The sequence below is a fragment of the Prinia subflava genome, chromosome 5 (assembly GCF_021018805.1).
Source record: "Prinia subflava isolate CZ2003 ecotype Zambia chromosome 5, Cam_Psub_1.2, whole genome shotgun sequence".
Taxonomy (NCBI): Eukaryota; Metazoa; Chordata; class Aves; order Passeriformes; family Cisticolidae; genus Prinia; species Prinia subflava.
Genome location: NC_086251.1, coordinates 7765985 through 7910163, shown reverse-complemented (window position 1 = coordinate 7910163; position 144179 = coordinate 7765985). Strand labels below are relative to the sequence as shown.

Below are 144179 nucleotides of genomic sequence, written 5' to 3'. Positions count from 1 at the left end.
GAAAAGCAGAATCTCGAGTTCTACGCCAGAGTTTTTGACTAATTTATTAGTGATTGACACTAATACCACTTTTTCTAGCTCCATTAGGCCGCACACCACACTGCCATAACCCATTTTGCAGCAGAGGAGTTGGCAGAGCCAGCACATCTTCTCCATCTGTCCTGTCCATGTGTGATCCAGCCCTTGGCAGGGGCAGCTCCTCCCTCCCCCTGCTCAGGAGCAGGAGCTGTACCTGGGACAGGTAAATGCTGTGCCTTTACTACCACAATGAGCACAGGACAGAACCACATACCCAGCCCAGTCTGTACCCGGGGTTTTCCGGTTTTTTAGCAGAGAACTGAATATTTGGGGGGCTGGCAGGCAGCCCAAAAGGAATCCCCCTTTCCCGAAATGCTTCCTTTCCAGCGTGGCTCCCATTGCATCCCTCTGCACCCCAGAGCAGCTCTGGAAGGCAAGCCTGGGAGAGGAGCACGCAGCAAACTGCCCCGTGCTGAACACCTCTGACACTTCAGACCCTGACATCCTGGTCCAGCTGAACTGCTCAGAAAAGCTGTGCAGGCAAGGGAGAGGAGAACAGGCAGCAGGAGGGGCTCAAGGAAGTTTTCAGCACATGTAAGTAACCTTACTGTGATGCGCTCTCCTGGCATCCTGTGATGTGGAGCTCAGGCAAGTTCTGAGGCAGAGAACACCTTTGTATTTAGCCCTAAGAGAGTTCCTCATCCAGTCATGTCTTTGATCTGCTCCTGAAAGCTGTGTAAACTTTCAGAATTTATGTCATCTTATTGGAAAGGTTTCCACTGCCTGATAACATTGGGTGAAAAACACAGAAGCAAAAATGAAGATTAAGTTCCTACTGTGGGCTTATTTTCTCTGAGTGTTCCTTCTACACCTTGATCATCTATCAGCCTTACTCTCCAGCTTCTTCATTCTGATGTATTTGAAAAAATTATTTATTTTTCCCCTTTTTTCCCCCCTTCCCTCTCCTGTTCTCTTACATTTAACCTGCTGGAGTCCACCAGCCATTGTATCTTCCCCTCTGAACACTGGTTAACCTCTTGGCAGGGCATTTTCCTGTTTCTTACAGCCCCCATACTCTGCTCTTTTAACAAAGACACTTGATTTCTGGGGTTTGCTTTTCAAAACATTCTGTTAAGTAGGTTAACTCTGTTTTTCTGGTTCAGCATGCTTGGATAGTCCCCATTCTGCCTACAAGATATTTACTTTGGTTTAAAAACAATTCCACATCATTTTAAGTGTTAAGTGTCAGCATTCTAATCACTTTTTGGAATCCAGCTAAGCCTGTTCCTCCTGTGTAGACCTCCACTCCTCCAGACAGTTCCTTAACCCTGATGAAATCATTTCCCTCACCTTTGTGGCTCTCTCCCACATTCCCAGCTGCACGTGGAGTCTCTCCTGCTTCATCTCCTCCCCTGTGTTTTACTTCCAAAGGGAACCACGGGGTGAAGGCTGCAGAAAAAATCCAGGCACTGCGTGGAAATCTCATTCCAACCCCCAAGTGGCCTGTGATTATCTGGATAATCCCAGATTAACCACCCCAGTGCAGAATTAGCATCATTTGGGTGAGTTTGTTCGAGCCACGACACCAAGAATTGTGACCTGTTAGTGCCAATTTCTGCTTGCCTTTGGAAGTACACCTTAATCTTTTTTTTTCAACCACCAAGCCACAACAGCTTTTGAAGATTTATCTCAAAGGACTGCTAATGAGTTGTTGTCCACCAAATATGACACTGGCAATGTCTCAACCTACCAGTTTTAAGGGAAAAAAGAAGATAAAACAGAGTAAAGAGCAATTTGATGCCTACTAGAAACAAATCACACTCTGAACTAGAGTTCATGCAGCAGTTTCATCAGCAGGGAACATAATGGCAAACCATAAATAATAAAATTACTCCCCATGTTAATAAATATTAAGCAATCTTCCATTTGTTTCAAAACAGTGGATTTACCATCACTTTCATGCAAGGAGATCATTATTAAAAATACCGCTCTGTATTTCTTTAAAACTGTAAAAATACACAGTGCTACAGGAGAGGTCTAAATACATTTTCCCACCACTGTACCTGTGAATTTTTGACATCCTTTCCAACAGCTTTATGCTGATTCAACTGTTCCTAAAGCAGAAGCTATCCCAAACTCATCCTGCTGCTTTGAACAGAGCTATTTTCACATTGGTTTCAAATGTGCTTTTCTGAAGCAATCATTACAACATCAAATGAAGAAAAAAAATGGAAGAAAAGTCAAAGCTCTCATTGATTTTGATTTAATGTGCTAGAAAGTCTCTCAAGATGCATCCAACTCGTGAGCAGTGATTGGATTAGAATTGGAGTAAGTTCTCCCAGCCAAATGTAACATTTGGCTGATACTGAAATGGAATTTGTGAGGTAGCACTATCAGAACAAAGCACACAAAGGAAAGAATGGGGGGAAAAAACATCAGGGTCTCTGCACACAAAGTAATTCAATATATTGTCCCATCCATCCCCTTTATTACAGCAACAAGTAGCTGAGCAGGCAGAACTGTGCTTTGCTACTCTTACCCTATTGTGTTTCATATTTTATTTACTTTGCTGTGATTCAAAGGTCTGAGTTAGTGGGCACAGGTAGCAGCAACGCCAGTAACACTTCCTGCCTATGTTTAATTCCTGTCAAATTATTATAGCAGGTGCTCCAGATTTCCAAAACATTAAATTGTGCTGAATCTGTGCACAACAGTGCCTTTCCCTCCAGGAATTTCATAACACCAGTGCATTTTTCCAACTACCAAGAGACTGACTTATTTTTTCAAGCACAAATGATGCCAACCACCCTCCCTCCCACTGCAGATGCCTCAGTGTCCTGGCAGACACAGCTGGGAATCTGTGGGGTCCTCTCAGGACAAAAGTGGGAACTGGACACCTGGGTAGTCATCAAAACCTCCCTACTTGCAGTCAGATTAATTTCTCCCATTTCTGACTTTGTTTCAGAGGTACTGACTGGAATAATGCCAATAATACAGAAAGGATTTAAAATTCTCAACTCAAAAGGACTTCTACCATGCTCAGAGAAATTCTGCCTCCTAAAATTTTCTTAGGCAGTTCTCAAAAAACATTAAAAGAATAGAAAGGAATGCAGTGCTACAGCCAATAGAAAGCAGCTGCTGTGCTAGAGCCAAAAGGCTCCTGCAGAGCTTGTGCTGTGTGGTTTTCTAGGATCCTCCAATAAATACAAGTTAAAGTACCAAAAAAAGCAAAGATTAGATCACATACAGCAAAATGCACTATAGAATAAGGACTCTGGTATTATGCTCTGAATTAGAATAAAAGAGTAATCTTTGATCTATTCACCCACTTGCTTTGACAACAAATCTACTTTCTTGTTTTGAATTTCTTCCTGAATAAAAGTCCTGTTCCCCCAGTAAATCAAATACTGTTGAGTCTGTTTTAATTCAGAACATTTATTGCCTATTTTTTTGATTCACACCAAGTAAACAGGCTTGTTTGCATCATGAGTGCTAACAACAGTCCCCATTAACACAACCTTTTAGAGACTAAATACAGCTCTCTGCTGCCATTGAACATTATTTGTTCATTTTAAATAATGAATATAGCTTACCTAATGTTGAACAATTTAAAAATGCTTCATTACTCTACAGAGCTTTGCAATGCACTTAGGAAAAAAAATCAGAGCATTAAAATATATACATATAAAACTGTGATGCTCCTTTCAGTATGCATTTCTATTTAACAATTCCAATACTTCTAACAATAGAAGCCCACAATTATTTAATTAATAACTCAGCCAAAACATTTTATATGACGATCTGTACCTATGCTATGCTGAAAAGATGGTTAAGAAATTATGTCTCTTGCTCATCATAATGGTTTCCATTGGATAGTCAGTCACATCTGCAAGTATTTTATTTATTTATAGAAAATATCAGCATGTAACGGCATTGCAGACAAAATTCAGCTACAGGAGGGTGAGATTAGATGTGTTTTGCAGGAGTCCTAAGGATGAAGAAAGGAAGAGTTATACTTAGGCCGGCTTAAGAGAACACACCTGGCTCAGTGCAGGGCTTCTTGACCACCTGTTTTCCATGTATTGATGGTTCTGCAGGGAAAAAATTCCCAAAAAACACTTGTGAGGTCTCGGGTTTAACCCCTAGAGATTAGGGTGATAAATTGTCTCTGCCCTTTGATGAGTCACGAGCCGGGTGCAAAGAAACACACGGAGTCTTCAGGTTTCTCGTGTTCAAGGTCTCACTCTCTGTTTATTATTTCTTATCTCACAAGCTCTTCTCGTGCCCTGCAGAGCTCCGTGCAGCAGCAGGGGCAACGACGCTCTCCCCTCCTCTGGGAGGGTCTTGACCTCTTATTCTACATATTACGATTCTATTATTTACAATTAATCACCAATACCCAACACCTATGCTAGACAGGTCACATCTACTTTGATCCTATCCAAACGTGCCACCTTCACAGCAGAAATGTGGGACCAGAAGAAGAAGAAGGACAGGACCACAGCCTGAATCCTCCATCCTGTCCTCTCGAGTCCACACACCCAAAATACATGCACCCCAGAGATAAACTGATTACTCTCTATTTCACACTTTGGTGACTTGTAACTCCTCCTGCAGTGTAGGTAGTTTCTCCCATGGACTGAAGTCAAAGCCTCCATCTCCCTGGGCTCTGTGCCAAGGCTTACAACCCCCCTGTACAGATCCCAGACCCCCCTGTACAGATCCCAGACCCACCAGGGCGACCAGAGGGATGCCCTGGACTCCAACAGTGAGGCCTAGACTGAAGTTGGCAAGGATTGGCAAACAAAGTAGCTGCCGTATTCTTCCTCAGTTTTGGTAGTTCAGGCTCCCCCACAGGCCGTGGTTTTGGCTGCCTGACCTCTCCCCAGTCTTGGGACTGTCGTGTGAGGTGGTGCCTCACTCCAGGAGGTGACAAGCAACCCCAGGATTTAAACATCCCCAGCCTGGAACACTTATGAAAGCACCAGTCCTTCAGAGAAACTTAACATCCTGATAGAATACCAAACTCTAACAGAAAAGCCTATTCATGTTCCACTCAACAATCAAATATTCCTGCAATTTTTTTTCCCCCCACATTCAAAGTGGCTCTGCTGGAGTCCAGCACTTCCGCTGGAAGGCACCAAAGAGGCTCTTCTTTTCTTTCTGTCCTACAGAAAGATCAAAAAGAAAGATTCCTCCTGGACCTTTACCTTCTCCCTCTTTAGCTCTTCAACTCCATGTGATTTCAATATCAGCTTATTTTCACAGCTCATACCAGAAACAAGGTTTAAATGCTTTTCACCCAAACATTAAGAAAGCAAACCAGGCTGTGAACAAAAGGCTGAACCATTTTTATGAGACATAACTAATATTCTTGAAGATTACAAGTATTTGAGGTGTAGGTATTCTGCAATCTATCTGCTCCTGTCTGCTTCAAGTTAATAAAACTGAGGGAACCAGATGTCTTTGAGATTATTGCAGATTTTCACTGCCAGTAACAATTAAGCCACAGCAGGGAGCTCATGGGGTAGGAGAAAACTGTAAAATTAAATTTCAAGTGCCTACAAACTAATCATACATTTAAAGCATACTCTACTGATATAGCTTTGAAAAAATAGTTCTGGATTTTTTTTTTTTTTCAAGGAAAATACAGATATCTGATGAAGAGTGTTTTAATTAAAAAAAATTGGCAAGACACCAGCACTTAGTCCTTCAAAAGAGTATTCTTTAAAAGCTCAGTCTCGGGCCAAAACATCACCACAGACAGAAAAGAGACAAGCATACAAAGCTCTTAACATTTTAGAGAGAATCTGAGAGTGTATGGGCAAAACTGGGGGGATTTTTAAAAAGTCCAAATTAGAAATGCATTGTTTATGAGAGAGAAGCAGCCAGCAGTTCCATATTCAGACGCCATTCAAATATTCTACATTTAGAGTGGTCTTAGCTTTGAAAAATCCATGCAAACTTTCAAAGACTCAGCTATCTGATAACAGAGCATTCTTGTCTTTTAGGAAAAAAACCCTCAACAGGCACTTTCCACCCGGCCCGGGTCTGCTCCACGTTTTAACTCCAGGGCAGAGTTAAAAGCAGCTCTGTCAGTGGTGCTGAACTCATCTCCCCAAAAGCTCTGGATCTCTCTCTCCAGCTGACAAAATTCCCTTCTCTTCTACACGAGTCTCAACAGAAAAACGTTGTCCTCAGTCAACTTGGTCTCATGTCAGATGCTGGGGACTTGTTAAGAGACAGTTTTCTTCTATATTAATGGTCTTTCATCAAGAGAATTATGCTCCCTGTTAACATTATAGAAAAAAAACCATATGGAGAATCACAGCAGCCTTCTATAAATCCAGCATTTTAAGGATCACAAAGCCATACAGCACTTTCATCAGAATTCACCAGGAATTCTTTTAACAAAAGAGATTATTTAGCTAATTTAGTTATAGTCTATGGGTACAGGGATTGGAATAATTGTATTTTACTTTAATGTTTCATTTAGGATACTATCCTAAAAGGAAAAACTGTCTTAGGGACAATTCTTAAATTTAAAATAAAAATTTCACCAAATAAGCTTTGTTGGTATTCCTAAAGGAATGCCCAAACTGCCCAAAAGTAATCCCCCAATGATCAGTATCACCAAATATATAAAGAGCAATAAGTAAGGTGATATTACTTGAATTAAAACCCAATAACTCAATACAGACCAGCAGAGTCCTTCCCAAATGTTCTTTGGCATAGTCCCCTGTTTCTGTCTTCACAGCACATTGATTAACATAGTGGCTACTTGTACATTTCTGATTAAAGCAACAACTTTTGGACAGTTTTAAACAAATGAGGCTCTACCTGAGCAACAGGATTTGCTGGGGTGACAATAATTCATGCTGCCATTTCAATGAGTCAGGCTCAGCTGGTGCTTTCTATTCAACTGTCACAAAAGAAAATCTTTTTCCCATTTAACTTTTTGCTCTTGAGGCACAGTCAAATTTATTTCTTAGCCAGATCTTTTAAGGAAATGGGATTTATGCATTGCAACAGCATCATTTATAAAGCCATCTGCAATTTTTCCTTAAATGCGATGGAGACATAAAAATCCCCAGGTATTGGAAGTGTTTATAAACTCCATAACATGTTCAGGGACAGAGGCTTTTGCAGTCCCCACTGATGGCAGGGAAAGTTGCAGGATCAACTTGCTCTGCTTGAACAAAAACATGAGTTTAGTTTTCAGACATAAATTCTACCTATTAAGAAATAAATTGTGTTTTTAAACTTTCTGACCCTAAAAACTTTCATCACCAGATGAGGGCTTAGGGAACATGACATGTTTTACCACTCAGCCTGCAACGGAAATACAACCTTCATGATTAATTCCAGGTATTTCCTGGAAGCTGCTATCCAAAGACATTCTGCCTGGCTACCTGAACAGCCCTTATGATTTCAGTTCAGCTCTCAGACTCCAGATATCTGTCCTCAACTGAAAGTGAGACATCAGCAATTTTCTTTCAAAGCTGCAGAGTGCAAAGGTAACTCAAATAAACCCTCAGCTTTCCAGGTTAAATTTGTATATGGACCACCAGGAACTCACAATGCATCCATCATGGGCTTTCTGGACAACCAGAGGGCTTCTGCCTCCTAAGCTCCTCATCCACCCCCATCCATGAGCACTGGATGTGTTTCAATGCTATTTCATGGGAAAGTTCACCCCTGCACTTTTGCAAACAGTCCAAGGCAAAACTTGAACAAGAGAGCAGCGCTGACTTTTGATATAATTTCATCACAAAGAAGACATATGTTTAGTTGAAACAGGCATCCGGGGACCAACCCAGCTGCAAATCATCACTGGTAAGAAAGCGACAGTATATCTCATAAGCATCTGGATGTACTCTTTATCAAAGAATTTCTTTAATTTTCCTTCAAATTTCAGTAGAGTGAACAAATTCTGCCATAGACCATACAAACAAAAAGTTTGTTTGTACAAAAACATCCCTCCAGTTTGCCCTCAAAAGTCAGAGGAAGGAATATGTGTTGTCATATGTGCACACAACACCAACACAAGCATAAAATGGGAGAACGAAGACAAACATCAGAACTGATAAAGCAGCTCTTTAAACCGGCTTTAATTGCAGCACAGGCTAATTCATGGATGCTTACCAGAGGAGAAGGCCAGTCCACACTGGCCTCTCAGGATGCAGATATGTGAGCCTGAACACGATGCTTCTGGTTGTAACAGCTGCTGTCAAACCTCCTCTGCTGCACACTGCAGCCATAACTCAAAGAGGGCAGCTAAGGGACACCCAGCATGGTCATTAGTCCCCCCAGAAAACGCTGTCCCAAGCCAAAATGTTTTTGGGAAAGGAATTTAACAACCATAGTGAGATTTTCAAAGTGTTTTTTCCATTACAACCAGTAAGGGACAGAGTAAAGAGTTCTAGCTGTGAGCATAATGAGGCTTGTAAGAATCACATTTTATAACATTCCAATATAATGTCTTATATTGTAATAGAGACTGAAACTGGATGAACACAGCTTCAGGAACCCCTACCTTACAGCAAGTCCACCTCCTAGAGCTATCAATATCAATATTCAAGTTACTAATAATGTTCACAAAGTTCTGATTGCCCAGCAACACTCACAATGGCAGCTCTGCATCCACAAGTTTGGGATAAGGCATATCCAGCCTCAAATTAAGCAAATATTCCTGTACCACAAACTGCACCCCAGGGTAAAGTTCTCCACAAAAAATGGGGCTTGTTCTGAAGTAGCCTAACACAGAAATAGAGGAAGTCTGAGGCATTAACTTCAAACACTTAAGAGCTTTGCCCATTCCAACAGCAGTTCCAGATGCTAACCAATATTTAGCTAATAAATAAAACTTGGAGGTCATCTATAAAAAGACTGCAAATGACAGAGTGCAAATATATTTGAATGGTTAAAGTTTCTCACAAATTGATTAAACTCAAAGAAATATAATTTAGTTGTTTTTTTTTTCTTTAATAACAAAAAATATTTGTGCAGCAGCAAGGAGTCAATGGCTTAATACAGAAAAATAAAAATGCAGTATATCTGAAGCCAGGAACATTTATTGCAGGGTTGTCCAGAATACAAATTTAAAAAATGTATTCCTAGCAGCATTCCTTTAAGCCTAGACACTGTATTTTGCTCCCTCTCTCTCACACACAATTAACCTGAGAAAACATCAGTGGTTTTGTAATCCTCCATGGTTTCTTTATGTACCAATCTATTCCTTGCTATTGGCACTGTGTGAGGCCAATAATGCATGTTCAAAGGAATAAAAGCTATATTTAGAAGCCAAAAAGAACAAACTGACAAGGGGAAAAACTGCAGCTACAACAGAACTCACAAGAACATATGCAATGTGGAACAACAGAGGTCATCCTTGCTGGAGTGAATGGTAAACAGGAGAGCATTAAGCAGAGCTTACAGGGAAGTATAAGAAATTAGACTGATGCCTTAAGTTTTAGCTTTCGTATTTTCCAGATTCTGTACTGCATTAGTATATAACTCTGAACTTCATATAAAGTGTTAGCAAGTTCTCCTCACAGTTTAGTTAGGCAAAACAATCCTTTTCCAGCCCTAGAACCAAGGACACCATCGCAGCCTCATGCCCAAAAAGTGCAAACAACAGGGAATTGAGCAGAGCAATCTGGGAGGATGGGACTTCATTACCTGAAGCTGTCATTTGACAACTGAATAAAATTTTTAAATGGGCCAAAACTTACAAAATGTGAAAACTTGTGGCTCGTGGTCCTTATTGGGTGTAGCCTTGGCCAGGCTCCTGTACTGCCCAAGGTGTATCCTTTGAAGGTCTTTTTAATAAACACCTACTTTATTCCTTTAACACGGCCCAGCCTCTGCTCCAGGCAGCCTCTCAAGGCATCAAGACCACTAATTCCAGAGAACGTGCAGACTGAGCTGCAAGATATCCACTTTTCACTTTCCAAAGTTTTGTACACAAAGATTTTTTTTTTAATTAATGCCCTTATTTTAAGCTGGTCCCTACAGCTCATTTTGATGCCTAACAATATCACCTTTCTTTAGTTTTCCCAGTTTTCAAGTGATTTCTTTCAACATCCTTGGCTTGATTTAATTTGATTTCTACTTCATATTCTCTTCATTTTCATACTAATACCACATTTCTGTATTTACTCTTCCCCCAGATGACTACATTATCTCTTTTTATCATGAAATTTATCTTTTTATCCTTAAATCTACTAATTTTCTCTCTAGTCTAATTCCTTTTTGCTTTCTGTGGTGCAGCCTGACCCTTTTATCAGCTATGCCATGGCTTTTCTATCACTCTTCCCCCTCTAAAATGACTCCTGAAAGACTGCAGACCTGAAATGGAGATCCCCTGAAGATGATCAGTGTCTGGAGAAGAGAGATTACAGGGTTTGACATCAAAAAAACCACCCTGTTCCAAGGCTCTTCCCTCTTACAGAGCCAAAACTTTCACATCACCACAAGAGTGCCCTGCTGTTGCATTTTATATTCTTTTGGGGAATGTGAGGACTTGAAAACTCCTCTGTGACTTGAAAATCTAAGTAGCTAAATGATGAGAGGTGATTCATTAGCCTCTCCCAGGGCACAGGAGAACCACAGGAGGCCTGAGGAATAAGGAAGAACTGAAAGAAGGCTTGTCTACCATCCTCAAAAGCCAGGCATGTGAAAGCCTGCCAGTCAAATGGGCAAGAAGAGTGTTATAAATGGCCTGAAAATGGGATTGCAGTGTACAGCCATGTGAAATAAAGCCAAAACTCAATAACAAGACTCAGAAGTGCCTTTGAAGAGAGAATGCATTTGAGATCACAGTGAGTTAAGGCTATAACCAAAGTACTCTTTTGATGGTTGAAGGTACATATTAAGTTATAAATTTATGGATGTCAATGAATATTTTCAGAAAATACCTTCAATATCAATCAAAGCAGTGCTGCCACTCTGAAGAGAAGTTATTTCTCAGCACTGAGAACAAAATCACTCTTAATCCCTCACCACAGCTTCCACAACTCAGCTGTTAATCACTGTGTTGTGACATATATCTCGCTATATGAAAGGCTGAAGTGTTGAAAGAAAACAAAATAAAAATCACAGTTAAATGCATGGCTGAGCAGAGACTTGCTTTGAAATACCCCACTCGAGGTCTAAACACAACTGCTCTTCCCAGTTAGCTTTCTTCCCTTATTTGATGGCACATAATGGCTAAAAATCCCATCCTTTCATTTCTCATCTGGCTGTTCACAGTAAAATCTTTTCAAATGTCACCCACAGTAAACCAGGGGTACTAAGATATCACTTGCTACAGGACCCAAAACACCATTTTGTCTATTTTCAACTCGAAACAGAGCAAAGCAGATCCATCTTGGGCACTGTGAACTCTTGCCAAAAAGTTAGGAACCATTGTTAGGTTTTATAAAGTCAGGAAACCTAAAAATAAAGTGAAATGTTCATCCTGCCTCTACCACCCAAATGTGCTGGGGAGAACGAGGCTCTCCCAGCGTGTCCCAAAGCCAAGGAACATGCTCACCTCCCACCAAAGAAAAGAAGGCCTAACAAATATAATCTTAGGCCTTGTTTTACACCATGGAGTCTGGCACATCAGATAGAAAAAGAATTTCTCAGAGAGATTCAATGCCACTTCAAGCTCCACAGTCAGAAACACCACTCAGTCCACCCCAAAAGCCATTGAAAGAGCCTTAAATTTAATGATGCTCACACACACACCCCTACTTCTTCACAAAATTAAACAACCTTAAAATAAGAGCCTCATTGAAACTGCTTTATCTAATCCACATGTGAAGATAAATAGTTGCTAATACTTCCTTTATTCTATAAAGATCATCCTTAGTTTCTTCACTTTTCAAAGGCTGACCCAGACCTTTCAGGATATACCACAGTGGAATAAGGCAAACCATCCACAGCACATTATATTAACATCATAAGGCTCTCACTGTTAAATATTACTGACATTACACTGCTGGTCATAAAAATACCAATTATTAAATGAGAAAATGCATGGATTTTATAGTATATGGTAACTATTTACTTTAAATGTCTTAGTATGGAGTGTTTCAGAAAAGAAAAACATGTAAGGTTAATCTAACATAATGAGGAGTATTTTAGGATATGGGATTAACATCTTACCTAGAAAAAAGCCTTGTTTCAGGACTTTTTGCAGTAATTTCTGTCCCCAGGTTCCATACCATGAGATTCTCTCTCAGGCTGCAGTGTGCTTTTAAGTATCCTGTGAATTGCGAGAAAGGTTTTTACTGAATATTCTTTCAAATAGATGAAAATAATTCGTGTTAGGAGACAATTTTTGATCCATGAATAGTTACTCACAGAATTCCAAAGGGGTCGAGTCTCATATACCAGCAAAAAAAAAAAGTATCTGTTTACTAGTATTGATTAAGGGCATACATGGATTTTTTGGATTGATTAACTGACTGGTAAACTGTTGGATTAGATGATGAAGTCCCACAATGTGGAGAAAAACACATTCTACATGCTGCAGCTATTTTCCTACAACAATTACTTCCAGGTAAGCGATTACAACCCTTTAAGTTCCATGCATAAGTTTATTAGGATTAAGAAAAATTAGCTTGTAATATCTTGACACAATTTCCCACTGTGCAAGCAATCTTGGCACGCTTGCAGCTAAACATCATTTCTAACATGGACTTCTGCATTACCACCTGCTTTGCAGCTGAACCAAGAAAAATGCTTTTTTTTATAAAAAAGCTTCCTTGAAGTCTCATGATGGATAAGAGGAAAACTGTATTACTTTTTTTCTCCTCTTTGCATTCAAACTCCTTAAAGTATCATGTTTTGAAGAGGCTCTTAACCTTCACTTGGGGTCCATTGTTGCTGCTGCTGGCTGGATTTTTCAATTCTCTCAAAATATTCTATTTACTGCATACATTATTGCATCCTCTAAACACACAGGGCACGGTCCTGACCCCGTGATCAGATAGAGCAGAGCTGAAAGGACTGCAGAAGCTCCCTGTAAAGCTGCCTAATCACTGCACTGTCTCCTGAGAATGTAATAAAGGCTCCCTGGGAGCTGTAGGAACAGGATCTGCAGCTACTGCAAAGGCTGAAGCCTCTCTAGACAGCAACCAAGTGACAAGAGGGAGAAGTTTCACAAGGTGCTGCAAGGTCAACAGCAGATGAAAGAGAGAAGGAGAAAATATAACCTCAAAGTTAAATCGTTGCCTTATCTTCTACAACACCACCTGATGTCCACGCACACGCTTTGAGAAGCAGTGTCTGGTTATGAGACCCCCCAGGTGTCAAATGTTCCACTGCCAGCTGTTCCCTGCCAGGTGACTGCAGACTCCAGCACTGAGGGGAGGTGTCCCAGCTGTGCAAGCAACACAGCTCAGAGCAGAGCTCCCTGCTGCAGGAATATCTCCAAGTATTACATCGTGGTGAGTGTAATTGATTGCTCGTAACAGAAGTCAGTTCAGCTGCAGCATCTCAAAATTACACACAAGAAGAAAAATCTAAAATCTGCCACCATCTTTCTTCTAGAGCAAATATGAAACTGGAGGAATTAAGGGTAGGGATACAGAAATCCATTTTATCTGGGATTTAAGACAGGCAGTGCACCCAGGGAAGGATCTGGCTGAGGTAGAGAAGGAGGAGCTGCTGCCATTTAACTAAGAACAGGGTAAATAGTTGTAACACAGAAATATAAGCTGAGGCACAAACACAGGGCTCCCACAGACCCAGCTCCTTGAAGTAAACACACTTCTGGTCCTTTTCACTTCTAAATCACCTCCTAAAGCAACAGTTCTGCTGAGGAAGAGGCACGTTCAGCAGGCACAGGGATTTCACAACCAGCAAGAGGTCGTTGCATAACAATAAACTTAATTCACAAATGCTTCCTGTCTTTTTTTCTAGAATCACTGCACACACGTTCTATTTTCATCATGCATCTGAACAACCTCTACAGTAAGTCTCACACCCCATCATGCCACTTCAGGGGGAACCTATGCAATCAGCATTCCACCAGAGCTAATTTCTTTCTTCTTTTTGGAACAATGTCAGATAACAATTAGAGCTCTTTCTCCGAGATAGGAGCTGCTTCCCCAAGTGTATACCTGAATGGTTTTCCTTGGCAGAAGTGACACGAAACAACTAACCATTAAAACCTAAGTGATTTTACCTGTATTCTTTCTTGCCTAGGGCACTACAGTATAAAACCATGGTGCAGCTTGGAGTATTTTTTTCCTGCTTTTGAATATCAACCTCCTAAAGAGACAAGCATAATTTAACAACACCTTAAAAGCATGGTCTTTGTATGATCACAAATACAGAAAGGAGTGCTTGCTACCCTTGTGGGTGCCAAGAGGTTTCAAATGTACAGTATTTCTTTCACTTCATCTAAAGTATTTTATAGCGTTACCTGTTTCCACAGAGTCTCTTAAAGATATTTAAGTTTCAGCATGCTTTGCAACAGCCAAATGACAGCTTAGCAGAGGATTACCTGTTCTCCTCTCTGCTGGTCATTTCTCCTTCTCACACCAAGGACTATTACTGGCAGAGCTGTGCAAGCATCACTGCTCGCTTTGCTGCAGCACCACAGAGTAGCCCCAGCTCTGGAAATCGTGACCAGTCATTCCTCCTGGAGGGCTGCCCAGGGGCTGGGCAGAGCAGCCTCACTCCTCTTGTTATGATTTTCAGACGGCACAGAAATAACAACATGACTCTTGATACGATGGTGAAAATGAGAGCAAACTTTATTCTTTTGAATTCTACTTTTATAGAGCAGTTCAGTACAAAGAACATGATTGGGTATTAGAGTCTACACCCTTTTATAAATGTCTTTTCCCAGTAAACATGTTGCAAAAACGTTTTGCAGAAACCACCTGCGGACGGTTTCTCACTGCCCAAGGTTTGTTTGAATTCAGGATTTTCCCAGGCCAGAATGAGAAAGCTGCTCACCTGCCTTTCAGACACTGGCAGAGCCTGAATTCAGACCAGTTGTGTGCCCCACACACTCGCAGAGCCATGAGGGTGATGAGGGTGATGAGGGTGAGCTGCACAGGGAGGGGAGCGGGCAGCACGGCGCGTTCAGCACCAGCCCTCTCACCGAGCACCACGGAGCAGCTCGGTGAGGGGAATGTCTGGCACAGCACAGCTGCTCCTGACAGCCCTCCCAGACTCCTCTAACACAGAAATTAAAGCAGTGCCGTGCAGAATAATGCAGAAAGCCATATGCCTCTCTCTATCCCTAAACAAAGGGCATGATAATTTTCAAAAAGCCCTTTTCCAAATCTGCCTGGCTGCTGGGTCAGCAATCACTCGTGAGTAACTTGCACATGTCCACAGGTAGTGCAAAAGCATTAGAGAGAGCTGCAGAGTTCTGCATGAAGCCCATAATTAAGCAAGCTAATGATCCGAGATGATGATCCATAGCAAAACTGGTTTGGGTTTATTTTGAACTGGCTTTAGAATTCTCAAAGAAATGTTTTGCATTAGTGGATAAAAGGCCCTGGTAAGTCATTTGTGCTTGCTGATAAATGTTAAATGCCTCTCAGAAAGCACATAAGAAATCCCTGAAATGCTACAGATTATTACAGGCAGCATTTCTTCCAGCTAACACATCCAACCAACAGCAAAAGTCAGAGAATAATTTTAAGGTTGAAAGGGACCTTTGGGCTTCATCTGATCAAATCCCTTACTTTAAAGCAAACAAAAGTTTGTAAACCAGGACCCTGGAGCAGTATTTCCAGTCCAACCATATCTCTTGCAGGGCTGGAAACAACGATGAGCACAAGTCCCTAACGTGGGTTTAAAGGCATTAGATTTTCAAACCCAGAAACGGGTTCATTTTATGTGGTATTAGTCACAGCACCTCTAGCCCTTACAGCCTTGGCAAAAATGGGATCTGGAGAACAACTGACATTTTGCTCAGACTGCCTCACCAGGCACTTCCAGAAGTCTTGGCTACCCTGATTGGAGATGCCCCAGCTGTACCTCACGGCAGCAAGGGCGGCTCAGCCTCCCCCTAGGCTTCCCTTTTGCTCTGCCACCTCGGGGGTGACACTTCCAGCAGCTCATCCTCCCTGGATGAGCGAGCGTCGTGCCACAGGCGCCGCGCCTCAGCGCACGGGCTCTGACCCAGAAAGGGAGAAGGGGCTGGTGAGATGAACTGTGCCTGTCCCGAGTCAAACACCAACACAGCCACGCTGCTCTCGCAGCACGCCCAGCAAAAATATCTGTTCTTTCTGGGGGATTTATTTTTGTACAGCGTTTCCGCAGTAAACAAACATTCCTGATGGAAACTGTGCCAACGGTGCTGCTGAAAAATGTTGGACCAGACACCCTGATCACATTTTCAAACTCCTTTACTCCTTTAGATTTTACTTATTGTTTGGCTTAGTTTTAAATTTTTATTGAAACCTATTCAGGGGGAAACATTGTCCTTTGAATGGTTATAATCATGAGAAAATAATGTTTTCTCTAACATCTCCCTTTCCCACCCAGACGCTCATAAGCAGGCTTTACTTCCATTAGAATATTCATGAGGTATAAATAATAAAAAAAAAGCACAAAAGCTGCTGGAGTGTAGGTAGAAAATTTACTCTCCTTGCTAGTTCTTAACTTTCACCTTACTTCCTTACAACTGGTACAATAACTTGAAGCAAAATCTGTCCTTTGAGAGAAACTTGTAAGCAGTTACCAGTGTACTCCATCTCTTAAATCCACACACTGCCACAGGATGTCCATGGAACAGTCCCATCCCTCATAATGTACACTGCTGCCTATTAAGAGCAGGAGCCGGGGAAGCTAGAGAAATGTTATTCAAAATAAGGCAAAGAAATTTTTTTTGGTGCTCGAGCAGATGGTATGCACAGAAAATTTTAAAACAAACTTGTCTCCAGTCTCTCCCAGGACAGTTCTCACCCCACCAAACATAGCCTGTTTTCCAAAACATTGTTCTCATTTACCTTTCATTAACTGAGTAGTTTTCCACAGTATCTTGAATTTCCCTTGAGCCTCTACAGATATCATGCAGGGAGTAGACAAAGTCTTGAGTTAAAAAACCCAAAACACAACAGCAAGAAATTAACATTTATATTCTAAAAGTTATGGCTCATTATTAGACAGTGTTTCCCCCCAAACTGTTGAGGTTTATTTTAGTAACTAATCAGCAGACATATATTGCCTTGTAAAGCATTACTACTTCATCTGCATAATTAATAGTATATACAGTATTCTTGAAAAAGTACAACTCAAGGTGCATTTACTAACACATTTTGTGAATCATTTAAGTGTGAACCCTTTCAGTTGCATTGTAGGTTTGCTATTTATAGAAACAGGAATTAAAATAACACAGCTTTGTTTGGAGTTTAATGGCTGTATCTCCTTTACTAGCCACAGAATTTTCAAAGCAGCTACTAAACATGTTAATGAAGATTTGAAAGAAACGGAATATTTCAAAATCCCTCTTTATAAACTCATTTTGCTCCATGAAACTTTGAGCAATGTACCCTCTTTGAAGTCCCAAAGCCTATCTTTCAGAAGTGGCTGTTAGCAATGTAGTGAGGCTATTGATAGTGTGGATATTCTTTCTGGGAGATTTTGGAAAATGACTGTACATCTAGTTCACAAAACTTCTTTTTCAGGAGTGCTGGTGGATGTTTTTGCCATGTTTGGTTCTTCCCTGGCAGATCCAGCACAACAGGACGTGCCATTTAGTAAGTCAGTCATCCTGCACATCTTTGCCTTTCAGAGCACAGAACATTAAGCTAAACTAAGCTTGCACTGAAAAAGACCAGGGTTTCACCAAGAGTTTTACAAGATGCAATCAACACTTCACGTTATTCGTCCTTTCTTCAACTCATGTTTTGGCATATTGCCACAACAGAATCAGTCATCCACACCTATTTTTAAGCTATCCAGGTTTAGAACCAAATGATTCTTCTGTTTCTATAAGTCACTCTCTTAAACCTAACAAGCAAGCATATTATTAATTCATTCAAATAAAAAAAAAAATCTGCTTTCAAAGCAGTGACCCCAATTAATTGGGTAAATGGAAGAGAATGGTAAAAAAAAAAAAAAAAGCCAAAAAACCCCACCAAAACAACTAGAAAGATTTGCAGTGGATTTGTCATTTCTTCCAAATGCTTTGGACCAGCCACAAGGCCTTGTCTGACCCAACTCAGCTGATTAAAGTCCCCAAGGCATGGAGTTTAATAGACTAAAGTGCCCATTGAGCATGATTCTGACAGTTCTCCTACATCCCAAAGCACTCCAAGATGCCCCAAGTTCAGGGTAATATTCAGCTGGAAAGTACAGTCAGCTAACCTGCACCATGCCATCCCAGAAAGAAAGGCAACAAACCCCAACTATCCTTGCTAGCAGGGTTCTGGGTTGTGTTCAAGTTTTAGAGCTAAAATATTTCAGACCCATTTTTAGAATGGCAGAGACCCAAACCCATCTCTTACGGTGGAGTGGTTTGGGTTGGTGAGTCCAACATCCCTTCAAAGAGCTTTCTTTGTCTTCAACTAGACCAGGTTGCTCAGGGGCCCATCTCCTTGTTCTTGTGTTTCACCACCTTCGTTGTACAAAATCTCTTCTTTATATCTAATCTGAATTGACCTCTTTCAGTCTGAAACCATCACCCCTTGTCCCGTCACATCATGCAATCCCAAAATGTCTGTGCCCACCTTTCAGCCGCCCCTTAGGTACTGAAAGGCCACAGTCAGGTATCCCCAGAGTCTTCTCTAGGCTGAAGGACCCAAACTGTCTCAGCCGTGGCACAGGGACTGAGTGCCACCCTCCCCTGGCTCACTCCCACTCCTCAGCTCCAAGCTGGATACTGTACTCCACGTCTTGCAAGACCTGAACAGAGGACAAGGGTGGGAAGGGCAACTCTGATTAACACAGCCCAGGTCACAGCTGAATGGTAGGAAGAAACTAGAACGTGTACTGGGATGCTACATTTGTACTGCATTGCAAACACACACCACCGCTAAACCCTCAAAAACACATTATTTGAAGTAAAGCCACAATTTGTAATTAATATGAGCAGCTACATTGACATAAACACATAGAAGGCAATGAAAAAAATGTGACAGACAAAAGGCTGAGCAGCTTTTTCCTCTTGGGCATAGTCTTTAATAACAGAATCAGTCAATCATTCTTTGAAATTCTGCTATCAGGACAAACAGAACATGTCTCCAGGAAATTTAGGATGATGGTGTCTGGAAAACAACAAAAAAAGAGCATTTCCAAAGCATTCATATCGCCATCCAGCATTTAACAGATGCCTTTAGAAGCCTTGAGCTGCAAGGACTGGAACAAGAAGCTCTGTGCATTATTCTCTCACCTCCCCTGTTGAAATCCCTTGCCTTTGTTAATATAGGTAACAGACTTTATGTTCTTACACTGAATCAAAGAGGTTTGAAATACAACGTCAGTTTCTGCAATGCTTATCCAACCCAATGGGAGTTCACACACACCTCAGAGGAAGTTTTACCACCTTAAGACAGAAGCAGTATAGAAAGTGGTTTAACACATGTATATAATATTTGCTGACCATTAAAACATTCTGCCCGACCACAACAAACTCATATTTTAGAGGCAGGTGGGCCCAGTGTCCTCTCCTGTTTCAGTACCGAAAGTGGGCTGTGCACAAGCCAAGTAAAACCATACAGAAAACAGGAATTACTAAATTATTCCTAGTCACATTATAAAGCATCGCTCACCCCCAGGCATGTTTTGATGGTTTTTGATGGGCCAGAAAGTCATTGTTGGAGTCCAAAGAGCACTGAAGATTCCTGTGCAAGTCAGCCTCAGAGGCATATATTTGCCAACTATTTCTTGCACATGCAAGAGAAAATAGTGAGGGGTAAGAAAAAAAAGAGGCTTTCAATGTAGAATGAAGGGGGAAAAAAAAAATGCAGGTTTTTTTCCTAACAAGAATCCATTGCATACTTCTAATTAAATTTACTCAGAAATAATGTAGGTATTTAGAGTGATAATAAAATTACAAAGGCAGTACATTGCAGAAAGCGTTTCCATAGCTATTGGAGCTCTTTCCCAAGATGAATTATTAACATTAGTATCACTGCATTTTTGAAGTCAGGGATGTGGAATCATGAATTCACCACAAGACAGACGCTGCACACATTTGCAAGGAGCAGACCTAAAATGGTGGCAAAAAAAGCAACAGCATCTCTTGCTCGCTATTGTGAAGAGTTATGCCTCATCCTATCAAGGGGGAGCAACACAATTTTATTTCTTTCTAATTCAGATAGTTCAAATTTGCAACGAGAAGTACTGTCACGAGTTATTTACAAGTGGGTTGTACAGAATTTCCCTTGCCAAAATTGTTCAGCAGATAGGTAAATAATTTTGAGAAGCATCTGGCTCAAAGTTCCCAGGTTTTGCACACGGGTGTCACTTGATGCAAATTATCCCGTAAACACATCGGCATGTTGCAAAATAAGACACAGCAATGGACAAACTGCTCTAACTCAACCAGCTGTGGCAGATGGCAGGATCCAGGGTGTCTGGAGCCTGCCAGATCCACGGCTTCATCTGGGGAGGACAGCCTTGGGAGGCATGCCACATGACCAATAATTCCTTCTCCCCACCATTTTTTCTCTTTATACCTTCTACACCCAAATCCAGTAAGTGTTCAAAAGATTAAGGTATGAAAAGAGGATATTTAGACCCCGCCAGACAAGTCCAGCTAAGGACAGGTAAATGCCTCAGCATCGAGCCATGAAATATATTTTCATCAGATGCTCTCCAACAGAGATCAAGAGCATCACTGAAGAAAAAAAATAATTGCAAAAACCAAGGTGGGTTTTCTCATCTAGGATAACTTGCTCCCAGCAATCTGCTGTTTGGCAGCCTCTTGAACCTCAGCTTTTTTTTTTTCTCCATAACTATGAAATTTTCTTTCTGTACTCTTAATCCTGCTCCCTATTGCATCCTGCAAAAACAAATCTCACAGCTTAATTAACTATTTTAGAGGAAACCCAAAAGAAAACATCCTGAAGAGCTCACAACTTTTATTGTGGCAGTATTGCCCAGGAATTTCATGCCAAAGCCCCAGGAAAAGCAGCATTGCCACACACACAAATAAAAAGGAATTAAAAATTAACATAGAAATTAACATCTCAAATTGGAAGGGTCCTACAAGGATTGTCAAGCCAAACTCCCTGCTGCTTTCAGGACTGCACAAAACTAAATCATAAAACTGAGAGCAGCCCAGACACTGAGTTCTGACCAGTGTGGCTATGTTCCACAATTACACTGCACACCTATACCCAACTTCTTCAGCATAGCCTTGTGCAGAGGACAAAAACCTGTAGATAATTGACTCGAGGCATAAAAACTTTGTAGCTAGGGTCCAAAAGTTATCCTATTTCTCAATTTTAATTGTATTTTTCCCACGCGTACTCAAATTATTCATATTTCTAAAACACCATAAGTGTACAGCACATCACTGATTATTAAAAATACCCTGTCACACTTAGAATCTTTTAAGGACCCTTGCAATGCTTCCCATTCCATGATTCAATATATTGCAGAGTGCAGATTAAAAATGGTAGAATTAAGAGCAAGGAGAAAAAAAAGAGGAAAAAAAAAAAAAAAACCAGTCAGCCTTGAGTAGTTATCTCCCAGCAGAGTTTTTGAGCTTGCATCCCACACAGCTGGTGCCAACAGCTCTAGAAAGAGCTGGGCAAGATGAAATTTTTCAAGGACTTTGTGTACTTTGAAGTCAACATGCTATTATATTCCATTTCTTAATTCCTGCTTTCTGAATGTCTGGGAGCAGCCACTCTTGTTTGATTCAGAAGTTGCCTTAAAGAAAGGGGAAAAAATAGAAAAAGAAAGGCTGATTTCATTGTAACAGAGAGCAGCACTTTATTTGATGGTTTTTAACTTTTACTACCTATTTACTGCACCCAGCTGTCTGCACAGGGAGGTTTGATCTTGATATTACAGCATATCTTGTGAAGGTCCTCTTTTATTGATTAAAAAAACCACGAAATCATCCAAGTATTTTAGATATTTCTCCTGACTCTTCAGCAAATGCTCTAATATTTGATTCGTTTTCACATTTATGTTTGCCTAATATTGGTTTACATGCATACAACAACCCTATTGGAGGTCTTCCATCATGTTCCAGGAATGCACTGCTCAAATTTGGTCAAAGTAAAATCCAAATAAAATCATCCAAATAACATTTCTCATCTAATGATTCCTGACTAGTCATGATAAATCATTAAGAGTCACAAACAAGTTTACTCTAGGAGATTTGCGTTAAATAGCAAAAGTAATTGCACTTGTTGCCACATTTATTTTCATATGGAAAAGCAAAAGAAGCTGGATGCTATGTTAACATACTGGCTGTTTCCCAACATCCTCTTGAACATCTGTGGTATCTCTCCCCTACAAAAATGCAAGTGGAATCAGCACTTCCATTGCCTCTTACACAGCAAATTAATCTAGCACTTTTATTACCCAGAAATGGATTCCAGCAAACAGCCCCAATATCCTAATGCAGCCAACAGTCATACTTCTTTTTAAACCAACAGGAAAGATAATCCTGATATTTCTAAGTACTAGAATATTTTCTAAGTTTCTGTAAAACTTAGAGAATCAATAGGTCAATAGGATATGCAACAGTTAGCAAATTATCTTCTGGTACTACAGTAGCAACAACAAATAAACTGAAAGAATTATGAAATTAGTTTGTTTGCTTGGAAAACCACCCCAGTGAAATCCTGATCTCCCCAGTAATCTACCAAAATACTATTTGTACAAAGACATAGTTTTTTAAAAAAACAGAAGTTTTGGAACTGACTGATTGGTTTAGAATTTAACAGACTGTACAGCATCAAGTGATGAAATTGAGTAAGAGGGGATGACTGAAATAATATAAACATATTTCTTTCAGACAATATTAAAACTTCTTATGTATCCCTTAGGGCCTTATTAAAAATGCACATATGCTGAAGAGACCTTTAATCTACAAGCAGTCTATCAGAGTCACCGTGTCTTAGAGTAAAAACCTTTCCACAGAACAAGGGTTTCCCAACCTGCCTTTCCTACACATTTATATCTATTACATAGGAAACATGAGAAGTTCTGCATCAAATTTTACATTCCAGTTAATTTCAACTGTATTCACCTCGAGCATTTTGGAAAGCGAGCTCACTTGCTGTCTGCTGGAAAAGCTTTTTAGAGATATGCAAAATCTCTCAAACCTAAGTGTTAGGCTAATCTAATAAAACACCCAAAGCATCTCAACTAAACAAAAAAAAAGGAGTTTCATGTTGGAAAATCTACCTTGCTGGCAAATAGCTTCATGCAAACTTGACTCGTGTCACTAATTCACAGCATTATGCAGGAAATAATTTAAAAGTTCCAGGGTTTTTATAAACTCCAAAGAAAACTGTGCATTAGTATTAGAACAAAATGTTTGCTTTTATTTTTCAGCTTTTCCCAGTTCCCTCTGGGTGGGATAAAAATATTTCAAGCCAAGCTGCAGTTAGTTACTAATATAACTGTGCATACCAAAGAAAACAGATTCATTAAAATACATCTAGCTGTAGAGATCCTCCACAAAGCAAAGATCTATCACAAGTCATAAGGTGTGGACTTCAAAATGAAAGCAGAGTTGCAATTCACACTTTATTTTCAGCTGAAATTCAAACTTTCATTTCAATACTCTTCCAATACAAAACACTTTTTAATTCTATTATTAATGCTGCTTTTTTTGTGCTGTTGAAACACCAGAACCATGGGCACAAACTGAAAATTTTGCTAAGAAACTTCAATGAATAAAGCTAGAGTTTTATCTGGAAGTGAAGGAACATCACACCACCTATAGCCAGTAAAGACTTTATTAGCCCATCTCAGCTCCACTTAGTGCACCCATTCAGCTTTCAGGATTATTCCCAACAGGCTAAAATCCTGACAGTATTAGTCAGAAAAATTAAATTAGTCTTTACCAAACCACTTTGATAGAAGTTATTCCAGGGCTCATTAGATCAATCCTGAACCATTAAAATGCTTTAGTACTGACTGGGAAAGGGTGAGACAACTCACAATTGATTTCCATGCAATCTAAATTAAATTACATGGAGTTATATGTCTAGTTCAAGAAGGCCAACAAGAAGTCAATCCTGTGTGCTTTTAAAAGAAAAATATTCTCTAATCCCCACTTCCTACAAAAGTCTTTTCAAGTTTCCATAGAGAAAAACCCAATTGATACAGGCACCTAAGTGCCTGGATAGTAGTTTGTAGAGGTGTTTTATGTCTTTTTGGGGAAGTATTTACTGAAAAATTCAGGGCTTTTGGTCTTTCCAGAGAGGCCTAAAAAGACAAGACTCTACGTTGGACTTAGTAAATTGTGCTCATAAGACTTCATCTATGGCAACTTCAGCTTTTTTTGGACTATATACAATTGACATGCAGTCTTTAGCTTATTATCACTTTTTCTTTGTAAGCTTCCATGGCATTTTCCAGCAGCCATGCACTTGGCTGCCTTCAGATTTGTGACTTCTGAAAACATCTCCCTGACAGTTCCTCAGAGTTGAGCACCAGAATATGATCTAACAATCTACAAACACCATAATACTTGCCCCTGATGGGGTTCTCCAGCGCTCCATCCTTGGCCCAGTGCTCTGCAACACCCTGAATGACTTAGACACAGGATTTCAGGAGATTAAGAGAAAAGCTGATAAAAAATTGGGAGGAGCTGTTGCCTCCCTTGAGCCAGAGGGGCCCTGCATAAAGACCTTGATAAATGAGAGGCCTGGGCAATCACCAGCTGTATGAATTTTAACAAGGACAAATGTTGGATTCTGCACCTGGGATGGGGCAGTCCTGGATATATGGACTGACTGGGGAATGAGAGGCTGGAAAACAGTGCCAGGGAAAGGAACCTGGGAGTCCTGGTCAGGGGAAAGTCGAACATGAATCAGCAGTGCCCTGGGACCAGGAGGGTCAGCCCTGTCCTGGGGACATCAGGGACAGCATCCCCAGCTGGGCAAGGAAGGGATTATCCTGCTCTTCTCTGAGCTGGGGTGGCCTCACCTGGAGTGCTGGGGCAGTTAGGGGCACCACAATATAAAAAAGTTGTAAAGGTACTAGAGAATGAGGAAGATTTTGGAGGAGAAGCTGTGTGAGGAACAGCTGAGGGCACTGGGTCTGCTCAGCTTGGAGGAGACTGAGGTCAGCCCTCACTGCAGTTAAAAATTCCTGGTGAGGGGAAGAGGAGGGGCAGGCACTGATCTCTGCTCTGTGGTGACAGTGACAGGACCCGAGGGAAGGACCTGAAACTGAGTCAGGAGAGCTTTAGGTTGGACACGAGGAAAAGATCCTTCACAGAGGGTGGCTGGGCACTGGAACAGCTCCCCAGGGAAATGGTCACAGCACCAGCCTGACAGAGCTCGGGAAGTGTTTGGACAAGACTCTCAGGCACATGGTGTGACTCTTGGAGCATCCTGTGCAGGGCCAGCAGTTGCTCTTTGGAGACTCTTGTAGGTCCCTTCCAACACAGAATATTCTGTGAGAAAAAAAACTGGGACGTGTTTCAGACAGGCATATCTTCCTACATTTAGTGGTACTGAATTTGTTATCCCTTGTCATTTTATAAGTCACAAAGAAGAAGCAGTAGTAACTTTTTCATATAAGTGGTAAGAGACCACCCCTGTGCACCATTTAGTCATTATGCCCATTCCTTGGAAACTCACTGATGGTTAACCAAACACCGCAGAACATTAAATGCTAATAGAAACTCGTGTCCATTCCTCCATGGACAAGTTTATCTGAACACACAGAAATCCCTTAACAAGCTTTGCTTTGCACAAAAAGACAAAAAGTAGTCATTTCACATTTTTGTTTCAGATGATAAAAAGCTTCCCTTCAGGAGACTCATTGTAGCACTGAAAGTTGGGCTCCAGCCATTGTTTATCAGGACACATGAAAATAACCAAAAATCAGGTCCTGAGCTGGGAAGTCAGAGAAAGAACATGTATGCAAAGTATTCCAATGCCAAAACAATTACTTGCCATCTAACATGTGCCACACAACTCGCCCAAATACCCAAGTTCACTTTCAGATCCAATTTTCCCATCAAACCATTTCTAGCTCTACAGCAACCTGCTCCAAGCAGAACACAACAGTGCAAAGTCTGAACTTGTAAAATTCAGTGGACACAGTCACAAGGTGTTTGATTATGAACTGCTGTTGGATAGCATGGGGACAGAAGAAAGCCTGCTGACCAGGAAAAACAGGAAAAGAGAATCAGAGTGCTCCTGGGAGCAGTCTCCAACTCTGTCATCACTAAGAGCCTCCAAGAGCCCAGTAAAAATAAGAGCATACAACAGGAGTGGAAACACACATTGTACCAAGACATTTCTTCCTAATTTTTAGTAGCTCAGAAATTTGAAAGAACACAGAAGCTTTCGAGACTGAATTTTCCACAAGAGACAATGTGGACTGCATGTTACACTAATTACAAAACTGTTATTGGTACTGGAGAAATAATCTGCCATTTGGACAGCCTAAGCCCACAATAAAGTGCAATGTGTGAAACAGTCAGCTCATGGGACAGCATAAACATAGCTGCTGTTCTGGAATGGTGCAAGACACTCCTGGCTGTTGCTAGAGAAAACATTCAGCAGTTCCTCTGAAGAAAAGAACAGAAAATACATCCTTTCCTACAGGGATGCATAGGTTCTCTGTGTGAGTTTGTTCAGCAGGAGGATTTTCAAACTGTCTCAGCATGTGACTCTTCTGAGCAGAATAATTTAATACTAGATTTTGGTCATCTGCAATCTTCTCAAGTCAAAATTCATACCCAATGCACTGCTCAGTCCCAAAAATGGACTTCTAGATCTCATAATTGAGTACAGAAGCAAACCTTGTGGTCAGCAAACCTACCCTCCATAAGCAAAGAAGGGTTTAGAGGAAATTAGGGGTTAAGAAGCTCAGGCTTTGCTGTAACCTGTGTGACATCCCACAAGTGTCATCTGGAGAAGAATCAGAGATTCTGGGGGATTCCCCCACTGGGGACAGTGCAGTGAGGGTCAGCAAGCATGCTAGCAGGGCTGACTCCTGCGGGTTCCTTGTTTCCTGGAAGGATCAAGTAGGTGATGTGTAAGGACGACGAAGACGGAAGAGTAGAAAGGAGGAGACAGTTGTGTCACGCAGGAGGAGTTCACTGAGCAAACCACCTCAGCCCACAAGTGACCGAGGAATAACTTGTGACACTGAGTTTTGTTCAGGACCAGAGGGGAGGAGTAAGAGGAGTGGTTAGCTATCCATAGCCAACCAGGGCCAGCTTCCAAGCAGTCTCAGGGGTGGGGAGTTATAACATGGACCAATCAAGGAGGAATAGGAGGGATTTACAAAGGCGGGAAGGATAACTGACAGTTCACTGGAAGTTACATAACCAGCACAGGTGTGTGCCAAAAATAACTCGACTGAGGGAGACAAAGGAATATTAATTAGGGGAATAGGGTACATAGAACCTGAATCAATACAGAGAACATACAAAGGATTAAATTAACACACTGCCACAAGCGTATGCTTTAGAATACATGTATTATACTGTATGTAAATGTACATATTATACTGAAGAAAGTTCTTATTACACTCTCATCTTTCTAATGCCTGAAACCCAATCATAAGGTCAACAGTTGTGATACAGATCAAACCCAATTAGGGTCCCTGCAGGTGGTCATTTTTCCCTGCATTAAACACTGCAGTGTACAAGAAATAGTCTAGTAAATAAAGATGCTTAGAGACTAAATCTCCTAAGAGCACATCTGTCTAGTTGCTGCTTTGCATCACAACTCCTTAAGTAAAAAATCACTTGTCATACTATATCCATCTTTTAAAGCAAATATACTTCTATTTTATCTGTTAAAAGTGTTTCTGACCTACAGTTAGAACCTTCCCATGTTCCTTCTCTGTGCAGCACTACCAACTCCATAATAGCTGCTTCAGTGACATGGACTGTAAATTATCTCATTACCAATAGAAGTGTAAGTTCCAGAGAAAAAACATTCTACAAAGATTTTATTTAAAGCATTTGCATAAAAATAACCTTGCACTGAAGAGAAGACTGGACAAAGAGAAACTCCACAAACTGTCAGGAATAAGAGGTGAAGGGATCATCTTGCAACGCTTTGATTTCTAATTAGAATGCAAGGTGCTTGAAGCAAATAGTACAACTGAGATGGTCAATTAGGAGTGCTGTTATTGTTCTTGCAGTGTAAGACCCCCTCAACCTTGCAAAAGACAGAAAATCATTACAAAATTGTTAACGTTTCTTTCGGTGTCTAGGCAGCTATCCTTTGGAGAAGAGAAAGCTTATTTATATCAAAATACAGATACAACTAGAGTAATTTTATCTTCTGGTTTCCAAGGAGACAAGTGACCTCTATAGACTTCTCCTAACAAGTATATCAAAGTCATATCATAGCAAGTAAAGCCATGAGAGCCATAAGAAAGGAGCTCTATGCAGACAAAATCTGCTGCTCAAACCTGAAGTTTAACAACTTGGGTAGTTTGCCAACAGAGCTTTGTGTTGGTTCACTTCCCGAGATTCCTTTTAACAGAGCATTCCCTGTAACAGATATTAGCAATCTTTACTTCAAGGCAAAATAACAGGCAGGGAAGGCTCCAGTATGGATGCACAGGCAGTATATTACAACCAACAATAGGGGGAATAATTTAACTTCAGCCCTCATGGGGCAAACCTATCCTGAGATCCAAAATCCATCAGCAGCGCCTTGAAGCCAACATTTATGTTCTATCAGCAATTCTCCATTTTAGTATTCCAGAATCTCAGGAGGATTCTGCTTTCTTCCTCAGCCAAGCCCAGGAAACCTTCTGGAGCCCACAGTATGTATAATCTCATTTTCTATGCCTTCCTAATCTACAAAAAGCAGATTTGTTTTTGCAAAGTGCACAGTTAAAGAGATTCACCGTCTTTCCCCACGTCCCCGTTGAGTGTCACTCATATGTTCCCAACACACCAGGGAAACACTGAACAAGATTTTTCTTGGAGAAACTGCTTCTCCAGTCCAAGTTTACCATCCATCCCCAAGTACTTGCACACATTTTGGCTTCCTTGCGTGGCTCACCCTCATTTTCCTGTTGCTTCTCTGCATTCATTTCAGGCAGAATGCAGCAGAGCTGCGATGGAGATGGTGAGCTGCAGGACTCTGGGGTGCTGCTGGGAGCAAAGAGCATGCCTGGGGTAACTCAGGACTAATTTCAGCCTGCCCTGATCTAGTTCAGCTGGCAGCAACAAAAAAAAAAAAAAAAAAAAAAAAAAAAAAAAAAAAAGTAGAGTCATTAAATATACGAAAACCCTAGGCCGCAGTTCTACATTGTAATTGTGCAGCAGATTAACAGGATCTTTGTGGTATTTCCAAGACCAGCTTTAGAGCCCTGTATTTCTTGTGGGGTAGGGCTGGGAAAGTGGCCTCAAGAGATTCACAAATGTTGATGGCGAGTTCCTGCATCCTAAACATCTACATGGGCACAGGCCAACCAAAAATTCAGGAAAAGTGACAAGGAAAAGTTTTGATTCCAGACATAGGAAAAAAAAAGGTGGAGGAAACTTATTTTAGACCTGACTACTGAAGCATTTGAGAATATAAATGTGTGAAGGTGTTTTGAATGAGCTCATGAGAGACAGCGCCAATGATTCTGCAGAAAATAAGAAGTGAGAAGAGCTGAACAGGAGCACGACAGCTTCAGGTCAAACTCACAGGTGCATCAGACAAAGCACAACACTGACAAACACAGGGGGAGAAAAACATCAGCTTGTAATGCCAGAATTGGGGGCTGCAGTGTGAAAGGGATTTGTGGGAAGACACAAATAGCAATAAGAAACATAAAAAAATCAGACCTCAACAAACAAGTCCAAGATTTTTAAGCTAAGATACAAAGACACAAATAGCAATAGAAAACAAAAAATGAGACAGATAAAAAACAATTCCAGGAATTTTCCAATAAGACAAATTGCAAATGCGAAACTCTCCAAACATTTTCAATACCTGTTTTGCTTAATCTTCAAAGAGGACTAAGAGATCAGATATTGAGCACAGCTGGTGATAACAAAGCAAAATAAGGAAAAGAGTTTAAAACAAAACCAGCTAAATCCCAATGCCACAAAAAATTCCAACATATACAGCAGTAAGGGTATCTTGCTGGAAAATAGATCTAGCTGTTCTATTCCCCTTGGTCCCACAGCTGAAAAAAGCCATAGGAGAGAAAGTAACAGAAGCAAACCCATATAGCAGGGGCCTAGTGAATGCTCAGGTGCAGGGCTTTAATCCACTACCAGCTCAACAGCAGAGTTGTCACTCAGGTTATTTACTCACTGCTATTTATGATGAGTTTTACAGGCAACCAGCTGTAATCCAGGCTTCTTTCTACCACAGAATTCTACATTTTCACATCCTCTTGTTGCCATATACATACTGCTCTGTTATATTCTCCCCCTTGACCAGTCAAGCCTGCCTTACACGTGCATTTAGTTAGTAATTCTCTCCTTCCCAACTGTTTGCATAAAGGATGGTCCTTCACTTTGTATAGGATAAATAGAATCAGTACTCACAGAATATTCAGAATATTTTTTTTCAGAGAAAAATTGCTGAAGTTACCACTTTTGTGCTTCCCTACCTCAGAGAACCTCTGAGAAATTTGCATAGCTCATTCATGGAGCATCTCCCTGGTACTGCGAGCTCTCATTACAGAGATAGAAAAGAAAATGAATCAGAAATCAAGTGTTGAGCATTCACAGCCCTGTGTTCACTCTTCCTTCTCCTTGGAGGCACAGCCTCACCTAATTACACAGCCCTCAGCACTCCCAGCTGTGTGGTACAACATGACACAGGTGTGCAGCATCCCTTAGAAGCAAGATGAGAAACACAGGCCTCTCACAGTGGTAGCTCTGTGACAGGGTATTTTCCAGCATTCCTGTGCTGATGAGCCTTTGATGACACAGAAGGTTACATAAATAGACAGAGATGAAAGTAGATAAGAACAGGTGTGACAGAGATTGACAAACACATTTTGGGGTACAAGTCTCATGCCACAGTCAGCAGAACGCCCAAGGCAAAGTGGTATTTTGTTAGAGTAAATCACATAGCATGGAGAAAGGCTAGACAGGGTTATTAAACCTTCTCCTTTCATCACATAAAAAAAAAAAAAAAAAAAAAGGAGACTGCTGCTTACAATTTAAAGAAAGGTCTGACTACTATGAACCTTAGCCATGGAACTTTCACTAAAACTGCTGCTTTTACAAAAGGTCTTCTCTCTCCCACTAGCAAACAACAAAGCATCGGGCTGTGTTCAAAAGTCCTCAAACTAAGAGCAAGGTAACAGGTTCAAACCCACAAGTATATCATAGAACTAGAAATCAAAAAGCAGTATAATTTGGCCGAGTGTACAGGTTTTGATTTTTTTCTTACTACAATCAAAGCTCTTCAGGTCCATGCCCTTTGTTATTTATGGATAAACAGGTGAGTTATGTTTGCAGCTGCTGAATCTTAATTCGAGGGAAATAAAGGAGCTACTTTACCCTCCATAAAGTAAATTTATCATGGAATTAGCTATTCTAGCTCTTATTTATCATAGGAGAGCACAGGATCCCTGCAGCAGAGAGTCTTCCAGTGCCTCACAGCTGCTGGGTGTGAGCACTTAGTTTAACATCACTGAACATCATTGTCTTCAACCACCAAGCTGCTGATCTTTCAAGGCAGCAGGATGCTGGCAAGGCCTCAGCACTCAGAACATCTGGAGCACTCCAGGAATCTTAGGTGTTGCCAGCCTTCTTTTACTCTTCCCTTCATACTTTTAGAAAAGGGTTTAAAGCTGATGATAACCATGTGCATGCAGTTAGCCTTGCTGTAAAGCATTTCCTGAAATCTCTTAATAAAACAAATATAAACCAACAGTAGGTCATTAAATTATGATCTCATTCAGTCTGAAAACTCAAGATCTTAACACTGATTCTGAAAATTCAAGACCTGAAAACTGATTTACCTTTACTGATGTCGTATTAGCAAACTGTGCTTATAGATTCATTCTACTCTTGGCTTTCTGCTCTCGATCTACTATGATAACATCAACCTTCCAACCTAAATTCTGCTATTTACAGCTGGATATTCATTAAGCTCAGTGATTCATTTGTAACATTGATAAAGTTAGCTTTTCAAGAGAGACTATCTCTTATAAATACCCTTCGTCATAAAAGGGATAAATATTTTTAAATAATCTGATGTTCAAATGGTTGAAGAAACACACTTGGGCAGCTGCCTAGAAACATCTCTTCCTGAGAAGTGTCTGAACCCATCAGCAACAGTGTGCTTGGGCTGCATTTAATCCATCTGAAGAATCATGTGTACAGCTTTTTTTGATAAGCTCGTGGTGAGGAAGGCCTCACCACACACATCCATGCTGGCTCACTTGGACAGGAGCCAGGCTTTCCAAGAGATCTGCTGCCATGGAGAGATCACAGCAGGTTGACACATTTTTCAAGAGAGCACAGCACACCAAGTACTGCCTGTGCTTCTCCTAAAGAGAGGCTCTTGGAAAAATCTAACCCAAAGGGAAGGCTGGGGGTGGGTGGAGAGCTTGAGCCTTTCTCCTTACACTCTGAAAATGTAATTGCACAGGGAAAGGCTACAGGCAAACACTGCTAGTGCTGTTAGTGAATAGGACAGCTTTCTGTAAAAGAAAAGCCATCTCAGACTGAAAATGTGTGTATATATGTTGAGTTGCTTAGGTAAATGCATTATTTCAACAGGCTTTCCAATCAGAATTTTAGTTATGATTTGTCCTGCTTAGGTACAAACTCCATTTATCTACCAGAGTAAACAGAGCATAGAAATCAGCAGTTATATATTTCTAGGCTAGCGGTTTCAAGCAGAAAGTCTCCAATTCAGAAAACAAAGAACAAAGTTCAGTAATCCATACACAACTGCCTGAAGGCTGGGAGGAAGAGCAGGTGGATTCAATAGTACTAAGGATCACTGTAGGAAGGCCTGTAAACCTAGAATTGTTTTTGGATTAGATCCCGATTTTGGACAAAAATTACCTGACTGGCTAGCTAGAGAATCAGGTTGTTATCACCTAGCTAGGTTCATTACTTGGAATAAGGCTACGACTGTGAACAGAGATCAGGAATTACTTGATTCTAGCAGTGATAAATTGAGAAAAAACCTCTTTATATAGGAATTCAGAGCATATTTAATCTGGACTCACTGCTCCAGCTGGACATCTTCCAGAGAATGGCATTCCAAAATGCATCTCAAACTCCTCAGTTTCAACCTGAGTAAGAGATATGTCTTTCTTCCTTCTGATGCATTTTTGGCATAAGCACAACTTAATGATTTGTTAATGATTTAGAATTTAAAGTGTAAGTTACATGGCCAGGGATATATTAAGGGATGAGGGGAAAAAAATATTCAGGACTAGACCTTGAAAGTTTCTAGCATGGGAATACACATAACAGCCCAATGGTCACAGCTGGGACTGTAGTCAGGGATGGCTCAAGCAAGGAGAGCTCATGAAGCTGGAATGGGAATTACATCATGAAAGACAAGAAAGACCACAGGTAGAAGTATGACAGAAAATACATAAGTAAGGAAGAAGCTATGTATGATTTAGGACTTGCACCTGCCCCATTTTAGCCCTGCAGGTCTTAAGAAATCCAGCAGGCCCTTGAGCTTCTCCCAAAGCCTGCAGAATGGACTGTGCCTTCCTGTCCTGTCCACAGCACTCACTCCATCCCCACGAGCCCTTCAGCCCTGCTTCCAGATGGGCAGATGCTCCCAAAATGAGAGTTGGAGGAAGCAGGGCTAAATGAGCTGTCACTCCAGTTCAGGCAAGCACCAACCAGCCCTACCACCCCACTGGGATGCAGCCTTCAGGAGTGAGATGAGTGCCGCAGGCTGAGAGCCTTCGGGGTGACCTGGGGACTGTGGACAGAGGCGTAAACAAGCAGGTCCCACTGCCAGGCTGAAAGATGGAATTTAGGTTAAGGATAGAGCTTGGAAAAGGAGAGCATATGCGGCTGAGTGATGGGCCTTGACATGCTCACACAGCTAAAATAGGAGCTGGAAGAAGCAGGAAGCTCTGTAATGTCACTGCTTCTAAAGCTGGTATGAGCCTCGTGGGTACAGCTTGGCCTGTGGCTGGTCAGGCACAGAGAAACTCCGGAGGTGAAAATAACCATGGATTGTCAGGAATGGGAAGTTAGCAGGAATGAAACCATGGAGGAATTACTACTCTTGCTATAGCAGGTACAGAGCCTCTGGCAGTAATCCAGAGGAGAGGTTAGGCTGGTTTAAAGTTGGGAATGCAGAGCTGGAAAGCTGAAATTGATGGTGATTGTTTAAAACCTCACATGGAAAAAATGAAGACTGGAGGGAGGAGAGGGAATTAACCTATCACTCTGTTTAAGCCAGATACCAATTTGTGGTAGCAAAAAGCTAGATTTAGAAATAAGAGCCCCCAGAAGGCTGCTACTGCTCTCTGAGTGCTGAGCACAGCTAATTCATTTTGCATTTCTCCAAAGAGTTGGCTCTGCCTTCCCAAAAACCAAGTACAATGGGAAAGGTCTAAAGGCTCAACAGAAATACCAGGCATAGAAGACTAAACTTCAGACTCCACACAAATATCACACAGTATCAATGTTTCCAAAAACAGCAAATAATCATCAGCACTCTCCAATAAAGTGCTCTTCTTTTAGCAGCTAACAGAGGTCTTCCTACATCATAAGTAGTGCAGACGGTAGAAAGACATTCAGATTTCGAGCCCTACCTCTCTGGAACTTCTAAGCATCTCTTGAAAGGCAGACCTTGTGAGGCTCAAGTAGCTACAGGCTTGGACTGAGAAGAAAGAAGGGAACTGCTTGCCTTGCAGAGGAAAACCCTTCCATTCTCTCCCACAACAGCTTTGAACCATTTTCATTTTAGGCGGGGGACACTGTTAAAGGATGTCTGGCATTAAGATCTGCAGATGGTTTTACAGCACAAGGGTTGCCTGTAATCGCTGGGTTTTGTGATCTCATGAAGGTGATTGATGAAGGCTTTTGTTCAGTTACGGACTGAAGAGTAAGTGAGCTTCAATTTGGCTAAAGTTAGGTTAGTTATGGTTACCTCCCTCATGATTTAGTAAGGTTAACAGTGAGAAAATATACTATAATAGTCAGCTGTTCTCTGAAAATGCAGACTGTTTTGTGCTTTGCAATGAGAAAGAAAAAATCATGGTATTTGTAGCATTTTACATTTCAGAATGAAAATGTCTACAATTATTAGTGGGGAAAAAGAAGGAATTACAGAATTTCCTTAGAAAGGAGGCTGTCAGAACCCTTTGGATTTTCACATAGAGAAACAGACACACAGATAACAATCCCATTCTAAAGTTTCTCATTAATCTGACACCACATGAAGATATTACAGTATTATGATGTTTTAGTCCTTTCTCTTGGCATTTCAGTTCTTCTGATGATCCACCCACCTTCTCTTCCCCTAGCCCCTAAGTGCCAGTGCTCACATCAGTTTATAATCCAGGCTGCTGTAGGGTACTTAAATACATCTCACTGTTTTTAATTTCATAGCAGTTTCTTTCATAGTTCCAATGCTCTTAGACTCACAGTGCTTCCTCTGTGCTGCCCTGCACACTCCCTGTTCTTACTGGCTTTATTCAGAGCTGATGTTCAGCATCCTTCAGAACATAATCTCATTTTAAAGACACAGGCTCTAACACCTCCTTAGGGTTTGTCTGGTTATTGCTGTTTGCCTTGGCTGAGATGAGCAGGCAGTGCTCACAAAGTCACTGATGTGGCACCACAGGGCACAACCCTGCACTCAGCACGAGGAGAGATGACAATAACCAGAGGAGAAGCAGCTTGTCACCCCCTCCATCCCATCACACAACATCTGAGTCTGCTGGACTGTACATTAATTGGAATTAGCCCTTCCCCAGCTCCTGAAAGGAGACAAGACTTACATTTTAACCATACCTCCAATTATCTTCACATTGTCCAGAGTAGAACTGCATGGCCCCAGAGAGCCCAGTCTCTGAATTCAGGTTGTTCTGAGTTTAGGAACCTCTCCCACCTTTGCAAATATAGCCTCTCCCAAAACAGCCAGAGTGCCATTTTTCCTAACCTCTCCTCATTAGGCTGTTGGCACCATTCTGAGAGATACCAGCAGTGGCTCTGAGAGAATAAACTTCAGTGTTAAGGGCAGGAGTGTGCAGATTTGAGATGGAGAAGCACAATCTGGGTAACAAGAACTACATTCCATAATCTTGATATCAAGTATTCTTTTTGGTAAGTCTGCAGCATCATCTGGCAGGGAGAAAAGAAGTCCATACATCATTCCAAGAAAGCGAGACACATTGCCAGTGTTATGCTCACAGCATAACTGTGAGAAAACTCTTTTATGGCTGTCTGTAGCCAAACATAAAATGCATGAGTAGAGTCTGGAAACCTTACCAAGTGCAATCGATGAAAGACAAAACACTGAGAACCACCCATTTCCTACAGCCATATAAAGGTATTATGAGCAAGACAAAGAGTACTAGAAACTATAAAAGTAGGGCATGAAAAGATATTTGAAACTGTTTCATTTGCAACCCTGCACACTTTTAATTTTTTTTTTTTTCTGGGGTAACAAATGCTATCACAGTCCAGGGCTTCAGTTTAAAACAAAGAAGCAAAAACTGCAAACTACACAATATATTTTCTTGCCTTAGATCTACCAGGTATAACAGAAAGCCACAAATTCCACAAGGAAATTATAGTGTAAGGATGGCTGAGAAGAACAGCAAGCACAATGTATGCTGAAATGAATCCTCACTTGTATTTCCTAGAGTAAAGCAAGGTGCATTAAAAGAGGCCTCCCTGCTACGTTTTATTTCTTCCCCTGACATAAATAATGAAGGCGATCTTCTCCACACTTATGGAATTATAAAGAATTGGTCTGGCTGGTGTCTGAGGATATTTAATCCCTTTACATCAGCAAAGGGATTCGCTCACAGAGAAAGCATGCAGCAGAGTGAATGCTGTAATCTTATTCTTTAAAAACATGGTTGGCACAGAAATTGTCCATTTTACTCAGGAGGATGCAATTACATTTCAGCTTTCATGTAAAGCTGCTTCATGAAATCGAAAAGCCTGCGAATGAACAGAAACAGAACAGCAGGGAAAAAACAAAGACTGTGGCTGGCTATGGATCGTTTCTCTTTTTCCACATGGTTTGAGGGAAAAATAGCTGTCTGCACTGGGTGAAGATAATCTGCAGCAAGCAGGCTGATACCAGCCTGCTGACCTAATGGCAATAAGGAATCTAGGAGTGAAGAGTTCAGACTCCTGGGGAGAGCAGATAATATCCAACCCCTCACATCTGTGAGTCAAGACTTGGAGCTACACAAGAAGAAAAAAAAAAAAACCAAAAAAATAAAACAACAAAAAAACAACCACAGAAAAAGCCAACAAAAGATACAGAGAAATGGGAAGTCATCTTAGGTCTCACAGGAGGAAGAAGAACCTTGTTAGTCAACCCTAATCCAGATGCTGGGACTAAAATAGAGAAGTCCCACTCAGCTCTCGCTCTGCCAAAGCCTGCGAGAGACAGCAACACAAACTGCCAGGAATGCTTTAACTGAACAGGTTTCTCTAAGGAAGTGCCAGTGTGTTCATTTGATTGAGGAATGTTAACAAGCAAAGTAAACTTTCTGAGAGAGTCAGGGAGAAAATAATTGAAAAGGTGAGCCTTAGTTCCTTCCTCCCAGCTCCATGGATACAGCAACGGGAGGAAACTCACACAGAAGGAGCTATCAGGCATTTGCTTCAGGATACTCTCTTCCCAAGATGACAGTCTTTGGTTAAATGACAACAGCCCCATTTTATCAGCAAAACCAAAACATCCCACAACTCCCTGAAAAAAGCATGTTTCCTGCCCATGCTAGAACTGAAGCTATCATCAAAGTCCTCCAAACTTCAAATACTCAGAAAGACATTTCTCATTCATCTCTGGCTGTGTGATAATGAACAAAAGGAAAGTTTAAATTCAGATACAAACTGTAAATATAACTTCCAGGTCAGCAGAAACTTTCAGCTAAAGAATTTACTCTCTGATTATGTAAGGCTACAGTAAGTTAATTAACGTTTATTAATCAATGTTAGTTTCAATGGGAAAAGCAGGAAATCCAGTCAGAAGAGAGTGTTTCTACAGTCACACAAATATGGCTTATGTTGTGAGACATAACTGAGTAAATCTTGGCCTGTCAGTTATCAAGGTCTTTACTGCATAATTTTAGATACTTTGATCAAAGGTTAAAAAACTCCAGTGGGAGACAGATGAGCATTTGGAAAAGACACAGTGATCATATTTTATTATCATTTCTCCTTGTTTTCTGAGTATCAAGTTGTTGGACAGAACAAAAAGTCCAAAGATCTTTTTGAATACATTAAAAAGGTCTAGTTGCTATCAATAACAACATTAAATTCCTGCACCCTTGATATTTGGCATGTTGGCCAAGGAAGAGCAAAATGTGTTACATAACAAAGATGTTATTCATAATAAGAGAAATTTAAGTCACCATTGACAGTTCAGTGAGGAGAACTACCAATAAAAAAATCACATCACAAATCCCTTAGTTTGCTCACATCTGTACTTTGATAAAGTGTGCACTGAGAAGTAGATATACCTGTCTGGTTTAATCATTTTGTATTTTAGAGTGAAAGTGAAAAAAGAGAACGCATAATAAGTTAAGTCCACTGTGTGATCCAAAAGAAAGAATGCAAAGGTTTCATCTCCTAATCCTTTGGTTCTATGCCACGCTGCAGTGCTGAAACAAACCCACAACTCACAACAGTTGACAGAAACATAAGATGCAGAGGACAAGAGGAGACCCACCTTCAACTAAAACCCCCACAGAGACAGACAAATCTCAGAAGTGGCTGCTGCAAAGCACTGAAATGCACCAAACACAAGCACCCTCACAGGTCACTCTGCTTTCCCCCAGCTTTGGGAGGAAAGGCTGTTGTACAGTGTGGAGAAATTCACCACAGTCCTCACAAGGAATTTGGTGGGAGTTGGACTGGACATTGAATGACGTGAGATGAGCCGCATTTGGAACAATTAAGACAACCTCTTATGTTTTCTCTAAACTTAATGCACATTCAACAGCAATCACAAAGGCATGCTTATTTACTCAACTAAAATATTTTAAATCAAAATAAATTGTTGCTAAACTAAACCACTTTTAAGACAAAAATGTAAAATGCTTTTGCCTGATTTTCATTTGAGACAAAAATGCATTCTCACCTAAATTCCTTTCTTATCTGGTTAGATTGCCATCTATTGTATAGAAAACTGCATTTACTTTCCTGTATGTTGTGTTTATTATATTTCACCCCATTTTTCTATGTAATCACACTCAATTTCTATTTGAAGAAGCCAGAAGACCTGGCCAGAAAACCAATAATTTTTTCTACAGTCATAACATTGTTCTCTTTTAGAAAAGCTGATGAAATGTATTTCTTTTAGCTTTTTCTCACAGGCAATGCTTACAAATCATTGTTTTGTAAGATTATTTTTTTGTTTCTTTTTTTCTGAGGACTCTTCAACCCATCTATATCTGAAATTGCAGTATCTGAAACTTGCATTAGATGAAGCATCAGCAATTTCAAGTCAGGATAATCATGTCCTTTGTCTTTCATACTAAATTCCCTGCCATAAACTGCAGAGTCACATTAGTCTGTTTTTACAATAGCTTCATGTTGCAGCAGCCCTCTTGTTAGAGGGTAGAAATGAGCCCAGACACAGACTCCTTGTTTATCACAGCATGAAAAGGGCCCTGCTTTATTCCTCTTTACAGCTCAGCCATCCTGACCCCAACCATTCACTGACTCTGGCTGCAGCAAGCTCCTGCTGCAGGTTTCCCTTGCAGCCTCTGACTGCTGCTTATTCCCTGCTGAACTCTGACTGCAGGGATCAGTGTGCAGACTCTGACTGCAGCTTTTACCCAGCTAGACTGGGACTGCAGCCCCACACTGACCTCACAGCAGGGATTCTCTCTCCCCAGGATCCTCCTTCTTCTTCATGATCCTCTCGTTCCCTCTTCCTCGAGGTTCCTCCTCCCTCACGGTTCCCCTCACGAGCTCCCCCACTCCCTTTTATCCCACTGATCTTTACTGGACACAGCTGTGACTCATCAGGGGCCAGGCTGCATTGGGTAATGGACACAGCTGGCACTGATCAGGGGCAGGGTCACCTGTGTTCCCTGCTCCTACAGTTTCACATCGTCAGCTCACTCTGGTTCTCCCCACAAGCCAAAATTTGTGTTCCAAACCCTGCTCTAGCCATCATAAGTAGAGTGTGGATAATGCATTCTTCACCCTCTATTTCCTAATATGGGGGAAAGAGGCCACTGAATTTCACACACAATCCATGCCTCAGCAAAATTCAAACTAGCTCTGTGACTGACCAAGGAGATTGCTGGCATCAACCCACTCCCAGTAGCCCTGCAGACAGCCCAAGGGAATACTGGGACCAGCACCACACTTTACATTTCCCCTCTTTCCTCCAGACTGAATGGTGGACTCCATCAGCCACCTGCAATGCTGTTTAGAGTCCTCTCCCAAAGGTGGGCACTGTTCCAGGAGGGTTAAAATCAAAAGCCATAGCAGCCAAACCAGCAGGATTTCAGTATAACAGCCCCTTGCATGGATCACACTCAAAAAAGTGAGGCCAGAAATCATTTCATCACAGAAAAGATTTTTTCTCACAGGTTCTGGTTCACAGAACAACTTAACTTAGAGGTGGCCTGTGCCCTCCTCTGCTTTGCTAAAGCAACCTTAACTCTTCTGGCTGTAGAGATATTACTGTGTTGGGAAAGAACTGAAAACCTCAGTGCCTAAAGAAGAATGAGGATGGCTCTGAAAGCTAACAGCAGCTGACATAGGCTGGAGAACACTTCAGTGACAGCTTCAGTATTTAACCAGAAAAGTATGGAATATGAATCTCAATTTTCTATGTAGTGTTTTGGAGCAGACTTTATTTCCTGGAGTAATTAATGACAAGAGAAACCCTTCTCACACAGCGAACCAGGTGCTTACCTAGTTTCTTAGCAGGCAACTCATGTTTTCTAGACAGTAATCCTTTATTTTTAACATAAATTCTGCTGTAATATGGAAGTTCAACTGCTACCGATTGTCAGTTTTCCCTAGATTTAGGCAACAATGTATTTTGGGAGTATGACTCAGGAAAACATTCACATGACCAAGTAAAGCAGGTGGCCAGGACCTACCACATAGCATCAGCTTCATCAGAACATCCTCAGAGAAGGAAAAATAGCTCCTAGCTGTTTGGGCAGATGATCACAGGGTGGAAGAAAAAACTGTTCTAAGGTATGGCTTATAATTATTACAACAAATAAAGCAAACTGCTGAGTCTTTTGCCTCGGTGTCACAAAGAGATACATTTTTTTAACAAAACACTATTCTGCTGATGGAAGTGTTTATATTGTGTTGTCAGTAAGTCTTGAAAAAACTCATTTACACAAGGGACCTCAGTCATAAGTTTAAATTATGCCTCTGCCAAAGAAATGGCTTACCTGGTGTCCATCAAAAGTATCTCACACAGCAGCACAGCTCGTTTATTGCCCCCATGTTTCCACAGCAATAGGGGAGAGGAGTTGTTTGTTAGTCTGTTGGGAAGGAAGATGCCCAAGATCCCATAAAATTCTCCCTGTCTTGTGCAGATTTATGCTCAGCACAGAAACAGGAGGCTGGCAGACATTGCACCCAGGTACCACGAGTTACAGTGGTGGGATTCATTCCCCTCCTCCTCCACGTGGATAAGAGGGATTTGTTATTCCTGTTGTTCCCTTGCTCAGAAACAAGGCTGTGCCCAAGTCAGCTGTCATAAAAGCTGGGAAGCTTCCAGGCAAGTTTTTCAAGGCAAGGTGACAGAGATTTGAGGAAAGGATTCTGCCTCAGGATCCTCAAACCAGGGCTCCAGGAGTGCTCCATGGGCAGTTCACACTGAGAAGCATCTGCCTTTGGGAACGTGGGTTGTTCCCTTTAACTAGAACCAGAAGTATTCTGGCACTTGAAACAGTGTGCATGCACGGGCTTCAACTCTGATTTGATTTCCTGCTTGTGGCAAAAGGGATTGCACACCCAACCTCTGCCTTGAGCCCAGAACAGACACCATTTCCACATTTCCTGCCTCAAGAACACCTTGCAGAAAGCATATTCTTTATGGCATGTTTAACCAACACTGCCTTCTGCATGGACTCTAGTTTACTTGATTATATGTTAATCAGAACTAAAGATAGATCTAAAAGGAATCCACAAGGACTCTTGTGGATTTGTTTTACTTGCAAGCAGACCCCATCTGACCTGTCACCTAATTTAAAAAGTTTTCTACATTTAGCTGTCTTTCAAAGAAGTTTGTGACTACAGAAACGCTGGTGATATCTAAAAGTTATAAAGCATTAATTGACAATAAATCAAAAATGAGCGTTTTTTTCCTTGGGTATAAAGAATTTGGTTTGGGTTTTTTTTCCTTTTTTGGGTTAAGGTTCTGTTACCTCTTAAAGTCCAAGGACAGGGGACCATATCCTCCTCCCTGAAAGTTACTTCATTAGCATTCTCTTACAAATTCATCATAAAACCACCAAACATTTTTATTTCTTTCTTTTAGGTAGGAAATGTTAATATGTAGCTGCAAGCAGCTGAGTGGAAATACATTAGCAGAGCTTTCCTGCAGTCCACATTATGACTGAGCTCAGATATTTACTCATGTGAACTATACCACTCAGTGAGATTGTCAATAAGAGTTAATTTTATACAAGGTCTATTAGACAGTGTGATAGCAATTTTCAGACTATGTGGGGGTTTTTTGCAGATGATTCCAGGAAACTTTGAACTAAAAAAAAAAAAAAAGCTTTAGAGGTAATAACATTTATTTTATTCAGTGGCTTTAAGAAATGGTGAGCAAGGTTCAGGTTTTACATAGAGTCCTGAATACTGGCTAGACTCTTAAAAATGTAATATTTTTCTGGGCAAGCTGCTTTCAGCGTCAGATCATCATCCCACCTTGCAGAAAATGGGCTCTGTATTTTATGCACTTACAAATTCTCAAATTATATTAACTTGGTGTTTTTTTACTTATTGGTTGCCAATGCATAAAATGCAGGACCAGCTCCTATTGTTATTGTCTTGCTTCCATTAGCATGGTGATATAAATAACAAATTTCAGGGTGAGTTAAGACACCTCATTTTCTGGAGGTTCTTTTCTGATATCAAACTTTCATCTTCCTTAAGAATTTGGATATTCCAGCACGTGAGGGGAGGATGGTAGGAAGAGTGCCTCTTACTTTACATGATAACTCCATCAACCTTCAGGGGACTATCTTCAACATCCAGGCCCAAAGTTAAATTCTGATTTATTAACATAGTGGGCTATCTACGGCTCCCCTTGGAAGCAGCAAGGTCCTTCAATGGTTCTTGTGTGTTTATTTGCAAGAACAGAGACCTGGTGTTCCGGGATGGAAAGCCAGACAAAATTGCAGAATCCAAAGGGGAGATAAAAACCACTGACTGCAGAGACAGGACTTTAAATCCATGTGAGCAGTCAATAACAAAACCCACAAACCACAGACTTGGGAATTCAACAATTCTCCTCGAGCTCAATTCACTCTCAAGGCTGAATTATTCAGTACACTTCTTCTTTTTCTCCCAGTAGAGTTTGCAAAAGCTGTCAAGGAAGAGATTGTCAAATTAGAAGGCAAATCAGAAGAGATGTGTTTTCCTCCCTCCTTCTCAAGTTTTAAGGACGCTTTCTTAAGATAGATTAAAATTGCATGTGACAAGCTACAGCACCCAGAGTACTTTCTATTAACAATGTGAATGGTATAAAGATCAAGAAAAATAGTAATCTGTTATAAGCAGGTCATGAAAGTGGTCCAACACATCAAAGAGCTTGTGCTCATGTTAAGCTGTTAACAGTCTTCTGGGTAGTAAGTATCTCCTACTCTGAGCTTGCACCTTTTCCTTAGGCTGTGAAGTTTTCTCCAATGGCAACCTGGGGAAAACAACAACCAGACAAGAAAAAAATTAATTAAAAAAAAAAAATTCCCACTGATGATCTTGTTTATGCTCCAAACCTTCATTCAGACAACTCATTCATTACCCACGCTGCTTTGACTCGCTCTAGTAGTAAGATGCAGTTGAGTCCCAGTTGTATCAGGACACTGCTGTCAGATGTACACTCCTAATCCTCTGGTACAGCACAGCTTCTAGTGACACTTGATGGCATCTCAGAGCTTTGACACACTTTTCCTCTGCTCAGCACAGGACAGACTCCTTGTTTTCCTCCAGGACCTGCTGTGAGGAAGCTCCCTGCCATCACTCAGAAAACCCCAAAATGACATTTTACTCATTCTGACATGGGAACAGCTCACAGACCTCCTGCAGAGGAAAGTACAAAGATCAGTACTATCCTAGCATTTAACACTGTTTTTATTCATTACGTTTTAAAAATCTGAACAGATGTCAATAAATGACACGAGAGTTCAAATAAAAAGCCCTAAGAACTTATAAAAAACATCATGAAAACACACTACTATCCCTTCTTTCATCAGAGTATGTAATTCTGATCTCGAAATCTTCAAATGACTCCATTGCACTCAAGGACAGCTATTTTTTCATGTTAACCTCCTCAAAGTGATGATACCACCTTCCCTTTAGTTAACACTAACCTGTTTCCATATGACCTCTACAAGTCAATGATGAGGGAAAGCCCAAATGGGGACATGCCTGTTTTCTAACAAACCTCCCCTTAAAAACATTCCTAAAACCTTCTGTGAAGAATAACTAATTCATCTCAACAATGACACTGCTCAGAAAAGCATCATCTCAAAAAAGACCCCATTTCAATTTCCATTTCTTGTATGTTTACATAAGCATTTTCTACTTTGCAGCAGCAGCAGATATATCCATTCAGAATAGAAGGGTAACTGTATAATAGAGGGAGAGTGAGGCAGAAGGACTGGCACAGCCAATAACAGAAAGATTTTTGATAGATGTATCAATCCTTGAGCCTACAATGGCATTTCCCTTCTCCAGCCTGGACTACAGGTGACTGCCTTTGGTGAAATGGCCTCCTTTAACCACAGCAATGTTTTCCTTGATTTCAGTCATTTTGTCCTCCTATTTAAATACAGATTCACAAACTTTGATTTCTTGGGGTGAAAAAAGAATTCTTGTTTGTTGTGTTCCATTAGTGACTTAGTTGCTCCATGTGTTTTCTTGATTTCCTGAAATACCCCTGGCCTCCCTTCCTCCCCTTTTTTTTAAAGAAAAAGGTACTCTAATCTGTGCCCAAATGGGCAAATATAAGTCAAGCTATTATAAATACTCAACACAAATACTTAATAAGTTCTGGTTGCAGCATAGCCATAACAAAAATTCTGATGCAAGCTGCCTTATTTGCTTCCAAAAATGCATTTGTTTCATGAATGCCTCAGCTTTGAAGGTGACTTCATTGCCAGCAATCCTTGTGCTGCTGCCAGAGCACTGGGGAAAAGCTTTATTCCAAGAAAAGAAAGACGAACGTGTCAATTGATGATGACAGAACCGTTGTAGGTCAAACATTTAAACTTATTCTGACTCTGTTTGTAGCAGGCTTGGGGATTTTTTTTCTAACTTCTGAGTACACTGTATTATGTGAGGCCAGCTCTGAGCTAAACAGAAAAAATAATAGACTTACTGTGGTCAGTACAGATTGTAACTCTCAGGAAAAGGTTAATAAGAGCATCCCACTGCATCATGCAATGACCTTCTAGGACCAAAGTTAATTAGTGCAGCATTCATTAGGGATCTCAAACATAACATGGTCCCCTTGACTGGGGAAATCTGCAGCTGACGCAGGAGTAAACAAGGAGTGCCTGCAGGAAGACAGACACGCAATCAATGATAACAAAATGGCAGATATAACCTGGTTCTCACAGGCAAGATCAGGAAGGAAAAGTTGCACTTGCTTTTGAGACACAGCTGATTACCTCTACTGCTGTTATCTCCAGAGACATGGGCATTTGCTCACACAGTGCACTTAGAGCTCAGAGCTTTGGAGAGTAGATGCCTTTGTTTACAAGCAGTGATGTCCAAATAGTTTCTCCCCTCCACCAGACCGAGAAATTTCCATCTCCAAGCACCTGTATTGCAAACATCTCAGCACCTTCACATTCCTTCTACCTAAAAAAAATGAGGCAAGATTTTAGTTATAGGAGAAGGATAAAGAAATTCCTGCTTCATCACCAGGCTGTCCAGAGCTCACTGCAGCAAGCCTGAGTCCCAAGCTAGCAATGAGCTTGTGGTCCCATAGGACAGAAACCACATTCTGGTAAATGCATTAATATCACTTGGCAGTTTGTCTGTCCTAGACAGAGGTCGAGCTATAGAACAGCAGAGACATCTTGGTCAGTGCTGAAATACCAAATTATAGCCAAATGACAGGTCAAATAATAATAAAAAAATAGTCAAATTGTATCCAGTAATTCAAAATCTGGTCACACATCATCACAGGACTTTGTACTTTACAGATCACTCTGTAAGTGCTCTTTGATAGCTCCTCTGTCCTCCCTCCTCTTGGACACATCACCAGCCTGGACTTGACTTTTTATTACAAATTAGAAAGTTTCTGCCTGTAGAGAGTTTACATACATATGAAAAATTTGATAGCCCTTGAACCTACTTTTCCCCAAAAGATATTTTGGTACCTCTACCACATTCTTTAAAATCTGCCCATTCTTCAGTGCAGTAGGTTAGGCAGCAGCAGTGCTGAAGCCTGATCCTTAGTTTCAGAGAAAGAGCTGTGACTGACAGTACCTCTTACAAACTGTCTTTCTCCCTGCATGCACGGAGAAACAAACAAATTACATTGGTTTTTCCAGCACCAAGATGGATATTTGTGTGGCATTTATTGAGACTAGTAGACAGTTTCATGCAATTAGATGTGAAGACATATACTGATGTCATCAAAAATCTCTGGCCCTCAAGAATATGATTAAAATGGTAACAGCTACACACTATTTTATTATATATTATTAATTCTTAGCAACGACAAGCCAGCCTGAGTGAGTTGCCTGATTACTGGTGGAACTATACCTGGCTCATACAACTGTGTTTTACAGATACCACTTTTCTATTAAAAAGGGGGGGGTGGGGGGGGAATGCCTTTCAGACAAAAGCAATGTCGCCAAAGCACTAGGAGGCAAGTTATATTAGTAAACAACTTTTCTTATTAACATCTCCTTTCCCGAAATGCATCTCATTTCGATGATACACTTTTTTTCTTTAAGAAGAAAAAAGGCTTCTACTAGAAGATGATGCTATTTCTAGAACCCTTATCAGCAGTCTTTAAACAGGAGGCTGAACATCCACACCAGTCTGCACTTTCTGAGCTCACCGTGGCCTTTGATATTTGCCTAAACTATTATAAAAGGGAGAGAGACAGAGAGAAAAAACGAAGTTAAATGGAGCAGCCAGTTCTCAGCTTTTCCCCTCATGACACCCACCAGCCGCCCAGCCTACAAACCCAGAAAGCGAAGCAGCACCTTACGAATCTCCTACTTGTCAGGATAAACATGCCTAATGGCAGACATCTCCTCAGCCCCCACCTCCTCCGCGAAGGCTCTCCTGCCCTCCCCTCCAGCTACGGCTGGGTCTCAGGTGCCTGAGCTTTCCCAGCCCTGCTTTAACTCTTTTTAACCCGTCCACACGAATCCGCCGAATGAGGACCGCCGCTCCGCCCGGGCTGCGTCTCTAACATTTTTAACATTTTCCCTTGCCGACTGCGAGGGCGCGCGTTCCGGACAGCGAGGCGCTCGCAGCCCGGCAGCCGGGCGAAGGGGACCGCGCCGGGCGGGAGCGGGCACCGAGGAACCGGGCACCGAGGAACCGGGCACCGAGGAACCGGGCACAGAGGAACCGGGCACAGAGGAACCGGGCACCGAGGCACCCGGGACGGGCCTGCCGGCCATGGGGAGGCGGGGGCCGGGGCTCTGTCCCTCCGGGTCCGCGCTCCGCCGGCCCCCGCGCCGCCTCTGAAGTTTCCGAGCGTGTGCTGGGCCGGGCCGGTGCTGCCCCCGGGGCGGAGAGGGGCCCCGCCCGCTCCCCGCCGGCAGCGCTGCGCCAGCGCGCCTGGGCGGCCGCGGCGCCGCCGCTCCCCGCCCTCGCGTTCAACTGGTGGGACCCCCGTGCGCCCCCGGCCGCGGCACCGGGGGGAGCGGCGGGGCCCGGCCCGGCCCGGCCCGGCCCTGCCCGGCCCGGCGGGGCGGGCGCCGCCGGCTGAGGAGGATGCGGGCGGCGGCGCGGCGGCCGCAGGCGGGCGGCGGGCAGCGGCGCGGCGCCTGACCGCAGGGCTCCGCTCCGCTCCCGAGGATGCTGCGGGGCGATGCCCGGCGACAGGGAGGACGAGATCTGCCAGAAAGCGCTGCAGCTGCTGGCCGAGCTGTGCTCCGTCGGGGCGGTGGAGAACGAGAACTGCCGGGATTTCATCTACTACCTGCGGGACAGAGCCCGGCCCCGCCTCAGCGACTCAGGTACGGCCGCCGCCCTCGGGGGCGCGGGCACCGGCGGCCCCCTCCGGCCCCGGCTGCGGGAGCAGGGCGAGCTCCCCCGAGCATCCCCGGGGGCCGGGAGCCGCGGGGAGAGGCCTGCCGGCGCGGCAGCGGGCGGCCGCGCAGGGAAGGAGGCGGCGGCGGGGGGATGCTCCGGGGCCGCGGGGCTTTGCCCGGCCCGGCCGGGGGAGGGCTCGGTGCCGCCAGGCTCGGTTCTAGCGGCCGGCGCTGGGGGAGATGCGGAGCCCGAGCCCGCAGCGCTCCCCGAGCCCGCGGCGGGTGCGGCAGCGCTGGGGGCGGGCGCGCAACTTTGCGCGGGCGCTGCCGCCCGGAGCGGGTCGGAGCCGCCGTGCCCGGAGCCGCCGCCGCTCTGCTGCAGTGCCCGGCGCTGCCCCGCTGCCCCCCTGGCCCTGCCAGCCCGCGGGGAAAGCGCTTCGCTGCTCGGTTTGCCTGGAACGCCGTTTAACCCAACTCCCCTGTTCTGTATGTCACCAGCTAAAAAGACTATTCCTCGCATTTCTGTAGCAGATGCGGGGGCTGTAGGTCTGGCAGGATGTGCAGTGGGTTGGTTTTCCGTGTGTTTGTCAGGATTGTTGTTTCCACATCGTGGCATAACACTCTTACTTAAAAACTTTAACTTAAGGAAGCTTTCTCATATAGAAGCTGAGTTCCAGCTGCACAAAAACGTGAAAAGACTGAGGATCTGTCTCTGGACACAAGGGAAAGACACACTGCAGTTTAGAGTACGAGCTTATTGTCCTTTTTTTTTTTTTTTTTTTTTTTTTTTTTACATCATCAGGTTGAGTTTGCTCAGTATGAGGATAAATTTAGTGAGTTGAGACAGAAGTTAATGAACGTTTGCAGAGTGGGAAGCCTTGCTGTTAGATCAGCCAGTCATCGCAGCACAGTATTCATTGCCTCGTTATTCTCTGAAATAAATCAGTCTGTTCAGCATAGGGCAACCTAATGACGCTCTGTTCTTAAATACTTTTCTGTAATTTGGTAGCCTGAAGTAACACTCAGAGTGCAACTTCCTGACAAATCCTTGGATATGCTGAGGAGGGCCTGGAGAAAACAAGTAGAACTCAGTAAAAAAATACTCAGCGGTGAAAAAAAAGATGTGCTGTCGCTATAAATGAATAAGGAATTTTCCATCATTCATTTTGCTCATATCCAAAGCTATTTGCAGCCATTCTGGCTTTTCAGTACTTAAAATATTCAAATTGAAATGATTCATGCAATGTTTGATGGAGATTCTTTAAAAGTAGGCAAATTTAATTGTTTGGTTCATATAAGCAGATTTAATTACTTTGTTCATATAAGCAGTAATTTTTATGACAGACACCTGTGATTTTCTGTAATTTTCATTTACTGAAGGATCAGTCACGTATTTGTATATCGGGTCATGGTTCCTAAGCCGTCTGCTTAAATCAGTGCTCACTTTGGATATGAAACTGCTTGAAATGCATATGGAGACTTTAACCTCCACCACTTGGATAACAGCTTTTCAGATTTCTTTCAGAAGCTACCTGCCTTTTTTTTTTTTTTTTTTTTTTTTTTTTTTCATCAGCCTCGGTTAAAAAGAGTGCCTGGCATCTGTTTGGGAGTGATTTTAAAACATGGTGTGCTCAGTAAAAAATTTATCACCTCTACCTAAAGATGAAAAAAAAAAAAAAAAAAAAAAAAAAAAAGAACGTGTGTTTATTTCTACCTGTTTTGCTTGAACTGCTATTATACAACAGCCTCCCGGTGTTGTTGTGAACCTGCTCGATTTCACAGAGCAGCAGTCCCTAACCTTCGCCAGCCAATGTGCAACAACAGTGAGCAATTATGCTGCAGGCAGCATCTTCCCGTTGGCCTCAACCTGAACGCTTTCATTTTTTGCAGCTGCAGCCAGTCTCAGAGGGTCTGGAGGGCAACGTGTTACCCGTAAACCCTGACTTGGAAGATACTTCTGTGAGGTGGTCATGTCAGGAGTTTGTTAATTCACCCGATCTCATATTTCTTTGATTAAAATGTATTTATTGTCCCGGTATGGCTGTCCACGTGGTTTGTTTAGCTGGTCCTCAGTTGTGGTGCTGTGGGCTGTAAGGAGACAGTGCACATGATTTCCGAAATGAAGCAATACGACTCGCAGTGAAAGGGCAGGGAATGCACTGACCAAACCCAGCTGGCTTCACGTAGTGAGTTTCATTGACTTAACAAGGGCAGAACGGCATTAAACAGCCCTGACAGCGGATCCCTTCCCTTTCCAGCCGCTAGAGGCCTAAGGAGGGATGCGAGGAGCAGTGGTGCTGAAGGACAGCGTCTCCTTAGCAGGACTGGGCAAAAGACGGAGCTGTCCGTGGTCAGCTCCCTGCCCCCGGCGGGGCGAAGGGGACGTGCTTTAGTCACACTGACTTTAGTCACACTGGCGCTCGGGCCACCCAAAACAGCAATCTAAAAAGATCTACAGCATCCGAGTGGAGAAGAGTGTCTGACGAGGTACTCGACTAGGTGTTGTACAGGAATTAATGTGTGGGGACATGCTTTGAGAAGTGTTTCTGAAATAAAGGGGCCGCTTGCCTAAACCCAGTGACATGGTGGGTACAGACGATTCTGCAGCACCTTCGGCTGAAGCCATTCATGGATGTTGGCTCTGACCTCTGTCAGGACTTGTTAGAAAAGCCCACTCCTAACTGAGGGAGGGAGCTGAGGGGCTGCTGAGCCTGGTGCCAGCACTTGTGTCCAAGCTCAGCCTCCCGGCGCCCCTCAGTCCCAGCTTGGAGCAGCCAGATCCCTGGAGATCCACGCCTCTCTTGCCTGACATCTGATGCACTTGGCTGTGTGGCTCCCTGCTGTCTGTGTGACTCAGGCCAGGGGGGGACCGGATGCTTGTGGTGCTCTCCACATCTTTGTTTTTCAGTATATTTCAGCATTTTTCCCCTGCTGTGGGGAGTGCTGCACATGCTTTGAGCACGAGTGTGAGGGCTAATGAGAGCTGGGTTTAACAGGCTGGTCCACTGGATTTCATGGGTGACACGAGTGAGTCAGATTTTAAAGCTTTTCAGAAAGCTAAAAATGCAAATCAGGCATTTAGTGAAAAATCTTCAATTAGTTCAATAAGAGTTGTATGTCAGTGCAACCTTGAAAATCCCAAAAGGCATCCTTAAGCATTTAGATACCTTAATAAGCTGACTCGTTTTCTGTTCCATTGTAAAATGTCAATAATATTTCTGTATCACAGAAGGGCTTAATGAGAGTAAATTGCAAAGTCTGAACACATCAAGGATGTAATACATTCATAAAGGAGGGTGAGATGGACCTCTCAGAGATATTCAAGTAAAAACAATGTTTGTCCTATGGGCATTTGAAAGCAATCCCTCGAGATCATGGAATATCACCCCATGACAGATGATAAAGCAAATACTGTAGAGGAGGAATAAGCAGAAGAATTCCTTCAATGTGTAAAAAGAGAAAAATCAAATAAACCAAAACAACAACAACACAAAATCACGGAAGCAGAAAATCGTGACAGAGAGACTCACCATTAAAAAAAGAATTAAGACAAAAGTGCTGCTTATGAAGATAAGGGTTCTAACAAAAGTCCAGGCCACTAATCATAGTGATTTTTCATTAATATTGTAATGGAAAAAAAATGAATATAAATAAAAAGTAAAGTTTTCTGTTGCTTTGGATTGCATATCTTGAGGATGAGCCATCAAGGTCTTATAATAGTCTTAATTATGTTCTTTAAAATTGACTAATAGATGCTAAAACAGAATGCATGATGAATATTGTGGGCATAGGGATGGCCAGTAGGCATAAAGTATTTTACAGGTCATAAGTATAAGATCAATATTTCACAGTGACAGCCAGATTTTGGTACCTGATGGAGCTAAAGATAGTTGACAGTCAAGAAATTAAAAAATCTGAGAGTGGGAATGGGATGGATATTGAAGACAAAATGTATAAGAAACTGCAGTTATGGTCTTGCAGCAGAATTTAAGCATTTTATGAATAAGTACTTTACTTGTTAATGTCTACTTTCAACTTCAGGACAGAGAAAAACACAAAGAAAGAAGCCAAAGAGGGATAAACGTGGCCTCCCAACCCTGTGGTGGAATGTGAGAGCCAAGGTTTTCTGTGGAGAGCGTTGTTCCCAGAGGCTGCTCATTCCCTAGAAAGCTGATACTCGCAATTAAGTCATACCTCACAAAGTTTCCCTTTAATTCAGAACTGAGTTGAAAACCAAAACTTGTCTTCAGAAAGATTTGATTCCTCAGAAAGTTTGATTCCTTAAAAAACTGTTTTCAAATTTTTATACCTTAAATTACTTCCTGATTTATTCCCACCTCACCCCCCAAATCTTCCAGGAGCATAGCAAGCTGCAGAGTTTCATCAAGATGCTAAGTACATCTAGATTTAGCTGGATAAATGCAAAAAGCATTTACAAATTTTAAAGACATGAAAAACATTTGAGTGGGTGAAATCACTTCCAGTGTGTTTTTTCTTTTTATTTTCCTCACTGTGAGCTGTTGCTTTCCATATTTTTAAATTTTCCTGATAGTATTCAATGTGTCCTGCTAGTGCAAGACTTTGTAGGATAGAGTACAAGTATGAATCATATTTTCTCTCCTGAGGTCAAATTAATGAACATGTGTGAGGCCCAAGTTCCTTTGGGTTTTGGGAACCGAAATGCTCTTTCAGGAGTTGAAAAAAATACAGCAATATTATGTATTTTAGACTAAAAATAGGTAACATTTTCGCTTTTGAAAAGTTAGGAACAACTTTGAAGAAGGTAAAAAACAGTAACTTCCTGTTGCTCAGATTCTAAAATGCTCTGCTGGTTGAATGCTCTCTAAACAAAGAGGCTCTCAGAGACTTTCCTGTCATACTGGAGGATTTTAACTTTTTTTTCCCCTTGGAAATCTATGTTAAACAGCTAAATTTTGAAACATACTGTAGAAAAGAGCAAATTGTGTTCAAAGTAAATGCTCTACCTGTGCAGTTAATAATGGCTTGAAACTATAATTAAGGTAAATCAATTTAAATAAAAGTAAAGATTTTAATTTATTATAACCGCATATCACATTTTCCTGGAGTGCATTTTTGTTCTTTTTACAGATAACCGAAAGAGTTGTAGGTGTTTAAGTTATGATTTACTCTTCAGAACCAGAGAAAAGGACAACTACAAAGATTTTGCTCATGATAAAACTGAGCTTTGATCAGGCTGGAACACAGTCATGTTAAATACTGTTCGGATATGAAAGAGCCCTGCACTGCTGAGATCACTTGATGTTTTCCAGACGTGCAAAGCTGCAGTGGAGCAGCACTTTAACCTGAGGAGCCAAATTGAGGAGGTTTTCCTCAGTCCCTGTGACCAAACCTCACTCCACTGCTGTCCCATGGCTGCTCCTGGGCACTGTGGGAAGCAGGAATGTTTCAGTCTGTGAGAAAAAGGCAAGAGGAACGTGGCTTCCAGCCCTTCTTGGCCTCTGCATCCACATTCAGTATGGGTGTGGAAAGTAGGAGATTTCTGGGGCTTCTGTTTCCATCCTGGTTTTAGTCCTCACTTACATGGGGATTTTACCAAATGTTTGTTATTTACAGTCTGCCCTTATACCATGAAATTATGACAATGTGCAACACTGTGTTAAACAGACTGATGCCAACTACATCCCTTTGTATTTAACAGAAAAAAAAAGGTGTTTACTCAAATACAACACATTTATAGAAATAATACTTATTTCCTGAAGTCCTTGCAAGCCCACTATAAGCAATACTACAAGTTAGAATAACATGCTAACTGAATCAGAAATCAGCTGTCTCTACAGTCACACAGTTGATGCAAGTCTCTTCCAAGTGTGCAGTGAACATTAGGGAAAACAGGTTATTTTCAACTGCGAGTAACAAAACTATCTGTCACTGAAAACAGCCTGAAGAGTAATGGCCTTCAAAAATTAGGATGCCTAGACAGCATACAGTCTGTCTTACACCTGAATTCCTGTCCTGAGTGCCAGTTTTGCTGATGAAGAGCAATAGGTTAATGTAGCCCTTGTACATACAAACTGGTTTTGCCACTAAATCTTGATTGCTGCATTTCTCCTAGCTCCTATTTCAGTGGGATTTGCCCATTCCTTTTAGATGGGGGGAGAGGGGAAAGAATTATCTAATGAAAATTTTCTAATGAAAATTCTTTTCCTTAGAGTTACCCATAATCTTTGTGCAGGCCACAGTTTACATTTCTCACAAAAAGCTCTGGTTGCTTAAGCAGATGTGTTACTGTAACAGATTTATGGGTTACTAATGTATAAAATATAACAGATTTATGGGTTATTAAATGGCTTATAAAAACCCACGGACTTGTGTTACATTAATGACATTTTTAGAATTTTATTACAGTAGAATGCTGAATTGTTAGGTGTTTGTGTGATTCACACATTTGGTGACCCAGCTACAAACGATCAGCCACACATTCCCCCAGATAACTTTCTGGAAAATTCCTTTCCAAACTAATTTGTGTGAGTTTAATTACACTGACAATTCAGAGACCTAGAAATGTAAGTCCAAAATTATTGCTGTCATAACAGCAGATCTGCTTAAACTCAGTCTCGAGGCTGTGCAGCTCTGTACCAGCTTTGATGTGCAATATGTAGAGGCTGAGCACAAACTGCAATTTATGTATTTTTGTTTAAAACCACATTTCTAGGGTTTAGCTCTTCCCCCGCTGAAAATAATGATCATTGTTGATGTAGTGCAAAGCTGTACTTAAGAACATTGCACTGTACATCTTTTGCTATATTTTGTCATTCATTTAAGCTCTTCTGTGGCTTTATTTAGACCAAAGAGATAAAGAGAGATTATTTTGACCTAAACCTTTATGGCCCTTTCATATTGCTAACAAAATTTTAGCCCAAGGGATAAGAATTTAGAATAATTAATTACAGATGCTGTCAGTTGCAACTGCAGCTCCTGGAGTTCATCATTTTACAAGATCAATCTTTTTTGCATGCTTTGTAGTACTGATAAGTAGAGAGTACTTGATCCATTTATTTGGAGAGTACAGTCAGAAAGTGTTACATATAACAGGTGGTGGTTTGCACATTTCTTACGTTTGCTGTTGTAGTCACACTGGGTATTGTGTGGCTTAAGCTGCTCAAGGCGTTCAGCTTCCTCTCTTTTTTTGGATTTAGGCATTCATTAGCCGAGTGAGATCAGTTTGGCTTCCTTTGGCAGGCATGTACACTGCAGGATCTGATCCTGTGTATCTCCCAGGGCTAGCTGGAATTCAGAAATACAATAGATGCAGTTGAAACTGGCATGTGTGTGTATGTTTTAAGCCAATTTACAGCTGATGTGAGTCTACCAAAGATAAATGTTGGAAGAATCTATAATCTGTCAGAAAAAGCTTTCACATTATTGCTGTAAATCCACCATACTGACAAAAAAAAAAAAAAAAAAAAAAAAAAAAAAAAAAAAAAAAAAAAAAAAAAAGTGCCACGCACTAATGATTTTGGAGTTTAAACTTTCAAAGGGCTTTTTCAAAAACCTTCCAAATTTCTTCTTAAAAGAAGGAGACTGAGGATTTGAAATAGGATAATTCTTGCCAGGATACTTTCTCGCTTTCTTTTTGCTCCTGTTGAGTTTCACATGCACGCAAAGAGAAAGAAGGCTGACTTCCCTTGGATAGACATTTCTTCAGTTCATAATGTCCATCAGAAAGCTTGTTTAGAATATCCTAATTCTATCTTACAGTCTGTGAAACTCCCTAAATACTTCCTTTCCCCCTGTGATGGACCTTTCCTATGTGTTATCAAAGCACTAAATGTTTATCTTCGAAAATTTCTTCTGGTAAACCAGTCTTCATCATTCCCATCCAGGTTCCTTTGTGCCTGGTTTCTCCATCCCTTTTCCAAATTATATTTGTGTATACACTAGTGCTCCACATGTTTGCCCATCAGGGTGTTCTCACTCCAGTTCTCAAGCAGCATCTCATTTTATTTACTGCCCCATCTTTAATCTCTTTAATTCATCTCTGTTTTAGTTCTCTGACTCAGGAAATATTGTTTATTTTCTTCTCACATGTAGTGAAATTTCAGAATGCAGTAAGAGTTTCAGTAGCTGTGTAATCAGTCAGTACACAAAGTCTGAGCCATCTTACACACTTGTTGTCTCACTGGGCATCTACCTGCAGCTGTATAGAATTCCTTTAGAGTTCCCTTTTAAAGCTTTTGGCTTCTTTTGTCCTTTGCAAGAGGTTTATGGCTATGGAGTTCATGGATTCACCAGTACATATTAAGACATTCCAAAAGCTGTTTCTCACATCTATCCAATTTTATAAATAATTACAACTTGTAATTCAGTACAAATTATCCTCCTATTATAGAAAGGAATGTACAATGCAAATTAGAAAATGATCAATGAGACCAACAGTCTTATGATCTTCTGCTTCCATTTGTAGCAGCTGTTTTACCCATTTGAAAGAGAAGTTTATTTTTTTTTCCCCTAGAGAAGTGAAATGGATAAGATTAATGCCTAGTTATTCCATCTCTTTTTGGGAAGCCTACCCTAAATATGCTGATCTCAAGTATTCATTATGCTAAGTTCTCTCTGCACAGTGTAAAGAAAAAGAGTTTCCTGAGCTGGCTGCAGGGAAATGCAGCAGGTATTGAGTTGTTCTTGCTGAGTGCTGTCCTATTCCCTGTAGTGGGGCTGATGTAGGATATGTGTAGCAGTGACATTACCTGCTGTAAAGAGGTTTTAAGTCCATTAGCAACTTAATACAGGAGAAAACAGATGTGGTATTGCTTCAAAAATATGTAAAGCTCTAAAGAGAAAATTCTCTTATTAGTACAATTCTATTTTTTTTAGACTATACCAATTTACAAGACACAAATCTAAACCAGTTACTCAAATTTTGTTTGTTTCTGTGATTGTGCTCTCTCCTGCAAGAGATCATGCCATCAAGAAAGGTTCCTATTTCTCCAGATGCCACTAAGGCATCCATGAAAACAAAAGTCTAATGCAAACTTTTCTTCCTTTTTGTTTTCATTTTAAGTCAACAAATATTAAAGATGACTAGTGAGTTAAATAAAAGAAGAGGTGAGACATTAGACTTAGCAGGTAAACAGAAGGTGAGGGGCTGACCCAGTTTTGTCCATTTGTTGTTTGTTCTAAGTTCTTAGGTGTTTCACAAACAAAGAGTGGTGAAACCTGGAGGTGCAGCAGGCACGAGTGTGGTGCCTGTCACTTGCTCTGCTCAGGAGAAGGACCTGAGGAGCAGAACAGGCAGCCAGGCCTCTGAAGAGAGAGATAAAACTCACACTCCTAAGGGACCAAAGAGCACCAAGCAGACTTGGAAATTAGAGTTAGCAGAATTGAAGCCTGGGGTTCTGAGGACCTGCCTGTGGGGACACAGTGGGCAGGAAAGGCTGTGCATAGACCGTGTTCTACCTCTGTTGGAGGAATTTCTATTTCTGTTTGATATTACACTAAAACATGCCCTTTTTGTCTTGATTTTTGAAGTCTTTTGGGCTTCTTTGTGGAGTTTGCTGTAGAAAAAAAACATAGACAAAGTAGATCTGTCCAAACTCTTTGTCTGTCTTGGGGGTCCTATCACTGGTCTGTTCATTGACTGGTGGTTATTTTTGTGGGTTCAGTAGCTTTCTAAGCCTGAGAAATCATGATTTGCTGCTGACATTCGAGCTGTGGCTAATCAGGAAAGAGAAACTTGGTTTCCCTTAATATGGAAAAACTGTCACCTTGACTCTTCCCTGTGCAGCAGCATCACTGTTCTTGCCAGCTTCTCTTAGCTGCAGAAGGTGTAACATTTTTATATCTGCTCTCATTCTCAAGTTAATGTCTTGTTCCTGCCTACCTTATTCGTTCTGTACCTGTCTCTTGTTCTGTTGTCATTGTGTCATAAAGAGCGAATTGACTAGTCAAGATGATTTCTTTCCTGCTGCTGCTAGGAGCCAGTGATGATAAAATAGCTAAAAGCAGTTCCCAAAATAGCAGTGCACAGGTATAGGTTTGCCAGAGCGATTTGATAGTGATTACTCTATCGGTCCTTCTGTAGTGTTACAAGTCAGACTCAGCACTGTGAACAAAAACTGCTCTTTCTTCCTTTGATGGATTTTTCTTCCTTCTTTTCTCTTTTTCTTGGGAGCTGCAAACCAGAACAGACCTTAATAGCAAAAGGACCAGCAGCATCTTCAGCCATTTCAACTTTTCTTTCCTTCCCAGATTAGGGGGAAGCAGTTTTTCACCTTCAGGAGTATCTAAAATTCAGTCTTGGGATTCACTTCTTACCCTAAAGGCTCTGAGCGCTGAAAGATGAAGCAGTAATTTTGTTAAAATGGAAGGCTTGGGATTTCACATTTTTGGTCGTTTGGCAGTTTTACCTCCCTTTTTTCTGTACCCCTGTCTATGTGGAAGATTTCCAGTGGTAGTTGTTGCCATGGCACTGAGCAGGACGAGGTGTCTCCTCCAGTCTCAAAACTGGATGTTTGCGGCCATGTTGTGAAAAATTATCCCTTCTGACAACTGGGGGCTGTTTACGCGGAATTAACACACCGCTCCTCTTCTTCCAAAGTGGAGAGAGGCTCTTCAGGTCATTCCCTGTGTGTCAAGACAAATGTGAGCTTCAGCAGTGCTGGAAGAGCCTCAGAATTAGCTCTGTCCTTCCACTCCCTCGTTAGCTGTTCAAATGAACAACCGCTTCACGCCCTGCCGAGCAGCTGATTGGCCTTGGAGGGAAGAAGCATCTGAAGCAGTATTAATGTTTCATTCAAAATCATGAGAGCCAGGGAGGAGGGGAATTAGGGAATTCAAAACCCCAAATCAGTACTGCCTTGTATTTCACCAGGTCCTGTTCTCTTGAGGAGCATCCCTAATTTTCTCCCACGCTGGATTTCCTCTCAGGATGGTCTTGCTGACTTTGTCAGATGTTTTTGCCAAGGGTGAATTTAACAGCTCTTTTCCCTTTGTTTTTCTTTCTCCCATTGTCTGCTTCTTCTCCCCAGCTCTGTTGACAGTATCTGCTATGACATACGCTGTACAGGAGCTGGAGAGACAAAGAAACTGTGCAGTCCCTCCATCCTCTGCTCTTTTCCTTTCTCAAGTCTTCACTGCTGCATCAAGGCTGGTGAAAATCTCTTTTTGTTTTCTCACCAAGCAAAGCAGATCAGAAAGCTGAAAAATTAGTGCCTTCAAATGCCATCTCAAGATATGTGAGCAAACTGGATGTGATAAAGCAATCAGTAAAGGGGCGTGGTGGATTGCATGACAGCAAGAGCAGCCAGCTGCATCTGGGAAACCATTGGACTCTAGCAGTATAAAACTTCCCAAGCTGTACAAGAAGAGCAATTCTTTCTTTTTTGTGGCAGTCCCAGCAGTTTGAAAGATGGTTGGCAACTAATAATGGCAATCATAGAATCAGTGATGTTAAAAGAAGCATCACTTCACAGTGGGCATTCATGTGAGATCTTGGATTCGCTGTACATAATAGAGCGTGTGCTGGGGCTATTAAATTTGCAGATGTTGCTAATAAATAAAAATAGTTTCATTAGTACAGGAACAGAAAAACTGTTAGGTACAGAAGTGTTGCATAACCAGACTTCATGAGGAGGGAAACAGCCCTTTTGTTCCCAGTCAATGACAGCAAATAGCTCCTAAGTCCCTCGGTCATCCTGAGATAAATATTAATACTGTTGTTTGTAAAACCACAAATGGCTTATTCTTTTACCTGTGAGCCTTTGGAAATAAAAAAAAACCACGGGGGAAAAGCAAGCTTTGACAGAGTATTTCCTGACTCAGCAGTTGAATGAAAGGAGTGATGCTGATGCACTTGGTTCAAGGTAATGGAAGGACTTCACCCCAGCTGAGGAGGGCTGTGAACACACAAAACAGCACAGGAGGTGCTTGCCTTAAACCCTGCTAATCAAACAATTCTCAACAATGTGTTAATACAAATGGGTTTGGCTCAGGGATGTTTTTTAGAGACAGGACTCATGTTTTAATTGGCTGCTACAGATTACTGCTTGGGGACTGTGAAAACTAAGGCTGTTTTTTCAATTGTGCCAGGCACTTGTGATGTGATCTTGTAGAAATCTGTCAGTGCTGTTTTTCCCCACCCTTTCAGCTTTTTCGGTACTGATATGCAGTAAAAATTCCATCTAATGCCATGTCTGTAATCAGCAGAGAAAGCAGGGCATGTCTCAAGTGTGATGTCAATAAAGCATTGAGCAGAAAACGGCCTAAAAAGCAGCCAAGAGAAAACAGTGGCCCAAGGATTTAGGTGGAAAGTAGCCTGCCTGAATATGGCTCAATCTATTTTCATAGCAAACACAAAATAAGAGCCTGGGCTTTGCTGGGGCCTCTCAGCACTTTACTCTTATAAATAATAAACAGAATACATTTTCCTCCTGTGTGGTTAGCAAATAGAAATGTGCCTCTGTTATCAGCAAGGAAGCCATAATTGAGAGGCAGTGATTTTGTGGAATGCACATTCAAATGGGACTAAATAAAAGCATGAGGAGGATTTCAAAACTTCCATTTCTGTGCTGGGTTTCATGTGTTTAGCTATGGAATTTATTCATGATACCTTTTTGCAAGCTTGGATTTACATTCTCAGACTCAAATCATGCCACTCACTCCAGCCTGTGTCTGACACAGCAACAGCTCTAACAGGGTAACTTTAGGTAATCTTTTGCATATCCCAGCATTTTCCCATTTACTGCCCCATTTTCAGCATAATTTCAGAGTTTTGAGCGCTTGCTTTCATGGCCTTGCAAATGCACATCTTGGTGTGACACCATTTTGAGGCTGCAGCTGAAAGGAATATGGTCATGGTGATCCTGTTCACATTACTGTAGTAGAAATGCAGAATAAAACATATTTTTCTTGGAGAGGGACACATTTCTAGTGTGCCCCATTTCCACTTTGTGTGCCCCTCACATTTGGGGTTAAAGAGTGTACTTTTATTGGCTCTATTCACTTGTTCTTAAGGATATGTATTTGTTTATTCATTTCAGTATACCTCAATTTATGTTGTGCTCATGTTTAGGAAACTTACAGAATTAATTACCCACCCCTTCCTTACATGAAAGTCCTCTAGAGAAATTACAATGTGTAACTCTATCCAACAACCCACTAACAGCACAACTTCCACAAGTCTGGAAGGTGGAACATGCAGTTCTTGGAAGTGTTTGGTCCTTTTCCCTTCTTCTTCTTCTTTTTTGTCAATTTTTTTTTCTTAATGAATGTAATCTCATGCTTACAGATGAAAAGTTTTCTATTTTCATAACATTCACATTTAGTCATTCAAAAATTATTTTTTTTCCTAGAATCATCTGAGACAACCTGATGGTGGGAATTGTTTTGATTTTGAGGACATGAGATCACAGGGGCTTCCTAAGAAAAAGATGTGTACAAACACCTGAGTCTAAAGAAAAGATCTAAAGTAATGCTCATGTAATTCAGTTTTAGGTATAGTTTTTCCTAATATCATCAAGCTATCAGATGAATGATTTTATTTTATTCTTTCAACCTTATTTTCTTTATTTATTTTGAGGGGCCGTGTGGAGCCAGGATAAGAAGTAGATATTGGTGGGTGCATTATCCACCTGTGTTGGATGACAAAGGAAAAAGTACTTCTCAAAAAATTATCCTAAAATCATTCCACTGAAGTGGCTGAAAGGTTAGCAAATCCCATCAGTGGATTCGAGCTAGCAAGAAAAGCAGGATGTAGCTGTCTCTGGAGAAATGAGAACCCCCATTACGATTTTTAGAGACCAGAAGATGAAAAAACTGTGGCTATAAATTTACCATTCATTGTGTTTGTTTTTCCCTTGGAAGTAGCAAACTTTTTAAGTTCTTCAAAGCCAAGGAATCTGCCAGATTTGAGAGCAATCCAGCTGAGCAAATCTGGGGGGAGGAGAGATGTGAGAGCTCAGTGTTTCCATGCTGCTCTCCTAAGCCTCCCGCAGCAGTGGTGTTCTGATTTCTAGGAACAAGGGGCTGACACCAGCATCTCCTTTCCACTCCTTGTAATTCTGGGAGGGAGATGAGGAGAGCAGTGCTTTTCCCCTTGGAACAGCCCCAAGGAAGAGCACCCATGAGTCTGCAAGATGAAGGTTTCAAGACTGATGGTCCCTCCTCACATCCCATTTGTTTGTGTGCATCATGTGAAAAGTGTATCACTGATTATAATTGAACTCATCTTAAAAAATCCTGTGCTGTAACCCGTGATTATAATTTCTCTCTCTGGTAAGGTTGTTTATCTTCTCTTTCTTGTTTATTGCTTGAGTGAAGCTAGCACATTTGAAATTCTGTTTTAGAAGAAGTAGGATACTGTGCAACTGGTGGTATTTCACTGCAGAATAACCCCCAGAGGGATTTGTAATCCCCTGGTACTATCATCCAATAGTGAGCCAAATTGAATAATAAGCTCAGTGCTATGAATTCAGCCTCATACTCAGCCTCATTCTGCATTGGTTAGCATTGCCTTGAAATTAATTATTACTCTGTATTTATGCTATCAATGACATCCAGAGGCTGGCCTAAACACGCTGGAGCCGCTGGCAGCAGCAGCAGCAATGTGTGTACATGCAGATATTTTGTTCTCCCTCTATAAAGATGTGCTGTAGACTGTCTTTTAAAGGAGTTGTTACTGCATCTTCCCCGTAGCTAAACTCAACCAGACAGTACATGCTGGACATCAGTCAAAGATGCACAATGACACATAGTTTGCTATTAGTGTTTACAGGATTTGGAATGTTGTAATTGATTTTGGCACTGAAAGTGCAGTCTGGTAAATTGCTTGTCACCCTTGTTTCCTCCCCAGTCTCATTGAGAATCTCATATGCAATTAAGCGTAATTGCTATACTGTATTTATTCTAAAGCACACAGCACACTGCTGGTTTGCTGTTTGGTTCTCAAAAATGGTGAGTTAATTGCTTACAAAAACACAGCTCAAAATAAGGGCACCTTTGTGGTGAGGGACTTTTCTTCGGAGTAGAAAACTACGGAGACTTTAACATCATTCGTATTCCAAACTCATGGCCCTCCAATACTTAAAATCTCCCTGACTTTAGGGACAGTAACTTGTGCATAAAGGCATGACAAGTCAAGCTCCAGTACCAGCCTGTGGGACACAGCAAGAGGAGCTGGATTCTCTGCACACCAGGGTGGCTATGGACCGAAGTTAACAAGTTCTTGTGCTGTCTGTAAGACGGAGCAATTCCTTCTGCATGTGGAATTGGACAGGAATTCTTTAAGGGAACGTATTTGTTCCACATCCTCTAGGTCACAAGGTAGAAGCAGCACTGAATGGCTCACATGAATTCCTCTGCCAGTTTATCCTGGCAATATTTTCTATTTAAACAGCCAAGGCTCCAGAATTAGCGTGGACTGTCTAGAAACCTCAATAAAACAAAGAGCTTTGCCAAGAAACAGTCTAGGACAGCAGGAAAAAAAAAAAAAAAAGAAAAGAAAAAAAAAAAAAAAAAAAAAAAAAAAAAAAAAAAAAGTGAAGACCTTTTTACAGATCAACAACAGGAATCTGCAGAATTTTCCTTCCCAGGAATGAAGAGCTGCATTGCCTCCTGCTGTCATCCAGGGGCTGGATGCTGGAGGACAGGTCCAGCTCTCAAGTTTCGAATGAGAGCACCTGCTCTTTTCACGTGGTAGTTGGATTGTTCAAGGAAGACCTAATCAGAAATTTCCTTGCTGTCCTTGCTAAGGCATAGCTCTTCAGTTCCTCAAGTTAAGAAACTAGCTGTTCTAATTTTTTCTGGAGAAAATAATTTCAGGAGGTAAGATAGAGATCGAGCTAAATTAACTTAATTAAAGAAAATGCAAATCCAGTAGAATACATTTTCTAGTAAAGAGTGCAGATTCTACTTGCTGCAAGCACAAAATATCTCCAAGAGTCTGGATATGACATATAGTGGCAGTAATTGTACATCTAAGACATTAAAAATATCTTCTATCAGAATGCTGGATGAAAAGAGGAATATATATATATTTTTAAACTCTTGCAAATTAAAAAACAAGTCTGAATACCATGGACTGATTTCCAGGATATTCAAACTAGTTTAGATCTTACTTTCAATCCTGTTAATTCTTTTGCTATTCTCCATTTAATTAATTATCAGATTAAGGTTCTTATGTAACATGTAAAATGGCCTTTTGATAATAAAAGATTATAAAAGAAATGCTGCAGAGTTAGCTCTGAAAGAAGAAAACCCAGCAAGATTGAAATCTGCAGAGTTCCAGCTTGAGAGAGGTTATTAACTATGATAGCAATTGCGTGTACCATTACAATTGCATATTCCACCAGAAAATGGGGTGCATCACTTGGGGCATGGAAGACAACTTCAAACCTTTCCTGTAGGAATCGTTTGAGATTGTACGTGAATATCATTCCTAGGATTTTCTGCTTAGATCTTCCAGAATTTCTATATTTATCAAAACCTCTATTTTTTTATTACAGATTTTGATTATAATTGATTTGGGACTTTGTAATTGCACAGGAAGGACATTAACCAGAGAAAGGCCAACAAGATGATTAGAGAGATGGAGCATCCCTCCTACTAGGAAAAGCTGAGAAAATTTGGTTTGTTCAGCCCAGAAAAGAGAAAGCAACTTAATTGTGGCCTGCCAGTACCTGAAGGGAGCCCACAAGGAAGAGGGAGAGGGACTTTTTACAAGGGCCTGTAGTGACAGGAGAAAGGGAAATGGCTTCACACTGAAAGAGAGTAGGTTTGGATTAGATATGAGGAAAAAACTCTGCTGCGAGGGTGGTGAGGCCCAGAGAAGTTGTGGGTGACTCATCCCTGGAAGTGTCCCAGGCCAGGTTGGATGGAACGCTGAGCAACCTGGTCTGTTGGAAAGTGTCCCTGCCCTTGGCAGATGGTTTGGAAGAAGACGATTTTTAAGGTCCCGTCCAACCCAAACCATTCTGTGATTCATGGTATTTCAGTCTTCCTGGAATCTACTCTGGAAAAAAGGAAGAAATTCTTCTGTTTTACAGCCTAAGCACCGATGCTCAGCGTGAGTTTGTTACTCTGCAGGGTTAGTGACGTGGCTTTTCAGCTGCCTGTATCACTTTCCTTCTCCAAAATCTGTTCCTCCTCTCAGTCCTTCACGTGTTGGCCGTGCGCCTGCCGCCTCCCAGCAAGCAGGTGCATTTGGAGAGATGACAGCTCTCCCAGGATTGTTATTGAATTAACTCCTTTCTAACTGGGTTATTTGGAAAAGCTCTCCCATCTGTCTAGTGGGCAATACCTTGCTTGTGTGCTAAGCAATGCTTGTCAAGCTCCCCGAGTCCCTTTTATTCAGTTGCATCAAGCTTCTCTAGAAGCAACTGGAAAGTTGCTGGACTCACAGTGAGGAGTGAGAAGATCCAGGTTCCATTTTTAACGTTTCAAACTGTTTTACAAACGCTCACCTTGAGAACTGTGCTGTGTCTTGACTTTCTGATCCTATTTCTAAAAAGACCTTTAAGGTAACTTTGACATTTATAAAGGGAAAAGCTACTCAGTGATAAACAGTTTAATCACTGAGATAATTTAACAGCTTTGTCCTACAGTCTACTTGGTATTGTGAACAGAAAAACAAAGAATTCTTCAAATATCCACTAGGGTTTCTGAACACATTTCTGCGCTGTTTACATTCCATTAACATTCTTCAGATACAGATTTACTCACAGTGGTTTTAACTGTATATGTCCAGACACATTTTAATGCTTTCTCACAGCTTTCATGAGTAAATCTTGATTAAAAATAAAATAAAATAAAAATTACCTATCATCAATGGCAGATTCATTGATTATTTAAATAAGGACAGAAGGCTGTCACTTATGTCTTACATATATAGCAGAGGTCACTAAACTTAAGTAAAGACTGAAAAAAATAGCTTGCAAATTGCAATTACATAATTCCAATTAAAAATCTGCATTTTCATATCTTTTCCTATTCATATCATATTTGAAAGCACCGGAGAAAAATATTTTAATGGACCTTCATGTCATAATGCAAGAGGACAAGAGGCATATTGTAAGTTGATGGACATTATTGAAGTAACTGTGCACAGGGAGGTGTCTGGAGACTTGGACAAGAAAGGTGTCAACTCCTTCTCTTCATCACTCCTGAAGAGTAATTAAATGACTCCTTAAACCAGGGTCTCATAGGTGCTTAGATGGTTTGGCTTTGTAATTCTGAGGTCACTGTGATTGATGACTGATGATTTCTTCATTGAATCACAGCATAGAAGGAATCTTTGAGGGTGGAAAAGACGCTTTAAGATCGTTGAGTCCCAAACCCAGCACTGCGAATTCCACCACTAAGCCCGTTCCTGAGTGCCAAGGTGCCATGTCTGGACACCTTTTAAACACCTCCAGGGATGGTGGCTCAGCACCTGCAAGGTGCATTTGGCTTTCTCCCACAGCTCCTTACAGCTCCATCAAAGCAGAACAAGGAACTGTGGCTCCAGCCATACTGATCTATCCTACTCATCATTAGTCATTTTTAGACCACCAAAGCCCTACAGGCAACATCATTTATTAAGCTTATGTCAGTGGTCAATTTATATGTAATGTATTTATATTTAAATGTATTTAAAACATCAGAATCTTATCTTTCCACCCATGCTGATGTATATTAGGCTTGGGATGGTCATGTGTGAGTGTGTATGTCAGAGAGGAGGGATGGAGAGAGGGAGAAGAACAGAAAGCAAAGGAGAAACCTCTGAACACACAAACCAGTGTAAATGGGTCTGGATTCATCTGCAGTGTTGGAAAACTGGAGAGTATGAAGTGTGCCTGTTCATTGTCATTGAGGGAAATAGATTAAAATCTTCAGGATAGTTTTAAAATATTAACCATTCATCTTTTAATTGCTGGATATTTTTACATGCATCGAATTAACACACTTCTTTAAAGTGTTGATACTCTTAAATAGGGTTCAACATGCAACTATTTCTATAAATGACTTTTTGTATGAGCATAAGAACTCCTCATCCTTTCTCTAGCCTTAGTCTCTAGTGTTCACGAGTTTCTTGAGTTGTGGCTCACAGTGATTTTAAATATCTAAAATAAAAACACCTCCTGTTTTTCTTAGGTGCAAAATCCACCACGAGGCCCCATGCAGTGTTGGAAACCTCCAGACAGATGCGAGGCAAAGGTGTTTGGTGAAGCTACTATCAGCCTTAAAACCCTGAAATGCTGAAGCATTACTATCTTGACCTTTATGTCAAGATGAATGAAAAATAAATTAACTTCTAAAGACAGCAGGCCATTCTGCAGGACTGCATTTGTGGAAAATGGTTTTACATAGAGGCGGAAGGGCAAAAATAGGCTGTTTTTCATAAATGCTGAAATATCTTAATCCTGGGGGTTGCCAGAATTCCTAGCCTTAATTAACTAGTTACTGATACTGTTCTGTGACATTTCTGTTTTATTATTCCATGGCTACAAAGCTGTGGGTGTTGTTAACAGGAAGGCACAAGAGGGATCAGCAAAGGTGGAAGTTGTCAGCACACAGGGTTATGTGGAGTTTCATCTTTGTCCCTTGTCCCCCACCTGTCTCCTTCTAAAGATTTGTTTTCCTTATGAGTCCAGCAGGTTCTCAGCAGCTCCTGACCTTTTCACAGTAAGTGATTTGTTGAGGGTGCCCCTTTGGCTGTGTGGCAGGGCCACGTTTCTCCAGGTCTAGGTGCCCAATTTGACTCAGGGAATTTAAGGGCATATTAATACATTAATCTTCCTGAGTCACTGACAGAAGTTTTGCATCTCATCCGTGAACTTTGGCATTTATGTTGGAGAGCACCAGTCCCACATTGCTTCACTGATGCTGAAGTGCATAGCTCAGATTCATTATCATCTTGATTTTTTTTCCTCTTTTTAATCTGTCATAGCTCAATCAAAGTGCTAAAATCAGCAGCTGGAGAGAGTAAAGCCCTAAATTCATCCCTCAGTGAACTACAGCACCTTCAGTTTGCTGTTCCCTGAGAAAGGTGCACATTTGGAAGTCTCCTGCCCACTGTGGAGTGAGAAATACAAGAAGAAAAACCCCTCAAGCTGTCCAGTTTCAATTTTACATTCACAACTAAGTACAACATGAAATGATTCAGATCATAAGAAATTGTTCAGTTCATAAGAGTTGTTGCTGCTTGTTGTTTCTACAGATTTCTTTTAATAAAATGTCATGCCTGGCTGTACAATTAAACCCAAGAAAACAGAAATCTAGATATATTCAAATCTTACTCCAGACATACATTTTTTAGTATATGCTTTGCAAAAATAAGCAAGTTGAAGTTCTTTTCCGTATTCAGATTTGCCAAAATTAGGAAGGCTTCCAAGAGCATCTCAGCTTTAAAATAATCCGTGTCTAGGAATGAAAAAGCAGAAGAGCAGTCTGAATGATAATTTTATCAAATCTGTTTCTCAGTTCTGTTCTTTAGCTGCTATATTCCTAAGATGTTTCATTTTGGATTTCTCTTGATTTTCTCTGTTTTCATATCTGTTCTGCAGTTTTCTCTTAGACAGTGTTGTTGACAGACAAGACATTTGGACCTGATCTTAAGGATCTTTTCCAAGCCAAATGATTCTATTATTTTATGACTTCCAGAATTACCTACTTATAAGTCTGAAAGTCTTCAGCTATTTCTTTTGCTCTCTAGTAATGGAGTATGAATGGAAAATATATATATATTCCATTTTTTTTCTAACAGTGAATTCATAGTAGACATGATTCAGTGGCAAATTATTAATTGATTATCTTTCCTAGTAGTAAATATCCCTGATGGAAGTAAGGCTTCCATCACACCCCAATACTTATGGATCAGCCCAAAAATCTTCCTTTTATCAAGTGGGAGCTCTAAATTCACAAACAACAGACACAGAATACATTTGCAGTGGCTGAAATCCTTTCTAAAGGAAGTCAGTGTGAGCATTGCAGTGCATCTGGCTCCTGATCTGAGAAAGATAAATGCTTTCAAGGCTGCTTTTATTTCCCTTCGTGCCAGCAACTCCTTCCTAAAAGAAAAATCAGGCTATTTAATCAGCTTAAGATGTTTGTGATTTGTGACAGTAATAAGCAATAAATTTCCTCTTTGTCCATATCAGTCTATGCAGGCAACTTTCTTGAAGTCCCTTGTGAGGTTTCAACACTTGTGACAACCTTTTTATGATCTGTCAGTATAGAGAAAGCAAATGAATTTTGGCTCTTCCTGAAATGTAAAGCAAGTATTGTAAATATTGAACCACTGTGAAGTGCCAAACTCCCATAATGGAGGCTTAGAGTAGTTGACTCTGAAAAGGAAGCTAATGAAATAATTGACCTCTTTTCCATTGCAAGCAATCTGACTTTAAAGAGAAGCTTGCACTTCTACTCTATGTAAATTATCCAGAAAAGTTATACTGTCTTCTTATTTTTTACACATTTATTTAAAATAAAAACGAAGACCAAAATACTTCAACAAACCAGGAAAGGTTCAAAAATAGAAATTTTTTGTTAGGTTATTCAAAATCAGAAAGGCTAAGGGTTTCCATTAGACTTAATAAGATTATCGAGAAGGAGAGAACGTTGGTATGTGAAATTGAATGCTTCCAGTAGGAAAAAGATTGGAAGTTTGAAAGAAAAATACAGATTTTGCCCAGAACTATATGAGCAATGCAACTCCTCTTGACCATTTGGCTGTCTCTGTGAAAGTATCCTTTAATCACATTCATCACGTTATAGATTTGTGTCTAGTTATTTAGCCTGTAGGCTTTAATGTGAAACTTAAATTTTGCTAAAGCTCCAACAACCCTTCATACATTTAGTACTCTGTCCACATCTCCAGTCCTTTGCATTAATTTAATTTCACAAATTTTTTATGGTGTCCCTGCCCATGGCAGAGGGTTGGAATGGGATGATCTTTTCAGGTCCCTCCCAACCCAAACCATCCTATGATTTTATGATCTCTCTCCAGCCGTTGCTTTGAGCACTTTGGTAGAATGTTACTGTACAGTTTTATACAAATGGGAAATGAAATGTTGCTCTGTCATTTCCTTTAGTGCTCTAAAACATTTTGCTATTATTGCAACTCACTGGGCTATAATGGAACTTGGAGCTTATTGGCATGGTTCAAAAAAGCTGTTTGCTCTTTCATAACCTGGGGACTTCCTGCTGCTGGCTACATACTGCAGAAACAAATGGCAATTTCTCTTCATTATTATTCATAGGGTCATAATATTCAAGATTACTGTGTGCTCGGATGGCTTAGTCATTAAAACATTCACAAATCTTGACAGTTTCATAATTTTTAACACACGCAATTTGTCCAAAAAAATTTCTACTCAAGAATTTCTGCTAGGTTATTCTTTATTCATTCTCCATCATTCATTTTGCTATTAAAACCTTTCACTCTGTTAATGAGAGAACATACACAACATTTGCCAAGAGTGACCAGTCATTTTGTATGACTAGATGAGAAGGTAAATTCTTCAATTGCTGCATGAAGTTCTATTTTGCATACCATGAAAAAAGCCAGGATAAACACTTGCAAAACATTAATTAACAGCTCCACTCACTTTGCTAAGGATTCTGCGAGAAAAAGTCTAAGTGTATAATATTAATTGTTTTCTTGGAATAAACAATCAGATTCTGTGATTTAACACATGCGAAGAAGAAGCAAAGTCACAGGAACTTCCCTTCTACAGAACACAACTGCTCTCTGTGAAGGACCTCAGTGAGAGTGTTTACCCCCAAAGTTTCTTTCCCTTTTTGGTGTAATATCACCAGCTTTCCCTTTTAGCTAACAAGGCACGAACATGCCTCAAATGCCAAATGGCTTTTAGAAGATTTCATGTCCAGCTGCTTTTCCTGTCCTACAAATGTGCCACTCTCCATGATTCTTCCTAACAGGGTGAAATAGAGCCATTAAGACCATCTCCACACAGGATGCTTGAAAATCTGGTGTGATATCTTTAGAACTCTCTCCTGTATATTTCCATCTATGGATTTTTTTGTTTTCCCCTATTTTATCATATTTTATACTCAAAGTTAGGAAACCAAAGGTACACAGTAATTCTGCACATTTTGTCAGTTGCGTGGAGTGTGTATTGAAAGAGAATTCAGTAACAAGCAAAAAGAACCAAGAATGAGGCATGGGAACCTGGGAAAATCTTATTGCACTCATGTATATGCAGACATGAAAAACCCTTTTTTCTACTGCGCTTTGTGTCCGTGTCACTTGTGGAGCAGAAGCTTTAGTTTCCACCAGAGCAACATCATTCTTTGTCACGAGATACTGCTGCAGGATGGCAGGGAAAAATGCAGGTCCTTGGACATCCGACTGCTCTCAGCTCTGCCTTTAAAAATCACTGCTCCTTCAGCCAGCTGTCTGATTGGTAAAGGCTTTTTTGTCACTTACAAACTGTAGCACAATATTATGTGTCAGCTGAGTTGTCAAAGAAATCCGCATTAATGCAGACTAAATATATTAGAGATCCGGTGTGCAAACAGTAATAAATTCTTCTTAGAACAAGTTCACACACAATTTTTGTTGTAATTAATCAACTGTCTAAGCATGAAGTGACCTTACCGGAATTAGAAACGAGACATTCTGCTTACATAACTTTTCTTCTTAATAAGCAAAACTCTCTTTTTGCAAAACAAAATAAGGTGTAATTTACTATGTTTTGAGTACTGTTTTCTTGTTCTTTAATGTCCATGAACAACTTGGTTTAGGTTTTTTTGGTTTGTTGTTTGGGGGTTTTTTTTTTTTTTCTTATAACTTTAGTTTTGTCATCTTATAAATTAACTATTGTGTCAATCTCAAATCAGTTTAGAGTTGTATCACAGCAATTCCTGCTAGAAAAATACTCTGCACAAACAAATCTCTTACTGCTTTTGCACTTGTTATTGTGAGTATTTTCTATGGCCACTTAGTAATTCTGATTTCATATTGAAATTGAGCTGTGACATTTATGTGGATTTAAACTAATTGACAATTACCTTGGTGAAGTCCTAGGATTACATTAATGAGACTTAGTTAATGTTAAGCAATACCTGGAAGAAACACTGAGAAAATCTGTAACGAAAGCAAAGCAGATGAAGTGAAAGCAAACACTGATAAACTGGAATTTGTAACACTTTTCAGGAATAAAAAAGACCTGCAAGCCACTCAGAGGATTAGAATAGTGTCTTAATCAACACAAGAGCTTTACATACCCTAAAGCCTACCTAGAAGATGTAGAACACATAACCAGGGAATAAAAAAAAAATCACTAAAAGCTAATAACAGCCTCAAATACCAGTGAGACCCAGCTACAAATACATTTTGAGAGCATGGAGAATGTTACTGCCATGTGAAGCTCCGACACTGATCTCATTTACGCCTGTTTTGTTGGTCCACACTCATAAATTTCAGGGTCAGACACAGCTGGAGCATGTATGTGTTAGAAAATGAATATAATTTGAGATTCATTCCCTGGTTTTCAGCTGCCTTTGTTTAAAGAATTGCACTGAAAGTTTCTAAACAGAGTATTAAGGATAATTAACAGCATTTCAGAGAAGAATACATTAGATGAGAATTATTCCTCCTCTGTCCCAGGAGTCTCTGCCAAGGGACAGCTTCTGTCCTGAGCAAGTGCCAGTTATGTTAATTAAGGAAAACTCGTGAAGCACAGAGGAAACTACAGTGCAACACCAGGCTAAAACTGCTTCAGGTACTTGATCCAGAAAACACTTCTCCTCTGGAAAACTTAGGGTCTTAGACTTTTGGGCTAAAAAACCCAACAACTCCAGTTGCTCCTGCAGTACAACTACTGAGCTGAATGTTGGTACAAACCCCCACACACAGATGTATTTGCACTAAAGAAAATCAATTTAGATTGTCAAAAGCACAGCTAGGATTTATGCAATAGGCACTGATGTTTTCATTGTTTTTCAAGAAACAAGACTGCTAAGCATATTCCTTAAAATCTCCCCCCAGAAAACAAAAGAGTAATGAAAGGAGGAATTTTTTTTTTCTTCTCAGGAAATGACAGCTTGAAATTTCCACTGAATTTAGACATAATCATCTTCTAAAGATTGATCTCTCCCAAAAGATCCTATACTCTAGTAATATGATTATTCAGAAAAAAATATTAACTTTATTATCTTATTTGAATGCCTTTTGAAATTTGTTTGCTATAAAGAGGGAAAGATTGCTTCTCTTGGACTAAAAATACCTGCATTGTAAGATTTTGAATTGCTAAGATTTGTTTCACCAGTTCCTAGCCAAACTTCACCCAACAGATCAACTGTGTTTTACAGTAATGCTGGAATATTGGAGTAGTCATTTCAATAAAAACAGGGGAGTAAATCAGCAGAGAGAAGACAGCTTGTTTTACTTCGATAAAAATGTGTGAAAGAACTCTCCCACTTAGGATTTCCACTAAAACTCTTCAAGTTAAACCAAATTACAGCCAATTTGTTGGGAAGAGAGTTCATTTGGTAGAACACCAGTCACATCCAGGCAACCAGCAACTTGATTGTCTAAATAATTACATTATTGGTCAGCAGTTCCTTCGATTAAATGTCCTCCCCGGGCCTGGATGATGAGAAATTCCCAGTTCAGTTGGTTTTTATTTTCCATATGTTAGCTCTTATTTGAATCTTTTGGAGTCACACAAATCCAAACAGTATAATTTGTGCTTTTTGACTTCATAACTCCAATTACATGTCTAGACACACAAATTGATCTGCATTACCTATTGACCTTTCCCATTGTTGACTAATTTAGATATTTTATTTTGTATACAATCTAGCAATCTAAATTAGCTTAATAAATACAAGAAGGAAAAAATAATACTTCAATCCTTGTTTCGCATGTGAATAGACAAAGCCACCACATTTCTGTGTTTTGCTTGTCTAATTTTTGGTGAGATTTTTCAGCATCAGAGTTTTAGAGGATAAAGCAAAACCATTTACTCCAGAGAAAACAAGTCACAGGCCTGCAATGTGGTACTGTCAGCATTTGAATGGAATCATCATCCATTTGTCTTTGGTCTTATGTCCTCCCATACTGAACACTCATGCAACATGTATGTAAAAATTCAAGACAATTCAAAGTCTTCTAGAATAATCTATGATTTTATTCAGTCAATATAAAAATTTATGTTCAGTGAATCTATACTAAAAACCTTTGATAGAAGCATAATTTTATTTCCTTTTTTAACTAGATAATTTACAAAATGCAGTTATCTCTTACAACATTGCTGAAATTCTGGTTATTGTGATTTAAAAAATGTTACCCACTTAGTATTTTATCCCCACCAAAGTGAGATTATGCTGTTAACCTACTTGGTGGTTCTCAAACACTGGAATAGGTTGCCCACAGAGGCTGGGGAGATCTCTATTTTTTGAGAAATTTCATCTGGGCATATTCTGAGATGACCTTGCTTGGGCAGAGTGTTGAACTAAATGATCTGAAGGGTCCCTTGCCCAAAGGTTTTGTGATTCTCTTTAATAGGAGAATCCGAAGACAAGATAATTTATATTCCTATCGTACAATCTCTTGACATAAAAAGTGGGAATTTTCTTTTCTGTGTAACAGATCTACTTTAAAATGTAAGTAAAAAAATGTAAAAATATTCATCATTCAGCAATGACCGAACTGAGTCTTTTTGATAAAAGGATTGAGGGGTTTTTTAATCTCACTGATTGTAATAAAATCTGTCACAGACAGAAAGGCCACATTCTTCTCTCCAGTCTGTGGTAACAACCAATGGTGTGACCCATAGGCAGAAAACTCCATTTCACTTGCTATTTCCACATCATTTTTAGCCTTGTGATTGCTACCAAAGAAACCACAAACGAACAAAAAAACCCCAAAAGTAATCAAACCAAACCAGAAAAAATTATGCTTATAAGCATAGTAGCTAAATAAGGTCAAAATCAGTAGAGTAAAGGGGATTGAAACATGGAAACCTGGTCAAAAATTGATTATTGCATCAGAATATCTGTAAAACAATGCTGTGAGCAAGATATTCAGAGAGCCTGTGTCCTTCCTGGAAACCACAGCTGAATTCCTGGTTGTTGGAGCTGCATTTCTGAATTTCCTGGTTGTATGGCAATAATGGCAGTGCCTCCTGAGTCCTCTACCAATGAAGTCACAGTCTCAATAGACAAAGAATTAGAGGCAGCTACCAAGTCTCAAGAATGTTTAATCTGGGGCCAGCCTGAAAGTCTGTCCTCTTGTTTTCTGTCTATCCAAAGGCCTCCTTTGCTAGTGGAGAACACTATAATCAATATGCTATAATCCAAGTATTCTGACATGCTGGAATTTGGGAACTCAGCTCTTAGTGCAGCCATGATGACAAAGGTAGAACTATGAAATTTTGACTTGGATTCATATCAAGATGCTTGGCTGTTGTCTTGGCATTCACAGAGGGAATTTACAGGCAGCTGGATTTCTGAGGAATACTTTCTGTGCTGCAGATCTCATTTCTGTGAGGACAAAAAAGTAAAGACTTACCCTGCTCTCATTACAAAGCAGAGGAAATCACTGGCATCAGACGAGTACTGCTGCCACAGGAGAATACAGATAAACAGGCTTAGAAAAACTGAGACATCTGGAAAGATGGGGTAAAAAAATACACAGAAAATACAGTATGGAACAGTACAGGCAGCTAATAGGAAAGCAGCTCCAGGATGCAGCCAAAAATCTCTTCACGTGGGACTGTGCTCACCTCAGCTATTCACAATGGATCTGCACTGTTGCTGAAAATTGCCAGCCAGGCATGCAGGATGTGAAAATTACTGTCTGATGAAAGGGAGAAGCTTGGAGCACTGCCCTTTAGTCTACTGTCTTCCACAGAAATGAGACAGATACTTGATGGTCCCTTTTCCACCCACAGAAACAAAAATTTCACACAGAAACTTCTCTCTGACACAAAGGAGTCAGGAAGAAGTGAAACCAAGATGATGGGTAAACACTCCCCTCTCGTGCTCTGACCTGCACTGTTTACTGCCCTGCTTCTGAGCAAGCAAGCTGGGAGATAATGGTATTATATACATGTTATTAAAGCCCCCCAAACTCTCCAAATGAAAAACAGTTTATATTGCCCTCGTGTGTTTTTCCTCACGGTGCCTGTTCTCTAGAAAATTTCCTCTGCTAAAGTCATCTTCAAGGTAGGGTAGGGGACTGCTCGTCTACTTTTCAAATTGTTCCTCACCTTCTTATTCACACACCCTTATTGTTGGGCATTCTTCTGTTCTCACTTTGTAATCTTCTGGCTGCTTCTGATATCTCCAAATTTCTCATTTCTTTCAATGCTGGGTCATTTACTTGAATCAGGTCTTTGAAAGAAATGGCATTTTTGCAGACCTCTGATGTGTTTCCTGCTTCTTCTCCAGGGAATCCAAGACAAATTGCTTTATTCTAAAGGCCTTCTTTCACTTCTGCATCCTTGATCTTCAGCTTTTTAATCAAAAAGAGGTTGTGGTCTGCCTCCACTGCCAGATTTGTTTACCAATAAATATTCAAAAATTATCAAGAACTACCATTCTACTCTCTCCCAAATTCCCTTTTATGCATGGGAGGAATTTCTTTAATTAATTTCAGCTCTGAAAACTCTTTACTGTAATTCCAAGCAGCTGCTGTGCTGTGCCCACTGTTAATGAGCTTTGTCTTCATATCACTCGGAGAAGGACAGAAAGGGCCATGCTGGCTAAAATTGTTTGGAATTGGTTTGCAGCATGCAAAATAAACTGGACAGCTCCTGTGTGAAATGGATTGCAGTGTCACTCCCCCCACTGTGGAAATTTAATCTGTCTGGCTGGTGAGAATGAGACTCACAGCAGGGGCAGAAGGTATTGACTTTTCCACTTTTTTTAAAAAAAATGTTATTTTTATTTTGGAATGGACTGGGGCTGTTTCATCTGAATTGTCATTCTTAAATAATTGTCTTAGTAGAAGCAGTACATTTCAACCTTCTGCCATCCTCTGAGAATTCAGGCTAGCTGTTTGTCTAGAGAGATGCATCCTGACACTCTGAACCTACACACACTGTGAAAAATTGCTTTGATCAGCTTGTGTTCATAATTTAAGGCAGTAAAATAGAATCCTCACTAATTGTGTTTAAGGCATGATGTATTGTGTAATCCACAGAGAGATTCATTTCAAAAACACTGTAACCACAAAAACAGCTGTTCCACTGAGTCATTTTCCCAACGTACAACTAAAAGCAAAACAGAGCAAAACCCACTCCCAGTTGTAACTTATTTGTGTTGATAGAGTAGGATAATGCTGGAAATGTGGGGAAAAACAACAGAAAACTCATCTCCACGTTCCTTTTTATACCAGAAATTTGGAAAAAGAAAGAGCTTTTGGAGTTGAAAAACCCAGAAAAACCTCAGCTTTGAAGAAATATTGGTGGTTCTAATTAAATTACGAAGAGCAAGCCATGCATTGATAGTCAAAAATAATTTGCAAAGATAGAAATGAGTCTAAAATTAGATGGAATGGAATTAAAATAAAAAACCAAGATACATCAGTGAAATACCTAAAAAATTCATGTCACAGACGTGCTTGTGTGCATATTTTCATGGTGTTTAAGCCTAATACAGGCCCTGGAAGAGAAGCTAGTAAGAACTAGTAGAACAGGTGGAGGAAAATGCACTACATGAAATGAGAAAAAAAAAAAATACGTGTGCTGCAGGCACAGCTCTTTCATCATTAGGAAGTTGAGTGAGCAAGTCAGCAACCCTTTTCACATTTAGAATGACCTTTCAATCCACTTCGTTTTTGGAGGGAAAGCATAAGCTAGGTTCAAGTCTTACACTAAACTCCAAACTTTTTGCTTTCCCTTGGTGGGAAGGAAATTAGAACTTTTAATAAGTTTGTATTTTATGACTGCTGCAGGGAGCAGACTTTGGTTTGCACCCCAGAGGTGCTGGTTGTTGCTCTGGAGGTGCCGGGCCCCGCGGAGCGCGGAGGCGTGACGCGGGTGCGCTTCTCTCGTTGGCAGATATCTCCATCAGCCTGCTCTCCCTGGTGGTCACGGCCTGCGGCCTGGCTCTCTTCGGCGTGTCCCTGTTCGTGTCCTGGAAGCTGTGCTGGATCCCGTGGCGGGAGCGGGGCCTGCCCTTCGGCAGCAAGGACAGCAAGCAGGAGCCGCTGCACTACGCGGACACGGAGGCCAATGAGCGCGACTACAGCGAGGATTACCTGGGGCAGCCTGCCGCCTACCCCGAGGCCTCCATGAAGATCAGCCACACCTCCCCTGACCTCCCCCTGGACACCCAGGCGGGGAGCAAGGAGAACTGCGTGCCCAACGTGCGGATGCAGCGCCAGATCACGGAGCCCACCTCGTCTGACCGGTCAGTAACTCTGATTTCTCTCTGTTATTCATCATTACAGGTACGGCCCAGAAAGCACGGCACGCTGATCTAAATAAAAATGTATCCTCTTCTTGACACATTCCTCTCAAGAAAAAAGAAAATACGCATAAGTTTTTCACTGAGGTGCATAAACCTCGTAGGTTGAAGTGACAGCATCACAGTTCTATTCCACTCTTCTCTCAGCTGATGCCTTGTTGGGACTACCTAAAACCAGACAAAATTAAGGGAATAACAAGCAGTTCTCTTTATTGAAGGGCTTTCAGGTATATTTCAGGCAGCAGAAGCCCCCCAGGGGCTACACCCAAAAAAATAGACGACCGGTCATGGGTTCTCACACTTTTATAAGTTTGCTGCATTTGCATATTGGGGGATAATCTTCCAGTTACAGCTTCAGGTGATGAAGTAATTTACCCCAAGCTTGCTTTCCCCCCACCTCACCTTTGTTTATGTCTCTGGGGCCTGAGGCAGTGAGGTGTCCTTGAGTCCCAGGCCTGGAGAGGAATTGTTTTGTCTGACCAAAATGGCAGAACAGTAGCTAACGCTATATGGAGTTTAGAATTATACACTAAAGAATTGCAGGATTACAAATATATGAAAAATATAAAAGCTAAAACCCTAAGGCATCACAACTACTGTCTCATTGGTGCTTTTCCCTCAGGAGCTGGATAACACAGAGCCTGGCATCCCTAAAAGCACCAGGACAACCTAGATTTAGCTTGTAAAGCATATTCATTTGCACTTAGCACTGGTGCTGAACACTCAGTAACATCTCCTCAAAGATTTTTCCAAGGAAGAAAAGTAGGGCAAGCTAATGAAACTCTTGCAAGAGGTAGAAATAGGATTAGAAAATCATAGATTTTAGCCACAATCATGACTGTGGGGGTGAAGAGAGACTGAACAAGAGTCAGTGAAGTCTCCTGGGGAACTGGAGAACCAGTAGAAGAGGGAAGAGGAAAGGGGGAGGCTGAGAGTGTGTGCAGGGGCAGGTGGTAAAAGGATTCTATTTCATACAGCAAGAATAAGGATCAGCATGTGAAGAGCTGGTAAATATCTGAGTCAAAGCAGATGCACTTCAGTTGGAGAAGGTACAGCACTAGCCCAGTGGCTCTTTGCTAGCCTCTTCTTTTTATTCCTCCACAGGATATTCTGCATCTCTCACTGCCATGAGGAGCTTAAGGGTTGATTTTTTGTCTTTTTCCTTTGGTGACATGATGATATTTTATCCTGGAAATGACTAATGTAAAGCCATAAGATTATGTATTTATTATGCAACAAGAGAAGGAAAAAAATTAGGATAGTACATAAGAGGCTGTTCCTGCTTTAAGCATGGGTAAACAGATATTTACCAGGAATGAATGAACAATTATAGCAGAGGAACTATTGCTGATTACATTCAATATAAATAGCATTGGATTAATCATGTACTGGCATTTTCCACGTGCTCTTTCTGTGTTCAACCTGGTGCTCCAGTACACTGAGTGATTGCTGCATAATAATAGAACTATAAAATGGAACTCGTAGAAGATTAGGATTTTACCTAATCCAACTTTCACTTTCACATCTCCCTGACTCAACAGGGATTGCAAATATTTGTTACAATCAATGAAGGAGAAATTTCAGTCACAGTAAGCGTGAATTATTAAATTTCACTGGAACTGAAACTAAACAACTTCTTATCCTCAGCTAATGAAAGTAAAGGAGCATTTCAGCCAAAGTACCACAGAGTTTATTACATCAGGTGTGAGAGAAAAAAGGAAGCCAATTGTTGGGGTGGTCAGCAAACCATTTCAGCCCAGCTTGGGCCATGGGAACAGAAAATGATGTGTCATTAGCTGTCTGATGCTGCAGGTCAGCTCTCACAAACCTTGGGTGTCGTGTTTGATCCCTTTGTTAAAAAGCTGACCCTGCTGTACGCTACAGAAACACGCCAGATACAAACAGGTTATTTTAGTTACTTAGTTATTGTTATGTATTAGGGACAGCAGAAATAACAATATGATTCCAAATCTTCTTGGAGGGCATATGGCAACGTTTGTGAAAAGGCACACCTTTTTTATACACTGTTTTGATACAATTGGACATGATTGGTTGTTTAAGCTAATACCTCTTCGTAAATATCTTTGCAAGTAAACAAGGTGGAAAACCAGCAGGTGCAAAGATTAGAAACTGTTTGGAATATATTCTCCTAGCTCCTCCAGAGCAATGCCTGGGAAACTCTATTTGACTTGCTTTCCCACAGGCTCTGCTGCTGCCTGATACTTAAAAACTCCTCTTTGACCAGGCTGCCAGCACCCACACCTAATGTGTGTGCACAGCCTGTTTCAACTCTTTCCTTTTCGCTTTAAGGCACAATTCACTCCGGAGGCAGCTCAACCTGTCCAACCCCGACTTCAACATCCAGCAGGTCCAGAAGCAGGAGCAGCTGACGGGCATCGGCCGCATCAAGCCAGAGCTGTACAAGCAGAGGTCTCTGGACACGGACGACGGCCGCAGGGGCAACAGCAAGGCCTGTGGAAAGCTCAACTTCATCCTCAAGTATGACTGTGATTTGGAGCAGCTGATCGTGAAGATTCACAAGGCCGTCAACCTGCCGGCCAAGGACTTCTCCGGAACCTCGGATCCCTACGTGAAGATATATCTGCTCCCCGACAGGAAAACAAAACACCAGACTAAAGTGCACAGAAAGACCCTAAATCCGGTGTTTGATGAAGTTTTTTTATTTACTGTCCCGTACAATGATCTCAACACGAGGAAACTCCATTTCTCTGTGTATGACTTTGACAGATTCTCCAGGCACGACTTGATTGGCCAAGTGGTAGTGGATAATTTTTTAGATTTGGCAGATTTTCCCAGGGAATGTAATATTTGGAAGGATATTGAATATGTCACCAATGTAAGTATTAAGATTTTTCTTTTTGAATTTTATTTGTTTCTGACTTTGGTTCCCTAATCTGATTATAACTGAAATTGTCTGTTGAATTTGTGAAGGAAAATACTCTATTCTCTCTCTTTCTCAAGCTTTGACCTTAATCCGGGGAAATTGACAGTACATTTTCAGTCCTCATTTCTTGTTCTTTGGATATATTAAAGAATGTTTTATGTAGGAGACAGTGGGTTTAGTCATTGCCCTGCTGATAGGGCAGAAATGCTGAAGAATGCTTTAATCTTACTTAATCTGAAACTTACTTAAGGAAATATTACTTTTCTTATTTTGCCTGTCTTCCTGTTTTGCATGATTTTTTGTGTAACCTACAGCACTCCAATCAGGCGGAACTGCAGATTCAACATTTCTTATGGAGTGATACTCACTTCTTCAAAAGAATATTCTCATAAAGTCAGAAAACCCCACAGCTATAGTCCAGCCAGCCAGAGTCCAGACAATGCTGTTCCATGAAAGCAGTGGAACACACTGAATTGCTTTAACTCTTTGTTACCATTGCTGTGCTCCCAGGGAAATGGGGAATGTATTTTAGAAGTCTGTATTTCAGTTATCCCAAAGTCTCTGTTACCAAGTTCTGTGCAGGAACCCAAACAGTGATCAGGTATAAAATCATGGAAATTACTTCCCAAAAAGAAAGAGTTTTCTTCTCAGAGCAGGAGCCAGCCTCATTGTGATGCCAGTAGAGATGAATCCCACACATCCTCGGGAGGACAGACCTTCAGTGAGAACGATCCATTACAGAAATCCACAGGGGTGAAGGCACCAGTGCCAAGTGTCAGTAAATATTTCATTCGCTATGTCAAACCATACTCCAGTGGAGTGCACATTTTAGAGTCAAATAAACCAGACATCATTAGCAGCAAGATCAAAGGGTAACTTAGTTAGACCTCGCTTCAGGAAAGCACTGAAGCATCTGCTTAGCTGAGAATAAGTCATTGAAAAGTAGAGGATGTTCTGAGACAAATAACTTGCCTGAATTCAGGCCCTCGCCTTATACCTCTGTGGTCTGGTAACATGCCCATATTACAGACCAAATTGATTAATTTTTTTTTTCTTGGAAACTTCTTTATGAAAATGGATATTTTCCTACTTTTAAGGTGAATTTTCTGCACAATCCTGTCCCCCATGAGAATGGAAGTGCAGCAGCAGCACAAGCAGTTCCTCACTTGGGTACAGGCAGGGGCACGAACACTTGGTGTCAGGGAGGATAAACCTGGCTTTTGTAGAAGTTACTGCTTTTCAGCTGCAAGGGAAAAGTAAGGATGTGACAGAGCAGCTGACAGTCATTCCAAGTGAAAGGCTGCCTTCATACAGCATTAAGTGTCCAAAGATCAACTTCATTTTTTACAGTCAACTGAAAGCTGAATGTGCGCACACGCTGGACCTGCTTTAATATGAACTGGTCCTTTTCCCCTGCTTTGACTCAGGCAAAAGATTGGCTCTGGTATCTTCTTTTGAATCACTTCTTACAAATTTCAAAAGCCATGCAGGGTATCATTTGTATTCAGATTTTCTGTAATATCTGAAATGAAATTGAGGACTGAAACATGAGTCATTTATTAATTCCTCCTGATACCAGTTCTCCCATGAAGTGTAACCCTGTCTATCCAAACAGAACACACGACCTGCCATCTAGACTTGTCACTGGCTTTCCAGCTAGCAGAGGCCTTTTCAAAGCAAGTGACTCATGGTACATAGGAGACACATCCAATTTTGGGTAATGTGAGTTCTGAGATAAGAGCAGCAGATAAATGGAAGTCTGGAGTACCCAGCTTACCAATTAACATTTCCAAAATTTCAAAGGTTAGAATTCACTCCGCGAGGTTATGAGAAACACTCCATGCATCATTTAAGGAACCAAGTTTCAGCCTGTTTCCTTGTCTGTGTAGCTGAGATATCTCTCAGCCTGATGGCAGAGGCTGGATCCTGATCCAGGGCTGCTGGGTGAGGCTGCTGCAGTGAATGCTCCTGTGGCTGCGCTCCAGGCCAGCAGGCAGCATCAGGGAAACTCAGAAAGGAATTTTGGCAAAGCTTTGAGCCCCGTTGGGCAGTTTTTGGTAGGAAACCAAAGCTGTATCAACTGTAACAGGTTTTCAATAATTTATATTCGAACATCGTCTTGTTTCAAATAATAATTAGAGAGCGGAAAGATGCTGGGCAAAGTCACTGAAGGGAATTCACTTTATGTGGGTCAGCAAAGAGAGCACACAGGAAGGATAAACCTAGGAAACGAATGAGAGAAAGGGAAGCTCCACACAAACTATACATGACAAGTTTGTCATTCTTCTGAAGAGTACAATTAATTTTAATTCCTTGTGCATCTTATTACACTGCCTAACCAGCGAGCCCAAAGGCCTTTATTTTACATTCTCCGTTTTATTATGTTCTAATCCAATTTGACACAGCAATATAAAAGAATGTATCAAATCCTTCTCTGCCCAGCAAAATGTCCTACTTCAAGTGAGCAGTGCAGATTATGCCTGAAATGTCAGCTTTAGTGCAAACAATGCCATTTAAACTGACCCATTATGCCATGTGCTTTCCTCTGTTTTCCAATAACACGGGAAGTTTTTTTTTTCCTAAAACAGCAGTTTTCATTCTTTGGACTATAAAATCTGTTACCATCCCAGAAATTTGAATTATTTAGTAACACAGACACATGTCAGCATAAAAATTTTTCACATTTAAATTTTTGTAAAAGCAGTCTGGTGCCAAAGACGAATCTCCAATATCAAAATGACTGTTCTGATCCCAGGTCTTCTGAGCATAAAATCTCTCTCCTGTAGCACTGCAACTTTTTCCAAGCAGAAAAAAAGCAGCAGTGTGCTGTTTAATGGTAGAAATAATTAAGTGGATCAACTTCAGCATGAGCATGAAATAAACTAGATAAGCTTTTTTTGTTTTTCTACCAGTCAGATTACACTGGTCTCTGGCTTATCACAAACAAAAAAACCCACCTTTTTATTTTTATTTTTAGCCTGGGTTTCTCTTGTTGGCATGTTTTGTTTAGTAGCATCTAAAACATGATCAGGGTTTGGGTGGGGTTTTTTGGTTGTATTTGTTCACAACCTGATGGCACATTGGAAAAAAAATGAGTGGTTGGTATCTCCCTGGTTGCCATCTTCAAACTCAGATGGGATCAAGCAAAAACACATGGCTTTGTGACAAGATAAAATGGAAAGCCATGAAGGGAGAAGGTGTCAGATATGAAACAGCAAGGTGTCAGATGGTCCATTTCTGATAAAGGAAAACCTTCTCTTTCAGAAGGTGCCAAGTGTCCTCTCACATAACTTGCTGTGCCCCTAGAAAGGAAAATCCTTTGTCAAGAATTGCTTGTTAAACATCACCAGGCTGATGCAGGGCACAGAGAGCATTTCTGCCCACTGGAAATACAGCTCTGGCTCATCCTGCCTGCTGGGATTCTCACAGTGCTGAACCATTGGCAATGGATAAGCAGGGGAACGTTCTGGAGGAGTGATCTCAGCTTAGGTGAGGGGGATAACTGGAGTAAGGAAGTCATTTTAGCAGGCAAATTTGTGCCTTTGGTCTTAGAGTGGAACAGCTTCTGCCACTGATGCTATCTTTTCAGTTGTCAAATATAGTTATGTTTAATATCTAGGCATGGAACAACAAAAACTGCTCTTTTTTCTGAATGTTTAAGTTCATATATACACCTTAAAAATAATCCTATTCCTAATTGGCAGCTTTCTCTCATCTCAAAAAACCCAATAGATGAGGGTGCAAAAGGACATGGAAATACAGGAAAATGTTTCTGAATCTAAGAGAGAAGAGAGTACTGAAACAAGACACTGGGTGATGCAGGTAGAACTTGAGAAGTAACATGCCACAGACTTTAAAGAATGTGTTTACTAAAACCCAGAAGAGAGTTATGGATAGTTCAAAGCTACGAAGAGACATGAGCTGTATATCAAGTCGTTCACTTTGACATCCAGAAAGAGCCAGTGTACACCAGAAATTTCAAAGCCAAGAAATTGATTTCATCTGTTTATAAGAATCTTCAGGCTCTGTTATGATCTGGGTCAAAAATACAAAAGTGTATCAGATAATGCTGAATTCCTTTTGCACATATTCAGGAAATAAAAGTATATTGAAAAAAAATTAATTTAAGATGCATGTTGAAATGCACATTAGTGTTTTGACAAGGAGAGAGTTAAAAATTAGGGTAGTGATAAGTATTTGAAATTCTACATTCTAAAAATGCTAATTCTTCACTGCTGTTGTTCTGGAGTTTGCCCAAGCAGGAAAGATTTGAGAATTTGTATTTTTAGGCATTTATGTTGTATAACTGAGATGCAACTGGAATCATAACATCACCAGAAGGAAGTTTCAAGTTCCTGTTTCGGAGATGTTAATGCCAGCCACAGTATGTGTGGAAGAGAGATGAAAAGAGGCTAAATTTTTCAGTCAGTTGTTCATGGAAAGCATAATAATAGTATAAAATACTGAAATCTGACTGAACTGAAAAAAAAAACTTCTTCAAAGGCTGCATTGCTCAGGTCCATTCCTGCTAAGAGCTGTGAGCAGTTCAGCATCTGCCAAATGCACAAGAATAGGTGCAGGTCTTAAGGCTGAGGGCTTAAGCCTTCAAAATTCCAGGAAAATAAACATTCTTTGAAAGAAATAGGTAAACACTGCCCCTAGCTCACCCTCAGAGGAAGAGGCTGGGCCAACAAGGACGTGACTTGCTCAGGGATGAGAGCCGGTCCAGGATCTGCAGATTCCTGGCACCAGCCTTAATCCACTCCGCTTGCACTGCTTATCTCCCTCGACAGTGTGCAGACTCTGGAGCTGGCAGGAAGTCAGCTAAGTCCACCTACTCCAGTTCTAAAAACTGTTTAGCTTGTCAAGATGTTTTAGCTAGTGTTTCTGAAATCCCTGTTCTGGCAACTCGCAGGGTTTGGAGAAGCAACGGCATTGAGCAAGAGCTCAGAGAAGCCTTTAAAATATTTACAATGGTTAACAAAATTTTTGAATTTGAGGAGGAACAGAAACACACTAAGTCTCTGTTTATGAATTCAAATCCAGCCTGTCAATGTCAAGTGCCATATCTACTTTTTTTTGGTGTCAGTAGAAGAGAAACAAAAGTTGATTTTATATATGTATATTTAAATTTTTTTTTTTTTTTTTTTTTTTTTTTTTTTTTTTTTTTTTTTTTTAAGACAGAAAACCTATCCTGCATTACCGTGGTGTTCTAGTTCTTTAGGCTTTGGCATCAGGGAAGCAACCAGTTATGGTTGTGGAGATGTATCTATTTAATTGACTTGCAAATGCAAGTCTCTTTAGAAGAGGCAGCTTTGCAAGCCCATGAATCTTCCCTGTTTTAAAACATGGCAAAAGCTTAGCAGCAACAACAACAATTTCATGCCTATTTTAAGGCAGTAAGATTCACCTTGTTTAATGAATTTGCTTAAAATTTAAAATTAAAAAAACCCAATAAAACACCAAAACACAATCAAAACCAGAAGTATTAAAAACAAACAAACAAACAAAAAACCAAAACCAAAACAAACCAAAAACAAAGAAAAAACCCCCGAAAAACCAGAAAGCATAATTGTCTTTGAGAGGCAGATCAGTGGATACTCATCTTCTCCTGAGTCACAAGGTCACCCTTTGTTGCATGTTTTTTTCTATCTATTCTTAATCAACTGTACAGAAAAAAAATGAAAGTGCATGTGTAATGAATCATTTCATAGCCAAAAGATGCTGGAAAGTCATAGATCTTTAATCCTTCCGATTCCTAAGGGTCACCAAAGTAAGGATGAAATAGAAATTAATTAGGCTTCAGCATCAGCACAACAGGTATAGCACTCAGTTTACAGTAGAGAACAGCTGCAACCAGTGTTTTTCTTTTTAAACATCTCTTTAACTACCACTTAAATGCATTAATTTTCAAAACTGGGCTTTTCCTTTTGTCTTTTGGGGTTTTATTCTTTGTAAATTGAATGATTGTCATAATTACTTTGCAGGAGAAGATTTGTTAGGAGTGCCATGCATTTAAATGATCAGGGGCCAGAACTCAGCATGGCTAAACAAAGGACAGACAGGGTTATGTAAAATCACACAGGGTAGGGAGAAAATACTAACAGGTTTTCAGAAAGTTAAAGGCAGCATATGCCTAATTCTGCTGGAGCAACTGGGTAATGGTGAGAATAATAAACAACAAAACTTGGGAAGGGTCAGGAGTAAAGAAAAGGTCAAATGCCTCAGAGAGCAGTGGTTTGAGAAGGAACTTTTTTCTCTTGGTCCCACGTCAGTGGTACAAGCACTGCAGGCTCGGTTCTGAAAGGAGTGCAGAGTATTTCATGCAAGGGATTTCCCAACAGCCTTGTAATTCCACAGGCATGGCCACAAACAGGAGGGATCTGTAATATCACTGAGGCTTCAGCTGCCATTTACCAGGGGTTTGGGAGCAGTTTAAGGAAATAATAATTCAGGGAGTTGTGTCCGTGTGGATGCACCATGTGAAGTTTGCAGAGCCTGGGAGCGTGGCCATCAGAATTTCCAAGGGAGCTTTTTCAGGATGGGTATTTGTCTAGAAAAAAAACCCATATGTACAAAGAAACAACCAAACAAAAGAAACTAAAGCAGTCAAAAGAAGAAAAGCAAGACCAATACAGTAGAAATGGCATCATCCCAGTTGAAAATCTGAATGGAAAAGAAGGTAGTTCAAAGTTAGTATTTTGAGAAAAATGAAATTTCAAAATATTTTAATTTTTCATTTGGAATGCCCTTCTATGACTATATTTTAAAATATTTTGAAAGCAAATTTTTTCGAGTCAAGTGATGTGTATTCTGCTTCAGAATGGAAATAACTCAAAATTCCTCATCAAATTAGAATGCTGCTTTCTAAACTTCCTGCCCTGCTTCCCTGCTTTCACTGATGCCTTCCCTGCCCATCAGTGCTGCATCTCCTTGAGTTCACTGTGGTCCCTGTATCTCCCATGTTTCCCTGATACAACAGTCCTAAAACAGCAGCAGTATGAAGAATATTTTCCTCCACACATTAGCTGCATGCTGGAAAAGGTCAGACACCATCCTAAATTCCTGCTTCCTTGTCACTGGAAGTGTCTCTAAGTGTCCCTGTTCCACACGTCCCCCTTCTCCTTTCTTCTCACCCTCCTCTGCCAATCCCTTTTTTCCCCAGAAATCTCTCTCAAAAAGCTCCCAGCAACACTGACTGCACATAAACCAAAGTCAAAATGTGATCCTGGTCAGCCAAGCCTGTCCTTCAATTATACCATCCAAAATTGTCAGTGGGAGCTGCAAATACCAAAAAAACCTTGCTCCAATATTTTACAATTCACAGGCAGCAATTCTTGAAGACAAGCAAAGAGCATTTGCACAGTGCTAAGACTAAAATAGCTGTATTAAAGGGATCTTGGTTGTAACCATTCTGCACATAATTCAGGATTAGACTGTGCCATAGCCTTTTTTCTACAGGGTTATATAACTTTCAATTTAAACATGTATTTAGCCAGGCAGGGGGACAAAAAAATCGCTTCAAACATGCATTTAATTATTAAACAGTTTTGGGAATGCTTACTCTGTCTTTTTTTTTTTTTTTTCTAGCAGAGGTCACAAAAAGCATTTCAATAGCTTATGGATTTATCAAAATTTCTGCAAAATCGTACTCTTTAAATTAAGTTTCAATATTTGGAGCCAAACTTGAAAGTATTCTTCCCTCTGAACATACTGTGCTTATGTGAAAAGCCTCAAGCCATTTTTAGCCTTTAATCCCCACTAGATATCACAGCCATCAGGCATCTTTCTCCACCAAACAGGGTATTTCAGAGTTTTACAGTTCCCTCTCTGTGCAGTCTGTTTACCCAGTTCTCATGGTATTTTCCGAGGGCCTTTTATTTAAGAGTAAGTGGACTTTTTCTGTTGCAATTTCCTTAGGGATTCACTGTACTCACAGCAGGACATGTTGGTTTTTGGGGCAGGGGATAGCAGAGCATTTGGGAAGCACCTTCAGCACCCCACATCCCACAGGCTGGCATCCTAAAATAACCTGAAATGTGCATGTGCCAGGGTCCAGTCCTAACTTCATCTTCTCCAGTACACCTGTGGCCCAGGGGAACAGGTAGGAGAGAAAGTGCCTCCACACACAGGCTCTTTTCTCACCAAAAGCTTTGCCTGGCCCCCTTCAAAGTCTTGTTTGAGGATATCACCTGTCTCACACTTTAACCTTTCAGGATTCCAGGATCTGTAACAGAGGACAAAAATTTGTCTGTACAGATGGGAGGAATTGCTGGATCATAGCTAGTGCTAGGAGGCATGAGATTAAACAACAGATCTTGCCAAAATTGAGATAAGGCTATACCATTTGCTAAATAATCACACGAGGACTGTCTTCAGACCTCTCCACTGCCTTTGCAGGGGGAATACATGAGAAGCTGCAGCTGAATTGGGAGCTGGCCTGTGGAGAGGGACATATTATTCCCACAGTACATATATCTATATATGCATCTATAGCTTCTCTAGCTTTTCTCCTCATCCAGGAGACTTTGAACTGCCATAAATGCCAGGAGGTACTTCAAAGGACACACAAACCATTTTCCCTAAGGTTTAAAGCAAGATTATCTCTGCTGGCCAGAGCACGGTGCTGATAGTGCCGAGGCTGTGGCTCCAACCCCTACAAGGGCTGCTCACTGACGAGTCGGGCTGGGTGATCCTTGTGGGCTCCTTCCAACTCAGCGTATCCTGTCATGCTGTGAGAAGGGTAATTCCAGGTGTTTGGCAGGCCCTGGTTGTCCCTGGGTGGCCGTGGAGGTGGAGATGTGTGGCAGCTTTTCTGTGCTCAGTCCCAGCCCCTCAGAGCATGAGGCTCTGCACAGAACCTTGCTCAGGTCGCTGCAGAAGGATCCGCAGCTCTGCTCCTCCATTCTGGCACTTTGGGAAAAACAGGCAGCCAAACCCTCCAGGGGAAGAGGGGAGGAAAGGCATCACTCCTTCATGCTAAGTGAGCTGGTTTTTTCTGAGAGCAGAGCTGAAGAAACAATGGCAAAACTGAGGAGCTGAGTGCAAGCTTTTTCATTGAGATTTATCAGCCCCAAGTTTATGACCCCTTTGCAGCAGAGAACTTCATTTTAACTCACAGTTTCATTTCATTTCCTGTCATGTGCTCCTTTCTCTAAACATTATGGATACATGTGTATCAGGAACAACACAAAAAGTGTGATGTTTCCTGCAAGAAATCCAACAGGCCATGGCAACATCACTTTGTGCTCACCCAGAGAAGATTAAATGACAGACACACAAATCTCTGAATTCTGCACTGGTTCTCACAAAGGCAGTGCGCACTCAGTGCACACTCCAATTCTAAAGTCATGGATATTATGATTCCTGTAGTTAGTCTTGCTGAAGTTACCAGAAGTGTTCACAGGGATAAAAGAGGCAGAGAGGCTTTTGCAGTGTCTGAGCCTTCCTGTGGCTCCCTAACAGAGATTTAGAGTGAGCATCTCACACCATGTACTCTGGGGAAGTGACAGGCTCAACTGATGGGAATGCATTAGCAATGTCTGTGCTGCCACGACATCTGAGATTTGTGTAGTTACATCCTCCTGGCCCTTCATTGCTTGATTAAACACCTTGCTCTATTTACTCAAGGAAACAGGAGTCACAAGCTGCCTCTTACCTTAGTGAGTGCTTAATCATTCACTACTCCCTTCACCAGGCAAATTTCAAATTAAAACTACGTTCACCATCTGGAAGAAGATTCCTGACTAGTGATGGCATCTTGCTTGTGGTGGGCAGGCAAGCAGAAAACAACTGACAGCTGGAGGTTTCACAGTCGGTTATAGGAACTATTGGGGAAGAATCCCCCACTCAGATATTTGGGGCAAATCTGGAATCTGAAAAATAGCAGTTTATCACAACATCAGGAAACATCACCCTGCTTGCCTGGCAAGCAATTACTGCCATCCTCAGAACTCATTGCCCCTCCTACCTAACATCTCCTGTTTCCTGCAGTAAAATTATTTGGAAAGGAGCAGTGAACAGGAGAAACACTTTGAAGGTTAGCTCTAAAGAACAAAAGAACAATTCTGCATACTCTATTTTGTACATGTGTTTTCAGAATTCATTGAACTCTATATGTGTTTTCTCTTTAAAAGCATGCTGGGTTTTATAAGTGTTTTTAAAAGCCAGCTGTGATTTAATCAACCATCTGATCTGCATTATGATAACTCTTCTAAATAACCCCAACAATAAAATAAATATGTATGCAGTAAAGTGAAACAAAAGTGTGTACAAAAATGATTGAAAAAAACCAGCAAACTTTGGTTTCAAGCACCCTAGAGAGTCATTTATGATCATCAGGAAGAAAGGAATCACTTTAAAATAATGAAAACCTTTCAATATCTGCACTCCACTGAGCACAGAATCGTACAGTAAATGCTAATTTAACTATAAACTTCACTCTGTTGGGACCACACCACTTTATGCAGGTAGAAATGAGTAGTGCTCAGGATTAGATCCTGACTCTACTGTAAAGTCAGGGAAAGAATTCCCACTGAAGCTCAGATTTCATGCACATCCTCTTGCTGCAGTCTGGAAATAGTATCTGGTAAACAGTACAAAAAGGCAAATGAAAATCATGTAAACAGGTAACCTGAGACAGACATCAGGAAATGCATTGGAACAGAAGAACACACAAATTACTACCCTCTTATTCCTCTCTGCAAAAGAAATTCCTGGCAATGACCTACTCAACAAAGATCTGAAGGTACTCCTCCTCCCCCTCCCCCTCCAAATTTGATGATTAAAACATGACTGAGCTATCAACTTTGATTTTGGAGAAAGCAGATAGAAACCTCTACATCAGAAATCACTGGAATTCTACATTTACAGTTTCAGTGAATGCAGTCATCCTAAGGGAATCAAAATCAATTTTTTTTTCCCCAGAGTTTCAGCTGTGAGCACCCTGACCCCTTCCTTTTGGTAGCTCAGCATAATTTCTCATTTTTTAACTCTTTATTCAAATCTTTCACTTTCCTTAATTTATAGAGCACCAGCATTTTGGGGAAAGCTGTGAAAAACCCTTCATCCAACACTGAGTTTTTATCAGAAAAGGACATAGAAAAAGCTTCTTATCCTATCTGTAACAGTAATACATTTTTTGTTACAATACAGATATTTTTATAAACAAATGTATCTATAGCATTAGATGCTCACTGTCTTCACCCCCATCATCATGTTCTTCTCAAAAGTTACTTATTTTGGGAAACCTTTCAGTGCTAAATCAGCACACACATCCTTCTTTTCTGACAGTTTTGAGTCAGGATGGTAAGAGATAACTACACTAAATTCTTTCAAAATCATGCTTCCAAAAAATTGCAGTTGGGCCCTTTTAAGGTATCAGATCAAGTACCCAAAACCAGATTAACAGAGTTCTGAAGTATACTCATAGTTTAGGACAAGCCAGTTCACAACTCTGATTTCATCTACAAACCATCAAATTATTTAAATTACAAAATAAATCAAACTAAACTGAAAATCTGAGAAAGCATCTCAAGAAGTGACCATGAGATTTTAATTCACAGGCTGGCTAACTGTGTTGCTTCTTTTCTCCTACTCATAAATGAGAAGGTACTGAATAATACCATTTATTCTGAATGTAGTCATGGCCAGCCCTAAGTCTGGGTTAGCTCACCACAGTCATAATTCCATGAGGAAGAACAGCACAAGCTGCAGAAAACAGTCATTTTCCTCTCTAGGTGTGTTTCACATGTAGCACGTGTCAGGTAAAACAAGTTAGAAGAAAAGTCTGCTAGGAGGAGAGAGTTCTGTTGACTCATCTTTATGGACTTAAAGCACTTCTATATTTAGTGTTCTCTTTATCTCACATCTTACACTACCCTCTGTGCATTCTTTAGGAGAAAAAACCCAAGCTCACTGAAGTAGCCCTAAAATTGCCTCCAGTGCACGTCTAAATATAATGGGGAGGCACAAACACATCTGACAGAGAGCAAGTGTTACAGAAAAAGAACTGTGATCACACTCTGCACAACCACATCTTCCCCTGCTCACGCTGTAGACACCTGGATGGATGATACACTTGATTTCAGAGTCTGCATTTTCTAAAATGGATTCCTGTCCTCTCTCTCCACTTTCCTTTAGCTTCCTCACAGTCTTTTTTTGTTTCACTTTAAAGCTCTATTTTTTTTTTCTCTGTGTACTGCTAAGTAGATGTAGTGCTGGGTTGGTAAACTGCCTAGCAGCTTCATGATTAAAATATTCTGTTTATTTGTAAGGTAGGTGGATGATACACAGCAACAGCATAAATCCTCCATGACCAGATCCACATATCTCAGTTTGTGTCAATTTGTGTCCAATGGCAATGGCCCAGAGCTGTCTCTGAAGAAAAGCAGGCAGCTGGATTTGCATGAATTTCTGGGCAGCACCAGCAGTGAAGATGCCAAGAAACAGTGAAATGCTCCTGGTACTGCCTGAGAGGAGTGGATCACCACGGATTCTGTGGCATTGGTTTGGGAGGTGAGGCAGGGAGGTTTGCCCTGGCAGGATTAGATAGCAGCAGCATCTCAGCATGACATGCAGTCAAGTTTTGCAGTCTGTTATGAAATTGTCGGTAGCACTTCTAGGAGGAAACACAAGAGCCTTCTCTCCTGTGTTTCCCCCGCCCCCCAGGCCTCATAAAACCATCACCAAAACCCCAACATCTCTCCTGATTCAAATGTGTACTTTTCTTCTGATCATGGTTTGAGAACCAAAGGATGAAAACTGTCCTCTTGTCCACACTTCTGGAATGATGCTGTCTGGTTATCATTCATTGACATTGTCATCCTCTTTATTCCTTCCTCTACTGCTTTGATTCCTTTTGTATTTGGAAACCAGAGAGATTCTAAGTCATAAAATGAAATAACTTTGCATTAATGAAGATGTAGGAGTTTCATCCATATTGACATATTTAATAACTGGGTTTTATAGGATTAAAGCCCATGATTCTATTCTTCCGTTTAAGTTGCAATTAAAATGGAATGGCTGTGCAAGGACACTCAAAGCAGTTCAACTGCACACCTTTGCACCCCATCCATTTACAGAATACTGCCAGCAGTGAAGTATTCTCTTTACCTTGGCTGCTTCACTTTGAAATTTGCAGATACTTTTGATGCCCTAAGTTTTAGCTCTCATGTTTTCCAGATTCTGTGCTGCCCAGGGGTGCAGTTCTGAGCCTCACACTAAGTGCTGGTGAGCTCTTCACAGAGTAGGGAGACAAAACAAATCCTTTTCCTGCTGCAGACCAAGGACAACTTTCAGGCCCAAAAGCAAAAACAGTGATGGACTGAAGACAGAAAACAAGAAGGATGGGACTTCATAATCTGAAGCTATAATTGGATAATTAAACCCCAATATGCAAATGCACCAAAACTTATGAAAGTGTGAGACCTCATGACTGATCATCCATTTTGTGATCATTTTAGTCCACCTCGGGAGTAACCCTGGCCAGGCCCTGTCCTGCCAAGGTGTATCCTAGAGGCCTTTCAATAAATCCCTACTTTATTCTCTAGCTCTGTCCAGTCTCTGTTCCAGGCCAGCCTTCCCAAGGCATCATTTTCTTTCCTATATTACCCATATAAAGAAGCAAATGAAACTCCTGTGGCAGTTGTTTTCTCTGTTTTTAAAAGTGGGCAATTTTACAGAGGAGCGTTCCTACTGAAATGCATGTTGTGAGGTTTAGTTGTGCATTCCTTTCGATGGAAGGTCAGATGGAATGCTCTCAGAGTTGGATTTTAAGTCATAATGATCCCTTTTCACCTTTTCTCTGGTGGAGGAAACTTCCTGTGGATGGTGCACTGGAGTCTGGCACTGTTAGTGTTATACAACTGTTACTGCTATTTAGGTTACTGTTACACAGGTGACAGATCAGAAAGTGTAGTTTTTCGTGTTTAGTGGCACCACTTATGAAGTATTCTCAGTGTTGTCTGACCTGAGGGCATGCATGACACTAAGTGACGAAATTGTCTCCAGAGAAACAAAACACATGGAGAAATTTCAGCAGAAAGACACTTGATTATTGGCTTTAGAATCACAAGGATGCCTAGGAAAAGTACCTATAGAAAAGAAAAGAAAAGAAAAGAAAAGAAAAGAAAAGAAAAGAAAAGAAAAGAAAAGAAAAGAAAAGAAAAGAAAAGAAAAGAAAAGAAAAGAAAAGAAAAGAAAAGAAAAGAAAAGAAAAGAAAAGAAAAGAAAAGAAAAGAAAAGAAAAGAAAAGAAAAGAAAAGAAAAGAAAAGAAAAGAAAAGAAAAGAAAAGAAAAGAAAAGAAAAGAAACCTTTTAATAGCAATGAGGAAAATCACTTTGTAACTCAGGAAAAAAAAAAGTGGGAGAAATAGATTCATAAGCCCATGCTTCTTTCCCCACCTGCTAAATTGACACTGAACTTAAAAGGAGCTGCTCACTGAAGATACTGCTTTTGAAAAGTCCAACTTAGCTAATAATACTTGTATTACCTTTTAGTGGGATGAGAAGGCAAAAAAGATCAGAGAGGGATAGAGAAAAGGCACACCAGGGATTTCATTGAATGTGGATTTGATACTCTGATATCACAGAACCACAGAATTGTTTAGGTTGGACAAGACCCTTCAGATCACGTAGTGCAACCATTAACCCAGCACTGCCACGGCCACCACTAAACCCTGAGTGCCACATCTCCATGTCTTCTCAATCCTTCCAGGAATGGTGACTCCACCACTTCCCTGGGCAGCCTGTTCCACTCAGGAGAATTTATAAATGATCAGACAGGGTTTGGATTAATGGCACTAAAGTTATTTTCGTGGTCTGTGAAGGGAGCACATACAATCCAAGGGGTCAGGATGTAGGGGCAAGGTGCTGCCTGTTTGCAGGGAACAAGGCACATGTGCTTCTCCAGCCTCTGCATTCTTTACACTGGCCATGATATCTTCCCCCTTGAAATCACACCTGGAGTGCAATTCCAACACAGATGGAAAAATCTGTCAAGAGACATCTGATTAAATAAAAAAAAAAAAAATTAAACATATCTCAGAGAAAATTTCTAGAATGGCAGGCTACTGCAGCATAGAGTTCGACATTAACTTTCTATTTTTCAAGCATGATATTATTTGTACTACTCTCTCTTTTTTTTTGTATCAATTGCTGCAAAACTCTAGAGAACACTTAGACTAATAGCAGATTTAGATTTGTGAAAATGGCCTTTCCTTATTACCCATTTTGTGAACACCCTGTGCTAAGCCTGAATATGAAAGTCAGCACAGAACACCTAATGTGAGTGTAATGAATACATCCACAACACATTATAGGTGCTTCTGCAGACTGAAAAGAACATTTTCTTTTTCCTGATACTATGACTTTCTCCATCTTTTTTCAGCATTAGCCAGGCACCTAGTTTCTCTCCTCATCAGAGGGATGTGCTCAGAATACATGAAGTAACAGACAGCTGCTTTGCACAACACAAAATGCCTGCACTGAGAATGACATTCATATTTTAGTGGAGCTGGAAGTTCACGTGCAGCCATTGTAACTCAGGGTAGAGTGAAAGGCCAATCCATTCATTTGCATACAGATCTAGTTTCAATTGACATTTTCATTTTAACGCACTAGGGGGAAAAAAATTAACAGGCAAGACATTTTAGATTAAAACATTTTGATTAGTTAACTTCCTTTTAAAACCAGCTTCCTCCTTTGCAATTTTTCTTGGATGTATTTGAAATATTCATTATTAGTGGTATATGGAGATAATTGAACATATCTTTCAACTTATGTCAGAATGGAAGCAGAGGTAACTGGTAAAATAATTTGTGGTAGAAATAATTTCATGAATTAGAATGGATTTGCTGCTTCATTTTCTTCAAGCTGATGTTTGCCGAGAGATACTGAACACTTAACACATAATTTAGTCTCCCCTTTATACAAAAAACCAGACTTTAGACTTGAAAGCATGGGGGTTTATTTTCTCATCTCTTTCCATCGCTGTGATGTTCTTTTAAAAGTTTTCTTTTAAATCTGCAAGGTTGGCCCCCCAGGTTAAATAGCTTTAAGGTAATGCCTACTACAATGCCATTAACCTCTGCTTCACTTTGGTCTTTGCAATCTCACTATTTCACAAAAAAAGAGAGGTCTGATCCAAATCAGCAACAGCCTGTGGAGAAATTACTGGGTTTCACATGACAGATGCTGATGGACATTCATAAAAAGTTTTGTCCTTAATTTAGGCAATGAATGCTTCAGAACAAATCCTGTCAGTGTGCCAATTTTCCAGACTTCACCGTTCAACGGGTTTGTGACACTGCCCTCTGTGAAACATTCCCTGTCTGCCTGACCTACCTGTCCTTCCATTTCTACCACCTTCACCTGACAACAAAACTCTTATTTTTCCCAGTGGAAGCTCCCTCCTCATTTCCTTTTGAGAAAACACTTGCCCTCCAAACACATATTCCTGTCTAGGGCAATTTGCATTTCATCGCTATCCCCAAGCTTGTCAACATTTCTGAGGCAACCACTGCCTTCCCTGCAGAGGGGAAGGTCTGAGTGGGAAATCAAACCCACCCTCACGAGACTCTGGAAGTGTCATTCCAAAGGTGGCAACCTGTGAATGCTGACAAGGTGGGATACCTCGAGGTGGGAGAAAAGGAGAAAGCAATTCCCTCACAGCACCTTGCTCGGAAACTCCCGTCTCGCGGGCTGTGTCATTCTCACACATTCCGTCGTGAAGGTGCAGCTATTTCCTCTACTTCTCAAGCCTTCCCTGTCCCTACATCCTCCCACCCACCCACCCACATGCACCCCCTGCCTCCCAGCACCAACCAAAATTATCCAAGGCAGCCTGCAACGCCTGGGAAACAAGGGCCAGGGCAGAATCTTGTATTATTAAATCTATGCTGAACTGTCCATTTTCTAGAAAGTGAAAAGACATAGAATCATTTTTAAAAAGGCAGTAACAATTCAAGAAATTAAAATATCTTCCAGAGGAATAGTTTAATTTGCAAGTAGAAACTTAAACTTCAATTAGCTTTTCTCTTTGGCCAACAATGCCACCCAGCAAGCCTTGAGAGCCAACTCTGGACTCACTCTTCCCTTGATAACTGATGAGGAAGTTAAAAATGACTTCTATTAACTTTCTACAGAAGTTTCACTTTCAGAAGGCCTCATTTCTGTTTTTCCCATGAAATCAATTTCTGACACAGGCACACACACATAAAAAGGACAAGTACTCCAGCTTTTCCAGTCATGTCTCTGCTCATTTTCATTAGCTCAATTCAGACTATCTCTGCAGTTCATCAATTTAGTTTGGAACAAATTAAGACATTATTTCTATCTCAATGGCTACAGGATAATTCATTAGATTCACTGTTAGGCCCAGATTCAGCAAACCACTGCAGTTGTTGTGAATTGAAAATCTGCATAAAGGATTGAAAGCCAGTAAAATCTACAGGATTTAAGCATATGTTTAAAACAGGTATGGGATAAAGTTTATCTGCACTGAATGGAGGCTTTTTTTAAAGGATCTTGACACAGAATAATTTATCAATGAAGTCTTAAACGACTCTAAGTACAAATATATCCTGTAAATGCATCCCAAGGATCATATGCAGCTCACCATCTGGAGAGTTTCAGTTAATCACTGTCACCCTATTTATAGGATAGAAATGATGACAGTGGAGATGTTGGGTCTTGAGAGAGATAAGCACATTGACTGCCTACAGGAAAAGGCCTCTGTCCTTGATTCTACTGAGGACAGTGTGGCAAGAGAAAGTTATGTGTGTGTTCTCCTCAAGCAGACTGGGTTTGTTCTGGAGCATTCATGACGTGAAAGGCTGCTGCTTTGGCTCCCACTGCCCTCATTTCTGAGGCACCTTCAGTGACTGGCACGGCAAAAGTTGTGGCAGGAGAATCCTTCTTATGTGGCCTGGATTGAAGAAAAGTAGTCATGACACAAGGCTAATGGAATCAGGAGAGGAAAAAAAGCAAAAAACCCAAACCACAAACTCTGGAAATCCATAAGATCTTCACACTCTGAAGACAGAGGATATGGTATTGGCTTTATTTTTGATACTATCTTGATAGAGAAGTTGCCAAAATGCTCGGGAAACTATGAGTGCAAAGTCCAGAGTGAATTACATACAAACACTTCAGCTTTCTCATGTGCCTTCACTGCAGTGAAACCAATTTCTGAATTGTTTGTTCATGTTCTTTCCCAGCAAGTGAAATCAGACATTCCAAGCTCAAAAGGCTCCTTTACTTGTCTTGCTTTAATTTTTTAAGAAAAAACTAAAGAAAAGAAAGAGAGTCAATGAAATACAAATACAAATACAAAAAAAAAAAAAAAATTTACAGTGAGAAAATGGTACCACTTGAAAATTAACTTAAAACATAAAATATTGCCTGACATTGATGTATTGAAAGAATAATTATAAAAGATAGGCCATTCCCATTTTCCACTTACTTTACTTAATCACATCTCTGTAGATATGGATTGATTCAGGCATTAATAAATATCTGCTTTGCTAGAGTTCATTTCTTTGATTTAAGATGTCATGAAAATAGAATTTTCCAGTCATATCTTTTCTATTCATCTCAAAATGTGTAATGGGGAGCAACTGGCACTCTGCTAGTCACATGCAAATTCAATTAAAATCCAACATTTCAAAAGAGTTTTTATCGGTGCATATTCCTCATAGATATAACCCAAAATGACTCTATGATGAAATTATTAAAAATGTAGAGCTAACTTCACAAATTCTTCATGTTAGATATTTTAGATTTACTATCATTCCCAAACAGATTATAGTCTATGGGATTTGCATAATATTTGTGTCCTGGACATGTTCCTCAGCAGAATTAATATCTTATCATTCAAATCTTGTTCCAAGCTTCTCAACCCAGATGAGCAATTTAATAAATGTGTATCCCAAAAAGCAGATAACACTTCTTAAAGCATGTTTAAGTAATTTGGACTTAAGACATATACCTACTATACTTAACTCATCCTTGTCTTAGCTGAGTGAATCTCCTCTGAAATAAATCCTTGCAAAATTCAAATCCCCACATTAGCAAATATTAGAATGATGTACAGTGAAACTTATCTTGCACGGTAGCAGTATAATTCCCTTAATGCCAGGAAAGATGTTGAAGTAACTAGGAATAATTTGTTGTTGTTTAAAACACAGCTAATGCTCCTCAGCTTGGAGGGGAGGAGAAAGAGAGATTTTAATAAACTAGTGGTAATCTGTCCTTTCTGTGCTTCAGAAACTCAAATGATGCCATCTCATTCCATGACACCTCTGCTCTGCTTCTGTTTTCCTGTGTCCTTTGCAGAGGCATGTCCAGCTGCTAAAGGAGGCAGCCTGCAGAGCTACCCTTGCCTCAGCTGTACAGCTCTGACACAGCAGCAGGAGTTCAGCAAATCTCTAAAACCGCCTCTGCCTCCAAAACCTCTCTCAAGGGTTACCAACTTAATAGGAAATAAGCAAGGGCATCAGTGCCTGCTAAATGCTCCAGTCAATTTAGGTTGGTGAGATGCATAAAAATACATGTGGGCACCTCACAACCCATAATTAGTTTTGCAACACAGCAGAAAAGTGAAAAAGTAGTGCCTGTCTTTTTATAGCTGGAGAAGTGAGGAACCTGGTATAATTGAGACATATGCTTTAATTAGAGTGGCACAGGCACTGCGTGGTGCAGACCTGTCACAGCTCCTCTGCTCCAGAAATACAGAACTCAAGTTCCAAAGGAATGGGCACAAATCTCATGAATGCCTAACCCAGGGACAGCAAATCTCCCTCCAGATCAGAGGCAGAAGCAGGATATAACCTGTAAATTGTCGTGTTGCCTTCCATCCCCTGCTGCCTGTTTTACATACCCATTTTCTGCACTCAAGTGTATTTATGAGAAGGAAGAGGAGAGCTGTGATCCCAAATGTCATTCCCATTTGTCAGAACATCCCTAACAACCAGGTGACTTAGAGCTTTCACTGGGAAGGTTTGATCCAGCCTGAGCTGCTTAATGCAGCCTCAAAGGCATCAAAGGTGAGGCCATTTCGGGGCCCTCAGTCACCATCCTCTTTGAGGCTGCACATCTCCCTGTTTAATATGCTGGGTTCTACTCACTAAGCAACAGCATGGGCTGCTGACACAGGGCTGGGAGTGATTTATCCTGCAAGCTAACCTCCAGCAAAATGGAATGATTTTAAAAACTATAAATACTGCGTGATCGTAGACTACAAACCTATTAATGGTGCTATTAGAATTCAGCATTTTCAAAGGTATATTTACATTGGGTTAGTTTTACAGGGGTGAAAAGTCAAAATGTTTTCTGGGAAAAGCAGGAACAATAACCCCTTCAGTAGAAGCCACTGAAAATCATTCAAGAAATATGATTTTTGTAATGTAGGAAGTATTTCCACCAGGAACAGAGCAAGAAGGAAGTACAATATGAGAGAGGGGCATGTCTCCATGCTCCTAACAGCAATCTTATTTACCTTGAGGTTTCATGGATTCTTCCTGTTACAGTTTTCAGGAAAACCTTGTAATTTACACCTCCAGTTTGAGCTCTCCCAGGTACCACTGGGACATTTTCAAGGAAGAAGCTTCATGCTCTTGCTCCCTTGAATAAAGAACTGCATGAACACAGCAAGGGCTCAGAGACAAATGCAGGTGGGATTATCAGAGGCTTCCTGTAAGGCACAGCTCACATCATCAAGGCACTCAGCCCTCATCCCCAGCCTGGGGCCCAAGCCTGGGGCACTGGAAAAGCAAAGCTGATCCAAATCTTGTTTCACCTTTTTTAGAGTACAGGACCAGGCAGGCTACAGATTAAAAATAAAGGCTGTGTTTCTACCTCTGAACCTGGGGAGTTTTTGAGGACAATGGGGGAGCAGTATGTTTGTTAAAGGACATTTATTCACTTGTTTCCTGCTGAATGGGACCAAAAGAAAAATAGTATGGGGCACACACATAAAAGTAAATTGTAATTGCAATTTAATTACCTTCTGATTATTTTCTTTTGAGTTATTAGGAAAACTTACCATCCTTTTGGTCTGGTTATATTTTTGGTTACATGCCCTGTATGGTGTTACGACCACACTGAATGAGTTATTAAAAATCTGGAAAGTACAACATGCATGGCTTGATAACCTACACTGTTTATGAAATCTTTTCCTCAGCAGGAACTCCAAAATGTCTCTGGCAGTGTAATGCCTGTAGTGCCATGTTTTGTGGAGCGTACACAGTAATGCATAAGCACTCAATTCAAACAGGAATTATCCTTGCAGCAGATCCTGCCCTCTGTGCTTGTTAATTCTGTTCCTCGAAGCGATTTCTTGCTAATACAGCACACCTTTAGTGACAATCCGTGGCTTAAGCTGTGCAGCTCAGTGATTTTAAACTTGTGAGGGTGTGCAGTAATCCTCTCTGTGCTTGGTACATTGGCTTTGGTTCTGTTAAAAAGCTGAGTTTGGAGAGAATTCTACTGTGTTTGCTGGATGTGAGGGTTGTGCCTGTGACAACGCTGCCCTCCAGTCAGAGCACGGAGCCTGCTCCCCTGCAGTTACCCAGGGAGGTGAGCACACACGAGCAGATTCTGGGGGTTTGTGGGACTCCCTGAAGAACATTCCCTCAGTAAACCTTCCTAAATTAACCTTAAGGGCCCATTGCTTGCAACAATTTCCAATGTTGCCCTTTGATTACAGAAAATAGGGGTAAGACGGAGGAATAGCCAGGGCAAGGGGAAAGGCTCTCTCTGTTCTAAAAATTCTTTCAAAACTTTAGAAAACCTTTGCAAGTAGCCAGTATGATGGAGTAGTCCTTAATTCCCTACAATTTAAAATGAACACATGAGAAGACAGGGCTGCTTTTCCAGACTGAGAGAAGGATTTGCATGGCAAAAGGTGTCTCTTCCCTGCTGCTGCCTGCAAGCTTCCCTTCAGTCACATTCTCAGGCATTGGCTTGTGAACAGACAATCTCATAATCATCTGTGACCTATTGCTACAACACCTGCAGCTTCCAGAACTGGAAAAGACTAAAGAAATCACAAACTGTTTCTGGTATAACTCTGGGTTTTTCCCATATAATTCCCAGTGCAGTTTTTCAAAAAGCATCCACAAAATATTGTCATCACAGCACTTGCTAAAAAAATACATCACTGTGCAGGTGACAATTACTTTTCAGTTCTAAGGCAAAGTTTGTGGGTAAGTATGTTATGGCCTGGTTGCTAATACTGCATTCAGCAGATGTGATCCATTCCTTTCCCTAGCAGCCCAATTGTGCAGTTATATTTTAACTCTTCTTTCCAGTGACCAGTGATGGGACACGAGGGAATGGCAGGAAGCTGGATCAGGGGACATTTAGATTAAACATTAGGAAAGAGTGTTCACCCGGAGGGTGGTTGGGCTGGTACAGGATCCACTTCCAGAGAAGTGGTCACAGCACCAGCCTGACAGAGCTCCACCAGTGTTGAGACAATGCTCTCAGGCACAGGGTGTGACTCTTGGGGCTGTTCTGTGCAGGAATCTGTGATCCTTGTGGGTCCCTTCCAAATCAGGATATTCTGTGATTCTCTGATTTGCCTTGGCATCTCAATTCAACTCCTAAAACAAATGAATGGTGATTCATTTACCTATAAACTTCTTGATAAAAATTGGATAAATGTTTTTAAAACTGTTCATTCGGCATGATCAAGTCTGGAATGGAAACTTTTGGATTTGGTAGTGGCAGTGAATTTGCAGTACTCACAGAATGAATTCAACACCACATGGAGTTGAATACAGAGTGACTTTGCCACAGCTGGCAATAGTGAAGGATGCCAAAATACACAGTTAAAACAACAGATGCCTGATGGGCTTGTTTGTGGTCAGGCAAAACCTGACTGATGCAACAATGCTGTCTTCTTCTGAAGGGTAATGACCAATTCAGGAAAAACAACCTGTCAAAATTTGCAAGAGTGACAAATTCCAAAAAGGTGGCTGCAGTCAATAATGTCTTTAAATGGCTTATGAAATTCTGATCCCCTCAGAGCTGCAGCACAAGAGAGAATTTCACAGCTACGAATCTCAGCACCTCGGAGCTGGGGTAGTACATTTCCATGCTGGAAGTTGCTCTCACAGTGGGAAGGACAAGTGAAAACTGCTTCCTGTTTTCCTGGTTGTAGGTATCAAGGTCCTGCTGATCACTGGGAAAATTTCAGAGATCACTTATTTTCTTGTAATGTTGAGGGCAAGGTGTCAGCCAAGTGAAGTTTCTCCTGGATGTGCTGACACCTCTTTAACCTGCAGGACTTCTCACAGCATCCCAAGCAGCACTTTGATCCTCCCACCAAGTGAGTCAGTGACACAGTTTATTGCAGCAGGTTTGCTTCCAAGTGGGAGCTATCAAGAGGCACTAAACAGTCTGAGTCATAGCAGCCACCTCGATGTTGTCCCAGCCTTTATTAGCTTTTCAGCCACCGTGAAACGCTGATCCTTAGAATGGAAAAGGTGATAGGGTTAAAAGCTGGTTATTCCTGACAAATGGCCCATAATATCAGCCTTTTCCTTCTTTGACTGCATCTCTTACATGACAGGAGAGGAAAGGACCTACTTTTGAATGACTGTAGGTGTTTGATTTCTTCTTTGAATGAGCTGTGAGCTAAAGCAAAGATGCCTCTCTTGAGCAAGGGGTTGGATCAAGTGACCTCTAGAATTCCCTCCTGAGACAACATTTTTCTACAGCTCTGTGCCAGCAGTGCTTTCTGTCCTGCTTATGTCCCCTGCTAACTCATGAAGTGACAGACAGTGACTGCACAGGCCCTGGGCATCGGTCTGAGCAGCAGCTCAGAGACAAACCTGTGCTAGGGGCTCTTTCCAGGTATTTTCCCTCTCCTTCTATGTCATCCACCACCCTCCAGCTTTTGGTGACTGACAGAGAAGGAACCAGCTTGGGAAAGACGAGCAGCTATTGCACAAAGCCGAGTAAACAAGATAAACATACTCCACAACAGCTGCATTTCCCTTCCCTACAAAACCTGGAACGTGGCCTTGAAATTGCCAGTTTCCAGGATCGGGTAAATTTTTTTTTTTCAGTCAAGAATGAAATATTAAGTTACAGGAAGCAGGTCTATGAAAGTGTGAATTCACTGCTCAGTCAAAAAAATATAAGTCAAATCAAAGAAATCATTTAATGCAATCCTTCCTTTGCTATTTTCTAAATGGAAGAGCTGGATTTCCCTGTTTGAAAAAAAAAAAAAAAAAGTTATGCTTTGTAATTGCAAAGAGGGTTTGCAAATTTTCTAGTACTTTTCTGGAACCCTGATACCATCAGCACAGGAAAGGGTTGCAAATGACTCCATCAATGAAACAGATGGGTAAGTCTGCTTCAGGGAGCTTGTCTGTGTGAGGCACAGGAAGTTGCTGTTGTTTATATTGTTATTGTTATGATCAGCAATTAATAATAACCCTTACTCTGCTTCTGGTGGAGATTGTCCCATTGCCATAGATGCTTCAGACCTGCCACACCTGAGTTTGTGCAAACTCGAGAGCTGCACTAAGCTTTGCCCTGCCCAAACCATGGGGTTTTTTTCTGTGAATGTGTCTGTGGGTTTCCTCCTGCAGACCAGAGGGAAGGGCACAGACATGTGTGGCTGCTTGTCAGTGAAACAGGCAAATCACTAAAAAACATGAAAGGGAGCAAAGGTTTTCCAGTCCCTCACAGGGCACCTCATCATTTAAATGTGTGTCATCTCCAAGGACTGAGTGCTAGAAACTGTAACCTTATTTTCCCTGGAGAACTTTGGTGGTCTGGCAACAGAGTGACTCAAATTTTGTATGCACATGGATGGCTGGTTTTTCAGATATGTTTCAGAATGAGAATTCAGCTTTTACTGCATAACTGTAGATCCCCAAGAGTACCTTTTTTTTTTTCTTTAAATCCTGCTAGGAGTAGCAACATTGTTATTATTACTTCACATTATCTTTCTTTTCTTGGAACAGGATAACGTGGATCTTGGTGACCTTATGTTTTCACTCTGCTACCTTCCAACAGCTGGTAGGCTAACTATTACAATAATAAAGGCAAGAAATCTAAAGGCAATGGATATCACAGGAGCATCAGGTAGGAACGAATTAAATTCTCACTGTGGGTTTCTGTCCCATTTCCCTCCCAAGACGCAGAATTCAACACTGTCAAAATCCCAGAATGATTTTTGAGAGGAGGGTTGTTATACTGTGAGCTCTGCTTGAGTAGAAGAGTTTATGAGAAATAAATAATACATATTAGTTTGCTTAGTTCCAAGCAACAGTTTAAAATAAGTTGCTCTCTCAAAAAGACTGCAAGATTATTATTTCCAATGCCACTGTAATTCAGAGTAAAACAAGTTGGCCAAAATGCATTCCCCCAACACAGGGAATTTGTTTGTGCAGCAGACTGTCACAACAATGACACAGAGGCAGACTGGCCCTCTCTGACAGTCCCCAAGAGCCACTGAGCCAGTTCTGCTGCTGCTGGCATGTGGAGAAAGCAGTGATCATCCCCAAATCTTTTCAGCAACCCTTTCAAAATCCCACAATAAAAACTGTAAACATGAATAAGGTTTCATAGACTACTTTTAAATACTTGCAGGGAGTTGTAGAGCTCTCAGAAAGGAGCTACTAAGAAATAGCTTTCTATTTTGCTACATTCAGGAGTTTAAAAATAATTATAATTCTCCTGAGAAATACAAGCCACTAATTGTTACGCTTTGAATTGTATTTAAGCATACATCAGTAAATCCATTGTGAAAAACATTGTCATCTTCTGTCTGTCCTACAAACCTAACAAGTAATTAGGCTGCTATAAATAGGCTGATGCACAGGCTGTTGTATAAAATAGTCATGTATAACACGCTTCAGTGGATATTTTAATACCCTTTGAGAAGCTAGTACACAACAAGGAGCTTCTTGAACCTAAAAAGTTCATTACAAGCAGTCAACCAGGTAAAGCTTTCAAAGCTGCACTGCCTCCTGTGCATCCCATGGTAACAGAGAACCTCAGATTCCAGTCAGGTCCAGGAGACTAATCCTGCAAGCAGGTATGGGCACACAAGAAGTCTCCCTTCACTTTCCATTTGCCTTTGCCAAAAATCAACGTTGTTCTTGTGACCCACACAGATCCCTACGTGAAGGTTTCTTTAATGTGTGAAGGAAGGCGGCTAAAGAAAAGGAAAACTTCCACCAAGAGGAACACCCTAAATCCCGTTTACAATGAAGCCATAGTCTTTGACGTCCCTCCAGAAAACATTGACCAAATTAACTTGTCGATAGCTGTTATGGATTATGACCGGTGAGATGCCTGTAGCTGTCAAATATTGGCTGATAAAATCCCGCGCGCTAGATTTGCACCCAGAAACAAAATTATTATTTCTTTCCCTATAGGCAGGGAATTCATGTCATGTTGAGCTGGGTAGAGTTCTCCAAATTTTTTTTTTGTTTTGTCAGGCAGAATTTCCTTACTGAATTTTAAAATATAGATTTGCATCCACAACTGATACCAGTATGTGAACTGACGTGTTCAGCAGAACTGAGGTAACTGGGCATTTAATCGGAGAGGCCATGCACTGATGTTCTGTTTGTGCATTTATACCAAGCCTTTACACACACGCTGCATTTATGTAGTTGTGTCTTAGAGCCTGTTTGCCTTTGCAGCTCATTACAGAACATGAGCAAAGAACCTTTTGTGTGCTACAAGGGAGGAAATATCAGATTGTTCTGAGCGGTGGGAAACGCAAAGAGCAAACCTAGGTATTTCCCAGTGCGTTGTGTTCTCCAGGCAAGAATTAACCCTAAAAATCCACAAGAAACGTTTCTGATGAAATATGCAAACGGTATGGTTACCAAGGCAAAATTTTAAGAAAAAAATATTATGGACCATTTTCACAGTGTAGGTCACAATGAGGTCATTGGAGTTTGTCAAGTAGGCAACGATGCAGAGAGTCTAGGTCGCGACCACTGGAACGAAATGCTCTCGTACCCTCGGAAGCCCATCGCTCACTGGCATCCTCTTGTGGAGGTAAGGCTTTGATTTATTGCTTCCCCCTTGCCTTGCAATAATGGTGAATACTCTCCCACACGGCATTAGAAGTTGGATAAAATTTTGTGGGCAAACCCAAGATCTGCGCGCGTAAAGTAAATCCTAGAAAAGGGTTTGGAAACACTTTAAAATTGAGACAGAACACACAAAGTTAAGCCTGCTCCTTTCAATTTCAGGGAGACAGAAGGTAATTGTTGTCTATAATATATAGACATGAAAACATCAAACATTATACCCTTGATTGAGGGTTTGGTTTTGCTTTTTAAATAAGATTTTGGGTAACTTTCGCTGTTAATTGACATAAAGAAATGAACCTTGCTTACAGAACAATCAAGACCTATTTTTTTTTTATATATACAACAACCTAATTTGACTTCTTTTCTTGTAACAATATATCATCCATGGCACTAGCACATCTCAAGGGATGCCTAACTGCACTGAAAAGAATATGTTTAAGTGTCTCTGGAGATCTGAGGCACTGATAAGAAGAGACACAATCAGAAAAGCTTTTCAAGGTTCCTATGTTTTTTTTGTTTTCTTTTGTTTTGTTTTGTTTTTTGTCTTTAGGGCCCTATTCAGCAGGAATGTTATGCAGGTCTTCTGCGCTTGGATGGCTGCCGAAGAGGCTTCCTCACCCTTTTAACCTATTCAGCAGAAATTTGGCATTCCTGTTGAACTCTTTCTTAGCCATATCCTCAGGGGCTATTCCACAGAGTCCAGTGGGGTAAAGATGTCCTTTTAATCCCTCTGTCTAATCCTCTCCCCAATACAGGAAACACTAATCCGAATTCATGAAACACAGAAAATCATCAAAGATTGGACTAAATTGCTTCCTAAAGTTACCATGCCTTACCCCCGTTGTTGCTCTCACTGGCTGAGTCAGGCAGTGCTCCCAGTCAAAGGGAAGTATCTTGTTTAGGAACAGCCCCAGAGTTAGCCTCAGTGTTGAAAGGAAAGAGCACAGTACCCATATGAAGCCAGGCGTGATGCTGTGGGCACTAGCACTTGGAGGCAGGCAGTTCACAGCCCCTCAGAGTTTACTTTCTGCACACTGTTACCACAGTGCCACTGAAGATTCCCCTACTTGGTTGCGAGCACTGGCCAGAGGCAGTTCCAGAACAGATTGTCAGGCATTATGAAGATGCTGCAAGCTGGGAAGGATCCCACAGTCTTGTCCTGTGTCCGTAAGGAATTGTGTTTCCTGCTGCCTGGGCACCCCAGCAGCACAGTTTGAGCAGGGAGTGCCCTCGTCCTGTGTGGCAGGAGGAGGAGGGCTCAGTGCCTGCTCAGCACAGGTGCTGCCAGCAGTGGGGCAGCTCTGCCCAGGGTCTGTGCCCCCAGTGACAGGGTAGATGCTGGCCGAAGTGCCATGCTTGAAACACTGACCTGGGCATTTGGGAGCTCTCAGCTGTAGCCAGGTGTTGATAGGAATGTCCTGACACAGCACACAAGGTGTAGTGTAAGGGTTACTGTTGCCCACAAGTGTCTCCCAGCAGAAGTTGTCTACATCCTTATATCCAACCTGTCTTCCCTCTTTGATAAATTTCATTGCAGCCAGAGCCCACAATTAGGTTTTGACAGCTCTTCCCTTTTCACAGGCATCCTGTTCTTTTCATACATGCCTGGCTAACTTCTTTAGATTTCATTACTGTGGATTGCTTTTCATGTCACTGAAAGCTAAACAGAGACATATTTTTTTCCTTCCCAGGAATCAAGTGGGGGAGGGTGTCCAGCGCATCCAGGCTGTGCAGAGAAATATATACACAGCATATCATTTTGGTTCCTGAATCAGGATTAGACTCAGCGAGAGCTTCTGGAACCTCTGTGGCCACAGCCATAGGACCCTGAATATTTGCTGAATAGGACCCTCAGTCTTCTACTGTGTGAAGAGCTATTGGTTTCAAATAGCGTGATGTTATCCACTTGTAGCATTAATTCTCCAGCTGACACTACTGCTACTGATAGATTATTTGTATGGTCGTAAGCATTACCCAAATTCAAGTCATCATTTCTGTTCAGTAGAATAACCCAGGTTTTACAAGCAAAATGACAGCAATGTAAACCAACAAATATGGGAAGCAGCAACAAACATTGTCCTTGTATTTGCAAAAAAGGTGCAGTATTGTGAACAGTTAGCTTTCTAAGTATTTTCTTTTTCAAGAATGATTGCCATCAGATATTTGTTTTTTGATGACAAGCTGCGTCCTCAGTCTCAGCTGGTGCCTCCTTTCACCTGACATGAAAACAAACTAATATGGTCCCTTGCAGAAATCCTTCAAATCTGAAAAACTGTAAAAAAAGTTCTGCTGGGTGAGAACAAGATGCATATGGTATTTGGAATGACAGCATGTTCTTTGGGGAAGGAGATAACCATCTGTATAACATGGAGGTTGTTATTCCTCGACCTTTGTAGATGATTTTCCAGTCAACTTTTCTGAGTCGTGTCCACAACACTGCAAACTGTTGGAAGGTGGCAATGCTGGATCATACAAACAAACACACACACCCCCCCTGTTGTTTGAAAATGCTGTTCCAAATACATAGTGCCTGTGAAGACTTCCTTTATTATTTGTGGTAGAATTAGCAGGGCTGTTTTACATGATGGTATATTGTAAACGCTGACAAATCCTGACCATTAAAAGAAAATGAATCAAAGCACTGCATTCTGTCAAGTAATGAAATTTGTGCCCCAAAGCAGGAGACCCTGGGATAAATTTTTCACCACTTATTTACACACTCATGGAGTTCTCTCATTCTCCAGTGTTTTCTACAGAGAACTTGACTCACATCTTTACATGGGAATTTTTTCTTTAAAATATGCAAATGCAAAGTATGGATGTTTTATACAAAACAGCTGTCTGCTGAGTGCTTACAGAGAGGGAGCCTTGGTCATTTAAATAGAGTTCAGATAAGTTTATGTGCACACACATTGCTTCACATTTTGTATGTGATGAATGTTCACGGAGCGTTATGGATCTGCAACTCTGATGACACAAATATGCATGCACAGATTGAAGACATATCTAAAAGTTTGGCCTTAAGTCTGAAAAATTAGTTTCGTAATCTTTCAGTGAGGATCTTCCACAAAATTAGAATTACTTGTGGGCAAAGAATGTCTTGGAACTTGCAGGAGATCTTGGATCTGTTGTAAATGTATGCTGCAGGTATAAATCAGAATTCCTGTAAGCACAGTGGTTTTCAAAAGTCTCTTGCCACTCTTTGGAGAGTTCAGCTGCCACAGGCAAGAGTATACCTGGCAAACTAAACAGCATTTCCAAGCCTGCCCAAGCACAATGTCAGGAAGGCAACCATTGGGCATTTCCAAAAGAATGAAAATAATGTTGCCATGGCAAAACTGTTTCACTGCACCTTCAGCTTTCGATCAGAGGGCCAGTGGTACATGACAATGTGCATATCTGTTCATGCATGAGCCTCCCCTCGGGCAGAATCCTGTGCTCTTCACCCAGGCTCATCTCCCAGGAGTCACCCAGGGGAGGAGGAGCTCTTCCTTTGGAGTGGAGCTCTCTGATTTCCTGGACAAATCATTCCACATTCACATGACACCTCTGCCTGGAATGCAGGGAGGGCACTCTTCCCACTGCAGTGTCAGCAACACAAACTGCTGGGAAGGGGAAAACACATACACAGCAGGCTCAATTTGTGTCCATGGAAGAGTGCAGGAGCCTTCCCAGGATTTGTCCCCAGCAGCTCAAAGGGACATCAGCTGAAAAGTGGTATCATCATAATTGCCAGAGGGTTGCAGTTCTTTTATTTTATTACCGTGCTTAGTTTATTTAATGTTCAAGGGTCTGTCATCAAAAGAATTATTTAGTTCTATTAAAACAGGGAAAGAAATCTCTGTGACAGTGAGCATTTAAAGTGGAATCCAGCAGATTTCAAAGGCTTGGAGATGAGAAGAAGCCCCTCAATTTATTGAATGCTCCTAATTTTTGCTCATGACTTGCAAACTGTTACTCAGGCTGTGGCATTACTATGTGCTTTTTACAAATACCTGCCTTATCATAGTAGTGCATCTACGGAATGATAGATATTTTCTATATTTGGATACTTCACTCTTCACCTTTATACTCCACTTAACCGGTGATATTCCCAAAATATTTTTGTGGTCTGGCTCTGGTTGGCCAGTAGACTGCTGCTGTCTTTGGACTGTGCTACAATAATACCACAGCCTGCTGGAAGGACCAGTGGATAGATAATTCTGCTACAAACTCTACTGGGAACCCAGGGAAAGCTATGGTCCCCATGCTGCTCAGTCTTTCTTTTCTGAACTGTGATTCTCAGTGGTAAATTAGCAGTAGAGTCCCAAGAATGATTTCAAAGCTGAAATCCTCATTTGTTTTCTTCTTTGCTGTTAATGCATTAGTACACTGTAGGACAAGTACCATAACTGTAAAGTAGAAGAGAAAATCACTTAGAAATGCATCTCAGCAAGATTTTAATCCCATTTTGCTCTTTAACAACGTGCTATTAAATTGTTGCTTTTAATTTTCCGTAACAAGCCTCTGTGTCAGGTGTTGTTCTGTGGAAGAAAAGGGAGTGGCAATGGGAAAACTTTCCAGGTTACTGACAGCGAGGCCGAGTACCAAGGACAGTGGCCTGATATTCCCATGACAAACACAGCGCAACTCTTTGCAGCTGAGTGCTCAAATATTTCTTTATCTGCTTCCACTGAAATCACAAGACATTAAAAGCATTGCTCTTTTCTTTCATTTTACTTTTCCCTGCAAATAGCCCTGTCAGTGGATAAGCAAACATTCGTCTCAATTTGGGGAAGCAGAGACTACCAGAACAGAAAATAAATATGTAGCATAAAACACCCAGGGTCTAAACTGTTCTTATCAGCCATGGCATGGCTCGGTTTTCCATGGAAGCAGATCCATAAAACACAAAAGCAGCACATGTGAGACACTTGTTACATAGAGGTCCAATTTAACCACTGGTAGGGGAACTCCTGGATCAATACAAAATGAAACAACAGCAAAGGGCAATGCAAAAGAATAAAAAAAAAAAAAAAAAAAAAAAAAAAAAAAAAAAAAGGTTATTTTAGTCCACCCTTGTTGGCTTGAGGGGTGGTTGTTGAGGGGGCTTTTGGGTTGTTTTTATTCTTTGGTTTGGTTTGGTTAAATTTGGTTTCATTCATGTGTTTTAAACACCAAGCATGGTATGTAGCTATATTAACATGAGCACCCAAATCCAGAGACACAAGAGATATATTGATTTACATGCTTATCACCTAGCAACATTCGAGCACTGACGGGACGTGTCTGCAACTGAAATAAAAAATAGATGAAAACTCTTTTAGTTTAAAAGTAACAAACAATAAATGGGGAACAGGAAATTCAGTTGAAAAAACTGTTTGGCCCAGCTAGAAATCCATCTGAAATGACTTTGCTGTTAATACATTTTGTTTGAACAGAAGAAGAGAAAAAAGTGGATTAGGTGACTCCATCTGAAGTGTCATTGATGAAATGCTTTTGTCCCTTTAGAACATTGCCAAACATCCCTTTAGTGCATTGCCAAATGATTACATCTCAGTACCAAGAAAGAAAACAATGGATTTCTTCTCTGGTAGGAAAAAAAGGAAGCATGTAGAGAAAGTAATCCACAATACTGTAGAATTTAATAGAAGCCCCCTGTGCTGTGAAATAGGGCAGCAGGACAGGCTTGGTGACAGCATCACCCTGAATCTTGCTGCAGTGAGTGCCACCATGGTTCAGTGCTGAAGCGACAGCCGAGCCGAGCTGTGCCAGTTGCATTCCAGCGGCACCGCAGCGCCCAAGGCTGGGCAGTTCCACGAGCTGGGTTCAAGTTCTTTTCTAAGACAGTGGGTTGGGCAAGGAACCACGGCTGGGAGCTCTCCAGGGCCCTGCAGTTCTCTGGGAGCACACCCATCCCCTTGGGGGTCCGCAGAGGGGACTGGTGGCACCGCCCAGGAGAGGCGTCGCCCGCTGAGCGGAGGCAGCGCACGTGGCGCAGAAGGGAAGGTGATGGGAGGACTTGTAAACATCTGGGCTCTCCATTTGTTTGTTTGTTTTGTCTGGGCTCTTCAGTTCCTCCTCCTCTTTTGCTCAAACGTAGACATTGTAAAACTGAGATGTTTTACTCGGTTGCATGCTGGCCAGCTGCCATCTTCGAAACCCATCGCAAAGGTGCGTGAAGAGAGCTGTGTTGTTTTGGTATACTTTTGGTTTTGATAGCACATGGACATTGTACTATACTTTATTATTTCTTGTTCAATAAATAGTCCTGGTATCTCTATGTTTCATGTCCAGTTTTGGAGAGTAGGGCCGTACCTGTATCAAGGCTCTCTCAATTAGGTGGGCATTTTGTTTGTTTAGTAGAAATAATGCATGATTCCTTTCGCAGTGATGGTTTGAGGGACAAAAAAATTCTTAATTTTGTAATATGTATTACAATCTTCTAAACACAAGTAAAAATGTACTGTGATTTATTTATATAAATCTAGTCTGAACAAATAAGTTTTGATCTTAATAAAAACTGTAAGAAATTGTGCAATTGTAATTTATTACTATTTTGTATTTAATAAATATTAAAGTTCAATTCATCATTCAGAACGCCAGCAAGCACTTACAAAATGTTTTTGCTCAGTTTTTCTCCATAGATAACATGTTTTGATAAAATACATGAGGCCAGAGACAAAAAGCTTTTAACTTTACAGCACTCACACAAAATTTAGGAGTTTAGATACTGCAACCTGCTCGTGTTTCATCCTATGTCCCCAGTCATCATGGCAGAAAGATTGTTTGACATATCAGTGGTGAATCTCATCTATGTTTCATATTAAGAAGAAAATCAAGAAGCTACAGAAATGCTGCTATCAAGTGACATTGTGTTAAATTACCTAAATTAGTATTTAGCACGGCATGCTGGAAAAATTAGCAATCCTCTTGTCAACACCTGACATGTAGCTCCAGGAAATTCCAATAGGTCCCCTGGCAGAGCCCGGAAACAAATGGAGAAGAGCAAAAATATATCTGGTATGACCACACAAACTGTACCCCAAAAGGCAACACTCTTGTCCTTTCTGCTTCTCTTTTACACCAGCTGCACTTACACACCCATCAGCAAGAGTCCTGCATGTGCATGACTTCTAATTAAGCAAGATCATCTCTGTGTCGTTAGGGATGAGCTCAGTCTCTCCTCATTTGGAAGACCTGGTTGCACACACCACGGTAATAAAGGGCTGCTGACATGTAAAGCACAAAACAGTAGTGCATGCTGCTAATAAATTAATCTAGTTCTGCTCTCCTCTCCTCTCAGGAATATTTGATCTCACAGACACGTGGAAAAGAGATGAGAACAGGCCTGGAGTTTTGAAGTTGATACTGTCCTAAATAATGGGAATGCCTTTAGGCCCTGGGTAGACCTTGTTTTTCCACGGGCGTCCTGGGGTACTGGGAGATGGAAGATTGACAAGGGACACATCCATAGGCACTTTGTCCCTGCCAGTGAATGTAGTGCTAATTATCCCTCTCTGTTCCTTAAGCCACCATAAAGTACACCTCAGCAGAGGAGGTATGTGAACTTCAAAATTGTTTTTAACGTCTTTCAGTAATACTGGTTTGCATGTCTCTATTTCTTTGTGAATAAGCAAGCAAAAACCTCTTCCTCTGTCAAAACAGGCCCACACATCTCTCCTTTCGAGGCACTTTTCCTGCAGAATCACCTTTTAAGTCTTTAGATTTAGCCTACAGACTTGGGGAAGAAAAACAGGGACAGTGATTGCAATAACCTGCTAATGACTGCAAGCCAAAGTTTGAGAATTCTCCCTGGAAAAGCCTGATCAATGGCAAGGCATCCCACATAGCCTTAAACCTGAGAAGCCCTGTAATCCTGCGCAGCTAATCAGCAGTGAGACTGAAAATTAAGGGAGGTGCCTGGCTAATAAGGAGCTTTTCTGGCTGCTGCCGTGCCTTCCCGCAGGGAGAATGCCTGGGGAGGACACGGCAGAGCCTGAGGAGCACCTGAAGTGACAGGAGTGGGAGTGCAGGCATGTTCCAAGAGCTGAGGACACGAGCTCCTACAGAGAAATCAGTGCCTCGGGAAGGGGCAGAGGAACAGAACAGGACCCAAGCTCTGCTTCTAAAGACAGGATCCTGTCAGGGAACTTGGTGGCTCCAAAAGTCACCTTTCCAGGGAAGGGAATCACAGAGTGTCTTATTCTGAGAACTAATTCCATTCACCTCTGACAGTACTGTCACTGAAATTTGTCACACTGGGCCCTAACAGAGGTTTCTCATGTAAGCAACACAGTTTTTTCTCCCTGGTTGGTATTCTTATATTGCCATTTAATTAGAATCACATAATTCTATGTGTGCACTTATGCATTTATCATTCCCATATTAATTAAACACACACTTTAATCCAGCCCACTACAGCATCCAAAAGGTCATGGATTTAAACCACTTGATAACATGCCAAAAAAAATCCAGTGAATTCATGTTCCAATACCAGCACATGTGGGAAAATCTGTAAATGTTCCAGGACATCAGAAGTGCCTGAACAGTCTTGTTCAAAGAGCTTGACTTGAGCTTTCTGATATTAAAGAATCATTTAGAAGTGTTAGAAATGTCAATAAGCTAACTAGTGTTAGATCCTCACCCAAAGGTAAAAAGTCAATAAAAATATTTTTGTTGGCGAAACCATTCCTAATAATAAGAACAAATTCTTATTCAATTTAACAAATTCAATACTGAACCCTTATTTTGTGATTTTCAATTTAGGGGGCAAAATCCTGTTTCAAGAATGTTACTGTAATCCTATAATTTATATCCTGGTAACTGACACAAAAAGAGTTTTAAAACAATGTATTAAATGGAGTTCAGCTACATTAGGTCTCCCAAAAATAGAATATAGTTTTAATAACCATCTTTTCAAAATCCAACAGTTTGGACCCTTTTCAATAACTTTTGCCTTCAAAAAAATAATATATCATTCCCAACATAAAATAGCATTTAAAAAATGGTTATCATTTGAAGACTAATCACATAGCTTAGAAAAAATTCCAACTCATCAATCAGTTTTTGTATTTTAGTGAAACCCAAGTCCAAATATTTGCTGTTCCAGTGGAAAAACCTCTTCCGTCTGCCAGAAAACAACCTTTGATACTGACATTTCCTCACTTCAGAACCTCAGCTCTCCAAACATGTTGGCATTTTCCTTTCACTTCAAATGGGTTTAATATAGACCATGTTTCAGGAAAAGAACAGTAACTCCACAGAACATCTTTTCTAAGTCTGGCCCTGAATCAATTAGAAATACAGGTGCAATTTTGGACAACAAATAAAATAAGTTTTGCTGTTCTTAGCAGGAGCTAAGGGTTTTTTTGTCACATTTCCCCAAATATTTCATTTCTTACATCTTTACCCAATTTTTTTTAAAGAGACTTCTTCCCTTTCTACGCTACTTAAACTACTGGAAAAGTTAAAGTGGATTGAAACAGAAGGAGCAATTTCCAACATGACATTGGAGCTGTATCATCATCTCTTGGTGAGGGAGGACAGGAAGTAACTTCCTACTACTTTTACTGTAAAGCCATTTTAAATAAAAATTCATTGTTCCAAATAATAGGTTTAGATCACTCAAAAAAAAAAAAAAATCCTTTCTTTCATCAGCAGCATTTTTATGATTGGGTGTGGGGCTCTGCTGAATGGCTTTTCCATTTCCTTCAATATGCCTGAGAACTGGAGTGCCACTCTTCCCACTCTGTCCCACTCCCTTTTCTGCCCTCGCCCTGCCAAGGCAGAGCAGCACATTTCAGCTAAACCTTCAAAAGTTCTGCAGCTTGTCAGACAAGATCTGAGACCATTTGCCTTGGAAATTCGAGGAAATGCAAGTAGAAATAACTTCCAAGTTGCATCTAGACGAAAATCTGCCTGACAGATTTGCATTTTAATTGCCAACTGGTATTATTATGATGATGATGATGATAACGATGATGATAATGATGATGATGATGGTTTTTCTAATTCTGGTATTTGCCTTTTTGCCTCCTCCTGCCCTCAAAACCTTTCCCTCAGTGATTTTTACTGGACAGATGGGTTCAGTTGTTCTCATTCTTCACATATCAATCCTCCCAGCGAGCCCAAGTCCAACAGACCAGGCTGGTAATGAGCTGTTGCAACCTTTACTCACATTTCATCTGCCACTCACCTCACAGCAATAACATTTTCATTACAAAGGTGTGTATTTTCTCTTCAGGTAACAGTGCAAAATTGTAGGGACATAAGGGCTGCTGCAGAATGTGAGGACATGATAGAATTAAGTTGCCAGTTTTCAATTTAATGAGTTAATAGTAATGGCTAGACCTGAAACACTTTTGATGAATGCTGCAAAATCCAAGGTGACAGCAAATCACAAAATCAATAGCTACTCATGTCTGTTCCTAAAGACATCAAACATTTGGTGTCTTCAGGTGTTTGAATAAGTACCTTAATAAAATGTTTGAGGCCATAACACAGCTTGAGATGTCAGAACATTCTGACACCTGTCTAATGTAATGTTCAGCCACACAGAGAGCAAACAGACAAGTGAGAGATCTGTGTTTATAAAAGGAGGTACCAGAGGATTCAGGGAAACAGACACAACTATCCAGCTGACCAAATAACAACAATTAATTGAGAAATACCTTCTGGAAGTTTTATTTAAACTAAAGGCAGAGCAAACTCTAATGCTGCTGTCCTTAGGAGAAAGAATCTGTAAAGAAAGATTTGCATTTACATCTCTGTATTAATTTCCTTTCTCCTTTGGCACCTGCTGTGAACTGTTTCAAGAAGGGTAATTACTTGAGACAAAGCAAAAAAAAAATTAAAAAAAAGGAAAGCTGTAATTCATTATTTGTTTTGGCTGCCTGAGTAAGCCCCACATTTCAGGGTTTAAGACGAGTCAGCAGCACTTCCAAGTGCAGAGAATGCAAAACATCCTGTATTCAGTACCAACAACTCCTGGCTCCTCACAGAAGTCAAACATCTCAGGTTTCTCAGAGTGTGCCATTATCTTGTTCCAAAACTGCAATATTTCTCTTATCCAGACTCTCTAACATCCTGTTACAGAAATGGCTTTCACAGTTGGCTAACAAGCCTCAATTTTTATCAGTGTGCTCTGTTTTCACGGCAAGCTGTTGGTGGATGTGGGGCTGCAGGGAGTAGCTCCAGTGGGTGCCTCAGCTCCCCCAGGGTCAAACCTCCAAATCAGGAAAAAACTCATCCCTCCTTTCCCAAGCACTCAATATCTGCAAATAAAACTTGAGCTTTTTGACACAGAAGATTCCACACAAAACATTAAAAAAAAAAAAATTCCACCCAAACCACTCATGCTCCATGACAGTGACCCCAGACAGAGGTTATTATAATAATACATACAATATTCTTATAGAAATTCATGTGTGATAGCACATTACCTCAGTTTAATTCACCTTTCTGCCTCAAGTGTTCCAGCAGTGGTTTTGTGTTTGTTTTGAATTTCCTAGTAAGTACCAAGGGTGTGCTGCAGACTGTGCCTAAAATAGCATCTGGTTTGTAATTACTGTCTGGAACCCAAATTACAAAAACCTGTTGCTCCATGAAAAGATATAATTATTGAAAAGATCTTTTATGCATGGTTTGTCTGCATGCTCAACCATCAATTAAATCATTACCATCTAATCCTGCTCATAAATAGAATTGTACAGATTCCCAAATTTTTGAACCTACAAGAATTTGTTTCCAAGTGAAAAATCACCACGTTTATTGAATAATTAAAGAAAAGCATAATTCCTCTATGGAGATTGGAGCTCCAAGAAGAGCATTTTATCTCTTTTTTTAAAAGAGGGCTATACAATCATCAAGTTGTTAACTGAGAGGTAAAATCAAGCCTAGTTTATCCACTGCAAGTACATGGGATAAAAGCTGATTGATCCCAAACCTATTTTGTGGGTACCAGTCTGCACCTGCCATCACCACTTCAGTCTGGCAGCACAGCCTTTTTGCTCCTGAATGTTGCCCAGACTTCCCAATTTTGACCTTCAATAATATAATTATTTTTCCCTGCAACCAAACATACACAGCAGACACTCACAAAACTTCTGTGCTTTCTTCGTTCTGATCGGCTTACCAGAGGAACAGAGCAGTAGAGGAGGTGCATAAACACACATTTTTGTGATGCCCAGGGCTGTGAGTCAGGCAAAATCAAAGGACTGGTGTGTATTTCAAGAGCTTTAAAAAAAAAAATTGCTCAGTATCCTCTTGATCTCCTTCCACCTACTGACACAATTCCCGTGCCAAGTGTGGCAGCCCTGAAACAGCCTTTTGCCAGGGATGCTCTGCAGGGAGCCAGCGGAGAGCTCAGTGTTCCCTTTTGGGATCTTGTGGAAAGAACCAGCAGAGTGAGTGCAGGAGGCTCTTATCCTTCCCTGAGGGGCCTTTGGAGCCTTCCTAACATCATCAGTGCCTCGAAGCTGATGGACAAGCTGTGTGAGGCCTTGAGTTTGCAGTGTTTTCCCTTATGTTGTGCTGTCTGCAGATCACCTCTGACATAAAGACTCCTTTTCCTCTGATGCAAAGATTTCTTCATCCCTCTGCAGATGGCTGTGCCTATGTTACAGTAATTCTGAGTGATGTCAGGCATGGAGGTGAAGGAATGCCCCATTTCCAGTAAGTACCAGCAGGGCTCAGGGCTTTGCAGCATTTCCTTTGATCTGTCTTCAACTATCAATCATAACCTGGGTAATCCTATAAACAAATTCTCCTTAATGTTGTATTTTTTAATTACGTGAGTCATAAACATGCTTTCCAACTTCCTGGTGTCCTGAGTGGTGGGCATCACTCCTGATTGTGTAGAGGATACTGAACAAACCCAGCCAAGGAAAATGGCCTTCTTCTATCATGAATCCTCACATCATTCATTGTGTCCGTGGAAAAAGCCCTGTAGTGGCTTTAGAAAGATAAAGGTTTGGGTTTTACTGAACTGGATGAATGAATTCCAGTATCACTGTAGACAAAAAGAATGCAATCTGAGTATTTTGCCTTCAGTCCCTGACATTTCCTTCTGCACTGCCTACTCTGGTCATTCCTCTTCTGTGCCTTGGTTTGTGTTCTGGAAATAAAAGCATTCCCCTTAAGCCAATAAAATGAAAAACACAGGACATATCCTGGGAAATGCTAAGAAAAGTGCAGTGTAGATCTATTTCTCATCTCCAAAATAATCTTACTTCATACATCCTTTTACAAGTAATTTCCTCCTTCCTCTGCCTTTCTGTAACTCCTTTGGCTGCACATACATAGAAGGTTTTCCCTGGGCATTTATATTTTTCATTAGAAGTGTATTTCTCTTTCAGACACATAGAATTTATTCAAATCGTGTCCTGCTAATCATATCTCCTCTAGAAAAATGTATTTCAAAGGATCAACCACTTATTTCATCTTCTCAGCAAGAAGCATCATCGCCCTTGTTCCTGCCTAGTGCATCAGGAAACATCCCCCACAATGACACCTTTCCAGGATGAATTTTGCATGGATCATACATACAGATGTGAATATTCGTACAAATTCACGTGGCTGGGTTTAAAGCTCTAAGCCTTATACATAACCAGGGAAATGAAGATCAAGGAGAGATGGTGTCCAGGTGGCACAGCTCTGTTTCCAGAGCTTCCTCCCCTGAAATTGGACTTTAGATGAATTAGAGATTGAGTTTGGTTCCAGGTCCAAGCCTGTCCAGGAAAGTTCCCAGGCATTTATACTGAGGTCAGACCTTGTGTGCCTCACAGGGATAAGGGGATGACCACAACTTCAGCTGGAATCCCATCAGATGGTTTTGTTTGTGTCAGGATGGTGAAGTGGACAGGGTGCCAGTAATGGTAAAGAAAGTCTAGAGTATTTGGTGAGAGTTCATTTTATAACTAATGTTAAAAATGTTATTTTTTGCCTTATTAATCTAAATTACTCCTGAAACAAATTTGGAGAAAATGGACATAATTCCACTAAGCCATCATTAAGTTTGCCCAACTGTAAACAAGCCACTATGAAATTTCAAAAAACGTTTGAAAAGGGAACATTTACATTACACAATAAACATCATTGAAGAAGTTATAATATTCCAAATTGTTCAAGTATGATTATCTAAATTACTGACAATGTCCAAGAACAGTAATAACAGAAATCCTAAAAATACTTGGAAACTTATAAAACTAAATACAATGGGATTTCTTTAGACAACATGTGCCATTTTATAATATTTCCTGCCTAAATTATGTTGTAAGCTGTTATTATTTGAGCAAGACCTGCCAGTGTACAGTCAGGAATGTCCAGAACTGTTTCCTGTCTCTTGTATCTCCAGCAGGCACCTGCTCAGCTGAAGTCCAAGGCTTTTTCTGTATTTTGTTCATTATCTTATACCCAGTTCTTATATCTTAAGATATAATATATATATATAAAATATATATATATAAAATATAACTGGGTATCACATTCTTTTTCATCTGAGTTACATGTTCAGAATTTTCCCTTACAATCAAGGTAGAACCAAGACACTGGGTGAGCATCCCAGCTTTCACTTAGTTTCTGAGAAAGTATCTGGAAAAATCAGAATCTTCAGGATGAGAGAGAAAATTTACTCATCCATTTTAGTTATGTTTAGACTTCAAGAGACTTTCCATGTGGTCTTCAGGTGATCTGTGATTTTTGAATTTGTGACTTCCAATAAACTTTGCCTTTTCTGTTTGTATATTCATAATTTTCTGCATTTCTGGGTGTCTGGTGGAGCTGACGTGGCAGATTCCACAGTGCTGTAACCTTGTCACAGCCACGACTTTGAAACAGTAGAATTAGAGCCCTTCTTTCAGATTTAATTTTTGGAGACCTTCTGACCATCTGCTGAGAAACCACAAAGTGCTGCTGACTCTGTCTAATCTCTGAGGGAAGCTTTCCATTAGGTTTTCTAGAAGGCCCTTCCAGACTAACCTGGAGTCTCTCTCTTTCAACCTGTTGCTGCTCCTTGGTTGCAGCAAACAATTCCTGTTACAGCTTTGCATTGTGATTTAAGCACTGAGTTTGCATGGCACAGTCCTTTCTTTTGCATATAAATGTATATATTTTGCATATAATCTAACACAGGAAGGCATTAGTGCAGTCCCTCAGTGACTCATTAAAATATTTTAATCAAGTTTTAGTGCTCTTTTCGTGCAAAGAATGACTGCACCATGCTATCTCATTAAAAACAAAACAAAATCAAAAACCAACAACAAAATCCCAAATAAAAAAATATTTTAAATAGGCTCCAAATTCTTGAAAGAACAATCTATTGTACCCTCACTTAATTCAGGCACAACCAGCTATCTGGTCTGTTCTTGTGTTTAATAACACTACCGGGAATATTGCCATTGACAACAATGAGGAAAAATAATACCTGGTTAAAATATGCTTCAGCTTATAAAATAATAACAAGTTGCTTAACATGGTTTTGCTTAACCTGTTCATTTATTTTCATACCTAAAATACGAGGACAAGAACACATAGGAAATTAACAAATGACTGCAGTGCTTCTTTCTGTTCAGCATTAAAAAACTAAATCCTCATTTAAGGATATTATTAACTTGTGTAAATCACCCCCTTTTGGAGGGATATGTTGCAGTCACGGGTGTCAGAAAAGAAGCAGAATGACTGGATGGTAGCAAAGTATTCATGGTTTCTGTCAGCTCCATCATGCACCACAGGGAATGTCTGCCACTTCACAGTTTTAACTATTCAACATCCCTATTAGAGTCATGGAATCATAGGATCATATAATTGATAGAATGATAGAGATAGAAGGATTGAATGATAGAATGATAGAATGATAGAATGAAGTATAGCATTATAGAATTATAGAATGGTTTGTACTGGAAGGGGCCTGAAAGTTCAACCAGCTCCAACCCCCCCGCCATGGTTCCACTATCCCAGATTGCTCAAAGCTCCATCCAACCTGGCCTTGGACTCTTCCAGGAATGGGGAAGCTACAGCCTGTCTGGGCAACCTTTGCCAGGGCCTCAGTACCCTCACAGTAAAGAATTTCTTCCTAATATCCCATCTAACCCTTCCCTCTGTCAGTTTAAAGCCATTGCTGCTTGTCCTGTCACTATAAACCCTTGCAAAAAGCCCCTCTCCACCTTTCTTGTAGCCCCTTTAGGCACTGGAAGGTTGCTGGGAGGTTCCCTGGAGCTGTCTCTCCTCCAGGCTGAAGGGTTCCAAGGTCTGCTGCCTCAGCCAGGCAGTCTGAGATGACAGTGCTCAATTCTGTGTTAATAACTTTCCAAATGGCTCTTCATCCACGAGCCTGCCGAGAGGAGTCACCACACAGCCTGATGGAAGCAGCTCTGTCATTATTGAGTCACTCCACGATTGACTCCTTTGTGTTTTCAGACAACTTGCTCTGAGCCCCGTGGAAGCTGCACTGCACAATCTCCTGTGCATTTCTCCACTGATAACATGTTATTAGATGGAAACACTTTGCCCCTCTCCTGCCAAGGCAGCACAGGGACACCACTGAAGGAACGCTGAATTAACACTGCTGCTGGTTCTTCTCACCAGTTTTGTTGTGAAACCCCTTATGCTGACCCTTCTCCCCAGGTGAGAAGGATCAGAATTTCCTCCACAAGAATTCCTTTTAAAGCAAATTTAACAGGTTTTACTGATCCAGTGGGCTTCTGTTTTTGGTGCCTAGCTGGGAATACATGTAGGGAAAGAGACAAATATAATTTACAGCAAGAGCTTAGAGCAGGGCCCCTTGTGACATCAGAATGTAGACACTCAAGGTTACTCATTACTCCTGAAAAGCTTATCCCATGTCAGTGCAACCAGTTCAGGGGCATGACTGCAAACAGTTCCCATCGCTCTAGACATTTGAAATCTAATCTGTCTGTCTATATTAGATACCAACAGCATCTATTTGATGGATTTCCCAGTTATTCAAGAGATCACGAGTAAAAATATCGAAGTGTTGGGCCTCTGCAACACATCCCACAATAAATACATCCAGCTTTTAGCCTTGTTTATTTTTACAAGGCTTTGCTTTTAAGGGATTTTATTTTGTTCCAGTGTACTTTCTCTTCACATCAAATTCAGAGTGGTCTTCCACTTATCTTTCCTACATCGATGACAGTCTTTTAAGTTTGAACAACATTATCAGAGAAGTTATCAGTGTTCTGCTGAAACTAAAGGGATTTAACAGATACCACATTATTCAGAAGCTCCTGCCTGCCATTTGGGATAAATGCCTGTATTTGAGGAAAAAATACATCATGTTATTCATGCCTGTGATTCTTCATCATCTGGAGAAAGTTTTACTTCAAATAATGAATCAGACAGCAAAGCAGCAAGAGGGCCGTAAAGAAAAAAAGTACACAACAGCAAGAGAGATGGAGAGGAGAGGAAAAATGTGACGGGAAAAAATGAGACAGGACTGGAATTAAAGGCAATGATGTAGAAAAAAATCCTGACAGCTTTAATGGGTTGTCAAAGAAGATCTGCAAAGGCTCCAAAACAAATGAAACAAAAAAAAGCAGAGCCATATAAATATACATAAAAATGAAAATGGAGCAAAGTGTCTCATCTGTTATTTCAGGATGCCAAAATTAAACTACTCTACCTAATAAACTAAAATTGCTGTTTATGAAATGCTGTTTTAGTTCATGACGTATGCAGCCTGTACTGGTTCTAAAGATTAACCTGCATCAAAATCTCCAGTCTGTTTCTCCGGGAAAATTCCCTCAGCTTCCATGGTTTCTGACGCTAAGAAACCTTAATGTTATGGTTTTCATGATCCTTGATTCAATCAAATTCATTATTTACTTGGTTTAACCAGTCTACATACAATTAATGTTTGGACCTGTGAGTGGCTTCTTCCTGGGCTGGTAAACAGGAGGAACAAGTTTTCTTAATATTCTCAGTTTAATCAATATATGTACAAGAGCAAAGGAGAACATTTCAGGAGTGAAAAGTGCAAATCATGCACTGAGGACTCTGCTGTGGCTCCTAAACCCTGACCTACATCAGGATGTTGTGACACCTTCAAAGGAATGTGGGATCAGCTGGGTCTTCTGATATTCCACTTTCTCTCCAGGCACATCAGAAGAAATATGCTAGCTTCTTTACCAAAAAGGAGAATGGAAAATATCAGCTTTTATGTGCCTCTAAACAACCTCACGTAGGTTTAAATTAGCAGATATTTGTGACTAGTGAAAAAAACAACCTTTCATTACCTTTCTAGAAAAACACAGCTTTAAAAAACATGATCAAATAAATAATAAGAGAAATAATTTTAAATAAAATAAATAATTTCAATGGGAATTAATGTATGCACTACATGACTGATGTCACTCTAAAAATCTTTCATTATTAGCCCTGTATGTATATTTGTACTCACACCCACATAATATTGAGAAGAAGTGTACTAGAGAAGCTGTTTTCCCACACTAATTGTCACCCATGAAAAGTGCTAAAAATACAGCCATAAAAAGCAATATGTTTCTCTGAGTTCTGTGTTTCCTTTCCTGCCATTTTTTAAATGAATGTCTTTTAATGGAAACCAGATTTTTTTTTTCTCACTCGTTAATCTATTCCTGCAGCTCCTTTACTGTCTTTGGTTGCAACCCCTGGTATTTCTGCACCCATGAATTGTGTGGGATAATGGCAGGAATATTGAAGGTCCTTCAGGGCTTCTCTTTCCACGCTAAGATCCAAACATTACCACATAATTACATTTCTCCCATAAACCTCCTCTTAAACCTAACATTAACATGTCTCTTTAAAGCTATTTGTCAATTAATGAAAATCATAGAAATTAACTTATCATTTTAGTACCTGGACAAAAGGAATGGAAAAATAATGAAGTGATGGAGGAAAGAAACTGTAACATTTTGTTCTCGATTTTCTGCATTTTCCTGTTGCTATCTTTTACAGCTCTCCCACAATTACTGACCCAAACTTTAGTGCTGCTTGTTTCAATTCACAGAAGTTTTTGCTTAGAAAAAAAGATTATATTTCTATTTATTATAATTTTGATTTGTTTAATATCTCTAACTCAAATCCCTTCAATTCATATTTAAATGATTTGTCAATGATCACTCCTCCTTGTACCTTGCATACTTATGTTTTAATTGGTATCCAAATTCATAATTTGAAAAATCCTACCAGATACAAATATTAGTCAAGAAAGAGAGATTTCCATCAACTACTCAACTTCTTTTTGTTTCAGGTTAAGCCTAGAGGGCTCAGCACATTGTAAGAGTCATTCTTGAAATGCTTGCTAAAATCAACGTTTGTGTTTCTGGGACTAGATTTTCACCAAAGGAATTAAAATTGCTACTGGGAGATGACTGTGCATTCTGGAATGCTTCTCATTTTCACTTCTTTTTTACACAATTTAATTTATTTTCTTTCATTTTGGAAACATCCTCTATAACACAAGGGACAAGCCCCAGCATTTCTGTAAATGGTAAGAACCTATTAGGATCACAAAAATACCTAAAGTGGATATGACTATTAATTCTGAAAGCAGATTCTCTATTATTATCTTGCACTATTGTTATCCTGCACTGAGAATGCATCAGGAAGTAGCCAGATTTTTCCTGCCAGGCTTTCTGCCTTCAATCTTTAGGAGGTGTCCAGTCAGTATTAGGGTTTTTACATTTACCCGTCTGACAAATAGTGTGCAACTCCCTTGTTCTCTTTGGGCTTCTTTAGGAGCCCCAAAAGCTCCTACAGCAGATCATACTTTATTTTTTTATTATTAAAAAAATTAAAAAAAAAAAGAAAGGAAAAAAAAAAAAAAAAAAAAGCTGAAACCTTAGCCTTGAATGCCCCTGATCTAAAGGAAGACCTCAGAGATGGAGATGTCAAATATAAGAAATGTCTACTGTAATAAGTCAGGCATATGAACAAATCACAATTAGGTGGAAAAGGTCTGAGAGTCTCAAGCAGGGACTGTTGCTATGTATTTGTAATATTCCTGGAAAATTATAGCTCATCTCTTTGGTGATATTAAAGGTAAACATTGAATAAATGCCACCAATGCTGTTGCTGTTGGGTTTTGGGAAAAGCAATGAATGCCATGATGAATGGGATGCAGTCACTCTAGAGCACATTCCTGCTCATTACTGCAGTTGGGAGAAACAAATCCAAAAAGACTACAACAAACACACTTTAAGCCAATCCTTTTCTCTCCTGCCAACTGGTAGCAACTAGTTGCTGTTCAGTTTCATGGCAATGCACGGATTTATGCTTTTTGTGCAAATAACACCCAAAAGTGAGTTGTTTACCTGTTTGAATGGAAGCAGCTCAATGCCTGGGTCAGCTGGCACACAATGCATGTCTAAATCTGCTTTCCAATATTTTCTCTAGCACAGGAGACTAAAAGTTTTCTCAGTTCTTCTCAAGCTAGAACTTAGACTGGCAGTTTATTATTGGAGAGATGCCATTGATAAATTAATTATTGCTCTTGCACAGTTGGGGCAAGGGTGTTGTTTGCATATTTCCCATAAAACCCAATTATAAATTCTTTATAGATGTGATCATTACTGGGTGATTGTTCTGGACCAGCAATTTATACTCTCCAAACTGTCTGGGAACTGCTTTCTCTATGTTAGGTCATGGAAGTGTGTTATTTTTGGTCAAGGTCACACAGCAGTTTTGCTGTTCCTTGATTTATTGAAGCTTAATTGAAACTACAGGACATGTTCTTAAAAATATTCCTCACTGATGCATCCAAACACCCCCAACACAACAGCAGCAGTTTAGTCATCACCATTGTGGGATCATATTCCTCAAGGCGAGGGGAAGAACCAGAACGGGACACTGAGAGGACAGACCTCAACTCCATAAAACATCTAAATCAGTTCTTCCTTTAAAGCCTGCCATTATGTGGTATTTTATGCACACAAACTTCAAACTCAAATGTTTGAAGGGGAAAAAATTGTCGGTGAATTAGAGTTTAAATATAAAGTTAAAAAAACCCACCAAACCTTATTGAAAAGTACCAGAAGGTTGTAGAAATAATTTTGGAGGGGACCTCAACAGGTTAAATAGATCTCTTGCTGGTTCTGGCACAATTTTAGCTGTGAAATAAAGTACAGCTGGCCAGGAGCTCACCAACCTGGTCTGGGTCAAATACAAAGAAATACAATTCTGTAACCCTAGCAAAAAAACTTGGGTTGACAAAAATGAGCAGGTAAAACTGAAACTGCTGAGTAAGTCTCTAGAGTGACTGCAACTACAAGAGCTGGGCAGGGACTGAAATGGCCACAGAGCCCTGGGATCATCAGTGTAAATAAACACAAACACAAGGACTGACAATGGCAAAATATTTCCAGCAAGCCAGCGGGGTTGTGTTCAGCAAGAGGCAACAGCCTTGAGCTGTGATTCATCTCTTTGCAAAAGTGCAGATGTTGCAGTGTTTTGGAAAAACAAATCATTAATGCCACCTGTGGATGCAGGAGCTGACTTACAGATGTAAAATGAGTTGTTTGCATTCGCTTTGCCAGTTCATTTGAAAGGCAAATACAGACTCTAGGTGCTCCTCTCCTGAATATGCCAGCCTGAACAGCAGAGAGAGCAGCTTCCTATTCACTCCCAGGAGCTTGAGTTCCCCTTTTCAGTATATTAGACCTAATTCTGCACCAGTTTGTAGTTGGTGAAGCAGCCAGGTATCTATCACAAGGTATGGATTAAAAAATCAAAAATAATCTGGTTCATCTTGCTTGGTGTCGATGTCAATCCCTGCCATAGCTTGGTACCTCTGCTAAATTAACATTAAATTTGCACACACAGGAAGGGCACTTCAAATCTGCTGAATTGTCACTGCAATGATGCAAGAAAATGAGACATCTTTTCTGTTGTTGTTATCAGGTAGATGTTTTACAATGCAAAAATAAAATGTAATGACCACTTCACTAGGAAAATGAAGTTAAGATCAGAAAAAACAAGTGTAATATCCACAGTAAGGGCAATAGTGGAAAAGGAAAAGCTGCTGACTATTAAAACCCTCTAGTGTTACATTTTCCCTATACCTGACAATATGTGAAGTGTGATGTATAAACATTTTTCTAAATAAAAAAGTAAGGAGCAGTTGCCATGGAGACATCATGTGTTCCCTTGGGGCTTGAGGAAACACAATTAGCCTACAGGATGGTTTTCAAACCCTTCAGCTGGAACCTTTTGGAGTTTCAGAAGTGTAGTGATCTGGTGAAATAATTCTTCATGCTGTCTGCATTTTTTTTCAGCCAATACATATTACTGTGTGTCCAAAAGTAATGATTATGGAGGAATAGCTCTCATTTGGATATTTTAAATTGAATTTATAGGAGGGTAATCTTCAGCTTTGACTTTTTATCACTAGATTGAAAAATGCCATCAGTTAGTGCAGCAATCTCTTTTTTCCCCTTCAAGTCTTTCTGATTTTGCAATGACAAAATTTGATTTTTCTTGCGCCATAAATGGGTTTGAATAAAGACATTTGCTTTTATTTAAACTTCCAGTGAAGGAAACAGTGGTTTTTCTTGGCTATTATCCCAAGTCAGCTCTCATTAGAAAAGAGTAATCAACGTTTGTGGAGAGGAGTGTGTTTCATCAGATAAACACTCTGCTTTTGATTTGACACTACTCTCTGCTTGATTATACTGACTGAAGCTGAATTCTGAATTTCTGAAACCTCCTATGCCTTCTGTCTATGCATCTTGCCTTCATTAAGGGGTGAAGGGAAATAATTCTAATAACTTTCTAACCTCCCTCCCCGCGTTGAGGTGTGGATCTAACAGCACATTATTATTGGCAAGGTCTTGGGGAAGGATCCGTGCTTCCAAACAGAAACCTCGAGGGATTAATCACTCAGGCTAAAAGCTGTGATGTGCTTCTAACACTCCAGATGAAATGAGCTACGCCTGATTGTCAGATCTACCTAAAGCCTTTGTATTTCTGATAATTTACACCTTCCTTTAGTCGTCTGAGCCTGCTTCTCAAAGGAAGCCAATTAGCTTCAATACATCTTTGCATATCATTGCATAGAAATAAAAGAAACCCGTATTTCTCGATAGCTTTTCACTGTAATGGCAACTCTACCTCATTTTCTTCTCTTTAAAGCAGGCTAGTAGGTCATATTGCTCTGAATACACAAAGAGCAGGTCTCCAGAAATAATTCTAATTAGGACAAATACAGATAAATTTTCTATTTGCGCTCCACAAAAAAAATGTCATGTTACAAAATGTTTTCAGATCGTGTGCAGAAAAACAGCCCTCATTTTACTACAGTTAATTGTGAAGTGCAAATAGAATCTCAGCAGATGATTAGCAATGGTGCCATGAAATTGTTTAACGGTAAGGATTGTTAAAAAAAAACCCAGAAAATAATTCACCACACAAATTAGAGTGTGTGTTACTTAATGATCAAACAGCCTGCCCTTGCTGCTGTGACTAATCCACAAACAGCTCTGAACTGCAGCTTTCAGTGCTGACAATCACTATCATGCTCAAATCTGCAATTTAAACATTATTCTACTTACTAGCAGAAGCTGCAGAAAGTTTCAGTATGGTATCAAACAGGTAATAAGCAGCTCAGGAAGGCAGAAAAATAGAGGTTTATGAAAAATTTAGTAAAGAGTAAAAATAGACAACGTTATGATCACTACTTTCTTCTTGCCTGTCCATATCAGACACATGCAGGGAGTCAGAGAACAAACATTTTCCTCTTTGACAGGAAAGACCTGATCAAAACAAATTTTCTCAATGAAAGCCAAGTGCCTGGACACCAGAGCTTTAAACCAGAGCATTCACCATCAATGAGGGCATAATATTTCCTAAAATATAATTCATGGAAGTTGTTAAACAGATCTGCTGGAACAGAACTGTGACTTTAATATTGTGAGCAGAAACTTGGATATTCTCTTTAACGGATGTGTCATCTCAACTGACATATGTTCCAAGATAAATTATATCCAACATTTTAGAATACTCATTTTCATCTCTTTGCAGTTAAGCAGGAGAGCTGTCTTCCTCCTTAGCCTATTGAAGTTTTTTTATTCTACTTTATTGGTGAGTTCAATGTTTTAAACCTATAATTTAAATTCTTTTACACGTTTACAATTTGCTGCCATTTGAACATGTCCTTCATAAAACCAGAAAACTTTCTGATAATTTTAGAATGTGAACTAAAAGGCAATTTCAAATCCTTTTTGAGATGTATCTAATAAGTTTTCAGACCTAGTCATCAATTAAAAAAGCAGAGATGAAGACTGACAGATAATTTAAAAGTGCATTTAAGGTATTCATATCTTATTTTCATATGTCTAAGTCTATTAAATCATTGATCCCAAATTTACAGCTGTGAAGTTTTGAAAAGACAATTTGTGACTCCAAACAGAAAATAGTGTGCAAAGAAATTAGTGTGCAACTGTAGAAAGCAAGCATTAAACATCATTCATTTCACAAAACAACATCCTGGCTGAAGTGAAATAAAACCCAAAGCCTGCAAATTCTAGCAGGAATTAATTTTTGAGCATAGCCCAGTCCTTACAGTATGGTAATAGTAACCAAATAAATAGCATTCCTTTTTCACCTCTGACTGCACATCACCTATCAAATATACTCCCTGTTAATAAATCAAGTGCACAGTAGGTCTTGACTTTTTAATGATTCTGAGATTCTCTTAACTTACTCTTTTGGTAGGATCATATCAAATTTTGTAAATACAACCTAAATTTTGGGGATTTTTGAATCATGGGTGGAAGGAAAACCTGTTTTATGTACAAGAATAAACATGTGCAACTAATAATTTTATCAAAAAATAGAGCTGAGAGGCAAGAACTCAGTTTTTTCCTCTTCTACAGACTGGGTAAGAACCACTGATCTTGAGGAACACATCTTTTCTAAGCACAAAATCATGCAGCACAGAAGGTCTACACACGATTAAACCTGTCACCCATCAGGCCTCTGGCTCTGCTGCAATGCTACAGACACAGTTTATTCCTTTACCACAAAATTTCATCCCAGAATCTCAGCCTAAAGCAGGAGCACTAACAACAGTGTGAATGAACTGCAAAACAAGATTGGGTACCAACATTTCTTCAGTTTTATTTATTTTCACATTTTCAGGCAGGTGAAAACTGAGAATAGATTTTAGAACAGAACAAGCCATAGTTTTGAGTGACAGTCTTTATAATTAGAAATAAAATCATATTCTCTTATAAAAGATAGCTGCTTTTTAACTGCCACCAACAAAAGTTTAAAACCAGAAAAACCTATTGATTCTACACTCAAAAAACCAAATTATAGGCCTCCTGTGAAATAGCTCAAACCACCTCCAGCCTCTCATCCTTTTTTTTTACCCCTTCTGGCTTATTTGTTTCTATGGTCTGAGTTTTGTTAAACATCCCAGCAAGGCAGCTTCTTCCAGAGAAACCACATCACAATAACTCAAGGGGTGAATTTACTGTCTGAGCCTTGTGGATTACACTGTGAAACTCTGAAATTATGTTTTAGCCACATGGCAAAACCTTGAAGCATAGCAAATGCACAGGTCAGAAAAAAAAATGCAGCAGGGTAGAAATCCTGTGGTTTTCATTTTTCCCTTGAAACATGTACTGGTGGTGTAGTGATGACCATTAGAACTCTCCTGAAAATGGATTCTGTATTCTAAAGAGTGAAGGCATCTCAGCCATGGCACCTCAGGTAGATTTGTTAGCCCAGAGCTTTTTGACAATACTGCTTTACATGCCCAAATTGCAGTTCTAGTAAATACTTTTGTACATCTCATTGAAATATTCTGCTTGGAATAAAATGCATTGGAGAAAGCTGTGATCTAAGCTACCTCTTTTATGTGATGTCAAGGTACTGGATTCCAGCAATATACTGCCTGTATGCAGAGAAAAGTAGAAGGGATTGACTTTATTTTGCTCCTGTTGCATTTTTTATAGAAAATACTGTAACAATCTATTCAGAGGATTTACTGAGTGCAAGAGAACCATGTAATCATCATTAGCTTGCTGTCCTTTAAACACTGGTATAAATCACAAAATACTTGTGTAAGAGAGAACCAAGCACAGGAGAGAGAGAGCTTTGTGATTTTCCAGTGTGTTTGCTGGCTTTAAAGTGATGACAACTGTAGTTCTATACAAACACTGAAGGCATTAACAAAGACACAGGGAGTCAGAGTGAAAAAGCTCTCATTTTTCCATACCACACATGCATTTTGATGAATTACTGGGGATTTCATTCACAGCATCCTTTACCCTTTCCAAGAGGAACCTTCCTTCTGCATCTAGCCCAGCCAAACTAGGAACATCAAGGCTCAGTGTTGCTTGGTGTGAGGCAAAGATGTATGAGTTAAACACCTCCAGAAAGCTCTCAGACCTGTCTGAGAAATGGGATTCTCCCAGCTCAGAGTAATCCTCAGAGGATACAACACTGGCAGAGCATATCTCATGGCAGCTGTTTCTCACCCTCCCAGCACAGTAAGAATTTAAGAACAGGGTGAAGTGTTTGGAGCCAGGATCACAGCAAACACTGACAGTTCTCCCCAGATCAGCTCTTTGGAGGCTGTGGTTAAGGATACCTTTAATTCCAGCTCATGCCAACCAGGGACTGCTGCTTTTAGTCTTCAAAAAAAGTCCTGGCTTCTCCTTAGAAAATGTAACACAGATAATCTCAAAGCCCACTTCCTTTTCTTCCAGGTGCAGTCTAAGCTGTCTCAAGCTCTGCCACAGATTAAGTACTTACATATACAATTAGGCCTTTCTATCTCAACACAGTTTTCTTTGTGCTTAATACTTCCTTTGCAAGTCATACTGCCATTCTCTCAGTATGATTGTGCAGTGTTCTTGAAATCTGCACCTCAGCGAGGAATTCAGCCCTATCTACCTGTTCACACTGCTAAATTAAAAAGTTTCTGTCCCTCATCTGCAACTTAACCATATCCCTACCATTTAAAAAGAGAGGAATTCTATGCCCCTCCTACATCAGTATGGTTTTGTGCTGTAATCCCTGCTGATATTTTAGAAATCAATCTCTCCCAGGCTGTTGGAATGTGAAAGAAAAGCACAGTTGTCATCAATTCCTCTCAGAAAATATTAATATTATTACCCTCAATACATTCATGTCTCTTTCAAAGAAGAGACAGCAAGACTTTATCTTGGTACTGCAATATTTTTCATACTCCAGTTATTTGTTTCAATTTAATGAAAAGTGCTCCAAATCATTTTAGACTTGGATGCTGAGATTTCACGTGAAGTTAAATTACCATTTTCTGTAGCTAAAGAGTCAAGCATGACTGCTTTGCAGCAGGAGCCTTCTTCCATGTCAGGTTTTAGGAGAATAACACACACAGAGTCCAATTTTTCTTGTACAGTCCCTCATCCCTGCCCAGAGTTCTCCTTGATCATCATTTCAGAGGATAAGGAGCCCAATGAAAATGCCAAGCCACACTTGGCCTCTTTTGCTTGTGGAAGAAGGCAACGGGCAAGGGCACAGCAAACACTCTGCCCCAAGTACTACAGGCAAACTGAGAATAACTGGGGAAAACAAAACAAAAAACCCCCCAAACCCAAAAACCCCATGAGCCAGAGTAAAACTAATCAGGCTGCCTGGGCATCATTTTCTGATTTAAAGTGTTCAGTTCAATTCCATGCTTACGACATCACTTTCACTCCTGAAAATGGATTTCCTCACTCAGTTACAAACTGAAGTAAAATGATACAATTTTTTTTCCTTAAATCAAACACCATCTTTTGAAACTGAAACATAGAGAATCTACATCAAATAAATCTTGTACCCCAAAAGAACATGAACAAGATCTTATGAGTAGTGAAATGGCCTAAAGCAGCCAGATAAAGGATGCATGAGAAATTCACTGCCTCCCTAATATATGTTGCAAATTTTATTTGTCTCTACAGTTCTTTCACAGAGCAAATTTATTCCCCACAGTGATGTATTTTTTTTCCCTATCAGAAGTTATCAATTGCACTTAAGTGCCTCATGTAATGGATATTTCATCATTTTCCATGAGAAGATGCTTCACAGTCTAACAGCTAAAGATCCAGAAAACACATCCAACTTAAAAGTGCTCCTTACTTGGTGCCTGCTTGTATAACCTAGTAATTATCCTTTTCCTGAAATTTAATCCTCAAATGAACCTTTATCTGGCCTCAATCCTGTTAGAGGCTTGAAACAAACCTTAAAAAGGTGACAGGAGATGACAGGCAACATATTTCTTTTCACAGAGAAATATTGTATGAATTATTAATCTGACCCAGAAAAGATCATAATCAAAGCCTAGCAGGGGCCCCTTGAGCACTGTTAGTGCATAATTCCACCCTCTGAACCTTGAAAAATATTGGGAATTCACATGGGAAGGAGCTGAGCAATAAAGCCAAAGTGTATGTCACTGGGAGAAAGTTTAAAGGAGTGCTGTAACACCTACTATGTGTTATTTACTATTTATATGTATAAATGTATTTTAAATTATTCCTCTATTACCATTTCTTTTTTTTTTTTTTTTTTAAGGAGACGATATTTACAATCATTTAAAAACACTATCAAGCAATTCCATACTTTGGAGGAATAGGGAACACAAAGAAAGTGTACCAGCAGAATGAAAAATTTGTTTCTTCCTAAGAGAATCTTTCCCTCAGAATGAACATAGCAGTTACAGCCACCTAAAAGAGAGACATAAAGAGGATTTTAGCTGTATTCAGTGCTGAATAAAGCTAACAGTTAGCACTGTGGACATCCTCAGTGGTGCAAGCTTCCACATCATGGCTTTGAGTGAGGGAAAAACTAAGAAAAGAGATAACCAAAGATTATAGCTTAAACTTGTTCAGCAGCTCTAGCAAAGTTTCCTCTACATCTGTCTGCTACAAAAATTAAATACTGGTAGGAGTTGTCACTGTATTCCTCTTGGTGCTGGAAAAAAAAAAAAAAAGTTGGTTTTGATCACTTTCTTTATGCAATAATTAGAGAAATTAACTAAATTAATTCTGAGTTTCTGATTTTGCTCAGCTCTTCTTAGCACAGCAGCTCCTGCTGACACAGGACAACAAAAAATGTGTGAAGTTCTAGTGATCAGATGTACAAATCAGTAACAGAGAGCAAAGGGAGGACACTAGATTCTGGATCCTGTGATGCTTGGCAGGTTTTCAGAACATGTATTAAATGAAATATTTCATATTTAGGCGGGACATAATACATATGTCCCGCCTAAATGCAGAACACAATCTCTGTAGCATCTAGGGTGGATAGAAAGAAACAAAACAAACAAAAATGAAGTTTCCATCCACTCCCCTCAGAATATTGCCACTGTCACACCTGAGCTGTATCAGTTTCCAGCAGGGCTGAGGATGCCTTGCAGTGCATTTGCTCGAAGCACACTCGGGTTGCCAGCTGCCTGCTCATCCGCACAGGAACATCCAGTGTCATGGAAAACACCGAGAAAACCCCCGCCAAAGAAACGTGTTTACACCACATCTCATCTGAAAAAGTCATGTAAGGCCAGTCTCTCATCCCAGCAGGCCTGGGATCTACAAAATTGCGGAAAGCTCTAATGAAATGCAGAACCTCTGCTGGTTTCTCCTGCTCCCACGGGGCGCACAGAGCACAGCTCTTACAGGACCCCCAGGCAGGCTCAGTCTGATGCACATTAGTATTGTTTATACTACAGATATAGCATTAATTATTTACACTATGTATTTAGTCAGGTACACATTCCCTTATCTTTAAAATAAGCTTCCCACTGAGTTAATTTCTCACTGTTTCTATCCACACGCTCCCTCACAACAAAATTTTGAAAGGCAGATTTTGCTCTGTCAGTTCAGCAACAAAAGTCAGGGTTGTGTATAAACAGGCCTGAGGCCCTCATTGTCCAGAGGATGGAAAAATCATATGAGCCTCTAAGTGGATAAAACACAAACTAGTGTAGAGAAAACATCAGAGCAGACAGCAGTTTTGAGCCAGTCAAAACTTGGACCCTTCAGTTCATGTTGCATTAATATGAAACTTTTTGTGTGTGTATCTAAATTATCCCCACATCCCATACACTTTTGATCTGGAATGTTTCCAGAGGGTGCACTCAGATATTCCTTATTACAATGGTTTCTGAGCACCTCATGACCCTTTATAGGGTCATTTTCTAAGTACTTTCAGAGAGGGGAAGAGGCTCGAGGGTACAGGAAGAGGACAGTGCAGGTACCTCACTGTCTTCTTGAAAGGGTTTTTTTTCACTGTGGTTCAGAGCTGCAGCAGTAGAATCTGCTGCACACCAGGAGTGCAGCATTCACATGGGCATGGCTCTTATTCTCTTGCCCTCATCGCTTTCTCATTAATAATACCAGAAACCTTTAGATGACAGGACACATGAATAGATGTTGCTTTTTAATGGGAATCATTAATTTACCTGCTGCAAGCTGTCATCAATTTTTTATTGCTTTCTTTGCTCAGGAATGCTCCGTGCAAACTCAGGGGCTGATCCTGGAAGGGGCTGGCTGGTCCTGACCCAACCATCACAAAAGTGCCAGGATGCAGACTGATCACACTGAGAACATACAAAATGTTCTCACTGTGATCAGACACACTGAAATGAGTTAACTAAATGAGTTACAAAATGTTTGTTCAGCTGGCATTAAAAAAAAAAAAAAAAGTTTTGCTTCTTGTAACATTCACTTTACAATTTAATTTATGTTATGACATTTATTTCTGACGCAGAAGTCTCTGTCTTGCAGGAAGAGAAAGCCAGCCTCTATTAGACACCTGAACATTCCTGACTCACAGTCCCTGTGCACACGTCCCTCCCCAGGCCTTGCCTCTTTTCTGAGAGCCACTGCTGTTTGCCAGAGTTATTTCTAGATGACGAAAATCATGTTTGGAGTTCCAGTCCCAAACTTGATTCCAAAATTGATTTCCCAAACACAAGGCTTCTGAAAGAGTTTTGTGTATAACTAACTTTCAACCATGTTATGAGATTTATTCCCCATGATCTTTCTGACATAGAGGGAAATGATTTTTAAAGGAATCCATAGCAGGTTATGTATAGACAGAGGCAACACAGCAACAAATGCAAAATAAGCATTCAGAGCCATATTCCTGGCAGAAGTTTTGGAATTCTACTGTAACTTTCACTTCTATCACATTTAGACAGGGGCAACAAACACCAATCCAAAAATCATTGCTATTGACTGCAACAGGTTCAATAGGACTTGTAAGGCTGAATATCCCAGCCTCTTTACAGCCTCCAAAATATTGAGAGGCCATATGAATTCCAGTGATTATATAAAGCATTCCTTAAATCTGGAATCAAAATCATCTGGGCACTTATGCCTCGAGTATATGGAATATAAATTCCACTGAGTACAAGAAGCATTCCAGAGGGATTGGCTGTGTTGGCTTCATTATCTAACCACGGGCACTTTTGGAGAGCACTTTATTATTTCAGATATCCCTTTTCTCAGTCACATATCTTTGTCTCACTTCAGTACTCCTGCAGCTCTGGTGGAGCCCAGGCCACGTCTGGGAGAGGTTTGCAGTCCCAGCTCCAGCTGCTTCAGGCCTCACAGGCGTGTGTTGAACAAAGCCCTCGGTGTTCTCTGAAGGTGCCCAGGCTCAGACTCCCCAGGGCCCGCCTGTCACACCTCCTAATCACAGCTGTCACCTTCCATCTGATCTCAGGAAGGTCTCTAAAAGCCACTATTTTTTAGCTTTGCTGCAAAATACTCAGAAACCACATTGAACCCCAGACCTTGTTTCCTGCACTCAATTCCAAATTCAATTTCCCTTAGCTTTGCCCAGATGGACACCTGCAGAAACATAGCTGTTCCCAAGCTTTTCCATCCACAGCCTCTGGGAGCAAAAAGGCTCACATTCTCTTACTATCACTTTCAGTGATCAGCTAATTGATTTTTAGGAGCAGCTCTCCTAATAGCAATCTGCCACCAATCTCTTCTAGGGCATCTGAGGAACCCAGCATGCTGAACAGTTCCATAATTTAATTACCTGCTTTCTGCAGCACTGAGCCAGGCTCAGGCAGAGGCAACACCGCTGCTCTCTTTCCTCTGGCCACCCACAAAAAAAAGCCTGGTCAGCTTTCCAGTGCTTCCAGCAGCACACCTGCCCTTGTATCCACTCCCCAAAAGACCTCAAAGAGCCAGAAGAGTTTGTCAGTGACACCAGCCTCCACGCTGGTGGTGTTTTGCACGGGCTAAGCCCCCGTGAAGTTCTCAGCAGCTGACATGAGATTTGCCAACCCGCGCCTCCTCCTTGTGAGACAACGCGAAAACAAACGCGCGGCGCCTCAGAGCCCCGCAGCCAGGGATGCAGGTGAGTGCTGGGGAAGTCAGCTGGAAAAGTGGTTTTGAGGTGAAGGGCCCGTGGGAAGAAGCTTGTTAGCTCACAGGTTTTGTTCCTCTAAATCGACACGTTCTTCGTTTTTTCCCCTTATCTCACCGGAACAGAGATGACAGCACAGTTGTGCAGGGAGAGACAAGGAATTAGCAGTTCTGAAAACGCTGAGATCATCATCCAGGATTGCAGAAGATTATTCTGTGATATCTCAATCTTCAGCAAAAGCTCATTACTGAGAATTTGATAATCATCATTGGGAGAGAATATGAAGAATGGGGTAAATTATTGTGGCCACGAAAGAAGTAGGGTGGTGTGAACCATGCATTTCTAACAGATTTTCAGTGACCAAAGCCAGCCAGCATAAAAAGCTACATAAACAGTAAGTTATCAATAGTTTATGAAAATAATCCAATTATGTAGTGTTCTATTACTTTCAGCTGATGAATTTTTAAATGAGAAATCTTTTCCCGTCCCCTTGCCACAAATGCAGCTATTCTTTTGTGCCCAGAGGCAGGTTATCTCAAAGGATGTACACAGGCAGAGACTAACTCACACAGGCACATGCTCATTGGTTTTTCACAGAACCCTTTAATTTTGGCCTCTTTCCTCTGTTGCTCTCAATAAAAGTAGAATGCAGCCTCCAATCATTTCAATTTTTCTGTTTACGGCAAATATGAGCTTCCATGTGTACTCTCCAATTACTTCACAGATCATCTTTGGCATTAAAATGAGTGGAAGCAATCTCTTCACTATAAACTCTGTGGCTGGGTTTGGGTTTCATGCTGAAAAACAATGCACAGAAAGAAGGTTTTTGGAGATATGAATACTGCAAGGTCTGATGGGGTTGTCAAGAATTTCAGAGGTGAAGATGCTCATCTGTAATTTTTATACAACTGCTCCGACCACACCTTGGCCTTCAAGCTGTTGATTTTGTGCCCCGAAATCTGTGAATTTCTAACTCGAATATTTGGTCAGACGCTGTTTTCGTGGCCCCTCTGACTCTGAAATCCCTGGGAGTTTCTGTGCCAGGATTTTTACAGCTAGCAGCCTTTCTGCTACTTAACTTGCATAACCTCCTCTGTCTTGTTTTATAATATACACTTAAAAGACCCAAAAAAACCCTGTAATTTATGGCAGTGTCAAGAACAGCTACAACAGAAAAATGCAAACTCCATTCCTGTTCTCGCTGCTGAACAGAACTCAAGACATTTATTTCTGCCTCTTAGATGAAAGTTGTTAAGAACCTTTCTAAATTTTAAAATTTACATGAATTTCAATTAATTTTATTTCTGATTCTTAGTGCACTTCTCTGTCCAGGCGTTTTTTTGTGGCAGAAGTGAACGAACACTGGTGGAATCTAGTGGTGATGGAAGGCATATTAACTGCAGTTGATGCTAAAAATTGTACAGGAAAGCAAAGGCAGCAAGAGATTTATGCCAGATGAAAAAAACACAGTGATTTGGTAATATATCTCAAGATATGGCCCGTATATCTATGATAGCAGCTTATATATCTCACTGTGTTTAAATTTTCACATTTACATTATTCAATCTACCAGTTCAAGTTCAGTAGTGTGATCAGGCAGTAGAAATTCTGGTAAATGGTAGAAAAAAGTTTTACAGACTGTTTAGGAAGCTTCTCTGCAGGGACCAGTTGTGCCAGATTGTACCAAAGAGTCAAGCACAGAATCATCTCCCTTTGTAGGAATTCTCAATATGTGATGCCTCCATCCAACTGCACATTACCTTGCAAAATCAGAACAGTCACACCATTGCTCAGAAAAATTAGTGAATGTGACACACGGAACTTGCTCAGCAACTACCAAATTATTCTGGAACTTGTTATTGGAAAAAAACCTTAAGGAACTGCTGAGCCCTGCGATGGTAGTGATGGATCTTTCCAAAGTTAAAAGTAGAGAATGAGAAAATGAGAAAGCAAAATTAAAAGAAAAAAGGAGGGAAATCAGGGACACTTTGTGCTTGCTGACTTGCATTTAAAACACTACAGAAGCATTTGACTACAACACAGCACTAACACCAGTACAGTCTTAAGGGACATAAGTACAGATAATTACATAAATTTGCAATTGCCATAAATTGAATGGGAAAAAAAAAAAAAAAAACCCTTGATGCAGGAAGGAACTATAACTTGATTTATCAGGATTAATTTAAATAAAAGTAGGAGTAGATTTTAATGCTGCTGTGGAGTAGTTCTCTTAAAAGCTCACAGAAAAATTATTCTGTAAAGAGACTGTGGAGTTTATGTGGGAGGGGAATTGAATTAGAGAAGTCACTTGCCAACTTGCAGAAGAAAACTTGCAGAAGTGCACCAAATTGCTGCACTTCAAAATCAGCATCTCAAATTCCACCTCAGCCACACCACCCTCATGATTCCAGCTTACTCTGGAGATCTCTGTAGGATGCTGGAAGCACACAAGGACAGAGATGCTCAGAGCATCCCCACATACACCTCTGTGGTGTTTTTAGAGGAAGTCCTGAAAGGCATAGAAGAGTTCAGGGCACCATAGGGTGCCTTTTCAAATAGCACTGAAGTTGTTACTGGTTCTGCCCTGAAAAAATGCCAAATTCCTACTAGCTGGAATAACATATTTAACAACTGGAGTAATGACACAAATTTCACACTGCAAAATAGGCCTTATTACAATCTCTCCATTCAAAATCCAAAAAGGAAAATATATGAATTTTTCATCTAAAATTATTTTGAGCTGTTTTGATGGTGGGTTATTTTGCAAGGACTACAATAAATGTACAATAATTACAGACATCTGT

General features: G+C 40.6%; 1 protein-coding gene across 3 annotated transcripts; it reads left to right on the top strand.

The window, feature by feature from the left end:
• Positions 1 to 48346: 48346 nt before the first annotated feature.
• Positions 48347 to 115546, top strand: SYT9 (synaptotagmin 9). 3 transcript variants are annotated; one of them, XM_063397926.1, is made up of 8 exons: positions 48347 to 48660; positions 78663 to 79014; positions 81382 to 81928; positions 106957 to 107077; positions 108112 to 108283; positions 108880 to 109009; positions 109598 to 109754; positions 110739 to 115546. In XM_063397926.1, the coding sequence occupies exons 1-7, from the start codon at positions 48513 to 48515 to the stop codon at positions 109703 to 109705; spliced, it is 1578 nt and encodes a 525-aa protein (XP_063253996.1). In that variant the 5' UTR covers positions 48347 to 48512; the 3' UTR covers positions 109706 to 109754; positions 110739 to 115546. The 3 variants fall into 3 exon arrangements, with proteins under 3 accessions (XP_063253996.1, XP_063253997.1, XP_063253995.1); XM_063397927.1 differs by lacking the exon at positions 109598 to 109754; XM_063397925.1 differs by lacking the exon at positions 110739 to 115546 and having other exon boundaries at positions 109598 to 110711.
• The last annotated feature ends 28633 nt before the right edge of the window (positions 115547 to 144179 follow it).

Excerpts from the sequence above, each read along its gene's own strand:
- SYT9 (XM_063397926.1), top strand. The coding sequence starts at position 48,513 with ATGCCCGGCGACAGGGAGGACGAGATCTGCCAGAAAGCGCTGCAGCTG. Across the intron at positions 107,078-108,111 it reads GGATATCACAGGAGCATCAG|ATCCCTACGTGAAGGTTTCT; the intron begins GTAGGAACGAAT and ends TGACCCACACAG. Across the intron at positions 109,010-109,597 it reads ACTGGCATCCTCTTGTGGAG|GGCCCTATTCAGCAGGAATG; the intron begins GTAAGGCTTTGA and ends TTTTGTCTTTAG.